Genomic DNA, 144,179 nt, shown 5'->3' on the forward strand with positions numbered 1-144,179 from the left:
TACAAGCTAAGGAATGCCGAAGAATGCCAGAAAACCACCAGAAGCTAGGAAAGGGGCATGGAACAGATCTTTCCTTCACAGCCCTCAGAAGGGGCCAACCTTCTGACACTTTGACTTTGGACTTCTAGCCTCCAGAACTGTGAGACAATAAATCTTGTTGTTTAAGCCACCTAATTTGTAGTACTTTGTTATGGGAGCCCTTGGAATTTAATATTCTTGTCAACACTTGGTATGGTCAGTCTTTTAAATTTTAGCCATTCTAATAGGAGTATAGTGATATTTCATTGTGGCTTAAATTTGCATTTCTCATACAGCATGGTGCTGTATGTAGTTAATAAGTTTATATATTGCTATGTATTGAAATTTGCTAAGAGAGTAGATCTTAAGAGAGTAGATCTTAAGTGTCCTTACCAAAAAAAAAAAAAAAAAGAGGTAACTATGTGAGGTGATGGATATGATAATTAATTTTATCATGGCAATCATTTCACAATGTATACATATATTGTATAATTTAAATGGATACAGTTTTATTTATCAATTATACCTCAATTAAAAATAAATAAGTTTGCATTTCTCTAATGACTAGTGATGTTGAAAATCTTTTCATGTACTTATTTGATAACCATATATCTTCTTTGGTAGAGTATCTGCTCAAATATTTTGCTCATTTTTTATTTGATTGTTTTCTTATTACCGAGGTTTGAGAGTTTTTAATATGTTGTGGATATGAGTTCTTTATCAGATATATAATTTGCAAATATTTTTCCCAGACTGTAGCTTATTTTTTCATTCTCTTAATATTGTCTTTTGAAGCGCAGAAATTTTAGATTCTGATAAAGTTCATTTTATCAATTTATTCTATTATGGATCATGCTTTTGAAATCTAGTTATCTTTGCCTAATCCAAGGTCATGATGATGTTCTGTACTTTCTTCTAAATGCTTTATATTTTAAGACTCTACTTTTAGATCTCTGGTCCATTTTGAGTTAATATTTGTTACTTTGAGTTTCATTTGTTTACATGTGAATAAGCCCATTTGATTTTAAATATTGTGAGATTCAATTTGCTAACATTTTGTTTAGAATTTTTTCTGTCTATGTTCATGAAGGATATTGGTCTTTAGTTCTCTTTTCTTGTAATGTTTTATCTGGCTTTGGTATCAGATTAATGCTGGCCTCAAAGAATACTTTGGGAAGTATTCCCTTCTCTTCAATTTTCTGGAAGAGTTTGGGTAGAATTGGTAGGTATTTTTTCTTCCTTAAGCATTTGGTAGCATTCATCTGTGATGCTATCTGGGCCTGATGTTTCCTTTGTGAGAAGGTTTTTATTATAATTTCAAGTTCTGCAGATATAAGGCAATTCGGGTTACCTATTTTTTTTTCTTGAACAAACTTTGGTAGCTCTTGTCTTTCAAGGAATTTTTCCATTTTATATAAGCTTTCAAATTTATAGGCATAAAGTTGTTCATAATAGTCCTTTATTTATTCATTTAATATCTGTAGAATCTATAGTGATGTCACCAGTCTCATTCCTGATATTGGTAACTTGTGTTCTCTCTTTTTCTTTCCCTCATCAATCTGGCTGAAGGTTTACCAATTTTATTTACCTTAAAGAAGATTGTGGTGTATTGATTTCCTCTATTGTTTTCCTGTTTTCTGTTTCATTGGTTTTCAGTTTGATCTTTATTATTTCCTTTCTTCTGCTTATTGTGCTTTATTTTTTTCTTCTTTTTCAGTTTCTTAAAGTAGAAGCCTGAGGTCATTGATTTGAGACCTTTCTTGTTTTCTAATATAAGCATTTATTGCTATAAATTCCCTCTAATTACTGCTTTGGTGGCATGTTATGTATTCTGGTATATTGTACTTTCATTCAGTTCAAAACCTTTCTAACTTTCATTTTGAGTTCTTCTTTGACCATGGGTTACTTAGAAGTGTGTTATTTACTTTCCAAATATTTGAGGATTATCCAGATATCTTTTTGCTATTAATTACTAATGAAGTTCCTGGGTCGAAGAAGACACTTTATGACTTAAGTTCTTTTAAATTTATTGAGATTCGTTTTATGGCCTGGAGGAGTATGGTCTATTATGCTAAATATTTTTGTGTGTGAAAATTATAGTACCTTGTTTATTTATATCATACCTGTTGTAAGCATCTGTAATTATTTTTTTTAATTAATTTTTATTGGAGTATAGTTTCTGCTGTACAGCACAGTGAATCAGTTACACACATATATATAACCACTCTTTCTTAGATTCTTTTCCCATACAGGCCATTACAGAGTATTGAGTAGAGTTTCCTGTGCTATATAGTAAGTTCTTATTAGTTATCTATTTTATATATAGTAGTGTGTATATGTCAATCTCAATCTCCCAATTTATCTCTCCCCCTCCTCACCTTTCCCCCTTGGTAGCCATAAGTTTGTTTTCTACATCTGTGACTCTACTTCTGTTTTGTAAATAAGATCATTTGTACCATTTCTTTTAGATTCCACATATAAGTGATATCATATTATATTTGTCTTTCTCTGTCTTACTTCACTCAGTGTGACAGTCTCTAGGTCCATCCATGTCACTGCAGTTATGCTAAATATTTCATGTGTGCTTAAAAAGATCATGTCTTCTTCTGTTTTGGGGTAGAGTGTTCTAGAAATGTTAATTAAGTAAGCTGGGACAATTGTAGGACTGTATGGTCAGGCCACCCAAGATGACTGTTCTCTTGCTTTCCTTACATCCCTGGCTGGAGCAGTCCCTGCCTTACCTACAGCCTATTCATCTGACTGACCTTCCCTTTTAATCATAGAGCCTAATCAGTAAATGCCTACCTACTTGCCCCTGGCACCAGCTAGTGGTTGTTCTAATCTTTAGGTCAGAATTCTCTCCAATATGATAGTTTGTCAAAGGGTCATTGAGAGGCATGCTCCTCTGCTCGTTTCTCTGGTAACCGATGAGGCAACCTGACGTCAACTTCCATTATAACTGGTAACCTCCCTCTCCCCAGGTAGCAAAGACTCCTGCCTTGTCTTGCCCACCATCCGACTCACTGGGTAGGGTGTCGCTCCAGGGCCTTGCTTCAGACATGTGAGATTCCCTCCATCCATTAAACCATTGATGCCTCTGTCGCTGACTCCAGGCTCTTTCTTCAGTCTTGAGGCTGGGCAAATAGAGAGCTTGCAAGCCTGCGGGATACAGCCCAACAGGGACTCAGTTGTTTGTTTCCTATATCTCAGGGATAACTGCCCTTTAATGCCTGATGTCCATTTTTAATGCCTGATGAACCATTGTTTCATGTATTTTATTTGTTTGTTTTTGTTTATACAGGTGGCAAGGTAAATCTGGTTGGTCCCCATTACTCTGTCTTTTTTTGTTTGAAAGCAGAAATGTTTTTTTTTCAGGATATTTTTTCTCACATCTGCATTTGACCTTTAGATGAGGGGAAGCAGGAGACAGGAAGAAAACAGTAGCATAAGGAACTCTAGAAATCTGTAAAATAACATTTTTTTTCAATGGCTTATGACTCTGCTTGGTTTTTTTCCCAAGGAGTATGTGTGGTGTGTGTGTGTGATTAGTACATACGGTAATGCATTTCATACTTAGCTAGAATGAGTAGACTTCAGAACCAATGAGTAAACAAAAAACAAACCAACCAATCAAATCTGAGCGGCCAAGTTAGATGTAAAATCTTAGAAGCATGTTATTGAAGTGTCTGGGCTAAAAAGTCTGTGTTTTTAAGGGTACAAATGAACTTATTTACAAAACAGAAGTAGAGTCATAGATGTGGAAGATAGGCTTATGGTTACCAGGGGATAAGGTGGGGGAGGGATAAATTGGGAGACTGGGATTGACATATGCACACTACTATACATAAAATAGACAACTAATAAGAACCTACAGTATAGCACAGGGAACTCTACTCAATACTCTGTAATGGTCTATATGAATCTAAAAAAAAAAAGAGTTGATATAGGTATATGTATAACTGATTCACTTTGCCGTATACCTGAGGCTAACACAACACTGTAAATCAACTATACTCCAATAAAAGTTTTTTAGAAGTCTGTGTTTTATTTAAGGAGAATACTTCAGACCCATAGTCTTATGAATGATTCTAACATTGGGACATCAGGTTTCCATCCAATTTCACAGAAATGGTATTTGAAAGACAAGGGGCTGCGCTAGGCATTCACCCTGAGAAGCCTGATGAGGGGTCCCATCTGCACTCCAGCAGCCATCCCTTTCCAGGCCAGGGCATCCCTGTTTCTGAAGCTTCTGGTCCATCTTAGGCAGTGCAGGAAAAACACTGACCAGGTCTTCCCTTCACCTTTCTTTTCCTAGGCTCCATGAAGACCATTTGCCTTCCATTAGCATTGTCTTTCCTAAGACCATAGAGTAGAAAGTACCATCAACTGTCTTGTATCTTTCTTATAGAAATCACATTCCAGCCCTTTTCTAGTTGTCTTATTTCTATTTATGGATATCCTCATTTTCCTGAGTCACTTGTTCCAAGATGGTCTCTTGGGTTATTTCTACAGGGGTTAATCATCTCCATTTGTGCTGATTTTCACTAGTGTCATTTCCAGAGTAATTTAACTTCCCATTCTGGGGACAGCACACTTGCCCTCTGGGGGCTGGATAAAGCGATGCTGTGCTTAAACCAAATCACCCAGGCAGCTCGACAGTACTTTCTAAACCATTCCACTTCCTCCATTGTGATGAAATACGCTGCCTTGGGTTTTTTCTCTGGTCCTCTGCCTTTAACTGTACTCCCTGAGGGGGTTGTGTGACTCACCTACATAAGCTACAGAAAATCTGCATCTCTTTTCACTACATCTTTTATGTTTTGACTGCTCTCTATTCAGGCAAATTCCAGTTTATTAGTAAGAGCAATTATTTTCGGCTTGTTAGCTTGAGTTTCTTAAAAAATGAAATCTGAAATCTGTTACTTGTGTTCGTTATTTATCATAAATAGTTGCGGCCTTGTTATTTCCATCAGAATTCTTAATTTTGCCTATAGGTCCTCATGACCTACATTATTCCTCTACTCTCTGTCTCCCACCCCCCAATTTTCCCTACTGCCTTCCTGTTTCTCAGAAAAGCCTGCGATTTGTTTTCTGGGCTGCCCCTCATGGGGGACTGGCTAGGGAAAGGACTAAGTGAGATACATTATTGTGAAATTATTTTTAGAGCTGAGCAATGACCTCTACGGTGTACAAATGTTAATTTGAGAAATGTTCCTCGAAATTGTTTTTCCTTTGTCTACCTCCATAGCAGATACGTCTGTCCTTTGAGTCCCAAACCCTTCCAAGTGTCAGCACCCAGTGGGTTATGAATAAAGTCTTTTTAACATTGAGACCTGAATTTCGCTGGTGGTATTTTTCATCATGGTACCTAGAAGACTTAAGGGACCTCTTCTGAGGTTCATGTTCACCTCTAGTATCTGGGGATCCCCAGGGGGCACGTCCCATGCCCTATGGCAACTTGGTGGTGCTCCTTCTGGCAGCTGCCTACATGGCACCACACCCAGGCCCGGAACATCACTCCAACTCCACCGCCTGAGCTGAGTCTGTGCCTCCAGGCCGCCCTGAGGCTCCCGTCATCCAGTGTGACCCAGAGCTTGTGGGCTTTGCTCCACAAACAGCCCTGGCAGGACCTGTTCCATGATGGCCACTCACCTCTGCACCACAGCTGGATGCTCTGCCTTCCCAACCAACAGAGACCATCTGTCTTTCTTCTGCCATTTGGAGGCAGCTCCTCTCTATTGTGTTCCTCTGTTTTCAAAGGGACCTCACAATAGGCCTCAGGGTTTAGCAGGTCAGACTTCAGTTTACACAGAGTTTTTTTTTTTTTTTTTTTTTTTGCAGTATGCGGACCTCTCACTGTTGTGGCCTCTACCGTTGCGGAGCACAGGCTCTGGACACGCAGGGTCAGCGGCCATGGCTCACGGGCCTAGCCGCTCTACGACATGTGGGATCTTCCCGGACCGGGGCACGAACCTGTGTCCCCTGCATCGGCAGGCGGACTCTCAACCACTGCGCCACCAGGGAGGCCCCAGAATTCTTTTAAGGGCTGGTTTAAGAAGCTGTCACCCCATATACTCAGAACCAGCATTCTCCTCTTACAATTTAACCCTTGTTCTGAGTTATCTAGCTCATGGTATCAGAGACTTTTCTATGTTATTCTTTTTCATGTACTTCATGGTTTTTCCGAAATTTGTCTTCTGTTTTACCTCTTCCCTTTATATCCCCACTTCTCCAATTATACCTAGACTCCAACCTTGGATACTCTGCTCTTGTTTGACAGAAGGGATTATTGGAGGCACTCAGTTAATAAACACAGCTATCATTTCCTGCATATTTATTGAGTGTATATGTCAAGTACTTTAATATATTGTTTCATTTAATTCTCACAACAACCCTAGGAAATAGGTGAGAATACATGCAGTAGTGATAAACAGAAGCCGGATAAGGACAGGAGTATCTGTCAGATTGTTACCTCTTCCCTGTGAACTTCTCAGTATGTGAAGTTAGACACATTAAATATTCACACCCTGTTACTGCCTACATCTAAGTCTAGGATATTAAAAGGTAACTTTGTGTGCCAGGAAAGTTGCTTTGCAGCTGCAGCATAAAAATTACTATGTATCGGGCTTCCCTGGTGGCGCAGTGGTTGAGAGTCCGCCTGCTGATGCAGGAGACACGGGTTCGTGCCCCGGTCCGGGAAGATCCCACATGCTGCAGAGCGGCTGGGCCCGTGAGCCATGGCTGCTGGGCCTGCATGTCCGGAGCCTGTGCTCCGCAACGGGAGAGGCCACAACAGTGAGAGGCCCGCGTACCGCAAAAAAAAAAGAGAGAGAGAGAGAGAGAATTACTATATATCCTTTCCTGTGTCCATCTGGAACTGAAGTCATTTTCAGGTTTTTTAAATTAATCATAGAATTTTATTAAAGCATGGGCTGGTTATCTCTTAAAATGAATATTAGATCTAAATAAACCAAATAATGACTGAACATGACCAAGAAAGCCTCAGAAGAAAAACATTGTATATATTTTCTTGCCTTTATGACAAATTCATCTCTTTTATTATTCCCAGTGTCTTTAATCTTCTTTTATTTATATTTTTCTTCTCGAATTCCATCTTCTTAGTAAGAGAGTTTCCAAAATCTGACACATTTCTTGAAATCAATGAAATAGACATTTAATATACCAAAACTATGCAGGATACATTTAATAGCTAGTCTGCTTAATTTAAATGTTCATTTTCCCACTGCAGTGTTTATAAAACGAATAGTATTTTGTAGAGAATATAGTAGAATATAGTCATTTATTACAGGAGATGAATAAACAAATAAAAGAAGCATAGATTTTATTTTTAAAAAGTATGAAACAAAATAGTTGTTAATCAAAGGAGAGAATTATGAAATAACTGTTAAGTTTATTAGTAGTATTAAGAAGTGTTTTTTTGTAAGACATTTCATAAAGGCGATTACAACTTTAATTTGAGCACTTTAAACACTGTAGCCTAAGAAGAACTCTTAAAAGAAGTTTTAAGCAAATGGTAATCATCACCTTTAGTATTTCAAAGACTAATCACAACTTGTATCTCCAGTAGCTTGTTTGGGGAAACAAACAAACAAACAAACACAACAAGGGCTTCCTAATTACCCATACTGGAGAACCATTCCTGCCACAGTCATTACTATTTTCTGATTTCTTTTGCCATCACCATCAACCCAGCCCCACTCCTGCCTCTCCTTTCTAGGTAATTAGCTAGCAAAGTGGGGCACTCGTCCACTTTTCCCTCCAAGTTCTCTGTCTTGCCGCCCAGGCTGGGCCTCTCTGAGGTGCCGGATGAGGGCTTGCAGGTATTGGCTTCTTCTGGAGCAGCCCCGAGGGTGGCCGGGGGGCAGTGAGGAGAGCAATGTGTGCACTCAACAAGGACTTGTAGGAAGACAGAGGCTCTCCAGTCAGATAACAAAGTCCACCCACTTAGCATAAAACACCAGCATCCCACAAAATGTCCCTGTGGATGTAGAAGTCTTTGCTGCTGAGAGAAGTTTCCTTGACAGGTCAAGACCCCTACCTCCAAAACATCCTAAACTTTCCTGCCAGAACTCACAATGTGAACATCACATGCATGCATAGTGGCAGTCCTCTGAGGTATCTGACTTAAAGGGTGACAGGCAGGGCTCTAGAAGGAGAACTGAGCTGGACACGCCCCACACTGATGCTCAGGCTGGCTAACTTGGTTGGTTAGAGTCTGATGCCCTGAAAGGGTCTTTACTTTATAGCTAGATTGATCATAACCCTGCAGGGAAGCCTACGTGGTTCAGGGCAAATCCATGATTACATCTGGGAAAGCAACTCTAAGACATATCCTACCAGATGCAGATTAGTAGTAGCGCCTTTCTTGGCATACAGAGGAAGGGGCGGAGCCAAAGGTGAGCCCTGCCATTGACCTTCAGGATAGTGTGGCGTTTAAGACTGAGGCTGCAGAGTGAGATGCGCTCAGGTCAAAATCCTGCCCTTGTATATGTGTCCATGCCACTCTCTCACTTCGCCCCAGCTTACCCTTCCCCCTCCCTGTGTCCTCAAGTCCATTCTCTACGTCTGCGTCTTTATTCCTGTCCTGCCCTTAGGTTCTTCAAAACCATTTTTTTTTTAGATTCCATATATATGTGTTAGCATGTGGTATTTGTTTTTCTCTTTCTGACTTACTTCACTCTGTATGACAGACTCTAGGTCCATCCACCTCACTACAAATAACTCAATTTCATTTCTTTTCCCTCAGCTTTCTGAATGCCAGTTTCCCTCTTAGTAAAGTTGGGAAAACAATACAAGCCTAAATACAATAAGATACATAACATACTTTACATAATGCTGGTTATGGTAGATAATCAAGGAATGGTGGCTTTTATCATTATTATGTCCTTAACTGGGATTTATAAGACAGTAGAGCATGGTGGTTAAGAACATGAATTCCAAATCCAGAGTTCAAATCCTGGCTTCAAAGCTTGCTAAGTTCGTGACCTGGGCAAGTTACTTAATATCTGTAAAACAGGAGATACTAATAATACCATTCCAAAGGATGGTTGTGAGCTCTGTATAAATGAGCATATAAAAAGCTCTTGGAACAGTAGATGTTACCTATTTTTATTAACAATGCAAGTTATTTAATGCTAGTAAGTTACACCTATTAAAATAAGAAACAATAAATACCTCCATTAAAATAATAGATGTATCTAATAATATACATCTATTAAAGTAAGGAAGAAATATATATGTATGTATATAATGCACACAAACACACACTGATATTAGGTCTAGTAAAGCCAGCTGGATGAAAAAAAAAACACAGTGACATTTTCCCCAGTCAGTTATTGACAAGCAGTGGAATTTCATGATGCACTGTCTTTCAACATTGCCCTGGGACTGGGTTGGCTACTATACAAGGACCATGAATGTAAACACATTTCAGGCTAAAAAGGCATATACTGTTTGAGCAGTAAGTCTCCTCATTAAACGTGTACCTAGAAATCACAAAGATCAGATTGAAATTTCAAACTGACCTAGAACTTCTGTGGGATTTGTAAAGCCTTGAAGTTATTCACAACACAGAAGAGCACGTGTGAGTCTAATATGTGCCTTCCAGAGCCCGGTCTCTCCCAGGGTCTAGCTCCGGGACAAGCTTAAGAGAGAAAGAACTCCTAAGTTACCCGTGCTGCTCCCTCTTTGCTGGTTGTGCAGCCAAGTGGGAGAGAACAGAAGATCACATATTTGACCCTTTGCTCAGCCTAGGGCGATTCACATTTGGATGCCTCTAGAACACAAGGGAGGCAGCATTTAGCAGCCTACAGACCACATTTAGCAGCCTATAGCCCACATTTAACAGCCTACTGTCCACATTTATCAGCCTACAGTCCACATTTAACAGCCTACAGCCCACATTTAACAGTCTACAGTCCACATTTAACAGCCTACAGTCCACAGCTCAGAAGAATTCATACGTTGGCCCAAGTAGTGACTATTTGACCACTGTCCACCATCCTGGCCTCATGTAAAACTCTACTCATTTAGTACTAGAGCATCCTAGCCCAGCTATTAAAAGAGGCCCCGACCACTTAAGTTCCCTTGCTTTTTAGCTGTGTTGGCTTGAGTCTGCTGCTGTATAATGAAATTTAATAAAAGGGAGAATTTCTATTTATCACATTTCATTTAATCCCTGTTTCTCATTCCCTCTGAATAAGGGGAATGAATAATGAGTTTTTTTCCCATTTAGATTTCCATAAAATGAGGCTGATATAAAATCATTATGAACAACATTTAAATAAATTTACTCTCTTGAGAGATCAACTTTCTCCTGCAGTTAAAGAATATTATTGGGGGCTTCCCTGGTGGCCCAGTGGTTGAGAATCTGCCTGCTAATGCAGGGGACACAGGTTCGAGCCCTGGTCTGGGAGGATCCCACATGCCGTGGAGCAACTAGCCCCGTGAGCCACAGCTGCTGAGCCTGCACGTCTGGAGCCTGTGCTCCACAGCAAGAGAGGCCACGATAGTGAGAGGCCCGCCCACCGCGATGAAGAGTGGACCCCACTTGCCACAACTAGAGAAAGCCCTCGCACAGAAACGAAGACCCAACACAGCAAAAATAAATAAATTAATTAAAAACAAAAGTACCAATGCCACCGTGGATGTGAGGATTAAATTAGTCAATGTTTTTTTTTTTTTTTAAAAAAAGAATATTATTGGTGGGATCGCTTCTCTCCTATCATGTCCCTTCAAGAAGTGCTGGAAGAAATGGGTGTGGAGAGGTGAAGAGAGTGATTCAGAGGACTCTTGCTTGCTTTGGGAGGATTCAGGGTCTTCCATTTGGGGGGTTTCACAAGAGTATTTCAGGGCACGACTGTTTCTGATGTTGAGGAGGGTTAAACCTGAACCAGATTAAATGCACCACGTGGGCTCAGCTGAAATCCCCATGGTGCTGGGCCATCTCACTCTTGCCTTGGAGCCCTGCAGGATGCCTTCGTCAGGGGAACAGCAGGCCCCAAAGGATGAATACATTTAAAATGAACAGCCAACCACTCCCACCTCAATGTATCTCATTCTCAATATCGCCCAGAGTTGCTGTCCCAAAAACTTTCTCTTCCCTTTCCCCCAAAACTTCCTGCCTCTTCCCCAAACCTAGCTGGGTAAACATTTTGTTTCTTTCCCCTCCTCTTAATGGCTCAACTCAGATCGACTTATTCTTGCATTTTTCTTTTAACATTTCTGTTTTCTTAATTACCCAGGTTTAGCTGCCACTCTAGACCTGGGCACAGGACTTGTTGTGGCACCCGACCCCTGGGGAGTTAGGTGGAAGCTGGGGCTCTTCCCCGAAGGGAACTGTGTGAGTAGGTGTTGGAGCGACTCCCAGCTTAGACCCAGGGAACAGGTGGAGCCAAGGGGATCTGGGATGTGTGTAAACTGGATCCAGTACCCTGATAGTGTATATTTATTTGTTTATTTTCTTCTCCCCGACTTGGGAGCACAGGGATTGGTTATTTTGTTCATTGCTGAATCCATATTCGTAAGAAATGTGTGTGGCATATATTAGGTACTCAATAATACTGATTGAATGAATTTATTGAGCCCCTGCTATGTGTTGGGGATTGTTATAGGTGCTAGAAAAGACAGGAACTGCCACCATCTAACACATGGAAAAACTAAGGAGAAAAGTGACTTTCTCAGAGCTATTCAAAATGGAAGCAGTTTCTGGATTTCCAGACATCTGGCCTTTCATCTACAAGAAACAGCTTGTTTCTGAATATTAGCACTCTTGACTTGACTTCCCCTGTCTTTTTGTAAAGAGAGGGCCTTTCTGAGTGAAAGGATTTTTTCTAAGCTGACTCCTTTTGTGAGCATTTGGTCTTTCTCTGCTTAATTTTTCTGATTTGGAAAATGAACATGGCATCATGGAATCTATTGGGTTGGCCAAAACTTTCTTTCGGGTTTTTCGCATAGCATCTTACAGAAAAACCCAAATGAACTTTTTGGCCAACCCAATACAAATGGATGCCCAGGAAGATAGCACTACCTGACTGTATTAGTTTGCTGGGGCTGCCATAACAAAATACCACAGACTGGGTAGCCTAAAAATAAGAAATTAATTTTCTTTTTTTTTCCGGTATGTGGGCCTCTCACTGTTGTGGCCTCTCCCGTTGCAGAGCACAGGCTCTGGACGTGCAGGCTCAGCGGCTATGGCTCATGGGCCCAGCCGCTCCGCGGCATGTGGGATCCTCCCGGACCGGGGCACGAAACCGGGTCCCCTGCATCGGCAGGTGGACTCTCAACCACTGCGCCACCAGGGAAGCCCAAGAAATTAATTTTCTCACAATTCTGGAGGGCAGAAGTCCAAGATCAAGTTGTTGGCAGGTTCTTCTGAGGTCTCTCTCCTTGGGCTGTAGATAGCCGTCTTCTCCCTGTGTCTTTATGTGACCTTCCCTTCCTGCATGTCTGTGACCTAATCTCTTCTTATAAGGACACCAATCATACTGGATTAGGGTTACCTCATTGTAACTTAATTACCTCTTTAAATTTCTTATCTCCAAATGCAGTCATATTCTGAGGTACTAAATGTTAAGACTTCAGAATGTGAATTTTGAGGTGAGAATCACAGTTCAGCCCAAAACACTTACCCGAAAGAACTTGATTTTACAAACTGTGAGGTAATGTCCAGGCCTGTTTAAAAACCTCGTGATTTCAGTATTGTAAACATGCAGCAAATTACAGCCCATGCCCTGCTGTCTTCTGCCTTTGGTGGCTGCCTCTTTCTGCTCTTCTCCTTGGCCCCAGACTGAGACCAGTAAGGCGGTCAGAACAGGTCACCCAGGGATCCAGAAATCCAAGAAGAGGGTTTTGTGCCACGTAAATAAAAGGAATTACCATTCATCTAAGGTTCATTGTTTAAATTACCATGTTTATTTATGTCAACACAAAATACAATAAAACAACTTACAAAAAACCCATTTTATCATCACGTAACATAACTCTTCAGTGAACAGAAGTACTACTGTTAACGTTTTGGCCTTTTCAAGGTCCAGCCCTGGGTCAAAACAGTATTCAGAGAAATAGCAGATTCTTTTCTACCTTCCCCAATATATACACAAAGGAAATTTATATATTCTAAAATCCCATTCCAGTAATAATACAAAAATATCACATGTAGAGATGAATACCACTATTGTGTCATTGGTATTGCAACTTCCTTCTTGCTCTAGATTTCCCACTGACCCTGAGCTTCAGTCAGGAACGTATGGGTACATCAGCCCTTCAGGTTTCCCAAGTGATTAGTAATTATTTTAGTATAACTGTATACTACCCAAGTGTTTAATTTACCTGAGTTATTTAGAAGCCTGAAAAAAAAATGTCTCCAAGTGATCAAATGTGTACCAAGCTAACTGATAGAATTGAAGAGACTTACTATAGATTAATCTGTGCCAGTTCAGTGGATAAATATGAAGCCTCCATTACCTAAAGAAGTACTCACCTAGTAAAAGGCTTCACATTACCATTTACTCAAAGGTAATAAACATTGCGCAAAAGTACAAGACCTCACCTACATTCCAGTAGTTTAAGTGCTATTTGCTTAGTCACTACATTATCAAACAAATGGTAGTTATCACTTACCTAACAAAATCTTTCTATCATTTCTCTGACAAGAGTCAGTCTCACCCTGTGGGAAGAAACAATGGCTTGGAGCTAGAAGACCTCAGTTTTGGACCAGTTCTACACACTATCTGAGGCTTAGTTTCCTTGTGAGGATCAAATGAGATGAAAATGTTCTGTAAAACTGTATTAACTATAAAAACTAATATTCTACAGAGTTCATCTCTTCAATTAACCTATGGATCCCTAATTACCCACATGTATTTTGCAAGTAAAATCTTACTTTTTAAAGTAACATATTCACCATATGCAACTGAAATGTGCAAGCTGTGTTATGCAAATGAGAAAAGAATATAGATTTAAATAAGCCTATTACTCATGAGAGACTTGTGTACTCTTGATGTGTTTGATTTAAAACCACTAAAAATTTTATTCTGTTTAACCCATGGTCCTTTTGTATATTATTGGAGCTCTTTTTGGATAAGCTATCTAACCATTTAAAGTAAATTTTTTAACAAGAAATTAAAACTTTCACATGACAGTTACAGGGTTTACATGACTGTGAAACTGAGTAAAATGGGTTGAGAAATACAGAAGGAGTAATAGTTTGAAAACTCAGGGTCAATAGGGAAACTGAGTATAGAAGTTTATTTTCAGGTAATTAAACATAATCTAGTAATAGGCTTGTTATTTTTGTTTTTTACTGGTGACTTCCTAATTTATAAATTACTTCTTCTTCATCTGTAAAACAAAATACTTGACTTTTGGGTACATTCAAATCCGTAGAAATTATTAACACTTCATTTTCATTCTTACACGTGGGACATTTTTGGAAGAATTCCATCCTACGGCTGAAATAAAAGTCAGCATCTCATTTTTTCATAAATTAAAAAAAATCCTCCTTTAGGAAAGGGCAGATTTACTAAAAGTTTAGAATTGATTGGCAAGTGTGCGTATATAATGTGAGCATATGGACTTTGTGACTTTGCTGAGACAAAGACGTCAGGTATTCCTGCAAGAAATGAGATTCTAATTTCAAACATTTTTCAAATGCAAATCAGGGCCCCATGAATCATTTTGATGATTTTTTGAGGCATTAATGCAACAGAGTTAGTATTCCTGAAATGATCCCCAAAGTCACCCCTTTTTTAAGGATATTTCTCTTCTTGATTATTTTGAACCTGCCAACATAGTCTCTAACCTTCACACAGAGAATGACTGATCTCCAAATGACCTATTATTATCTTAAACCAACCTCATTTTGAAACAACAAAGAAAGAAAAATTAAATAGTGCATTAACATTTCATATCAGTGAAACAGACTTTTTCCGTGCATAAAGTAGTTCTATCCATCCGTGGAAAGGTCTACCTTTTGTTTTTCCCTGTGTTTATAGGTTACATTTTTAAAGGTACTGGTGGAGCCTCTGTACAGTGGATTGGTTCCCTAAAAAAAAAAGGTCCAAATGAAAGTATGTATATTATGTTATTACATGGTTTTAATACAGCTAAATAATTTCATTGTATATTACAGATTGGAAGATGAGAGTCAGGCTCAATCTTGAAAGCCATTTGAATAGTTTTGATTAATTTGATATGTCATAATTTTAACATTTAAAACTGTGTACATCTTTATTTTTTTTATTATGAAGAACCAGTCCCATGCGTGCAACCTAGAAATCTTACCCTTTTTGGAAATGCACTAAATCATGGATAGAAAACAAGACTTTGGCTGTTTTGGTCACTGCCGTTTTACCAGAGCTGAAAACAGTTCAGCTAGCTCACAGTAGGCACTCGGAATTTATTGAATGAATAGAATGAACCAATAGGGGACCCAAAAGTGAAATGTAAAAAATAAAGATGGGAAAAGTGAACTGGTCGAAGCACACAAAGATGAACGACATAGTATCCGCCTTTAAGAAATGTGTTGCTGGTGAGAGGCATCAAACAAGGGCACAAATAATCTTGCTAAAATGAGATCAAAATTCAGAAAGAGTGACAACTAGATGCTTGAGAGAAGCAGAGAAAGATCCCCAGGACTGCAAACACCTGATGTGGATAGTAAAAGAATTCAGTGGCTTTTCCTTACTAGAGAATAACAGTGTGGGAAGGAGGGAGTCAGTCACAAGAGACTGACATGTGGGACGCTGGGCTCATGAAGGAGTACAGGTCCCAAGGCAGGTTGGGCAAGACACCTTTGCCCTTGGGGCAATAGAAAGGTTGTGTGCCAAAGCCTGGATAATTCAGTTGTGCTATTTGGCTGTAGATGTGTTTCCAGGTGCCATCACCAGGACCAGAAGGACCAAAGCTCTCTAGGTGTTTGGAGAAATGCCCAGCCTGATCCTCCCACTGCTCTCCTTTGGTTTCATTGTTCCAGGCAGGAACAATGTCTGGGTAAGGAGCAGTTTCTTCCCTCCCATTTCCCAAGGTTGACCACACAGGCTATGGCATCAGACAGTCTGGGTTTCAAGCCAGCTCCACCACTTACTTAAGCAATTCCGAGCTTTGGCGTCCTCATCCATAAGAGAGATTACCAAAGTGCCCACCTGGTCCATGAGGTAACGTACTTCAGCAGGTGCCTGGCACATAGTAAGTGTTTAATAAATGCTGCCTCTCCTTATTAGTACTTACTTATAACTCTTCTTCACATTTGGAATTTCCTTTTCTTTTAGGTCCTAGAGAGGGTACTAAAGATATTTCCTCCCAAGGCTTTGGGACTCAACATTTCCAAGCCCATTTCTGAGTATTATGGAGTCTGGGTACCACCTCTAACCCTCCAAATTACTAAATGTTATACATTGGTCTCCTTATCCCATGAACTGCAGAGACGGTAGCAATTTCTAGGCATAGATTTGAAAAAAACACAGTTGTACTTGTCTCCTCAGTACATTTCTCTCGCCTCTCAGAGGAACTGAATAAAACTGAAAACCATTCCCTGGCCTCTCCCACTTGTTGCCCTTGGATTCACTGCAGTGTCTTCATTGTGAGGAGGAACCACACCTGCACCTGTTTCTACATTGCCCAGAGCCAGTGGCCTGACCTCTAACTGAGTAACACGTTACCTTTGTCCATGTGCCTTTGGAGAGAGATGCTATCTCAGTAATGGAGGCAAAAAGAGAAGAGGTTACCTGGTGGTGGATGATGAGTGAAGGCCAAGTCACCATATTGCTTCTACTCCTGAGGTCAGCCTGGATAATCATGAGGACCCTACAGTCCTTATTTAGTCTCACTACGATAAGAACTTGAGATTTGAAGGGTGTAGGGCAGACTGATGTGGTCTTAGATGCAAGTGGAGTCTTGTTTGCAAACAAAAATCATGGGTAGAATTCTATTAACTTTAAGAGACTGCAAGCTATTAAGTTTAAGTTGGCTACAGAAGAATAAAGGACTCAACTGAAGAGGAAAGATGGAAAAAGTAAGATGTGTAGGCTGGGAATGATGGGTGGGGTACTGTCCTGGAGGAATAGAGGGGCTTAGGAAGCAGAAAGGACACTCGGTTAAGAGTCAATAGTCTGTGAGCAGGGTCAGGGAAGATCTTTGTAGGACTAGGAGTTCTGTTGTGCGCCCCATCCCAGATCATGTCAAACATCCCACGCTAAAAATAATTTATATGCACGACAAAGGAGGTGCCTTGAGTTGCAATTGACCGAATACACAATGCTATTTTGCAGACATTTAGTTGAATGTTTAATTTTGATTATGCAGTTTTCATTCTGTGTTTTGAAGCAACTTTGCTTATCAAGGTCTACAATATTTGTGGTGGGGGGAGCACATCTTGAAAAGCTAGTTATAGGGCCTGGGCATGCTAATAGGGTTGAGGGATGAAGCAGATCCCACCACAGTAGGAGGGTAAGGTGGAAGCTTAAAAGTGGGGAAAGAGCAAGTATACATTGTCAGGGGGCAGTAGTGTTTCCTGTCCTCAGCTGATGATCAGAACTCAGGAGAATGAGCTCAAACAGGATTTTGTTGGCAGGTGAAAGTGTGGCAATGTCCCACACAGCCTCCTCTAGTGCCACGTAGGTGGCAACCTCCCTACCTAGGATTTCCAGCTGAGACACAGGTTTGGGTCTGGCTCCCTTTCGGGTGGGTCTGCACTCCGGCACTGTTTAGACAAGGTCAGGTTTCCCCCAACTATCTGGGGTGACCAGGCTGATTCCCCCAGGAGTCTGGGGGTTGCTAATTTAGGCTGTGGATTTTACAAAGGCAATGGCACATTTTTGGAGCTTGAAAAAGTGGTATTAAGAAAGCTCTCTGTCACGACCCACAGCTCTCTTAATGAATTGCCTAACTGCCAAACGCAGACCTGATTTGCTTAGCACAGTACAAAATCAATCCATGACTGCATCGAATGTCAGACTGAACATTTTTTGCCTCTAGTTAATGACTTGTCATCCTAGAAAAAATGTCTAATCAAAAATGGATTTAAATATCTTCCCTTTGTGTTTTCATAAAGAATATGGATGGGGGGTGTTATTTCTAAAAGCATAATAAAAGGTAACTTTTCTTCATAGCTATGATGAATGAAATGTTTCAGGAGGCAATAACAAAGCTCTTTCTCATCCTGAGCTCTGTCACCTTTAGAGTCTAATGAGGGCCTAGGGGTCAGAGGTCCCACTACTGTCCCCGGAGATCCCCAGGGGTTTGAAGACCAAATTCAGTTCTTCAAGAAGAAATAGGTTTTAGATAAAAACAAAATCAAATCGAGGACCACAAAATGGATGCACTGAGCAATATTCTTTTTTTTCCAATAGGACATATTAGTGAAATTTGAATTGAGTTATTTGAATTAAACCTCTTTTGCATCCAAGTGAATAATTATGACCCAGTCATTATCTAGTCCAGAACATCAAACACTTGTTATTCAAAGAAACTCAATTTAACAGGGAATAATATTTTTCTTTTATGCTTTTATCTGTTTAATGCATATTTTTGTTCCATTTTAGGTGAAGAGACAGCAAAAATTCAGCATTTGAATTTCAGTCATGTTCTACATCCTGAGGGAAAACAATTCATGTTTTAGGGGAAATTAACTGTTAATTAAAATGTTATTTTAAAGATATTAATCATTTGTCAGTATTCATGCCTTTGTAGGAGAACATGAAAATATGCTGGTTAGTAGATACACATCACATAATTGCCCAAGCGCTTGTTTGCGAACACCTGCCTATTCCTTCTAGGAGGGTCAAGGCTATGCTTGGAAGAAGAGGCTGCAATTAAGATTTTAGCTCCACTGTGGACCAACAGTTTGGGAAGTCTCTTAACCTCTCTGAGCCTCAGTTTTCTTACATTCAAAATGGGAGTGTCAAGACTACTTCACAGGGCTGGTGGTTGTTGAACTAACTGCTGCTATTGTGTTTTGTGCCAACTTAATCACATTCTTTTTTGTTTGTTTGCTTGCTTCTTTTTCAAATTCTTTTCCCATTTAGGTTATTACAGAATACTGAGCCGAGTTCCCTGTGCTATACAGTAGGTCCTTGTTGGTTATCTGTTTTATATATAGTAGTGTGTATATTACCGTTACCAGGGGAAAGGGTGGGGTAGGGGAGGAATAGATTGGGAGTTTGGGATTGATGAGTACATACTAATCAGCTTGTTTTGCCTGGTTGCCTTCTGACCCCTGCCAGGCAGTGGATGAGAGTTAAAAACAACATCTGTGGCCAGGGGGTCAGGTGAAGTGAATTGCTCCAACACTTTGGCCTCATAGTACTAGGTTCTAAGTCACCAAACTAACCTGTCAGATTACATTTTTACCTCGTTAGAGATGGATACATTATAGCCTCATTGCAAATCCTCACTTGACATTCCTAAGGGTTTTGTTTAATAAGGAAAAATCCACACACACACAAAAGAAGAGGAAAGCTGTATCAAGAACCTCTGTAGACCCAGATTCAATAGTTATGAAGATTTTGCCACACTTGCTTAACTATCCCTCTCTCTCTCTCTCTTTTGGCTGAATTATTTAAAAGCAAGCCCAGCCTTCACTCCTTTTTCACTATAAACCTTAATTATTTTCTAGCAAAGCCTCATGCCATTATCATACCTAAGTGAATTAACCATAAATCCTAGCTATCAGTCTAATAACCAGTCTATATTAACTTTTTTCCAGTTGTCCAAAAATATATATTAGAGTGTTCAAATCAGGATCAAAACAAGATCCATACATTGCATTTGGTTGTTCTGTCTAAAGGCATTTTTAATAGGAAGATAAAGTAGATAAAAATTTTCATTGTCCATTGTCCTGCACCATATATTATAGTTGTTTCCAAATAACTGCACAAGATATAAACATCCCTTATCAAGATAAATTTATCCAAAACAGAAAATTCCATTTGCTTTAGGTATTGAAGATATTATAGACCTAGAGAAAAAAGTGTTAACATCAATTTACTTGGGGGAGATGAACCCAAAGGAGCATTGTATTTGCCTGTATTGCCTCCAGTGATATCGCTGTTTTTAGAATCAGCAATGTAAGATAATTGCTATCAGATAGCTGGACACACCATTAGAGAGAGAGAGATGAAATTAAAACCATGAAATTGTTTCTGTGGGCCTCTAGAAATGGAATTATCTCTCCTGTGGAAAAGAAACAGAAAATTGGAGTCCTGTTTTGTGTTTGCCTACTGTGAAGAGGAGACACATAAATTACATTTATTGAGTACATATATTTAAAAGTTGATACTTTGGGGTTTTTTTTTCAGGTAGCTGTTTAAAATTTATGTTTTTCAGAAAAACTAACTGGATGGTATTTTAAAAGTCTTCTTGACTTTGTAACTTATTATGAGTAATGAGTATTTCCATGGAAATTGGCATGAACTGTCATACTACTCATGAACATTATTCCATTAGCTCTAACAACCGATTTATGGAAATATTTAGATACAGCACCTATACTTTATCAAATGGGGCCTGCGGGATCCTCCTGGTGGTAAAGAATGAAATGCATTTCCTTGATGTTCCTAAGTAGCTATACAGTATAAGAGGAGTTTCACGAGACACTTCAGAGTAGGAGAAATCCTCATTGCCCTGAGAGACAAATGTATGCTGTGAGGGCTATCTGGGTCCCAGATAATGGACAGAGGTCCCTTTGTCCCCAAAGCAGAACAGAAATCAGCTGTTGGGGATGTGGTGAGAAGAGTACAGAAAGAACATGACATTCTAACTCTCCCAGTGCAGAAGAAAGCCGACATCCCATCTTTTGCACGGGAAAAGAAGTAGCCCCTAAGTGTGCACATACCGTTTGCCACTTGGCCTTTGACCTTTCTGTTTCAAATTTGGCAACTTCTTTCCGATCATGAAATGACACCAGCAGCTTCCAAATGCACAGTAGGACGACTCCAATGAGAAGAATAGCCAGCGAAACCCCCAACATGATCATGGGAATATTCGGAGGTTTTGGACAGTCTGTGGAAACAAAGAAAATTATATTAAGAAAATGGTACAATTAATGTTCTGATGTAGCGAAAACACTTCTCATGAAATTTTCCAACCATACTTTTTCTCCTTTTGTAACACCTTTTGTTTTGCTGAATTAAAAAAAAAAAAAAAAAAAAAGAGTTACTTGTTGAAGGGTAGCCCTATTCATTCAAAGTAGAACAAAAGATAAAGTAAGAGTTTGGTTATTCAAAGCAAATGGATAGACACTTGAATGGCTGACTCAAAAAGAATTCGAATTCAAAACAGTGACAATTAACACACATGGAATATTTAAAGGATCAATAAAAAGACTATAGTTTACTAAAGATGGTCTCTTCTGGGTATATGATAAAGCAGAAATGGAACGTGTTCACACAAACACACACACACACACTTACTTTTTCATGGATTTTCTTGAACCGTATAGGAGATTATACTCAATATTAAATACAACCTACCCCTGGGAAATACACTACTCGCGCTTCCTTTTTTAATATATAGACAGAAGACAATCATGGCTTTCAGTTTTATTTCAACTCTAATGCAGTGCCCTGGTGTCCTGGAAAATTCCTGGACTGGGTTCAGGAGAGATGGGTTCCATTCCCATCTGATGGACAGTAGCTGCCTGAAACCGTCAAGTCCCTCCATCTCTCTGAGCCCCAGTGCCCTCATCTGTAAAACAAAGATGTGGGACTTTAGTGTTTCCTTAACTTCCTGATAAGTTTAAGCCCAGGTGCTCATGCTTATTAAACCCACCCCTGAAATTGCTAGACCGAACCCCTGAGATTCTGATTCGGTGGGTCTGGATGGGGCCACAAATTTTTTATTATTAAAAGTATCCCAAGTGACTCATCTTCAGGGAAGTTTGAGGAATTAGGTGTTCTGTATAGTCCTTTCTACTTGAACATTCTATGAAATGTTATTTTGACTCTATTGATGATAGTAATATAATTTTACAATTACTCAGTACCTTCTCTCATTGACAGCAGAATGACTAATAATACTTGCAATATGCCTGGGAGATGATACATTTCTTAATGAAACATTATAATTAAGCTCTGCATTTGCTTTCATGGGAGAAAAAAATCCCACACAGAAATTATCATTAAATATCTGTTTCCCTCTGCAAGAAGTGAGGCAAATCCATGGTATCTTGGGAGGAAATGAATCATGCTTAGTTTATCCTAACTCTTATTGCTTTTATATATTTAAAAAGGAGGGTTATACACACAGGACTAGTCATGCTGCTTTCAAGGTAAGATCTATAGCTGATCTGAATTTGAGCGGAATTAATGGCCCCCTAACAGCATGATGCCTGGTCTCACACACTTTTGTTCTTTGGCCAAAAAACCATTTAAGGAGATTATGCAGAAATAAGTAAAGGAGCTAATAAAATAGGTACTACAGTATGAAGATCTAAAGACTGTTTCTAGCATAGCAAATTAACCATGGCTGCTTCTAATAAGTTAGCAACACTCCTGCAAAGAAAGTGGCAGGCCTGTGTCAATGAGAATATATACTGGCTACATCTTTGACTGTGAAATGTCTGGGGCGGGGCATAGGATGTTCTTGCTCGAAGCAAGATGAAGCTTGCTGAGACCCTGCAGTCAGAACATGAATTAGGAGAGCTCTCCAGTAGGGAATAAATAATGGAGAAACAGGCATGGCCTGGTGGAGATAATTATTTTAAGAACTTAGAGTCATTGGGAATTAAACATTTCTCAAGAAAGGATTTTGGCCCAAGCTCCAGAGCAGGTATTACGCAACAGAAATTTCCACTTTCCATACTCTCTTTAGTATTTCTTGAGATGCTCAGACTAAAGACATATTTGTAGGTGGGGCAAAATGTTTTCTCCATCACTGTGTTCCGTCCGGGGTTGCCTACTGAGTCTGGGTCAGCGCTGCGCCTAATTCTAAGGCGCTGAGTTTCTAACGCTGCCAATCTGGTTGCGCTGCTACATGTGGCTATTGCTCAATAGTCACTAGAAATGTGACTTTTCAGAATTAGGTTTTGTGTTAAGTGCGAAATACACACTGATTTTGAAGACTTGGTATGAAAAAGGTAAAATATCTTATTAATAATTTTATATTGATTGTACACTGAAATAATAGTTTGGATGCAACGGATTAAATAAGACATTATTAAAATTATTTTATGTTTTTTAATGTGGTTACTAGAAAATTTAAAATTACAACGTGGTTTGCATAACATTTCAATGGGAGAGTGATGAGCTGACCTATTTTGGGGATTCAGATATTTATGATGCTCGTACAGCCAGTGAGAGGCAGTAGAGCACAGTAGTTAAGAGCACGGGCTCTGGGCCAAACTGCCGGAGATCCCCAATCGGGGCTGGTACTTAATTGCTGCAGGACCTAGCAAATTATTAACTTCTCAATTTCCTTACCTGCAAAATGGAAATAATAGCAACATCTGCTGTATATGGTTGTTGAGGGTGTTAAATGAATCAATACATGTAAAACATATAGCATAACACCTGATATATGGTATTAGTAAGGGCTCAACAAATGACAGCTGCTGTTATTATTATTATTATGATTATTGTTACAACAAATGCACCCTTCTCGCTTTTCTATGCTCAAGACCTCAAGGGCTTGGAATCTCCAAGTTGGAAACTGTGGGTGTAACATCCACACCCATATCCCTGCTAGGAAGGCTCCCCAACTATCATTCACTGACTGCGGCTCTCAGGAATGTGGCTGAAAGTTCCTCCGGAAAAAAGATTAGTGAAGCTCTCCCTATGTTCACACAGACACTGATGGTGACCCTTCACTGGGGTTTTTTTTTTTCTATTTGTTTGAAGAATACTGGTCATCCTTAACCTTCACATCCTCCTTTCTCATTTTGCCTCTTTTCTCTTCTTGCCTCCAACCGGCTACCCTGGGATTCTCTGGTCTTAAAGCTGTGAGAGGGGACTACAGATTCCTGGGGACAGGCTCTGTCCTCAGGGCCCCTGGAAGCTCCGGGCCTATCGAGGAGCTCGAATATTTACCAGGAAAGAAGCGTCCCTGAAGCCGTCAGGTGACTCCTGTTAAACTTCTGGGAGGTCATTTTCCCCTCACTCTTCCCTGCTACAAAAGCATAGGGAGAATAAAAAGCTTTAATAAAAAGATATCAGGGCATCTGAGGGCTCTCGGAAAGATGGCATGTTGATGTACCACTCATATTGTGTGGATGAATAAAAGAAGAAAAACCCAACAGTTCAGTAATGAGGAAGCATTTATCAACCAAAGGCATGTTTCACAAGAAAAAAAGAATCAAAATCAAACCATCTAGATACAAAATCCCCTGAATTAAAAACAGAACCTACTCTGGAAGTTCATTTTTGTTTGGAGCTTGCTTCTCCAATGGAATCAATATTGTAAGGAATGGCTTTGATTTCGGGAGAACTTGCTAAAGCCACTGCCACAGTCACAAACAGAAGATGGGGGTGTAGTTGAAGAATTTGACTTTATAAAATACATAATGATGAGGCCGGTTTTCATAAAGTATTTCTTCCTTGTACAGCAGGATTCACCTTAGATTTTCTTAACTAATGACCTCTACAATGCCTTTTACATATGCATTTCAAAGAAGTCAATTTACAGAAGCTTTTCAAGAGCAAGTCTCCTGGTGCACTCTGCCCACCTGAGTGGCAAGGTCACCATCATACACTTGTCTCTTGCATTGTGCCGACCCCTCCCTCTCTGACCCTCAGCACTGCAATGTGATACTTTTCTAATCGTGTTTGCTTGGTTAGTTCATAATGTCTTCAACTTACTTTTTGGTAATTTTGTCATTGCTTTTCACACTCTTAAGTGATGGCAGCTTGGTACTCTTGGTTTCAAATTCAGGACTTAATACTTTGTCAGTCCACCGATAAACCAGCACACACAACAAAACACATCTGTCTTCTAGCCTGCCCTTGCTGCTATTGTCTGGGCCGGAACTTAGGCCTCAAGCTTTAGAGGGAAGGAGGAGGAGGCTGCTGGCAAGATCTGGAGAGGTCTGATTTAATGCAGCTGTCATTTCTGGCAGAAAGGTTTAGGGACACATCATTAACTGAAGACAGAAAAGGTGAGGCACCTGTGCGCATGTAAGAAGGCAGCCAGGGCTTTCAGGGCAGAGTCACTCAGAGGAGGTCTGGAAGCCACCTGTATCCGAGTTGCCTGGAGAAGTGTTAAAATGCAGAGTCCTGGGCCACACATCCAGCCTGCTGACTCAGGAGGCTGGCAGTTTAACAAGCTCCCCAGGTGAAACTTACTAAAATTTAAGAACTTCTCAACAAAAGTATCAATACCTTCCCCACTATTTTCTTTTCTACCTGCTACAAGTTTCTCTCTCCCCTTCACTGAAGATGAGATTCTTATTTGAGGGTTCCCTGAGTCCCAAGCCGACTCCATGAATTGGTATGGAGAAAAACTCACAGAAGCAACTCACAGACTCTTCCTTTACAGATCACTTCCTTCCTTCCTTGTCTCTTCACATCTTTCCTGACTCAGCATTATCATTTAAAGACCCATTAGGTAGGTTATGAACTGGTACATATTTTACATGCATTATTTCATTTAATCCTTGAATCAACCCTTAGAAGAAAGTACTGTTATTTTTCCCATTTTACGGATGAGGAAATAGAGACTCGGAGAGACAATTATCTTCCAGAATGTCAAGGAAGTGGTGGAGCAGGATTTGAGCCAAGGTTTGCCTGAGTCAAAGGTCGTTTTTGGGCTTCCCTGGTTGCGCAGTGGTTGAGAGTCCGCCTGCCGATGCAGGGGACACGGGTTCGTGCCCTGGTCCGGGAAGATCCCACATGCCATGGAGCGGCTGGGCCCGTGAGCCATGGCCGCTGAGCCTGTGCATCCGGAGCCTGTGCTCCGCAACGGGAGAGGCCACAACAGTGAGAGGCCCGCGTACCGCAAAAAAAAAAAAGCTCGTTCTCTTAGACTGCTATGCTCCTCTTCCCTGTCAGTCTTTCCTAAAAACATACCTTTTGCTTTCATTGCATTTAATTGGTCCACCTTTCTACAATTCATCAGCCAGCTTTCGGGGATTGGTACAAAAACACTTCTCTTGTTCTTTGGTCTTAATAAGAAACATTGGAACATATCAAACCCTTCAACAGGTATATTTCAGCCATTGGGAAAGTAGAGGCACTCCATCAAAATTTGGAAATGTCTTTCCTGGCAAGCTACCCAGAGCATCTTTCTGGTTGTTTTCTCCTCTCCCATGTAATATCTCTTACCACTGGCAAGGGAAGGCATGCCACCCACCTTTCTCATTAATGCTGTGAATGATGGTTTTCCCTTCGTTATCTGTAGTTATTAGGAATGTAATAAGACATTCATTTTCTCCTCGCAGAGAACAGGCAACAGAACTATCCTTTGAGAAATCTGTAGATAAAAGAGTCATTCATTAGGTTAAATGAGATTCCAAAAGAGATTATTTTTAAAGCAAAGTAGCACTGAGTTTTATTATACAAATAGGAATTTTCAACATTGCAGAATAGGAATAGAAAAGACACAGAATTTTCCCTATCCACCGAGGTTTTAGTTTCTACTCCTGTTCCAGAAGAACTGTTCCAGGTGTGGTCAATCAGGACTGACCATCGAATGCACCCATCAAAATGATGGTGGTAGGATTTCAGTAGAGTGAAGTACTTCAAGGCAGGTACGCTTAGTTGTCTTGGGAATAGAATGGCTCTGATTATGGTAATGAGGAAGCTATACGTTCTCCTTGGCTGAGAGCATCTGGGAGGAAGCTGAGATTATGTTTCAGAAAGGGACTACACAGTCCAAACTGATAGTGGTTACTTCTAAAGGGGCCTTTCCCACAATGGCATAGTCAAGATTGGGGGCCACGTATTGTCAAAACAGTATATATAAATTAATATGAGGAAATGGAAATTGAAGTGTTATGTAGCTCAGGGACCACCAGGATAAAGGTAAATCCCAGAATAAAAGGAGACCAGGATGACAGTTGGCCTACTCAGTATAGCCCTTTTCTCAATTAAAAGAAATTCAGTTTTCCTCAAATCTTTTCCAAGCAGAAGAAAAATTTTGAGCTCATTCAAGAAGCAGAAAATGAATGTCATGACAGAAATTGATAATAGAGTAAAATGGTCAGTCTAAGATGCTAATACTATTTATGAACCATTTTAGTGATCTGGCACCTATGCCAAAATTATGTAGGATTTTTCTAATTAAAAAAAAAACTTGCTTAAAGTTCTCCTATCTTCTAAGTTAGAGACTTTTTTTTTTTTTTTTTTTTTTTGCGGTACGTGGGCCTCTCACTGTTGTGGCCTCTCCCGTTGCAGAGCACAGGCTCCGGATGCGCAGGCCCAGCGGCCATGGCTCACGGGCCCAGCCGCTCTGCGGCATGTGGGATCTTCCCAGACCGGGGCATGAACCCGTGTCCCCTGCATTGGCAGGCGGACTCTCAACCACTGCGCCACCAGGGAAGCCCAAAGTTAGAGACTTTTTAATGATACTGTTACAAACACTTTTTTTCAGAAACCTGTAAGTAGAATGACCTTTTGCCCTTATCCTAAAATTTTAAGACATATGATCCCAAATTAGTGTCTTATGACACAGTGGGTCAGAATACAAAACTGGGACTGTCCCAGATAATCTTGGACATAGTCTTGTTAGACCTACAACTTTTCTCATTAGCTTCAACATAAAAAGATTTTAATAAAACAGAATCCACATGTGTTCCTCTGATTCTAACAAAGAAAAATTAAATAATAGTCTATTTTTTGGTTCAACAATGCTATAGCCATAGCAAGATAGAAAATTAAGTTGTTTTTGCCTTTAATTTATAAGTTAAACATCTCATGCCAGAGTCTGTAAGAAGCATGCCTGTATTATCTATCACAACCGGGACTAGTAAAACATTTGGCATTATTAATAAGATTTCAGAGGATAAATTTAAGTGAACAAACTGTCTTTGAATCCATTAGAAGCATCTATTTACGTAGGAATATTAAGAAATCTAATTACAAATTATTCTCATCTGGTCCTAAATGTTTACCATCATCTAAATCACCTCAGAGTTCTGCAGTGATGGATTCCAGGGACCCACCCTGGCTATTCTGATTTGAGAAGTCCGTGGTTTGGACAGGAGCTTGCATTTTAGTGAATTGTTAATAATATTTTTAATGAGGTGATTCTGATGAAGAGGTTTGGGCACCTCTGGGCAGCACTTGATTAGTGAAATTTGTGTTATTTCATGTGTTTGACAGCAACAGAACTGTATATATAATTCATACTTTGGTCATTTTTAGACGACCTCCACCACACATTCTCCTACCAAACCATCCAGTTAGCAAGGATTCATGATGAAGTCTCCGGGAATATGCTTTTTTTTTTGTTTTGGAGTGTTTTTTTCCTTCCCTCCCCGTCTCTGCCGTGACAGTGGACACCCGCCCTGTTCCTCTCAAACTTACTTAATGGAACATTTTATTCTCAGGTAGAAAATATGTGGACAGCTCATAATACTCCTTTCAGTAATATTAATCCTGCTTTTTTATTTTCCCTTAAAGAGCTACACTGAAGCACAGGGAGGCTTAATTTACTTGGCCAGGATTTTTAAAGTTTTAATGGAACCGCTAATATGACCTTTGAGTCACGACTCCCTTCTTGCTTTAATTACTTCACCACTCCTTTTCATGACTGTTATGACTCTAGATTTAGCCTGTTTTGTAGTGTTTGGGTATTAAAATGCATTATTGAATGTGCAGTGAAAAGGTCCAGCTTGGGCTGGAGATTTGCATAATTAGCTGCTAAGGTTTTCTTTTGTTGGTTCATTAGAAATGGACCTTTCTTTTTTACCCACTTTTATGAGTGCTAGCAGTGCTGTTCTAGAATAATACGATGAAAATAAGATCTCAGGCAGTCCATGAAATCATCCTTAGAAAAGGAAGAAATGTGAGAAGGGAGGTGAAAAGGCTGGGGTCTGGGAAGGTCCAGAAAAGATGTGGAAAATATAAACTGTCTGCACCACTGAACCAAGATAGCCATGTGTTTAAGACCTCGCCTCTGGGGCTGAGGTAGTAGTTCTCAGAGAAAAGTTTCCCAAGGGGAAAAAAAAACACAAGAGTTCTGTGGTCAAATAAGTTTGGGAATCCCTCCTTACTCTAATTCCTCCCTTTGCTTCTCCTGCAAATTCACAATGCACATTTAATTTAATAGACATGACAACTCTCAGTCTTGCAAAGAAAACAAAAAGCTTAGCTTCCCATTTACAAAACTTATATGACCAGGGGTGCTTTGGTCCATTTATCGCTTTCAGAACTAGTGTTCCATGGAACACACTTTGAGTAACAATGCTCTGAGTACATGAATATGGGGGTAAATTAAAAACTTCTACTTCAGTAAAATGGCTGAATAAAGTTAAACCACATGTCCTTAGAAATACTCACACAAGTCACCACAGCACAGGTGAGGAATAATTTATTCAGATTATGAAGTTTATGGTTATTTTACTTTACTCTCCATGTCCTTATTAGGGGAAGAATGGGCTGATCAAAGACCCCATGGAAGAGCAAATATGTTGTGATAATTTCAAGATGATATGATCAATAACAGAACTGGATGAGTAACTTGAAATAGGACTTATAAAAAGGCCCATTAGAAGAGTGACTTTTTTAATTCACAGGCTGACAAAGATAGTTTTTCTCTCAAATTCATCATGATTAGTGCTTTAAATGGTACTGGTAATCCAATTACTATTTTGATTTCTGAGTTAGAAATAGTTGTAGTCCCCTATTTTGAAGGTAATTTAGTCAATTATACAAGAATAATGCAAAAATTTTAAATGCCACTTGAGAATCTTGTCTTCCTCTCAAATCCAAGCATTTATGATAACTTATACTCAGAAAACTGTGTATTTAAATATAGTAATTCCCTGTTCAGGATTTACCATGTTTCCAAGGTTTACTTCTTTTTTCCCCTTAGCACATTAGATTTCTCACGCTGCTAGTCAATTCAGTTCTAGTCATTTGCAGGGCATTTTCTGCAATTTTTAGTCATTTCTTTAAAACACTTGGTAAATATCCCAACTGGTTGCTGTGAAATGAAGCCAGAAGGATATGCTGAGATTTTGTACTAGTTACTAATGTGGACAGGCTACAAATCCCACTTTACTCGGTGCTTTTACTGCATCTTACCTTCGGTATTAGTGTAATGTACCTACTGTCTTGTCCAGTTTATGGTTATTTGGCATATTTATCTGAGACACTAGAAAAGCACAGGCGAGGGGTTTCATGAGTGCTAATCACGCCCCTCCATACAGGGTTATTTAACTGTGGCCAGTCAGAAACCTCAATTTTAAAACAATGTTGGTAAGTTTCAAAACAACATAAATATCACTAACTTATTTCACTTTGGAAATGGATTAATTTCTGTATTCTAGCTTCGTCTACTCAAGATACATATCCTAGAGTGTCATAAATTATCATCTTGGTTATTCCGCTCCTCCTGAGATGCACCGTGGCGGTGCCTCTGAGGCGTGCAGAACAATGTCCCTACCTGAGCAGCAGGATAAGGCAGGGAGTTTGTGATGATGGAAAAACAAATACCCCCAGATGGTCCCTTTGGGAGAAGTCAGTCATCGGCTTTGTTTTAAAGTTCACAGGTTATTTTTTAAATGCCTTTGCAGCTAAGATACAACCAATTTACAGATTTGAAATAACATTTTGCCATTAGAAAGAATCTGATTTTAAGCAAGTAACTTCAAAAATGGCAGGTGGAAGCAAGAGTAGAGTTTGCTTAGCAGTTAAAGGTAACAGGCCCTTCTTGTAGTTTGGGACCAAGGCAACAGGGAATTAAGGATGACCATGTAATGCCCATGTTTGGAAAGCTGGGAGTAAAAGCATATGGAGGGGAGAGCAGGAAAAATGGCCACTAACCAGAAACTGCCTGGTGTCTGAGAGTTGCTGTCAGAAAACCCATATTATACCTTACTTTGTCCTACCATGAAATAAGGTAATCAGATGATAGAGGATGATTTCAGGTTAGGAGGTTAACGTTTAGCTATTTCTTCAATTTTCCACTCTGCTAATTCAAAAAAATATAGCATTCTGGAATTCTCTCCAATTGCATGTGTTAAGCAGAGATGAATTTGCAACAGAGCAAATAGCATAGCCGGGACTTTAAATTGCTTGTCTCCCAAGCCATCAAGTCTTTAGCCTTCTGGAATGCATTTACTCTTAAAAATGAATGCGAGTGAACTAACACCCTAGTACAAATGAGGTCGAGCTACTGAAAAGCCCTCCACCGAATTTCTGCCTCTCCAAAACTGTGCAAAGGAAAGGAAAGCAATTTCAAACAAGTAGAACCTTCTTCTTCATTGATGGTCGCACCAGCTAATTTGCATTTGTCAACACAGTCTTCTCGGGCCTGGCCATCTGCAGACAGGTAGCATTCAATGCAGCTCCTGTGAACATTATTCAACAGAGTTGATCAGTTTGTATTAGTGGAAAATAGATACGCAGCTGGGATATTGCTTTAATGCTATTACTATGGTTCTGGCTATAGGAGTGTCTCAGAGAGGATATTGTGTTTCTCGTTACTTTCAGAAAGATGGTTGGGTGACGTCCAAGAGGAAACTCCTTTATTCTGAATTCCATTCAGTAATCAGTGTTCCATGAGCCAGCTTGATAATAGCTACTATCCTCATTCATCTGTACTGATTACTTCTGATTGGTTAGATTAAAAATTTTTTCCCCCAACAACAACAAAAAACCCAATTATTTTGGTATTTGATTTAGCTGTATTTTCATTAAACATTTTCCTGGGAAGGGTTTATGGTACTAGACAAAATGTGACTTTCTTAATAGAAATGGTCTGTGTTTTAGCAAGAATTCCAAGAATTGTCATATGTCCTGAATGACTATTTTAAAGATTCACTTTTCTGTAACCCTTTTGAATGCATCCAAGCCTTGATAAGGTATTTTCAAAAGCTGAGGATTACAGCCTGGATCCTCATTAATGCAGGTTTTTAAATAAAGGATTGCTACTTATAGAAAAGTGTATTTCCAAGAACATAGCCCAGGAATTAAGCTACTCTAATGATGTCTATACAGGTAAGTAAAGCTTAGACCCTGAATTAATCTTGTGCTGACAATCACTTTACAGCTGGATAGTGTTTGGAGTAATCCAAAGCTGCAAAAGTTTTCTTACTGTGGGCACACATTATGCTGGCCCAGGAAAGGTATGCTCCTCTAAGTGCTGGAAACATTCCCCACGCCCACCATGCCACATCAAATCTCAGCTGAAACAGCACTTCCTTAGGCAAGCCTTCCCCAATCCTTATCAGCTAGTTCCCTTGTAGTGGAAGCCTCTGAATTCCTCTGCTGGAAGGGTTTAGGAGCAGCAATCTATGTGGAGTAGGGATAGCAGTCTTACCTGGAAGTGGCCTTTGCACTGCAAGCACACTGCACATATCTGGGTTATATATTTACTTGGAGTGGTTTTGCAGTAGGGTTGCTTGAGATTGCGGAAGCCCTTAAAAGCTCTACACCTTTGTGCATCCCACTGATGGCTGCCCGAGCTAGTCTGGTAGCTTTATCTCCTGCCATATAGCTCCACTGTACCCTCTCTATCCCTTATTGTAACTGTTAGCCCAGATATCATTATAATTACTATTTTAAATGTTCTGTCTTTCCCAGTAGATGCTCAGCAGCTGTGACAGCAGGAACGGTAACTGTTTCAGTTTCACTGTATGTTTATGGCCTAACATGATTCCTGGCCTATAGTAAGTACTTAATACCTATTTGATAAATAAGTGCATGAAAGAATAAATAGAATGGTTTCACCTCAAAACTAACAAACACCAAGGGGATCACTCTACCTGATTTCTCAAATTCAAACTACTTGGACTATTAATTTCATGTCTTATAAACCAGATTTAAGATTGAATAATGTTTGACAAAGAAAACAAACTTCTGGTTACCAAAGGGGAAAGGGGAAGGGGAGAGACACATTAGGAAGTTGGAATTAACATACACACACTACTATATACAAAATAGATAAACAACAAGGATTTACCGTATAGCACATGGAACTATATTCAATATTTTGTAATAACCTATAATGGAAAAGAATCTGAAGCTGAACACCTAAAACTAACACAACATTGTAAATCAACTATAGTTAAATAAAATATTTTTTCAAAGAAGATTGAATCATGTTTACAGAGAAGACAAAATAGAAAAATAATAGAAGAAATACCTTGAAATGACATTTTATATTAAATTCTATTCAAGTAAGTCTAACCTTGTGCCCGTGCTTCTCTTGGCATATGTCCAGGCACAGTGACAGAGAAGTTTTGACACCTGGATAGTGAGCAACCACTGAGTGAATATTGATATTGATTTTCTTACTTTGTTTACATTGGAAATGCACATGTCCCCATTTTAGGTACCAGAGTTAATGAAAGTATGAACTGCTTAAGCACGTTTGCTGTATAATACATTACACCTGCAATGTCCTAACACAGCCAATTTGGAGATTTGCTTCACTTAACCTGCAAATGTTGCCCCGCTTTCATTAAGAAGTTAGCTGCCAAGCAAAGAAACTTTTTTTTTTTTTACTGGAAAATAAAAACAATGTGGTTGTTTTGTTGCTGTTGTTCACATTGTGTAAAAGAAAGTGTCAGTCACCATAGCTGTGTAGAATGACAACCAAAGAAAGGTGCCAAAGGGCATGAGTGGTAAAGAAGAGGGAAGGAATGGAAAGCCAAGATCATCTTTCTGCCTCTTTGCCTTTATGAGTTTATAGATAGGAATGAATCAGTAAGGTCAGGCTATAAACGTCTGGATAAGAAAGAAGCTTGTCTGTTTCCCTTAAAAAAGTACTGAACGTGAGTGTCCTCGGTCTACCCCCAGGGCATTCCTGATGTGTGGTTGGTACTGTAAGGGAGAGACTATCGATGTTATCAGCGTGGGACATCAGCTCAGCTTCCCCACTAGGCTCTCTTGCAGAAACATGACTTTGTGGTCCTGGATCATCAGCGCTGAGAGGCAAGGGAGAGGCTGACGTTCCAGGCTGACGATCGCAGGGGCCCTGCGGGTTTGTGTGTTTTCTCTGGACGCGCAGGCTCAGCGGCCATGGCTCACGGGCCCAGCCGCTCCGCGGCATGTGGGATCTTCCCGGACCGGGGCACGAACCCGTGTCCCCTGCATCGGCAGGCGGACTCTCAACCACTGCGCCACCAGGGAAGCCCGGTTTGTGTGTTTTGATGGAGGCTTGGAGACCAAAGCCAGCAAGAACAATCCGAGGTCTGAGTGTATATAATGTCATTATAACTTTGATCACCACGAACCCTATGGAAGGAAGGACTGGTGAGCGTAGAGACATTACCATTTAGAGTTACAGGGATCGCCACAGGTGGGACAACGTTCGCAGGTGGGTCCCGAGGCTCCGGGGTTCGTGCAAACGCACTGGCCGCACACACAGCCCCCTCGCCCGCTGCAGAGCGCCCCGTCTTCGGAGATGCAGGGCTCCGTGCTGGTGGTGCAGTTACAGTACTCGCCCGTCCAGCCGCTCCTGCACACGCACTCGCCGCAGTCACAGTCGCCGTTATCTGCAAAACAAAGCCCTGGGTTTCTTAGGGCTAAAGCCACTTCCGGATCTTGGGGGCCATCTTTTCTCTTTGCCTTTGAACACCATGAAAAAGACTGAAGAAAAAAACGAGAAAAAAAGTGAGTGCGTGTGTGTGGGTGCAGGGGGGAGTGAGCGTAGATAGATTTTATGGAACGTATTTTGCGAACTGTGTATATTCATTGATCTGGTCTCTTAACTGAACCAACTTGATTGCCTGATGTTACATCCAACAGAATTTATAACCAGATGAAATAAGATAATCCAGAAGCCTATAATAGCTACTTGGTGTGTGTGTGTGTGCAAGTATGTGTGTGTATATACAATTGGCGCTTGAACAATGCATGGGTTGGGGCACTGACCCCTCCCCCCGCCCCACTCTCACCCCTCCCCCCAGGCCAAAATCCGAGGATAACTTTGGACTCCCTCAACTCTTAACTACTAACAGCCTCCTGTTGACTGGAAGCCTTACTGATAATATAAACAGTTGATTAACACATATTTTGTATGTTATATGTATCATATACTGTATACTTACAATAAAGTGAGCTAGAGAAAAGAAAATGTTATTAAGAAAATCATAAGGAAGAGAAAATACATTTACAGTACTGTACTGTATTTATCAATGCTGTAAATTTACAAGACGAATCGTCTGGCAGTACCTACATCAATATTGTCTTATAACACTGTAGATATTATACAACTTACCAACATTAGACATCAAAAATGAAAAGATAGTGTGAAAAAGAAATTCATATTTATTTACAGATATAGCTATTCATGCCTTGATAACGAAGAAGCAGCAATATGATTGCTTTTTGGTAGCCTAGTATAATTGATATAATTGCTTCCCAGTAGCCTAGCCTATACACCAACGAATGAATTGTTTAAAATGTTTATGGCATACAGTATTATAGATATATTCGTATAGAAGCATGATTACATTTTCTAAAAAACCACTTACCTGTAATGGTAGGCTGATATGCAGTTTCTCCAATTATGAGAAAGGCATACTGTACAGTAATATAATGCTTTGAAAGCAAAGTTATAAAACAGTAAGAAAACTAAAACATTATTAATTTTATATTAAATATCACTCACCTTATGCCTATGTAAGAAGAGACTAGTATCTATATATACTGTATGCACTCATGACGTACCTAAATATTTTTTATTTCTGGCTATGCAGTTCATCTGTGAGTATTTTCAAATTGTTGCAAATCTCCAAAAATTTTTCTAATATATTTATTGAAAAAAAATCTGCATGTAAGTGGACCCATGCACTTCAAACCCGTGTTGTTCAAGGGCCAACTGTGTGTGTGTGTGTGTGTGTGTGTGTGTATGTAGTTTTAAAAATTTTTTGCTTTCAATTAAGGTGCCGTAGGATAGAGATACAAGATAGACTTTAGTAACCCCACCTCTACATCACTCAAGCTGAGTAATCATGAAAGCCTCATCTATAAAGTAGAGGGAATAAAAGCTGCTTCCAATGGTTGTGGTCAGATGAGATAATGTGTAAATCTCCTAGCTTTGTAGTCACCAACTAGATGTCCTACAGGCATACAATGAGTGCCCAACAGATTCATTTATTTAACAAATTTTAACTGAGCATATATCATGTGCAAAGATTGTTTTAGGCTTGAGGATACAAAATTAAATGAGACAAGGTGGCTGAGCTTATAGCTTAGTCTAGGAGACTGGCAAATAGATACTACTGCTAATAAGTACAATGTGATAAGTGCCATACACACAGAGGAAGTTTCCAAATTAGACAAGAGATTTGGGGAAGTTTCCAGAGGAAGTGATGCTTGAGCTGAATTTGGAAGATAAGGATAGAAGATAGAAGAAGAGGGTTACGTGCATTATAAGCAGAGAAAAAAGCATAGGTAAATGACAGAAGTGTGTAATCATGTGACCTGCTCGATACCCATAGTAAAGTCACATGAATAAAGCCAAAGGTGCGTATGGGGTGTCTGTGAGGATAGGAGGAAAAGGTAAACAAAAATCAGAAATCAGGGGATTCCCTGGTGGCGCAGTGGTTGAGAGTCCGCCTGCCGATGCAGGGGACGCGGGTTCGTGCCCCGGTCTGGGAAGATCCCACATGCCGCAGAGCGGCTGGGCCCGTGAGCCATGGCTGCTGAGCCTGCGCGTCCGGAGCCTGTGCTCCACAACGGGAGAGGCCACAACAGTGAGAGGCCCGCATACCGCAAAAAAAAAAAAAAAAAAAAAAAAGAGGGACTCCTGAAGAACTGGCCACAGAGTAGTGTCTGAACTACTATAAAATGTTAAATACAGTGTTTCAGGTAGTGGGCTTGTGTGTTCTTTCATAATATTTTTGGGGTGCCTGCCATGCCCAAGATCCTAAATTGTCTTTTGCTGTTCCAAACAAACAGCATTTACTTACAAATTTCGTAACTGACACTTTTCTTCAGAAAAGGAAAAGCGCAGCAGCCGTCGCCTCCCAAGTTTTGCTCTTTGGCTACATTCCAAAGGCATGTGGGCATGGTGGCGGTGGCTGAGTACGTAGTGGGTGAGTGCACAGGTGTAAAGCCAGACAGCACATGTTTGGGTCCTGGCTCTGGTACGGGCTGGGCCAAGTTGGGAAAATTACTCAACCTTTCTATGCCTCAGTTTCCTCATTGGTAAGGAGGGGTTATTAATAGCACTACTTCATCGGATTGTTATGATGATTATCATAATATATAACAATGTTTAGAACAGTGCTTGGCCCATAAATAAGCAATATATAAGTTATTATCGTTACTCCTAAACACTATCCAGTAAGAAGAATCTGATAACAAAATTATCCATCAGTATTAAAACTCCTGTAATTATACTGAAAACCAAACAGATGTAAAAGAAATCACAAGTGAGGCAGGTTTCCATTTGTAGGAGATGCTGCCATGTTCATTGCAGAAAGAAAGATTCTGGGTTTTCTCCTGTAAACTTTGGTCTAGAAGGTCATTACCTTTCTATCTTCATGACCTGGCCTTAAGAGACATGGAGTAGGAAATCACAGAACAAAGGATAAACCACAAAGATTTTGAAGCTGGATTCTGACTTCTCCTGGTGTATGTGTACCTGTATGTATATCTATATCTATATTTATATATCTACATCTGTATCTGTATCTACATCTGTATCATCTATATCTATATAGAGAGGGTAATATAGTAATTTGTACATATATATACTAAAAAGACTTACACTTCTCTAATGAAAGATGAGTTGAAATTTTTCTGGATCCATGACATTAAGACTGCATTTCATAACCTATTTAGTTCATAATTGAACTAATTAATTCAAAGCTAAGAATAGTTAGGTTATTTAGGCCAAAACCATTCATTTAATTTTTATATGTAAGCTATCCTCTAAAGTACAATTGCTTTTTGTTTCTTCCTCAGCAAAAGGGGAAACTTACTTTCATGATAGGGGGTGATTTCCATATTGAAGTTTATTCTGAAAAATGTGTATGGTATATAAATATTGTCAAATGAAATGTGCATTTCCAAAGGCTTTGAGAATGCCCAAGTGTATCACTGCATATAAGAATTACTTGGCAGAAATTTTAGAAAACACTTCCAAGAGCTCCTTTCAGAACTTAGAAACCCTCCCTTTCTGTAGGACTTCCAGAACCATTAACCCAGTCACAAAAGTTGTTAATTGATATCCACAAACAACCAATTATCTAAGGTACCTGTTCATACAACAATAACAACAACAACAAAACTTCATAATGGCTTCATGTAGAGGCAAGATTATAACCAAAGTTCAAGAAAAAATTATCAGGCTCTTTTGAGAGGGAGAGATCTTTCTGGAATGCCATTGACTGATAACTAAGTGCACCATGGCAGGAAGTTTTTTCTGTAATGCTGTCTGCCTGTTAGTTTCCAGTCTCTTAGAATCAAAATTTAAAAGACTAATGGAATTTGGGCAAGGGAAAAATCAATGGAGCCCTCTATCTTTGAGTGCTTACAGATGGATGGAAGAAGGTGCATGAAAAGAACATTGTGATAATGGCCCTTCAGAGAAGCAGCACATTGCAGAGTATGTTAGTTGTAAAATAAGTGAGATTTACATGAGAAATGAGGCTGTAGCATAGTCAGGCCTCTATGACAAACAACAACAACAATAGCGTGTGTGTTCACAAGGCCAGGATCAGTTTTATCCCTACACTAAGCACAATGCCAGGCATATAGTAGGTGCTCCATTGCTCTTCGTTGAATTTGAATGATTGTACTTTTATTATACCTTTTAAAAGAGAAAGTTACTAATAATAGAGGAACATCCTTTGAGATGTTACTGAACACAAAAAAGCTTTTGAGAAACAGTCATGGTTGAGGATGGGAAAGTACCCCAGTGTATGAAGGAAATGGGCATTGGTGAAGTTTTCTGAGTCCAAATGAAAAAAAATTGTATTTTCTAAATAGAATTTCTTTAGTGATCACTGTATCTGATTCAGAGAGAGGCACTATTGTCAGACCACCTGAACTACAAATGCACAGGTCAAGTTGACTCTGAATTTATGTCCGTCTGCATGCGTGACACAAAATAAACTGAAAGACCATTAAAAAATGGGAAGAACTGGGCTTCCCTGGTGGCGCAGTGGTTGGGAGTCCGCCTGCCGATGCAGGGGACACGGGCTCGTGCCCCGGTCCGGGAAGATCCCACATGCCGCGGAGCGGCTGGGCCCGTGAGCCATGGCCGCTGAGCCTGCGCGTCCGGAGCCTGTGCTCTGCAACGGGAGAGGCCACAGCAGTGAGAGGCCCGCGTACCGCAAAAAACAAAAACAAAAACAAACAAAAAAAAACGGGAAGAACTGTGTTGCTGAACATAACCCATCGATTTACACAGCCTTAGACCTCTGACTTCAGATCTAAAGGGTGAAATACAGGTGGGGTCATAATTGCTGTTATACTGTACTTGATTAGACTTTGGAGTTTTTTTTTTTTTTTTGAAAGGCAATTTCCAGTGTCTTAAGCACATATTTTATTAAAGATTTCTATTAGAAATGCAATCTGGGGTTCCACTGAATAGACTCTTTTCGAGACTTGGTGACGGCCTCTGGCTTCAGGCTGTGTTCTGTCTGCATTGTGTGAAAAGAAGACCAATGTGGGTTTGGAAACACACCCATTAGATAAGGAAAAACACCTTTGAATGAAAGGGGAGAGAAATGTGTCTCATTCTGGACAGACGCTAAACTTTTCACTCTTTGGTGGGGAAGAAAGAAGGCAGCCTCAGAGGAGTCTATTGGCAGCAACAGCAAGAGCCAAGAAATGAAACGGAGGTGCACTTCTAAGGGTATCAGATGGTTTTCAAAGGCCTTTTCCCCTGAAAATCAGTCTCTTTTATAGTTCCTGACACTGTGGTTTGAAAACGTAACTTGCTTAGTTTTCTGTAAAGATAATGGCTTTCTGTTTTGAAAAGCTATCTGCTCACACACTGTGAAAAGAAAAAGACATGAGCTTAAATTCAGCAGTTGGTTACGATTTCAATTGTAACACAAATCTGTATCATTTAAAAGTATATTAACACATTTGTAATTCTTGTCAGACTAGATTGTACTTAAATATGTATGTGCATCTCTCAGAATGATTTTATAATAGTCATGTTATATGTAATATAGTTTTAAACTAAAGTGATTTTTACATCTACAAAGGCTATTAGAACATAAATATTTCTGTTACTTAAAATTTTTCTCAGTCTCAAAAAATTCCAAGGATTTTTCATTTTTACCCTTTCCATAGCCTTCTTCGCATATGTCCTTATTCATCTTTATTATACCCTGTGCCTAACCTAGTATCTGTTACATAACAGGTGTTTAATAAATATGCATGGAGTGAATGAAGGCCCTGAAAGTCCATTTAGAATTTTTGTGTCCCTCGTCCTTTGCAGTATGCTCCTTAAGTAACCTGGCTTTTTATCTTTCCAAAGTAATCAACATTTAAGAGTTGAGTCAGATACCAAAAGCCTGATCCAGAATAGTCTGGAAGATAATGGAGTCCAATTACATGCAGTTTTGTGGCGTCTGGGTAATAACCAAAGAGAAGGCATCCGTCTTATACCTACTTACTCCCAGGGAAATAATAATAGAGATGTAAGTTCAGCTGGCAGAGATCTCACCCCTAGGGAATGTCAGAGCCAGAAAAAAACATAAGGGAAGCTCAGTTACCTTAGTCTAAAGGTCAACCCACTCAACTGATCAGCAAATATTTATTGAGCACCTACTGTGCCCAGGTGGTTGTGGAAGGTGCAAAGGATGCAAAGCCCTTCCTTGATACGTGCACAGTCGCCCTGTAAGGTGGATTTGGGCATGGCCTACCTCCACAGAGCAGCCCTCTGTGTCTCACGCAGGAGAAGTTGTCACACTGGCAGTAAGGGCCGTAAATGTCTCCATAGGGGGACAAGTGGCAGATGCACTGCCCGCAGTAACAATCGCCTCTTCCGCTGCACGCGGGGAGTTCTGGGGCCTCCTTGCAGGAGTCAGTGCTCAGCGTGTCCTCCCCACACTCGCAGTGAGGACCCATGTGGCCAGGGTGGCAGGCACACACTCCACACTGGAAGGAGCCGTTCCCGTTGCTGCATCTGGAGCTGTTCACCTCCACTTCCTTCTGACAGTCACAGCTGCATTCTGGACTGACAAGGATCTCCAGGGCATCCCCCAGCCCCACAGGCTTTATGATAATGTGCCTGCTTCTTCTCTCACAGTTTGGTATACTCACAGTCACGTTGAACGAAGCCTGGAAAAAAAGAAAATACTAATTATCTTCTTCTAGCCACCAGTATTCATGGGAAGAAACAAAGCTGCATGGGGATCAGCTTGGCGAAAGCATTTATTAGGAAATCTTTGAAAATCGCTTTTGAAATTCTTGAAAAGTCTAGCTTCAGTGCACTAAGGTAACTTCTGACAGATCATCTAGATGTTTTTTCAGATGACCTATGGGTCATCTACTTACTGTGTCTCCCACCTTCATGTGAGAGCATTTCTTTTGGTGTGGAAAGGGGGTCCCGGTATTACAGACAGCTGTGAATGACAGGTTGAGTCCTTCTGTGTCTCCTAACACCTCCAGCTCCACCTCAGACCGGAGTTCCTTTAGATAAGACATAAAGAGTTGAACGAAGTCACAACCAAAAAATAGAGCCAGAAGAGAAGAATCTGTGAATCATGTTCATTAAACAACAAATAAATAAAATTAAAGTGGGTCTAAAAGAAATTCAGCATATCACCAATCAAGCAAGAAAGCAAGCAATACACACACACACACACATTATATTTTATCGAATCTAAGATGCCATCAATTATAAGATACACCATTATTTTATGACAATTAAACTATGACAAAATACCTCGAGGGCATTTGGCACCACATATGAATCAAACCTGCCCATCTATCTTTGCTTTAAAAATTATTTTATCCATTTTGAGGGTTTGACAAATTTCTCCAGTCCTGAATTGCATTGCTTGGCATATAAAAGGCAAATCTTTTGCTTGTATCTCAGTAACAAAATATAACAATAGCTTTCTTTACTTGTATCCTAAGTATCATCATTTTTACGTCCCATAAAGCAGCTGGTTGTTACTTTATAAGGAATACAGATCATTCCTCCAACAATGAATATTTGTTTTGCTGATATCAGTATTTGCTTCCCTCTTATTCTGTTTTGGTACATTTCTGCACAAACAATAACTTTTCAGTATCGAGTCATAGTGCAAACCTGGAAGATATTTAAAAATAGCAATTGTACTCGACACTTACAGTACCAACAGTATACTTAACGAATTGAAGTGACAATAACACATACAGTTACTGCCAAGTTTATACATGTGCAGACCATGAAAACTACATTGTGACTTCCATTCTATTGAAAGCATTGGTAAGACATAACTAATTATAAAATGTATCCCAATTTTAGAGATGTTAAAATGTGAGAGAAACTGTGCCTTGAAATCAGTGCTGGAATTTATAGAGTCCCTATTGTACATTTAATATAGAGTCAGGTCTGGGGGAATGGGTATAAGATAGGATTTCTGCCCTCAAGATGATCATCTTGCTGAGAAAAGTAAGGTGGAGCCAAGTGAAGCAGTTAACATACAACGACAGTCAATGTACCATTAAATTAGAAAAAAAAATTGTGTAATACATAAGGGTTTGGGAGAGCTCAGGAAAGAGGGCGGTCAGTGAAGGCTGAAGTGTTAGAAGACTGGTCCTTAATGGCTGTGATGGATTTAGATGTGTGGAGGGGATGACAATGGTATTTCAGGCGAGGGCACCAAAAGAGAGAAAGCTCAGTGCCAGGAGTGGTACAGAATGGAGAAAAGAGGGGCTCAACCCAAGCCTGCACCCTTACTGTCCAGGGAGACACCAGACCACAAAGAACCCTGAGGTTTGGAGAGATGAGTTAACACCTGCGGGAAATATTCCATGAAGCTTTTAGGCAGGGGTCTGATTTACTGAAAAGGCAGCTGCAGGGAGGTTGTCTGGAAGGCACGTGCAGGACAGGCTAGAGGAGGGGACAGGAAGATTTAAGTCAAGGAGGCTGGCATGTTGCTGCATTCGCCACGCCTGAGGCGTGAGGAGCAGGGATGCAGTGGCTGGGATACGCGATGACAGGGGTGGAAGAGGGGAAGACTAGATACAGGGCGTGTGGGTGATGGCAGAGGGGTATGTAAAGGCAACGTTTCCCAGGGGGAAGAATGTCAAGGAAGGGGAAGGGAGAGCTGTTTTTGGGGGGAAGGCTAGTGTTATTATTCAGACCTTCTTTATTCCTCTTTCTTTTATAGAAGAGAAGTCTGTATTTGGGGGACTTCAAAACCAAATTAATTTCAAATTAATTTCAAAACCAAATTATTTTTAAAAAACAGAATAAAAACAAATTGTAAAATACTATGAATTAAGTTATACTTCATCTAAAAGGATTTGAGTCCCTATACCCATTTCACTGATAGAATTTTAAAAGCATATTCTGCTTCAAACTTTCCTGAAATATAATTTTTGCCAGCTGCATGGTACGATGACCCTGCCTTCCTCCTAATTCTAAGTTGCTGACTGTAAATTCTAAGTCTCTCCTCTTCCCTGCTTTGTTACTTGCCCCACGTGGTCACTCCTTCCGTAGATGGGCACAGGCTGACTTTTCAGAACGTAGCCTTTGTCAGAGATTAAAGTGTCATTTCGCAGTCCTAAAGATTATTCCCATCATGTCTTAAGATTTCAGTTTCTGCCAATTTAGCATTAAAATATACCCTTTAAATCTGTTTTATCTCAACTAGTTACATTACCAGTTTATTCATTCAGAAAATATTTATTGAGTGTCCACTATGTACCAGACAGTGTTCTAGGTGCTTGGGAAACAAAAACGTCTAAAATAGCTTACCCCTTGATTGAGTTTATACTCCTGTGTGGGAAGACAGAAAGGAAACCACACAATAAATAAGAAAATTATGTAGTACGAGGAAGGTGATAAATGCTATGGAAAAAAGTTAGGGTGGGATAATGAAGATTAAGAGAGTGTGGGCAGGGGGTATAGGCTACAATTTTTAAAAAGTGATCAGGGTGGGATTCATTAAGAGGGTCACATTTCAAGAAAGTGAGAGGAAATTAGCCACGCAGATATATGTGAACAGAGTGTTTCAGGAAGAGGGTGCAGCCAATGCAAAGGCCCTAAGGCAGGAGCATGTCTGGCTTGCTCTGGGAGCAGAAGGGCGAGGAGGGCAGGTTTGCTGCACTGGAGCAAAATTAGAGGAGAGTAGCGGGAGGTGAAGTCAGAGGTGACGGGGTGCAGGGGAGGAGACCTGATAGGGTCCTTGTAGGCTGTTATAAAGAATTCGGCTTTTACTCTACGTAAAATGACAAAGCAATTAGGGTCACCAACAAAAGAGTAATAGGAGTTGACTTAACATGTTTAATGAAACTTCTGGCTGTTTTGTTGAAAACAGAATGTAGGAAACCAAAGGTGGAAACGGGAAATATCATTTAGGAGGCTTTTGCAATAATTCAGGTGAATGAGGATGGTGGCTCCAGGATAGTGGACGCAGCAATTGGATCAAACTCTAAATAAATTTGAGGGTAGAGCCAACAAGATTTCCTGATGGATTAAATGTACAGTGTGAAAGAAAGAGGGGGAGTCAAGGATCGTTTGAAGCTTTTTGGTCCTAGCAACATGAAGGATGGAATTACCATGAGTTGAGAAGGAGAAAACTATGGCAAAATATGTTTGGGAGAGTCCAGGTTACCCTGCTGATTTGCCAACTAACATATCAACTGACTCCTAGATCTCTCCATTTGGATGTTTACTAGAGAAATATAGCATGGTTGCTGGGCAGCATTGAGGGCCAGCTTGAAGTCCGTGATCATGAATTTAAAGTGAGATCCGGTAGCATGATGGTATGTTTTTCCCATTCCCATTCAGCTGTGCAGAGTGGAAAGTTGGATTTTACCAGGACCACTATTGGCCAACCACCTCAAAGGAGTGCAGGGGAGTTAAGAGTGTGTCTAAGGAGTGACCACAATGTTTGAATTTAAGCTGAGGGGCCAGGTGAGAGAGGACATCAAGGGGATGAGGAACTGTACACAGAGGACAGGGTCAATTAATTGGAGATCCTGATGGGTTGGAAGAAATTTTAGGGGAACTAGCAAGAGTGAGGTGAAAAGACTGGAAATGGTGAGCAGCGAATGGATTGCATGTAACTGAGACTATCAGCAATGATAAGGTTTAAGGTATGACAAGAGTGTGAAGGTATGAGGAGGTAATTAAGAGGGAAGGGAACAAGATCATTTCAGAAGCAGAGTTCAAGAAACTGAGAGTCCAGGGTATGGGAAGGATCATCTATATGTATACGTATGGGCTGAAATCATTAAGAAATAAGACAGGAGTGGTGTTGGAGACCGTGGCACTGTGAACTCAATGAGAAATGAGGGGTATGACCTGAAAGTTTGTAGATGACAGCAATTAGGAGTAGTGAGTGACATAATCTAATGTAGGAAGTCTCAGCAATGATCTAATTGGGATATCATATTGCAAATTTCACCAGGAATATTTTAATGTGAATTTCCCAAAGAAAGGACATAAATGTTTGTTTGTATATTTCATCTTTTCACTCATTCATTTATTGAGCATATACTACGAACCAGGCAAAACAAAACAAGTCACTTCTCTTCTGGAACTTAAGTGCCAACAGAGGACCTTACCCTTGGGAGTATGGATATTTCAGCAGCTTTTATTATGTGGTTAGGGAAGGAAGGAATGTAGTGAATCATGGCCAGGTGAATACACATCTGGTAGTTAAGGCTTTTGAAATGTCAGTACAGCACTGTAAAATACTGAGCTGAGGTTTGTCATCACTAATCATAAACACAAATTGTTTGCCTCTGCCCCACTACAAGTCAGAAGCATTTTATGTTTTCTCTCAATATAGTCTCTTTCCTTCTCTCTCTTTTTTATAGGTTGGAAAGAAATCTAGTCTGTGGATCCCCATATTTTAAGGTCCTTTTAGGATACATTTAAAGAATAACACAACAGAAAAATAACTTGAACCAGTGCCAAGATCTGTTGCATACCTCACAGTGACTCATAGAGTTTCAATCATAACTCCAGAGCAAGATGGTCTGATATAAGAATTACAGACACTTCATATTTTTGAGACAGTAAAATAAAGACACAAGATTCACTTCAAATGTTTGATGTCTTGATTTCAACTACTCTGTAAATTATGTGAGTGATTGGGGATGTAAAGTGAGACATAAACTCTGACAGAGCAAGCAGGGGCACAGACAGGGCTGGTCAGACAGGAGGGGAAATATTTTTGACAATTCACTGTTTTCTACTTTGCTTAACTCCTTTGAAAATATGAGTGGCCAGCACTTTTGAGAGTCCTGAGTTAAAGAAAATTGAGTGTGTTCTAATTCAGTGAAGAATTGCCATGTGATTTTACTTGATTCTGCACATTAAAACTTTACTGCATAAGTGGGAGGAAGGTTTTTATAGTATTTTGTTGACAAGCTTTCCTGTCTGGAAGAATTTCAAGCGTGAACTAGCATGGTGATTAAATTTTTATGTGAGCTAAGAAAACTGAAGTTTCTGAGCGTATGAATTTAAAAAAAAACCTCTCATCCTATAACTTTAATGGACCATCTGTATTTTCTTCTTTGAGAAAATGTATTCGAGAAAAAATAACTTGCTTTTCCCTATTAAGGTGAGTTTCAAAATTGGTGGGGTGATGTCAAAAACACCGTTTTTTTTTTTCTCAAAATACGTGACTCTTCCTTCCCTTAAAATTCTCCCAAGACATCTGTGAGAGGAATCTGGACACACCTATTTTTAAAAAACTTTCCAGATGATTCTGAAATGTCAAGAAATACTGGTTCAGTCTATGCTAAGTATTGGCATAGAGTGCATATGGGTCATTTATTTGTCATTTTAAAGGATCAAAATTAGAATTTTATTCATTTGCTATTATGTAACTCTGTTTAGAGCAAATATTAGAGATTTACTGCTTTATAAAAGTTTATTTTTTTCATACCTGTCCTAATTTAGAGCTTCATCTTTGTGTGTGTGTGTGTGTGTGTGTGTGTGTGTTTGTGTTTCTGTGTAAGTAAAGGCAAAAAGGGGGGATGATAATGATATTTAGGAACCAAAATAAAAAAGAGTTGGCAACTGGTCATCCACTGTTGATTGAGTTATGAAACGGTGACATAGAGAGAAAACATAGCAACCCTGTAGGTATGGATCTTATTTTAAGGGAAGAATTCTGTCCTCAGGCACTAATTTACAAAGACAAGGCAAAAGAAAAAAAATGTATTTATGTACATATCTGACATAAAACCAGTGGAAAATTTCTTTGGTTCTCAAAAGCAGAAAATCTACAAAGTGGTTCCTGGTGTGCTTTGGTGTTTTTTCCCTTGAGTTATGATTGAGTCTCATTAAGCCTGTGGAGTTAGTTCTCATAGCTCTGTTACTCGTTGGCAATTTAAACTTAAATTTTTTCAGGCAGGGAAGAGGGAAGCTTAATTGTACGACTCATGAAGCCTTTTCAGTAGAATTAAAATTTTGCAAGTGACAGTGCTGTTGTTGGTTATTACTATAAAAACAACCCTTATGATCAGGTTTATGATTTTTCTACATTCTGCCCCACCTTCCGGAAAGAATATCTGCAAGTAAGGTGAACAAAATTTATATTTTGGATATAATTTTTTTTTTTTTTTTTTTTTTTTTTGCGTTACGCGGGCCTCTCACTGTTGTGGCCGCTCCCGTTGCGGAGCACAGGCTCCGGACGCGCAGGCTCAGCGGCCATGGCTCACGGGCCCAGCTGCTCCGCGGCATGTGGGATCTTCCCAGACCGGGGCACGAACCCGTGTCCCCTGCATCGGCAGGCGGACTCTCAACCACTGCGCCACCAGGGAAGCCCTGGATATAATTTTTTATATCCATTAGTGCAGAGAGATTTTCTTTGCATAAGCACTGTCTCTACCAACAAAGGAGAGCGCATTTAACAGCCTAAAGCATATCTTAGTTTTTAAACACCAAAGAAATGCATAAAGAAAACCCAAGAGTAAAATATCATACTTCATAAGCCGAGATGATCAGCTGGAGAATGTTTCCAGAGTCCTTCTGAAGTACCCCTACTGTAGCTCCAGGAATGAGTTTTGCATAATTCTGTAAACAAAAAAGAATAAGTCAATCTTTGCTCACTGTAATTGAGAAGCATTAAGTGTGGGTTCAACCTGCTGGTTGAGATCACCTCTCTTTAACTGGCCGGGAGAAACAGGCTCCAGATAATAAACGGGTGTTTCTCCTGAAAGTGTAGCCCTGTCTGGTGCTGCTTCCTGTGCTCAAGTGGAAAAATGAAAAGGCCAGAGCTGCTGCTGGGGAAATCCAGCACCTGCGGTGGCCTTAGTCTAGGGCTGTGATTTACATCACAATGGGAGTCAAGTCTCAAATAGAAATAACACTTATATAACATCTTCCATTCGTGGAGTATCTTTTGTCTAAAAAGTTCTGAGCATACTACCAGGAACTGTCTTTTCTTTTTTTTTGTAGCATTGCAGAAACTAAGGCTTGGGTCACGTGGGTCCCTCACTGCTCTCAGGTCACCCTGCAGGTCATTCAGTCCAGAGGTCTTAATTGTCAATCATTGTCAATCGCTTGGTGGAGCAAAGGAGTGAATAGTTTGGATGCTTGCTGTTAACTCCCCCTTTCCTAGCAGTAATGAGTACACTTTTAGGGATGTCAGCATGATATTGGGGTTGGTTGGGATCGCTCTCCACACAACATGACCCTGTGAATCAGCACCTACCTTTAAACTATCTGCATTCTCCACCTACGTTGCTTCCCCTGAGATGTCGTTCCTACCAGAAAACTCACAATATTAGCTCATCCCTTCAGGTACCAAACATGGCCAAGGACGGAAGCATTTCAAAGAAGGCAACTTTCTAGACAGCTGAAAATTACCCCTTCCTTAAGTTTTATGTTTTAAAACTTTCTTTTCAAACAGAAAGTTTTCGAAAATGTACAGGACACATTCTTGTCTTCATAAATAAAGACATTCAAGCATACCTTGACTTTTTTCTTGAAGAAATAGCCTACATATCAATATTAACTATAACTCTATAATCGTCAAAGGCTTCTATCCATAGAATTTGCAGATAGATCACATCCTTACCAAGTGGACCCCAACTGCTATGCTTTTGTTTCGTTTATTTGTTTTTAGTTTCTGTCTTCTCCTTGTTAAGCTGTAAGGTATCACTCGCCTACCAATTCACTCATTTATTCATTTACTGTTGCATTCACCAACATCAATTAAGGAGGCTTAATATGCTGTGCTACATCAAGAAGAAACAATCACTCATTTTGTCAGCTGTTCTCTTCTAAAGTTTCCATGTATTGTGAAATCCGATGACTGAATTTATTATAATTGTAGGTAAAAAAAAAGAAAAATAAGCTTTGAGTGAAGAATTTAGGGCTTCTCCTAAAGTTCAAGCATAATGATATCCTATCTTATTCCAAAGAAGATTTAAGTAGTTTAGAAAACGCACAAAACTAAATTAGAATGAATAATCATGACAGTAAGTAAATAAATCAGGATGAGGGGAACCCAATGGAGGAACAAATGAAGCCAGGGTGATGTGGGAACACCAACATGTTATGGGAGGTCCCGGGCACTTGCAAGAGGTGGGCACCCGGCTCAAGTCCAAACCTTGTACTCCTCATTTATGGAAAAATGGGCTTTGGTTTTAATTTGTGGGTTTTGCAATGTTCTACTTATTTCACCATTCATAATTGTGTTTAAGTTTGAAGTTGATGGAAAGCTGAACTGTTAAAAAAGTGTCAGTCCTCCGACTGCCTTGACACTGTGTTTTATTATTGAAGGGGCTGTGGATAATAATCCAGGTAACATCCCTCCCGTTACTTTGGGTCCCTCCATCACTGCCTATTGAGGTGGGTCCCCAAGTCAGATAGAACTTGTCAAATACGAGGAAGGCACCGATTCATCGACTCACCTTTTCAAATAAACACATGTCAAAAGGGCCATGAAGCATGAGACCTGTGGTTAACAGCAAATACCTAAATGGGAACTTGAATTTCACTCAAGTGGAGCTGGAATGTGTGTAAATTTGACTGGTTCCAGAAGAGAAGGCGGAGGGAAACTTTAGAGTTTGGCAAAGAAAGGTTTAGAGCCTTTTGAAAGAGAATTTCAAGGCCCTTAGCTTTGCATGAAACTGCTATCCTTGAAAAATGTCCTGGTATCCCCAAGGCCAAGACATAATGGGTATTTTCCAGACGCAATAGTTCAAGGGGCCTCCAGATTCTGGGTTAATTCTTGGTTAACAAAGCCAAATCCATCTACTTCCTAAAGCATAATTATAATCCTGCATGTGGTGTGACATTTGGCTTTTGGCTACTAGGACAAGTGGTCTAACACTAATCACATTTGCTGATTGTCACCAGAGTGAGGGTATAAAGGAGTTGGCATCTAGGAGCAGTACCCAGGGATGACACTGATCATTGTGGAGAGGAAGACTATTAATTCATTTCTGGATGCTGATTCCCCCCCCCCCCAAAAGCAATGCAAATACCTAACTAAGAACATGGACAACTTGGCTTCTTGATCTAACACTGTAAAAAAATTACACTTTAAATCTTGTAGTATTATGATTACTGTAAATATCATGTGTCAGATTCATTTCTGTCACTAAAGCCCTAAAGTGTTATTATAAATTGTCCTGATTAAACATGTTTAATGTTAGAAAAAGGATGATTTTGCATGCCTGGATGTGATAAATTATAGCAGTGTGACCGGAAAAGAGAACTCTTGGCTATTAGAAATGATGAACTCTGAAAACGCGACGTGGCATGAGCTGATTAGAAATGCAAACTCCTACGCTTGGACTTGAATTTCTTGGGCTTACGTTCCCTGTTATCTGTCCATGGATTATCTTAATTATGGATTTTCTCCCTTTCCTCCCCACCATGCCACCCAGGAGTTCCTGAGGTTGCTTTTCTCACTCGTGTCTGCAAGGTTGGCTTTTTCTGCTCACCTTCGTTTCCTTAACTTCCTTCATCGAGCCCTATTTTTTCGTTCACGTTGCCCCAACCTCAAAGAAGATTTTGTATTTGTCCAACAGTCTGCATTTGCTCCCTAGAAATCTCCTGTTTGTCAAGGCTAGAGGATCAGAAGTGGACAGGCCATGATTTAGCGGGCAGGCATCGAAGGCTTCAGAGGATAGTGCCTGGATTCACACCTGCACACTTCAGGTTCCTCTCAGAGAGCATCTCTAAGTTCAGGGCCTCTGGGCATCTGGCTGCCAGAAATCAGGGGTGCACTCCTGCTGGGCTGAGGGCAGAGGAGCTGCAACCCCACATACCTGCAGCCCCAGGTAGCCGTGGACCGGCTGTTGGTTTGTTGTCTCTTTAAAGAGCCTCAGGTTGAGGACCTTGGCAGCCTCTCAGTTGCTCTTGGTGCTATATTGCTGTTCTCCCCATGGAAGAGACAGATCCTGACGGGGCCTTCATTTCTGCTTTGACTGCACTTCCTGTTGGGAAGTGTGACACTCTCACCTTCAGGTTCAGAGTCTGGCTCTGTTCTGGGATACAGCTTATTATTGGCTGTATCCTTGCTGGGCATTGTGATTGGGTTTTTGCCTTGGATGGTGACTCGAACGTGCCCTCATGTCCTCCTCTGGTGACATTTCTGCTGTAGCATCATGGGTTCCTCACCACCTCAGACTTGTCAGCCACCATTTTACACAGACCACACTACTCATGTGCCTCGTTGGGGGGGGGTGTCAGAAGTCAACTGGCCGTATATCTGCTAGTAGCATTTTTTTTTTTTTTTTTTTTTTTTTTTTTTTGCGGTACGCGGGCCTCTCACTGTTGTGGCCTCTCCCGTTGCGGAGCACAGGCTCCGGATGCGCAGGCTCAGCAGCCATGGCTCACGCGCCCAGCCGCTCTGCGGCACGTGGGATCTTCCCGGACCGGGGCACGAACCCGTGTCCCCTGCATCGGCAGGCGGACTCTCAACCACTGTGCCACCAGGGAAGCCCTGCTAGTAGCATTTTAATAAAGAATTTGTAAAACCAAATATTTAGAGCAACCTGCTGCTTCTCTTTAGGCTTTGTGCTTGCTTAACTCTTTCTGTGGAGCCTCACTGATGTGGAGGGATTTTATGCTCAGCGCCGTTTATTTTCAACATTATATGATTAACCAACGCCACTGTTCTTGTTCTTTAACTATACTTACTAAATGTGTTTTTGCTAAAATATATTTATTAAAAGGTTGGCTTGTATAGATTAAGAACCTATGATCTTATGTACGCTTCTCAAAAAATATTTTCTCTAGTCTTTCACAGTATTTTTTTGGTCATCATCTTGTGATGACCCACTTTAGTTGGTGGCTCCTGTTTCTGCATTCTCTCTCGCTCTCAACTTTAGTAGCAGTATAACACACATACACAATGTACAAGGAATAAGTATACAGTTCAATGAATATTTAAAAAGTAAACAAGCAAGTACAACCACCACCAAGATCAAGAAATAAAACACAATCAGCCCCTAGAATCCTCCCTTGTTCTGCTTCCTAGTCGTTACTTTTCCTGTAAAAGCCTACCCGCTATTTTAACTTTTATCACTGTAGAAGTCGGGGGAGATATCTTCGTTGCCTTAGGGAAAACAAAAATGTCTTAAGTAGGACACCAAAGCATGACCTATAAAGGAAAAGACTGATAAATAAAATTAAGAATTTCTGCTCTTAAAAGATGCCTTTAAGAGACTGAGAAGAAGCCATTGAATGGGAGAAAATATCTGTAACACATGTATCTGGATCAGCACCAGAATGTTCTAACAACTCCTACACACCAGCAAGGAAAAGACATCTCTTGATAAAAAATGGATATGTCAGAGGCGAAAGAGTATGTGAAAAGTGTTCAACATCATTAATCATTAGAGAAATATACACTGAAACCACAATGAGATGCCAGGGTGCACCCACTACAATGGCTACAATTGAAAAAAACTGATGATGCCCTTACACACTTCCTGCTGGAGTCTAAATTGGTACAACCACTTTGGAAAACTAGTAGTAGCTACTGTAGCTGAACTTGACCTAGCAGTTCCACTCTTAGGTGTATCCGCACAACAGAAATGAACCCACAGTGTGTGGCTGTTCTGAGATGAGCAAATGTGCAGAGAGGCATTCATTCTTGTTGCCGTCAAGAAGATGCTTCTCAGTAATGAAGATGTCACCTAAATCGGAGAAAGTGCCAGTAATTCTGAAACAGTCTCAGATCTTTCAGGTGTTTGGCCATAAGAAGTAATCAGTTCCTACCAGGATGCCTTCTACCTGGGGGTGGACCCAAGGGAGGTGTATACTGAGCAAACTTCTTGGTATTCACAGCACAACCTGCCTCTTTCTTAATCTCACTCCTTCCACAGGAGCTGGTCTCAGGACCCAGTCCTCCTGAGCTGCAGTTACGAATTCAGGGAACCTCGTAACAGGGTGGAGAGGTCCTCATAAGCTTCCTGACATCTACAAGCACCTCCTGCTTTTCGACACCCGCATCCTCAGAAACCCAAGGCTCCTGGAGCATCTGTTGTGTGGGGACTCTGGGGCAGCACCAGGGAAGTAGCAGAAAGGCTGAGGAGGGGATCACATTGCTCTTTGTCTCCTCCATCCTACGTCCACTCACTGGTCTGGTATGATGAGCCCATCCTGCAGATGGGGCTAAAGGCACCAGAGCTCGCCTGATCGGCTGAACTACCATGATCTGGGAGAGAATAACTGGCACTGACATTCCTACCTGACAGTGTCATCTCTTTCATTCTCCACTGAAGCTCTATTTACTGTACTTAGGTACCATTATTATCCATAATAATATCCATTATTATACCAAGATACTGAGGCCAAGAGAGTTTAGGTAACTTGCCTGAAGTCATCCAGCCTGGAAGTAGTAGAGCTAGACCCACCTGCCATGCTCTGTCCTGGACTTAGATCTCTTAACCAGGCCACTGACAGTAGGTGTCTGGAAATCGCTCTCCTTGTCTGGTGATATCATTGGTGAGTCAGAGAGAGGTTAATGAGTAAACCTAAGTTAACTGAATGTATTCGCTTTCTGGGGTTGCTGTAACTAAGTACCACAAACTGGGTGGCATCCAACAACAGAAATTAATTGTTTCACAGTTCTAGAGGCCAGAAGTCTGAGCGCAAGTTGCCTCAAGCTCCCTCTGAAAGCAGTAAGGGAGAGTCTCTCTCTGCCACTTGCTCACTTCTGGTGGTTGCTGGTAATCCATGGCTGTCCTTGGCTTGTAGATCGTCCTCCAGTCTCTGCCTCCATAGTCACATGGTGCCCCCTTCTGTGTCTCTGTCTCTGTGTCTCTTCTAAGAACACCAGTCATAATGGATTAAGGGTCTACCCCGCTCAGGTATAACCTCATCTTAACTAATTACATCTGCAAGGCCCTATTGCCAAACAAGGTCACGTCCTGAGGTTCTAGGTGTTAGGACTTTAACATATCTTTGGGGTGGGGCGGGGTGGGGCACAGGCACAATTCAACCCATAAGATTCTGCTAGGGCTCTTTTGATTTCTTTAACCTTTAAAGATATATATTTTTGATTTATTTATTCTACTTATTTTTGGCTGCGTTGGGTCTTTGTTGCTGCATGCAGGCTTTTCTCTAGTTGCGGTGAGCGGGGGCTACTCTTCGTTGCTGTGCGTAGACTTCTCATTGTGGTGGCCTCTCTTGTTACGGAGCACAGGCTCTAGGTGCACGGGCTTCAGTAGCTGTGGAGCGCAGGCTCAGTAGTTGTGGTGCATGGGCTTAGTTGCTCTGCGGCATGTGGGATCTTCCCGGACCAGGGCTTGAACCGGTGTCCCCTGCATTGGTAGGCAGATTCTTAACCACTGTGCCACCAGGGAAGTCCCTAACCTTTAAAGATTTTAAGCCTTCGTTTTACCTGGAAAAGTGAGTACCTTTCCTGGTCACAGGGCTAATAAAGTCTTGACTTTAAAGCAAGCGCTCACTTGGCTCTCCCTGCTCACTGTGCAAATGCCAACAGCCATGGGCGGGGAGTCTCATTGGGAAGTTAAGGTAATAATGCCTGGTATTTATATATATAGGGGTTTAGAGATTATAGAACACTTTCCTACTCAAAGCAAAAAGAAAGGAAGAAAAAGCGTTGTGTCCATAATCACTTTCACATTGAAAGGCTACATCTTGAAAGAAATGTAAGAAGTCGTGAAACCATAGAGGCAAAAACATTTTTCTTCCTGGGGCACTGTACTGTACTTTTTATCTGGTCAAAGTAAAACAGCTCTTTGCAGGTGAAAGCCCGCTTTTGTCAGGAAGTGTGCTTCTTCCAGAGCTGGGGGCCGGCTGGATTGGCTGAAATAAGTCCTTCTGAAGGTAATCAGTAGGCTTTCTTCCCGTGAGGTCTTTCATTCTTGTGAGGTTTTATTCTCCTGTTCATTATCGGTAAACTCAGGGCTCCCGGTATTATGCAAAAGTTTACCCCCAGGCTCGACTGTGTTACTAGGACTCCCAAGATTCCAAAAAGAATATGTAATTGTTTCTGGCACTAGGTAGCATGAATGTCTGTCTCTGGGTTGCCTGATATCGGCTTTGCCTTCAGGCTTTTAATTGTCCGCATTCCACAGTCAGACCGGCAGCGATGGGGGTGTGCTAATTAGATCAGGTGCTTGATCTTGAAGTCTGTACCAGCCATGACTAGGTAGTCGGCTTCGGAACTTTTGAGCACTCCCTGTCTTTCTCCCAGTCTGCCCTGGAATGTAATTATCTTGTCAGCCGAGAAGCTGCAGCGCACAGCTGAACGAGTGCTCGGCAGCAGTCACAGTGCGATAAGGGAAGACAAATGGCCCACCGTGCGTGACTGTTCTGAGACAAACAAATGCACAGAGAGGCATTGGAGAATGGAGGCTGAGAGAACAAAGGGCCTACACTGAGTATTTGTTCCTGAAGACACTTCAGATCTTCTCTTAATAAGATTACCTTGCCTTTTTTTTTTTTTTTTTTTTTTTTTTTTTTTTTTTTTTGCAGTACGCGGGCCTTTCACTGTTGTGGCCTCTCCCGCTGCGGAGCACAGCCTCCGGATGCTCAGGCTCAGCGGCCATGGCTCACGGGCCCAGCCGCTCCGCGGCATGTGGGATCTTCCTGGACCGGGGCACGAACCCGTGTCCCCTGCATGGGCAGGCGGACTCTCAACCACTGCGCCACCAGGGAAGCCCGCCGCCCCCTCGCCTGTCCATTTTAAAATCAGATGTTTTTAAAACTATTGAATTGTATGAGTTTTTTATATATTTCGGTTATTAACCATTTATTGGGTTGCAAATATTTTCTCCTATTCTTTGGTTGCCTTTTCATTTTGTTGATGGTTTCCCTTGCTGTGCAGAGGTTTTTTAGTTTGATGTAGTCCCACTTACTCATTTTAACTTTTGTTGCCTTTGCCTTTGGAGTCAGATTCAAACAATTACTGCCAAGACTGATGTCAAGAGGAGCTCACCATCTATGTTTTCTTCTAGGAGTTTTATAGTCTTAGGTTTTACATTTAAGTCTTTAATCCATTTTGAGTTAATTTTTGTGTATTGTGGAAGATAGTGGTCTAGTTTCATTCTTTCACATGTGGATGTCCAGTTTTCCCAGCACCGTTTATTGAAGAGATGGTCCTTTTCCCATTGTATATTCTTGCCTCCTTCATTATAGATTGATTGACCACACATGAGTGGGTTTATTTCTGTCATATGATCCAGCAATTCCACTTCTGGGTATTTATCCAGAGGAAATGAAAACACTAATTTGAAAAGATACATGCACTCCATGTTCATTGCAGCATTATTACAATAGCCAAGATATGGAAGCATCCTAAGGACCCATCAATGGCTGAATGGATAAAGAAGATATTGTATACATATACAATGGAATATTACTCAGTGATGAAAACGAAAGGAATCTTGCCATTTGCTACAAGAATGGACCTTGAGGGCATTATGCTAAGTTAAATAAGTCAGACAGAGAAAGACAAATACCATATGATTTCACTTACACATGGAATCTAAAAACAAACAAACTAATCAAATCAGAACAAAATAAACAAAAAAGCCAAGTTCATAGATTCAGGGAACAGATTGGTGGTTGCCAGGGGTGGGGAGGTGAGGGTGGGGGCAGGAAGTGGGAGGGATATGAGTGAAGGAATCCAAAGGTATAAGCTTTCAGTTATAAAATAAGTCATGGGATGTAATGTACATCATGGTAACTATAGTTAAAATACTGTATTGCATATTTGAAAGTTGCTAAGATAGTAAATCTTAAAAGTTCCCATCACAAGAAAAAGATTTTGTAACAGTGTGATGACAGGCAGTAACTAGACTTATTGTGGTGATCACTTTGGGCTGTGTATACAAATATTGAATTGTTATGTTGTACAGCCAAAATGAACATAATGTTATATGTCAATTATACCTCAATAAAAAAAAAGAAAAGAAAAAAATGCAAAATCTCAGGCCTCAGCCCAGACCTCCTAAATCAGAGTCTATATTTTAACAGACTCCCTGGGTGATTGGAGACACCAAGGGAGATTTTTAAAAATACTGATGCCTGGGTCTCAGCCGCCGAGATACTGATTTAATTGGATCAGGGTATGACCTGGGCCTTGGGTTTTTTAGAAAGCTTCTTAGATGATTCTAATGAGAGCCAAAGTTTAAGAATGTCTGGTACAGAATGACCTGTCCACACCATTCTTGTTGTCAAGAGGATGCTTCCAGGAATAGCTCTGGCAATTTGGAAAATAAAGTTGTTATGTTTTTAAAACTATATACCTGTAATCCATATGGGGTCCTCAGTTTGTCATACACCTGTGACATCTATTTTCTACTCAACAACAAAAGTGGTGTTTTCGAATGCCTTCTACCCATGGAATAGCACTATGCTTGCCTCCCTTGGCCTTCAAGACTGGGGGGTCTTGTTTTAGCCTACCTTGCCCACTCCATCCCCTTCTACCCCAGCTCACATCAGGCTGACAAACCTCTTTTCAGTTTGTCAAACACACTGAGCACTGAGTACTTTGCTACCTCAGGGCCTTTGCACACTACTTCTCCTCTTGACCGCTCTTAACCTTCAGGTTGCTGCTTTATTCATCACTTTTTAAAAAGGGTCTTCCCTGAAGATCCTATGGAAGTAAGGTCTCACACTCTCCTCTTCCATTTTTCCCCATTGCTGTACACTACTTTCCATTTTCTTAGTAATTCTTTCACAGCTTTTAATATGTGGCCCAAATATTTCATGAACATACTAAAACATAAAAAATTATTTGTTGTTTAGAAATTCAAATTTAATTGGACATCCTGTATTTTTATGTGCTAAATCTGGCAACCTTATAGAAGAAGTATGCCAACCCCTGAATTAGTGAATAAAATGTGCCCAAATTGTTCAAGCTCAATAAAATTTTCTGTTTCAAAAATTTTCTGATTACTTTTTGAAGATTCAAGACTGTAAGGGCAACAAGATACTGAACTATGTTGTAACTAACAGTGGCCCCATTGTAGCATAGTTTGAGTTCTTTCAGATAATGAGCCGTAAAGTTAAAACATATAATACTCTCAAATTTCTCTTATGTTTGGGAGCTGTCAGTTTAACTTGCCCCTTGTGCCTTGATGTCCTCTGTAATTGTGTGAAAGGCTGTGCCATGTGGAGAATGCATGGGTACAGTTAAACTCTGCATGCTGGTCCAAGAAGGGGTGAGCTTCCTTTAATCATAGCTATAATTTGGTCCAGCCTCACAGATACAGAGTGGCCACCTGCAGCCATAGGAAAGGCTTCAGGGGATAGATGGGTAACTGAGTCCCCTCACACTGTGGACCCTCCTAGGAAGGGAAGTGTAGGTACACAGCTCTGAGCACTTTGCAGCATGGAGAAGAGCCTTTGAAGGAACTGAGTTTGTTCACAGATGTCAGAGTCCTCACCAGTAGGGCACTTTCAGGGATAAGAAAATGGGTACTAGAAATAATTTGTTGGTCCTATTAAAGATGTTGCATGAATGTATAAAAAAGTAACCAAGTATCATTGGAATATGTAAAAAAGTGACCTGGTAGGTAAAAGTGTAGTAATTGTGGATGTTCTGGGGCTGCTAGGGGTGGGCAGCAAGTTTGCTTTTATTTTAAAACACACACCCTCTAAGTCTGGCAACCACAGATTCAGAATTCTGTAGAATGACCCTGATTTCATCTAATGCTATTCTTATTAATAAAAGTGGTTGTTCGACATATAACTAAGTGCAACTTAATTTTTATGCCTTTTTAAGACTGTAAATATATAAACACATTCTAAAAATTTGAACATACTTAATACGTACAATCTGATACCAATTATGTTAAAACATGTAAATGCATGTAAAAACAAAAGAGAAGACATTCTAAAATGTCAAGAATGGTTAGCTGTGTCTGAGTAGTGAGTTTATGAGTGATCTTTATTTTCTTCATTGTGCTTTTCTGTATCCCCCTCTTTTTTTTTTAATAATGTATTAATTTTATCATCAGAAAAAGAGTTTTAATGTGTGGTTTTTCTTTTTTCTGTTTTGATTTTTGGGTTTTTTTCCCACACTCCCATGTTTTTGGTAGGAGAGTAACTAAGTGACACAACCACTTTGGAAAGCAACTTGGATACACCCAGGGGGGTTGAGGATGCCACTCCCCTGTGACCCAGGGGCTTCACTTCCAGACATGGATCCTCAACAGAGAACATGCCTGCAAGGATGTGCATGGCTACAACAATTGTAATGCTGCAGGATTCGAAATGATCTGAAGCCCTCAGGTACAAAGGAACATGCTACAGTAAATACAAGTAATGAAATATGTATAGCAGTGGAACAGAGTAAATAAGAGCTCTGAGTGTTTCCACGGATAAGCCTCAAAAACGTAACTTTGGGGGCTTCCCTGGTGGCGCAGTGGTTGAGAGTCCGCCTGCCGATGCAGGGGACACGGGTTCGTGCCCCGGTCTGGGAAGATCCCACATGCCGCGGAGAGGCTGGGCCCGTGAGCCATGGCCGCTGGGCCTGTGCGTCCGGAGACTGTGCTCCGCAACGGGAGAGGCCACAACAGTGAGAGGCCCGCGTACAGAAAAAAAAAAAAAAAAACGTAACTTTGGGGGCTTCCCTGGTGGCGCAGTGGTTGAGAGTCCGCCTGCCCATGCAGGGGACACGGGTTCGTGCCCCAGTCCGGGAAGATCCCACATGCCGCGGAGCGGCTGGGCCCGTGAGCTGTGGCCGCTGAGCCTGCGCGTCCGGAGCCTGTGCTCCGCAACGGGAGAGGCCACAACTGTGAGAGGCCTGCGAACCGCAAAACAAACAAACAAACAAAAAAAACCCCGTAACTTTGAGCACCACAATGTGAATATACTTAATGCCACAGAACTATATACTTAACCTATAAAATGGTAAATTTTACGTTGTGTATATTTTGCCATAATTAAAAAAAATCCTAAAACATAACATTGAGTCAAAAAGCAAACTATAGAAATAATACATACAGCCTGAAATTAAACTTGTGAGCCTAAACTATGTAATTAGTTATGGGTAGACATATGTTTTAATGCTTCACATAATAAACAAGGGAATGATAAACACTAAGTTCAGGATACTGGTTACTTCTATGGAAGGAAAGAGGGAGGCGGCAGTTACACAGCAGTCAACTGGATCTGAAATGTTTTATTTCTGTAAAATATTGGAAGCAAATATAGTGGCAAAATGTTAAGATTGGAGAAAGCTGGGCAGGAGGTATGTGGGTGCTCATTGTGTTACTCTATTTTTCCATGTGCTTGAATGGTATCATCATAAGAGGCCTACAGCCTGTGTCAGACCATGTGTCCCCTATTCCCCCTTTGGCCGAAACCTCGATAGGGGTCACCTTAGAGACTAGCTATTTTGGGTGGGTTGGCCAATGGCATAAGCTCCCTAACTGTGGGACCCATTCTTACTGCTCAGGGCTTAAATATCACACAAGGCAGAATCCAGATGTGTCTCTTTTCAAGTCCACACATATTCAGATTGCTCTACTTGTCTAAGTTAAGAGCAACAGTAAGTAAAATCCAGTGTTTACTGGCCTTGAAGCACTCTGCCGTTTGCAGGAAATGCTCTGCTGGTCCCATGGACTCTGTGCTCTTCCTGTTCAGTGACTTTCAAAAGTCGGTTACTTTGTGAAAAGGCTGCTTCTCTGCTGGCCTAGTGGTTAGGAATGGGCCTTCTCTTTCACTGCAGAAACTCAAGTTCAGTTGTGACTCAACTCAGTGTTTGGGGCTGTTGACTCAAACTGTCTGGGCTCAAATCCTGGCTCTCACATGCAACTTGCTTTTGGATTTTTGGGGGCGCTAAAAAGGAGATTAAAAGATAAAGTGAGTTAAAATAATTAACCCCAGCTGCCACCTAATAAGCCCTCAGCAAACCTTCCCTATTATTCTCATGGTCAGAGTTGCAGATTCTCTCTGGCCCTCAGTTTCCACCTCTATAAAGTGAAGCGCCAGCACTGTGATACCCTCAGCATCGAAGGTAGTTTTAAGATTGCCGATCAATTTGCTGCCCCTTCTAGTAAAAATGGTGAATAGAAAAGAGTAAAAACTTTGACAGATGTGAAAACTCTGGCCCCTTAGTAAAACTCTGCCTTGGGGTCTCTAGAACACAACCTCTAAAATGTGTTCTTTAGGTAAATCATTAGCCTACAAGTCTGCTAATGCTCTTGAGGCAGACACTGTGTCTTCTTTTTTTTTTTTTTTTTTTTTTTGCGGGACGCGGGCCTCTCCCTGTTGCGGCCTCTCCCGTTGTGGAGCACAGGCTCCGGACGCACAGGCTCAGCGGCCATGGCTCACGGGCCCAGCCGCTCTGCGGCATGTGGGATCTTCCCGGACCAGGGCACGAACCCGTGTCCCCTGTATCGGCAGGCGGACTCTCAACCACTGCACCACCAGGGAAGCCCTACACTGTGTCTTCTTCTCTCTAGTCACCAACCCTGGCCTGGCTCATGGATGCTTGATAAATGAATGAATGAATGAAGACTATGGTCAATAGCACCCTGGTTCTAATGATGTTAGACATTCTGGGTATTATGTAAATCTTGAAATATTTAGGCCTAGTACTGATGAAATCTCATTTTATATTTCTACACGGGTTTCCCTAAGAAGGCATCTCATTAAGACCCTGACTATAAATCTGTATCTTTTTTTCTGTGTGTTTATTTTCTGGATTATGAGTCCTTGTGTTCTTTAGAAGCAAAGTACTCTGTGTAACCTAGGGGGTATCTACTGATGATTTTTCATGTTTATTGTTTATTAATTAGTCTGGAAAATACTTCCAACCACTTTGCCCTGATAATCTGAAGACACGAGATTTTTTTCCAAAATCTCCCTCTCTGAGAGGTGTTTTTATTAATGAGGAAAGTGCAGGCAGCTGGCTCTCCTTGGTCTTTATTCCCAGATACCAGCAAATAAAGAGAAATCAAAATCCTTTTCCATTACACTTGAATTGAGAGCAATTTATTAACTCCATGGACGTTTCTCATAATCCAGAAGTTTTCTTTTTAATTCCTACACGATTTTATTTTCATTAAAAGCATAAATTTGGAATCCCCATAATTACAGGATGGGGTTCATAGATAAAGAACAATTTTTTAGACCGTGCCCTAAAATTAGCTATATTACAGCTAGCTATACTTTATCCGTGTATAAATCATTGGAATTTATGGTGATTTGTGCCCCCTCCAGGTCCAGAATCATTGACTACCAAAGCTGGAGGTCATCCACTCCAGTCCTTTTATTCAGTAAAAACCGATCTCAGAGATAAAGGGATTTTCACTGGAAAAAATTGTTTTGGTCTTTTCCAACAGTAAACGTTATAAAGCAAAACAATAATAGAACAGGCTACAAATAGCAAAAGGGTCCAATTTTTGTTTTATCTCCCTCCCTGATTTCTCTGCCTCCTTTCAGTTCCCTTGCTATGGTGAAAAGCAAAGCTCAAAAGATGAGGAAAAAGAGGAAAGAAAGGGTGAAATAAAAACTGGGTATTTTTTTTTGTTTTTTTGTTTTCAGTATGCGGGCCTCTCACTGTTGTGGCCTCTCCCGTTGCGGAGCACAGGCTCCGGACGCGCAGGCTCAGTGGCCATGGCTCACGGGCCCAGCCGCTTCGCAGCATGTGGGATCTTCCCGGACTGGGACACGAACCCGTGTCCCCTGCATGGGCAGGCGGACTCTCAACCACTGCGCCACCAGGGAAGCCCAAAACTGGGTTTTTGATTCCTGAAAAATTGAAACTTGTATACGGTAGACAATTTCAGAAGCCACACTTCTGAAACATCAGGCTCATAGCATATTGCAGCAGCCTTTGTGTTTGTTTTTAGATTAATGACCGTCAAGTGGTTAATCACTCGGGTTTTCCTTTTACAGACTAGGAAGAAGGCTCTGGAGCTTATCCAACAGGGTGATCCCAAGGCTGATGGCAGAGTGTTCCTTTCCTCTCTCGTGCCAACTGGATCCAAGTGGAGAAGAAACAGCCAAGGCTGCAGGTGACCATAATGGTAGGTCAGGCTCCCCCACCGGCTCTTGGACATGGGCTCCCTTGACCTTGACAGGCATTTGTCACACAAAACTCCGAATCCCTATTTAGAAACTTTGAACCCATTTGAGAAAAAAATGAAGAGCTTGCATTACAGTTTTTTTTTAATTCATTCAACAAATATTTACTGAGAATCTACTTTGTATTGAGAATTGGCCTAAACAGAAAGATGAGCAAGATCCACCATGCTCTTTCCAGAGTTAATAATAGGTTTTTTACCTCCAGAGGGGAGGGCCTTTTGGTTGGTAGACCAACCTGCTTGGGCCCCTGTCCCCATGCTTTAGACACATAATTCTGTCCTAATAACCACAGGGACATCAATTAGTGGCCACAGATATTACTGAAGTGTCTTTTACCAATACGTGTTGTTTACTTTCTAAGTGGTGTTTTAACATTACATCATAAACACCAGGTCATACAATTATTATATATATATATATATACAATAACAATTAACGTCATAAAACTCATCTTTTCCAGCCAGAGATAGATAGATAGAAAGATAAGAAAGATAGATAGATAGAAAGATAGATTGAAAGATAATGGGATATTTTAAAGTCTTGCAAATAATCCCAGGTGATTAATAACAGGATTTGACAATGTAGTAAAAAATGCTAACTTAACTGCTTTTCTCTCAGTCTCTCATTAGGAAGGAAAGACTAGTCAAATTAGACAGTTGGGGCTTAGTAGCCTGATACTAAATTGATGTAAATTAACAGTAGATATTTGAAAACAGCAGAGGAGATTAAAAAATTTTTTTAAAGCTTGGGTAATTGAATCCTGATTCAAAATGGTATTTAGCAGTTGTATGTAATATACTACCTACTGCTCAGTCTATTATCTATCATTATCTTTTGAACCCTGTAATTGGACAAACAGGAAACTATCCATAATAATAAGTTTGTTCAAAATCATCTGTTTGCTGGAGTCTGGGGCACACACTGCAGTCATATTGAACAGGAGGCAAAACTGCTCACTGTAGCCTTTCCATTGTTTGTTCATCTCTGTTACCACAAAGTACGGCAACATACACACCTGGGCAGTCCAAGGCATCTTACCAAAATTATTTTTAAAAATAGGCATTTTTTTCTTTCATTCCATGAACGGGAAACATAACTCTTTATTTGCTGCAAGATGGGCACCATTGAACCTGACCTAGCTCCTGTCCCAGGTGTGTGCACATAACTGTGCTTAACACAGAACTGGGGCAAGCAGTTTGCCTCCTGGAATTTCCATTAGATCCAACCACTTAGTTGCTTTATTTATCCTATCACTGGTTTTATTTTTCAGTGATTCTTTCGTTGTTATGCTGCCTCTATCACAGCTATCCAAACATCAGGTCACATGGGGCTCCTGCACACATAGGGCTCCTTCTAAGAGATTTAAATGGAAAGGCAACCCAAGCCATTACTGGTCTATTTTCAGTTTCCATTATCAATAAAACAAGAAACCAGCATTTTCATGCTGTGCAAAACCTTCAGGGAAGTGCAATGCCGCTGTCATTATCTTTAGACCAGGCTGCCGTCTACTCCCACTAATGCAGAGGAAATGATGAGTCCATCAGAATGAAAATAAAATAATGAAAGGATCAGAGTCACAGAGTGGGCTGCTGGCCTGGTCCACTGCATGGCTCCCTGCAAATGCCCCTTTGAATTTAGTGGAGCCTAGATGGTAAAAACCACAGGTCACAACGGAACATAAATTCACCTCCTAATGAGATTAGTAGGCAGGCAAAATAAATGTCCTGCTGTTACGTTAGAGGCAGGCTCTAATCTGGTGTTTTCCTTGGAAATGATCATTTCCTTTGCAACGGGGAACCTGTGGATGCAACCTGTTTAAATCCGACAGATTCTGTTTTGCCACAGAGCTATTTTTCAGCTTGCTCTGTCTTTTTAATAGCAATTTTGAGGAGGCATTTAAATGAGTTGTGTCTTAAAGACTATTACCAAAGTGAGTTATGGGTGTCTCTGTTCATGATCATCAATCGTGTTTCCCAGATCCCCCTTTTAAGAAAACTTTGTGCAACTCCTCCTCCCCTTTCTAAGCAGGAGCCTTGCTTTGGAGGAGGTGTGGTGACCCCCAGGGTCCTCTCACTCTAGCCTTACGAATCAAAGGCAGAATAGACTCACTATTGTATGTGGGGTACTTTTTAAAAATCTTTACCGCAACTCTACTACTTAAAACCACTGGAAACAAGTATCACATACTAAAAAGCCTTAAGAAAATGCCTAGATCAGGTGAACCCACATGGTCTCTGAGTAAACAAAGCCCTCTAGTATGTAGCTTGATTGCAAGGGACTTCCTTGCTTTTCAGCAGAAGGCAGTCTCACCTGGAGTACAATACCCTCCTCTCATTAAAAATGCAAGATAGGATCTCCTCCTGGATCCTTTCGACAGAACTTGATGCAAGTTCATGGATTGTACCGTCCTGAGCAGTGAGTGGCATTTAATCAAAGCCTTCTGTGAAATAATCTCAGTGTTTCCTGAGCCCTGTAAATTCACCAAGCGAGTTAAGAGGTCCTTTCAAAAGGAATGGGAGATCAGACTTTGAATTTAGGAGTATTTGAAGCTTCTGCATTGAAGGCACAGAAATTTAACGGACACATATTTTCTCAGGACTCAGGCTAGAGATTCCTCCTCTGTGAAACTGCCCATTAGGAATAATAGATCATTTATTTGCTAGTACCCCAATGCATGGCATTTTGACATATTGTTTTTCTGAGACTGGAAAGAAGCCACAGAAAACTTTTGCACTTGTAATATGTGTTTTACAGTGTATGCAGTGATTTATGAACATTTTTTCATCTAACGAAACAATTTCCTTTCTGCCATCGCTGCTTCCATTCAAAAACTTGAACTGCAAATCCAACTACTTTAAGGGAGAAATTATTTTTTGGCCCAGGGTTTAGCAAGTTTTTTGCTTTCAACTTTTCACTTCTCAATAGTTTGAGTTGCATCTCTACTTGTGTATTTTCTATGTATTGAATTTGCAAATGTCAGAGATTTAAGTCAAGTCTCCTCCCATTCTCATAATTTTCTCTGCTCGCTATTAACTCTCCTCATCAGATGAAAGAGCTCAAGGGAAGATAGATTGATTTTCCATTAGATTGGTGGTCCTGTGTTTATTGGTACTCGCTTCCAACTTTTCATTTCCATAACTGTTTCTTCCTTATCGCACCATATCTGTCCTCCACTCTCTGCTGCACCTCTGTGTTTATAATTTTTTTTTTTTTTTTTTTTGCGGTATGTGGGCCTCTCACTGTTGTGGCCTCTCCCATTGTGGAGCACAGGCTCCGGACGCACAGGCTCAGCGGCCATGGCTCACGGGCCCAGCCGCTCTGCGGCATGTGGGATCTTCCCGGACCAGGGCACGAACCCGTGTCCCCTGCATCAGCAGGCGGACTCTCAACCACTGCACCACCAGGGAAGCCCTGTGTTTATAATTTAAATTGCAAACAGTAACTGAATCCACTTTGCCAGTGTCCAGTATATCTGGTACGTGTTAATGATTACCTATTGGCCTCCTATGTATTAAATTCAGCATTAAAGTTTCATGTCCCATAATCGCCCTGAAGGAATTTCCCAAATCATGTTTGCTTACCTCATACAAATGAACTTGTTCTTGGGTTACAGCAAAGATCAATAATACGTTATTTTGCACCAGTTTATCAATGAGTTGTCCAATTGTTGGATATTCCTAAAATTTAACACAAAGATTTTAAGTATCTTCTTAACAAAAATATGTAAAATAAAGGAATATTTCTTTCAAAGATATCTTACTGAGTTTGGCATTTTCAACTCTCACAGGCATTATTGTGTCTATCACTCCAAGTAAACAAATACATAATTAGCATTATTTTCTTAATTGGCTTAGTAATTGTTTCCTGGATATTGTAAGTCAATTTAATTCCTTAGAGTCGGTGCCTGTCAACGTGGTGTATTATGCTCTGTCACTTCCAAGGAGATCACTAAATGTATCTAAAGACTTACAGTGTGTCATCTTTTCAAGGGTAGAGATACATGTCTTTTTCTAAGTGCCACTTGCCTGCAGGCAAATATTGGAGGGAATGTTAGAATTGAGAGAGGGACTATGACTATGATGAATGTGACCGAGGTGACTCTTGCAGTTCTGAAACTCTGACTGGAGTTGGATGGGGTGGGATGAGGGCTGCAGAAGGACCAACCTGCTGAGGAAGCACACACTGCCACTCCTAAATCCCTCTGACTTGAGATATCCCTGTACCAGTTCTCCAGTTTGGTCTTACTGCCTTTTTGATGTCACGAATTGGTTTTATGGGATGCTGCAATATTTTTACAGGGCAATTGAAAAGCCATTGTATTCAATTTACTTCTGTTGCATTGATACATTCATTCCTGAGTGATACAAGTACTTTAAGATATAAAGTCATTAATTATCATATTTGCAGATGACCTTTACTTTCCAAGCCTGGAAAACCTGGAGCACATTTGCGTGGCGTATGACTCCAAATGTGAATAATGTGCAAAAACACCCTCAGATGAGGGAGTGGCCTGCAAACAAGGGAACTAAGAATACCATGTAGCTTATGACTGCCGTCAGCCAAAGTGCAGGAACACTGACAAATAAGCCTTCTTGCACACGAATGTGGTGTGTTCATATATTCTCAGCACTTCCAGAATATTTTTGTCTTCAGCCACAAAGTTAAAGTTGAGGGAAAAGTATAGTTTTGCCTAAGATACTCAGGTCAATTACCCAACTGAAAATCTGGCTGTGTAATGCGTGCTTTCTATCCCATTTGGATTTTTATTAGTCGATATTAGCAGAATCCAGATACTATCTATAAAGCTTTCTGAGTCTGACATTCTCAGTCTCTGTGTTTCAATTGCCCAAACATTAAGTATCCTTCAACCTTAAGCCTGAGGTCCTCCAATGCTGGTCCCTACTTATCTCCAGATGTTCTCCAAACTTTCAACTGCTGTGCCTGTGTAGCCAGGATGGCACCACGTAGCCAGGATGGCACGACGTAGCCCTCCATAGGCGGGTGAATATGGTTTTCTATTTGATCCAGATCTATTGGTTTAATTCCCACAATTATATTCTAAGTTCCTCAAGGCCAGGGATCATGTCCTGTTATTTTGCGGCCCCAGGAGCCTGGCCCAGTGTTGAGAGCATAGAAAGTGCTCAGAGGACCTGGGGGCTATGTTGCAGGCAGGGAAATAGCCCACGGCTCTGTGCATTGTAGCAACTTACTCAATAAGAATCACTTGAACATGTATTAGAGGAGAAGGTCATATTAGGCAACAGGCAGTATTTGCTTCTGTGATCCTGCTTTTTTCTGAGATGTCTATTATGGGGCATTTGAATAGTTGCAAGAAAAAGTAACAAAAAAGGGATCCACTTCTCATAGTTTGTTACCCCTCATTGGCTAAAAGACAAAATGTGGCTACCCTCACTAATCCTGTAATATGGAAGGACAACCGATACAATTAAAAATATATAAATTTGGTGAACACTATTGATCAAAAGTTAGGTAGAAACAGCCATGTTGAAGTTTAGAAATTTAGGTCAAGAAATGATAGCAGATAATTCATGAACCATTAGAGTTTTTAAAACTAATTGCCAGCACTGTAGTAAGCATTTCTGTACATTATCTCACTAAATTCTTTTTTTAGAGGATAGTTTTTCCAATCTGATATTAGAATCCTGGGTTCTCTTCCCTCTTTCTTTCTCTCCTCTACACACACTTTTACAGCATTGGCATTTAAAAACGTCACTTAAATTCTCTGTACCATTTTTTCCCCAAGTGTTAAATGGGGATAATATGACCTTTCCAGATTACTGCTTCATAATTCAATTCTATTTTTAGTGTGTTCCAGACACTGTGCTGTCAGCAAATAGAGATAATAAACCAGTTCTTGTACTGAGGATGTATGTTAAAGACAGACAGAAACCAACAAGCACATTTCCGTATGGCGATGGCCAAGAAGCCATCTATGTATAAGAGCCAGGGGAGAGGTGATCACTTTGGGGCCCAGTGGAGGTCAAACAGGGTCCTCCCCATCCCCTGAGCAGTCATGATCGAGCTGGGTTTTAAAAGATCAGTAAGAGTTTCTCAGCAGCCTTGGAGGAAAGGGCATTCCAGACAGAGGGAATGACACGTGCACCAGCGTGGCAGCCTCATGGTCTGTTCAAGGGAAACAATTAGACACATAGGGTTCTGGTGAGGATCAAATGAGATCATGTACATCAAAAGAGCTCTGAAATTTTTACCTTGTTTTACAAAAGTCAAGTTTTTTTTTCTTTGAATGTCACGAGCATTTTTTAAATGACAAAAATAAGCCAAATTTAATAAGCTCCAGCCAAGCAGCACCTGACTAGTGGTTTCCCAGGGAGTCCCAGGGTCCATGAAAACATGGAATTATTGAGGCAGCATGACTCTGGGACCATCATTTTAAACAACTCCTAGGTGACTACTGTTCTGGTCTGAGCCTTCCTTTCCAGGACTATGGTTCAAACAGAATGAGCTGACTGTATTACATTTTGCTGGCCTCGGGCTCTTTGAAAAATTGGGGAGGTTCTGGGATCATTCGTACTATAGCAAATCTGAACTTATCACACATCGCCACCGCCCGTCTGTGCTCTCGAGGGAACCTCTAAGGGCGATGAGGATTGAGAGAGGCCAATGTGTTCATCTCAAATCAGAAAATGTGCACTGCTTCTACCAAGGGTGGGTTACTCTGCTATGTATTACAGCAATTGTTGCTCCATTCGCCTACTTGTAGCCCTGAAAACAGTGTAGAGTATAGGTTACACACCAAGACTGTTGACATGGAGTATTCATTCTTGCTGTCCAAGTGACAGAGCCCATCGTTAGGAATGACGATGCCTGCCAGTTTGCTGTCCATTCCAAAATGAGAATCGGCATCACTCACAAAGACCAGGAGATGGAGAGAGTCATTACGCCAGCCAATTTTTTCCTACAGTGAGAAAGAAGCATTTGGCTTGTATGGGGGAGGGGCAGATGTTTATTGAGAGTGGATCACATTCAGATTATTAAAATATTAATAATATAATATAATATATATATTAATATATATATAATATAATATATATAATATAATATAATATATATATTAAATATATAATATAATATAATATAATATAATAATATAATAATATTATTATTAAAATATATATTGCTGCTCAATCTATTTTATACTTTTTCATCTATTGTGAGTTGGTAATATTAACATATTAAAAACATGAAATTCTGCGACCTTTGTTTTATCCTGGATTACATTTTCAGATGATTTATGCTTCAGAAAAAATGGTTCCACTACTATCAGTATCCAGTTGATCTTGACATTTACACAGTTAATTATTTTTACTGTCCATTTTTCAATTTACCAGAAAAATGACAGAAGGGAGTGAGAGAGGTCATAGATTATCCCAAATCCAAGCTGAAGCAGAGCTAGTAAGAATGCAATACAGAATGGACCCGAAGTAAGCCTGTTTTATTAAAATTTCACCCAACCTGTAGGCACCTATTTCTCTTTCTACTGATATCATCCAAAAATTATAAACGTAATACAAGGATAAAAACTGCTTATCAAAGTATGACTGCAGAGTACTGATAATTAAGATGGTCTGCTTTCTGTCTCTTTGCAGAGCTCTCCCCTTTAACTAAGATTAGTCAAGGAACTAGTTGGACAGAAGCTCATCGTAGCTGCCCCATGGTGCCTTATCTTTTTCCTTCCTTCCTTAATTCTTTGGCCCTCCCACGTTCTAGGACCTTTGGCCCTATCTGTTTCCTGATATTTTCCATGAAGACTGTCATCTGAAGACAGGGGAATCGTTCCCATGGATATGGGTCTGATTGTCAAGGAGGAGAGGTATTCTTGCATTGTTGGAGAGACACTGTGGCTTCTGATGCTTATTTTGTTGTTTGAAACAATAGATATCTGATCATATGTAGACGTTTATTCTGAATCAGAGCATTTTTACTTTTTTTCATTAATTGCTGTCTTTGTTTTTTTCTTTTTTTTCACCATGGTTAATTAAAAAACTAATGAATATGATTTGGATCTTTGAAAATTAATCATACATGACTATTCTTTTAACCAATTTTTCCCAACAGTACTACAATGTTATTAGACTATTTGAATATTAGGCATAAAAAATTATCCCCATCTCAACATGATGGAATTAAAAAATGTACAAAAATTTTAAGTATCTGTTGTAGGAATACGGTGATTAAAGGAAAGATAAAGTTAGCTAAGCTTTTCAAAGGAGATTTGTTCACAAGAGATGAAATTTGTGTTAACAGAATGAAACACTGCTCCCCTCAGCATACCTTACATACAGCAGCTTGCATAATTGCATCAAATCCACCTTCTGGGGTGTCAATATTAGCAGAAATTTTCTGATTTTTCACAATTTCATTGAATCTTTCTGCATCATTTGTCAACGGCAAAATGTGCTTGAATCCAAATGTAGGTAAACAAATGTATGGAATACTACTGCAAAAGGAAGATGTAAAATGTTCTTGAAATATGATACAACACACAATGAATAGGTTTAATAGCCTAACAGCACTTCCTTCAATGAAGATGCATTTTTCTAAAGTGCCCGACTCAGTAACTTGGCTGTGAGTCTCACTGTTAAGGTTGTTTTCATCATCTCCCACCCAGCCCTTCCAAATTGGCCACATTAGCCAACACTTAGAACTTGCTGTGTGTCTTGCATTGGTTTAAGCACAGAAAACAGATAATCAGCTGATCAGACTCCCCATGTGTGTGTGTGTGTGTGTGTGTGTGTGTAATCACTACCTTCTATTGCCCCTCAACCAAAATCCACCATTAAGTTTACATGATGACAACAATTCCTTTGTATTTTGATAGCTTAAACTGTCATCGAGGATGAGTCTCCCTGTAGCAAGACTGAGAGAGGAACCTGTCTACTTCGTCCTCTGCTCAGTCCTGCCTGCCCAGGGCCTGAAAATCAGAGCAAGGCTCTTGATTCTAGAGCCCAACTTTATTGTGATAGAACAGACTATTGTGGAGAAGCCTGGGGTAAAACCACCACTAAAAACAGTTTATCTGTGAGGAAAATGCCATGTTAGGATGAGATCTGGCCTAAAGACATCACAGTAGAACAGAGATTGCTAATCCTGAATCAGCCACATTTTATTCTGAAAGCCAGCTAGTAGCTGTGCATGAGACTTTGGGCAAATTATTCAACCCTTCGGAGCTTTAGGTTTTCCTTTGTAAAGTAGAGATAAATAACATAGAGCAGAGATCCTCAAAGTGTGGTCCCTGGACCAGCCACATGAGCATCACATGGGAACTTGTTATAAATGCAAAATCTGGGGTATGACTCCGGACCTGCTGAATCAGAAATGTTAGGTGTGGACTCAGAGACCTGTGTTGAGCCAAGTCTTCCTGATGCATTCCAAAGTTTGAGAAACATGGGTGTAGAAGCACAGAGACAAAAAGGAGTAGCCCCCAGTGAGGCTGTGGTATGCTTCTGAGGAGAGCTGGTTGACTTAGGTGAGAATCTTTGCAAGTTCAACAGCCTGTCTTGGCAGCATACAAGGAGCTGATGCATCTTTGAGGAGTAGGCTCTTTTTCACCATAGTCATCTGCCTGAGGTATACAGTCAATTCTCATTATTTACAGATTCCATATCTTTGAAAATCCATATTGCTAAAATGTATTTGTAACCCCCAAATCAGTCCTTTCGGTACTTTCTCTGTCATTCGTGTACGTGCACAGAGTGACAAAAAAGCTGAGTCGGGCTTCCCTGGTGGCACAGTGGTTAAGAATCTGACTGCCAACGCAGGGGACATGGGTTCGAGCCCTGGTCCGGGAAGATCCCACATGTTGCGGAGAAACCGAGCCCGTGCGCCACAACTACTGAGCCTGCGCCCTAGAGCCCACAGGGCACAGCTACTGAGGCCCATGCACCTGGAGCCCGTGCTCCGCAACAGGAGAAGCTACCACAATGAGAAGACTGCGCACCTCAAGGAAGAGTAGCCCCCGCTCGCCACAACTAGAGAAAGCCTGCGCACAGCAACGAAGACCCAACACGGCCAAAAAAAACAAAAGTTGAGTCACCTGATATGATACGTATGTTTCCAGCTGAGGTCAAATAAGACAGCCTTCTTGTTCCAGCTCTCATACTGTAAACAAATGTCCTTTTTGTGGTCTATCTGGTGCCATGCGTTTTTTTTTTTACATTTTTGTGCTTTTTGGGTGATTTTGCTGTTTAGAGAGGCCCCCAAGTGTAGTGCTGAAGTGCTGTCTGGTATTCCTAAGTGCAGGAAGACTGTGATGTGTCTTATGGGGAAAATACACGTGTTAGCTAAACTTTATTCTGGCATGAGTTATAGTGCTGTTGGCTGTGATTTCAACATTAATAAATCAACAATATATATTAAATAAGATGTCTTTAAATAGAAACACGCAGAAAACAAAGTTATGTATTGCTCAGTTGGTGAAATGTGACCAGAGACTCGTAGGAACCTAACCCTGTGTCTCCCCTAGGAGAAATGTTCACCATTCTCTAATGCAGTTGTTGAGGAGAATTTACAGAACAAGACTTCCATAAATGATGAGAATCAACTATATATATATGTCAGAATGACTATGGATTTGTTTACACTGAGAAATGAAGCTCTGCCAGAACCAGAATGCTGGTGTCTGCAAGGATAATCATTTACTTCCTGTCAGTAGACTTTCACAAAAAGTAGGTCATAATCTGATGCGTCCTCAGATTTCAGAACAAGGGGGGGTTAAAGGTGCCCAGCCCTGAATAGTCCAGTCTGAGATGTCCCATTTTCTTAGTGAGGTATTTTTTATTTTCTAATGACTTTAAGAACTCTATCTCTAAATAGTATTAAACTTTTGTCTTTGTAGTTTGTTTTTAAATTTTGTTTACAGTGTTTTTGGATATATACCTTAAAACTTTTTATGTAGTCGATTTTTTCCCACCTTCAAATATAAATGTATTTTGAAATGTGAAATGAGGAATTAAAAAAAAAAGTTAACCTATTAAATGATAATAATGTAGCATTTGTCCTAATTGCTCCTATAGTATTTAAAGCAACTACAGGGTAGAAGAAAATGCCATTAGATTTAGAATAAAAAGACTAAATAGTTATCTATCTTTGGGCAAGTTACTTACCCCGGACCACAGTGTCCTCATCTATAAGATGAGGGTGATAATAATAGTTACTTCACAAGGTTGTTGTAAAAATTACATAAAAAGTATTTTATAAAAAGTATATAACTGTGTGAAGTATACCATTTTCCCTGGAGCCCAACTAGTCTTGGAAATTTTTTGTTTAATCTTTTATTTGAGGGTGTTGGTTCACACAGTACCAAAATGGCATTTGAGCATCTTCTGGAGCCAGAGAACTAGTATTCCTATCTTTCGGTAAGAAATTTGCATTTTTGTTGGTTAGAATTATTTGCTATGTAGTTCTTACTAGAACTCTAATCTTTTGGAAAGGGGAATACATTTATTTAATTCAATAAACATATTCATGTGCTGGGAGATGAATGAAGCTAAAGCAAAGCAGAATGTCAGAGCTGGGTCACACCAGAAAATTTTGACTGGAGGCTGCCTGTTTTGGTCAGAGTTCTTCCTCCAACAAATGCTTATATTTGGTTGTTATTTTCTAAGATAGAAATTGAAGGAACTACTCATTGCTGAATAACTTGATTTTGAGTCCCTAGACAACAATAGATTTGCATTTAAAATGCAAATTCAAATTTAAAATTGTAAAACACAATATAAAAAGTGCTACCTACATTTTTATTAAAACTTTAAATAAAATTCATAAAATAAGACTATAATGATATATACTAAAAGGTTAACACCATCTTTTTTGAGTGGGATTAAAAATGATTTCCATTTTCTTCTTTTTGTCTGTATTCTCACTTGGGCTTGTTATTAAAAATTATATTATATACTCATATATTTTTTGTGTGTACATATAGGAAATCTAAGCATTTCATGGTTCAGTTATCTCTTTTGCAAAACTACAATGAATTCCTCACTTCAAGTCTTCAAAAACAAAACAAAACACCAAATCAAATGTGAAATGATGTTAAAAAAAATCCCTCAAAATGTTCGATGGAGAAAATTTTACCTTTGTGTTGTTAAATATTTTTAAATGCATATTACAATTCATTACAAATAGGAAAATGGAGAAAATATGGTTTTTCTTGATGTTTCTTAGACAACAGCATAAGAGAAACTTCTTTCAAAAATGTAAACCATTCAGGCTTCTTACATGGTGAAACGAATTTTTAGTGACTTTCCATCTAACGAAGATAAAGAAAACAAGCTACTTCAAAAAGCATTAGAGACTAGATTAAAACTGAAGTTTTAAAAATGTGGTGTGCAGACCCACAGAGGTCCCTGAGACCTTTTCAGAGAGTTTTTCAGGTCAAATGTTTTTCATAATAATAAAAGATGTTATTTGTCTTTTTCACTGTTGACATTTTCACTGATGATGCAAAGCAATGGTGAATAAAACTGCTGGTGCCTTAGCACAGATCAAGGCAGTGGCACCAAACTGCCTAGTATTCCTTATAATTTTTTTTAAATGCTAGTTTCACTTGATTGTCCTTGATGAAGTGGTAAAAGATATTAATTTTATTAAGTCTACACCCTTGGATACGTGTTTAAAAAAAAATATTTCTGTGTGACCAGATGGGGAATATGCATACAGCATTACTGCTGCACATTGAAATACATGTTTATAGTGGAAAAACACTTGCGATTGTTTGAACTGAACTGGCCTATTTTATGGAACAATCACTTGATCTGAAAGCCAAACTATCATTCCAACTTAAGTTTTTGGCAGACTTGTTCTTAAAAATGACGAAAGTAAGCCTGCTACTTTCAGGAAAACGACTATCAGTATTTGTTGCCAATGATGAAATCTGAAGTAACTAGAAAATTAGAACTTCAGAAAATTATCATCTGCCACCCATGGCTTAATGGCTTCCCAATACTTCAAGATTTATCTGAGGGGATTAATGGTGATATTGACAAATATGATTTTTTTAGATATTATATCATGAAATTTGGAAGATCTACGTAACTCACTGAAACTTCATTTTCCAAATGACCAAAGCGTTATATTACAAAACCACATGCACACACACACACACACAGACACACACACACACACACCAGTAAAAGAGTGATTCAAAGTGCAAAACAGACCAATGGTTTTAATGTAACAAAATATGAAGTTCATTGATATTTTTTCAGATTCCACATTGAAAATAAATTTACCTCTTGTACAGTTTGAATGTAATATCAAAGAAGAATGTCTACAGTTATTGGAAAAATCTATTAACTGCTTCTCCCTTTTCCAACTATATATCTGTGTGAAGTTTGACTTTCTTCATGGAATTCAACCAAAACAAAATATTACAACAGATTAGATGGAGAAGCAAGTATGAGAATCCAGTTGTCTTCTTTTAAATCAGATATTTTAAGAGATTTGTAAAAATGTAAAATAGTGCCACTCATCTTGTTAACTTTTGTTCTGTTTTGGAAAATGTAGTTATTTTTCCTAAAGGTGTGTTATTATACTAATATGCAGTGTATTTTTCATTGTAATTATTAAATAAATTGATAAATAATTATTTTTATATTTTCTTAGTTTTACATTCTAAGACATTGAATATTGATAGATATAAAGCTCTTTTGGAGGTCTTAATTTTTAAGAGTGTAAGAGAGTCCTGAGATCTAAAAGTTTGAGGACCATTAGACAAAAATAACTAGAGAAAATAAGTGTTAATGAGAGGAAAAAAATTAAAACTGGTTTTGAATGTCTATTATGTTCTGAGCCTATTCAGCTCTCATGATTAGTCCAGGAAGTGAATATTATCATCCTCATTTATAAGTGAAGAGATGGGAGCTCCAAGGTTATGATTTAAGCCCAGGTCTGGAAAACACCATGCTCTTTTCTCTTACCTCTCATTGCCTTTGTATTAAAGAACATTTTATTCCATAATTATAAGGTTTGGATTGATCAAAGTATTGACTTCTGTGTTTGCTGTTTGTGTTCTTGGTGTGTAAATGTGTGGCGAGTGGAATCTGGACAAACTGGGAGAATTAAGGGTGTGATTAGAAAGGAAAAAATATAATGTTGCAGCAAAAAAGAACTCTATTTATAACTTTAGCTAATGGTAAATTTTGCCAACAAGAATAAAAGGAAAATCTCTATGAAATAGGAAGACGCTGACCTTTCAAGAGCTCAAATATGTGATCCTCCTTTGGGTTCCCGTTCACCGAACCTTGGGCAGTGCTCTGGCCTCCCTTTACCCCACTCTGTTGGTGTTGATAGTAGCTACCACCTACTGAGAGCTTCATGGTCAAGCCCAATATCAAACGCTTCCTTTCATTATCTCACCCACTCCTTACAACCCCTCTGTGTGATCGGTATTGTTATTCCAAACTAAAGCTCTGAGAAGTGAAGCGTTTTCCCGAAGGTGACATTATGAGTGAGTAGATGAATTGTTACCTGGTAACATGGGTGTATTCAATGGATCAATGGACCAGAATAGGATGTCCAGAACTAGACACACATACAGTCAATTGCTTTTTAACAAAGGCATCAAGATAATTCAATGGGGAAAGGAAAATCCTGCTTAACAAATAGTGCTGAAACAATTGGATAGTTGCGTGTAAACAAAAGATAGACCGAGACTTTTTCTTCATTCCAAATAGAAACACTAATTTGAGATCATAGACCTAAGTGTAAAAGCTTCAACCGCAAAGCTTCTAGAAGAAAACAGAGGAGGAATCTTTGAGATGTTAGGATAGGCAAAGATGTCTCAGGACAAAAAAAATACACTAATCATAAAACTAAAAATTGATTAATTGGACTTCATTGAAATTAAAAATTTGCTTGACCAAAGACATTGTTAGAAAAATAAAAATACAATCCACTGCCTGGGAGGAGATATCTGCAAAATATATTTGACAAAGAACTTTTGTCCAAATATACAAAGAACTTATACAATACAATATTAAGAAGAAAATCTAGTTTTTAAAAATAGGAAAAAGATTTGAAAAGATACTTCACAAAATAAGATATGAGAATGGGAAAAAATACACAAAAAGATGTTCAACATCATTTGTCATTAAGGAAATGCAAAGTAAAGCTACAATGAGATACACACGTATTAGAATGGTTAAAACTAAAAAGACTGAAATTACCAAGTATTAACAAGGATTTGAAATAAATGGAACCCTCACACATTGCTGATGGAAATGCAGAATGTTACATCCACTTTGGAAAACAATTTGATAGTTTCTTAAAAAAATTAAAACTATACTTATCATACAATTCAGCAATTCTAATTCTAGGTATCTATCCAAGAGAAACAAAAACGTACATCCACACAAAGACTTATATGCAAATGATCATAGCAGTATTTTTTCATGATCACCAGAAACTGGGAAACAACCCAAATGTCCATCAATAGATGAATAAATAAAGTGTAGTATAATAAATTCATACAAGGGACTATTACTTAAAACAAAAAGGAACAAACTACTGGTAAACACAAAATCAGGGAAGAATCTCAAAAACATTATGTTGAGCAAAAGAGCCAGGCACAAAATGTATATACCATTTTTTCCATCCATATGAAATCCAAGAATAGGCAAAACCAATCTAACGGATAGAATCAGAAAGTGGTTGCCTCTGGGGAAGCAGAACTGACTGTAATGGGGCATAAGGAAACTTTGTGTGGTGATGGAAATGTTCTATGTCTTGTTTTAAGTGGTGCTTACATTGGTATATTCAACTGTCAAAACTCATGAACATTTCTGCTGTATTTTAGTACCTGTCAATTATACCTCAAGAAGGGGGGTTGGGACAGATATTATCTCTGATATTTGCAACCAAACACAATTCCTAAGAGTTGCAATCAGTGATGAATTCTTTTCAAGGTCAAAATATTTTTGGCGGTCAGATTCTAGTTGGGAACCGCATTGAAATGTCTTAAAACGATACTATAAAAACTGTCTTCTATAGAGATTGATTCCTTGGGTGTATACTAGTGTTCAAAGTCAGTATATGTTTGGAAAGCCGTTTCACATATACTATATTTATAGGAGTAAAGGGCTTGGCGTTGGACGAGCCCAGATCTTGGTACAGCTCACTGATTAGTCAGGCAAATTACTAACCTCTCAGAGCCTCTGTTACTTCCTCTGAGTATAGAGATGATGAAGCCTTCTTTGACCTGAAGTTATTATGAAGATTGAATGAGGTCATCTATGTAAAATCTTTAGCATAGGGTCTGGCACAGAGCAAATGGAAGCTCTTTTTCAATAGAAGGATATCAAATAATTTTATTTTGACCATGTCATTGATATGTACAGGTAAGTCATCTCAAAGCAACTTGCCCTTGACCATCACCTGGATAATACATGGTTTTAGTAGCCGATCAGAGCATATTATAATGGAGTCATTGCCTAATTTCCTAATGAATTTGACAACAGTGAAGGCTACAAAGGGCTTTTCCAAGCAATACGAGAAATTCACATTTCCCAAAGTATATCAGAGGTAGCTACAAAAGCTGTTATTTTGGCAGCAATCATTGGAGTGGGGACATATACTCTGAGAAAGTGTGGGTTACTGTCAAATAGCCTCAGAGAGTGGTGGTCATTGAGGATAGAAAGCCTCTGAGGGGCTGGGGAAGGGCTCAGGCCAGTGGAACTTGCAGTGAAAGACTTAGTCTGCTTGTCTGCAGAGCACAAAGCCAAATTTGTCACAGACTGACCTCCGCAGCGAGACAGAGGCTGTGAGGACCCAAGCTAGAACCAGGTATTAAGTTGACTTCCCCTTGGCTCTGAAAACCTAGGCAATTGAGAGCTGCAGAGATCCAACCGGATGGGCGGGAACTGCCAGCCACTTAGCAAGCTCCTACAGCTCAGAGCAGGGCTACAGAAAATCAGTGTTCAAAGATGCCAGAAAATCATTTACTTACCTGCAAGGGTTGGCGATTTCTTCTGGTGTTGTTTTCATAAAAGGGGAGATGGGTTTTTCTACAAAAGAGCCGAAGCCCAGTCTAAAGTTGCTAGTTAATTTAGACATCTCCTTGGAAAGCAGGGAGCCTAGCTCTTTGATTGTGTTGAGGTCATCATCCATGGAGGCTGAGAGGTCCATGAGGTAATATAAGTCCACCGGGTAATCCTCAGTCTGGCGAACTTGAACTTGCAGAGTCTGTTCACTGCCTGCAACACCCCCGCAAGAAAAGCAAATCATAAAAACACATGGAGACTTCTTTGTGACTAGGCAATCACTGGCTATTTCATTTCAATAAGAACTTACTGAAGATACTTACAATTTCATACACTGTGTGGTAAAGTTTATAAATGAACAAACCCATGAAAATCTTTCAGCAGTGAATTTAGAGTAACTGAAAGAGGTGAAAGTTAGGATATTTTATATCTCCTTGGGAGAACTAACGTCCATTTAGATGGAAGATAAGCTGAATTTTTTTTTGTGTGTGGGGGGGTTTAGAAAAGAAGAAAATAAAGAGTTTAAAGCTACATTACAACCCTTGAAGAAATGTGAGGTAAGCCTTAGCAACATTTGAGTAATTCAGATGGTTACTATTAGATAAGGCTCTTTTTGGTAACACATTTGGAGTGCAAAGTGACCAATGTGAATAAAGAAAAGTGTTAGCCTAGCAACTCTCTATTTCCTTAAGAATGGGAAATCTGAGTCATCACAAACAATGATATGTAATATGGTACAAGGTGTATTAATGGAATAGCAGTATTACTACATGTGATGTTAGATTTATTTACATGAGCCAGTGATTGTGTAAATCATAACATACCTGGTCTCAGTTTAAGAGCCAAGTTTTGAGGGGCAATCTGAACGATGCTGGAACTATTTTTCTGTCTGCCTACACTGAGAGGCTTATTTATAAGTATTTCTACTTGGGAGACAGGGTTTTCGATGAAGGTTAGTTGACATCCTTTAGCTAAAAGATTTGCTGGAGTATCACACCTTTCTCCAACTCCAGATAGATGGGTAAAATTCTAAAAAAAAAAACAAAACAAAACAATAAAGAGAAAAAGATGACAATAAAGACAAAAAAGAAGACATTTCTTATGATTACTTTTTGCTTGCTTTCTAGTTAGGCATCTTGTCATAGTATACCATATCCCCACATGCCTGACATTGATTGTAGGTCTAAAGTTATAGCAGAATAACCAGAGAATTCTGCCAGTAAAATTCTGAGTAAAATTGGAGTTTCCTTTAATTATATTCAAGTGAATTCACTTAACAGGTGTTTTTTTTTCTTTTTTCCTTTTCTTTTCTTTTCTTTTTTTCTTTCTTTCTTCTTTTTTTTTTTAATGCTCACTCCTTTACAACGTCTCCTGTGCTGTGACCAGGTCCTTGAAATAGCTGGGTCATAGAGCTGACATCATCGTGTGAATTATCTGTTCAGGATAACCTGTAGGTTTGTGGAATCCTGGGACTGTCCAGACTCTCAGTGTGTCTATTACCAAATCCAGTGACAAAGAGCTTTTTCTGTGGCTTCCTAAAGGGCAAAGATTGTGACATCTCCCTATCTACTCTCTGTCCCAGTTTAATTTATGGATATATTTACCCTTCTATTACAGTATTACTTCACTAAAGTTGACCTCTTGGGGACTTTAAACTCTTAAAGTGTCTTAAAGTGTTCCAGTTTAAGGTCTTTTAGAAATTTCTCCAACATTTGGATGTGGGGAAGGGAAGTGAAAGAGAAATTGTGTAAAAGACTGCTTTTCTGTGTAGGACTCGGGAGTTTCCCAGTTCCCCTCTGATCCACCTGGATATCTGGAGGCAGTGAGATGAAGTGTTTTCAGGCAGAAATGTGGCCATCCAACCCTGGAACACCCAGAACAGAGAGATGCAGTTGAGAAATAAACACCTATCTCACCTAATAGCCACGGCTGCTTTAGAGTGGGTGAGGCTCTGGGCAAGGTTGATCTTGAGGCCCGTTGATTGTCATACTTGGAGAGAAGCAAACCAAGCTCATCTTGTTTTTCCTCATTCAGAATTCTAAGCCACTCTTGCTGTTTCACCAACTAAGAAAGTTACATTTCTTCTGAAATTGATTTTTTGAGAATATAATATGTTATCTATCAGCAAGGCCTGTGTATATTTGAGGCCTTAGAAGCGGGTAGCAAATTCTGTAAGTTCCCACGATGCATCCAAAGCAAACACCATGGCTTGACAAGACCTCAGAATCTTTCTTAACACAGTGTCACTGCTACCACCTGTAATCACTCTGTCTGCCACAACGTCAGAGGCAGTGTTAACCCTGGAACCTATTTTCTATCTGCTCTAAGCAGAAGCCTAATTTACTGTTTGCTCCAACTGTCTCTACTGATATCACTGCTTCTACCATTAGTTATATCAGTGAGTGACCTCTCAGAATAATCTGGCCTTCACATTTGATGAAAATTTGACTACGGAGTATTATCCACAAGCAAAGCTATCCATAGTAACTTAAAAGCCTCTCTTCAATACGTGCTAAAGAAGCACGTAAGTGAAAATTCTAGAGATGGGCATTTTGTTAGACCGATTTGTTGTTTTATGTCTCTATCATGAAACTAACATTGACTTCTTCAGAGAGTCAATGTCAAAAAATGTGGGGTTTTCCCTCTTTGTATATTCCCAAACCTTCTTTTGATACGTGAGCTCCAAATGGCATAACTGTCTGCCCTTCTGCTTGAGCCCCCTCAGCAGAGGTGATAGCGGGAGAGTGAACTGTGTCTGTGCTCAGGTCTGCGAGCCCCTCCACAGACACATGTAATCAAAATGTGGGTTTTAACAGTGACAGCCTGGACCTGAGTTAGGCGACCAGGTTTGTTCCACTTGAACATGCTACTCAATGCTTGCTGAACTTGGCATTCGTATGGTTGGATTTGTGTTTAGATTCTCTTTATGAGATTCAGCAGAGAACTGCTTTCATTCCAGAAAGAGCTAAGGCAGCTCCTTCTTACCAGGAATCATTTACAGATTGCCCAGTCATGTCACAGGAGACACTGATTCTGGATGGCTTGTTATGCATTCCCCAATCCCTTTCTGCTACCTTCACGTCATTTTCAGTTTGATCAGATAAGGAATGTCTGTTTCGGGTTTCGTCATCAGTGTGGTACAGAGTCACCAAGCTCACGTAGTTTTTAAAAGAACTGGATAATGTCTGAACAGTAAAGTTTACCCCAAGCCTAGAACACTTCCCTCAGATCCTAGTAATGATTCAGAAAGGATGCTGGTCCACAGATGGAATACAACTATGATGTTGAAATCAAATGTATGTTTGAAAATTATCAACTTCATGATCTCTGGTTACCCAGAGCCTCAGCATTTTACATGTAAGCAATTAGAAATGGCTTTAAAATCAGAGGAGGCATCAGGTTAAATAAAGAATCTTGAGTTACATATATTTCAGAATAATTTGACATTCACTCCGTCCTCAAATTGCTTTTGAATGTAATCACACAAAGGACACTTGGAATCACAAATGCTTACATTTTCCTTTCCTGATCTGTTTTACTTCTATAACCCTAGAGAAAGCAGGAAGCTATCAGAACACTCAAGGGTGGAATTACCGTAAATGTAAGTGCACTTTTTACAAACAGGCTGAGGTCATTTGTTTTACCTCCTGAGAACACCAGGCACACTGAGGTCCAATGAGTAAGCAGTCCTCACAGGTCTCTGCATCCCCCATGGCACAGCCACCTGTTTTTAAACCCAGCAAGACACAAGGGATTCAGCACACTCTCTGCCAGTGCATTCATGAGATCTACGGCTCTTAAAGTACTTGAACAAAACAATACCAAAGTTCATTTTTTAGTCTTCAAAGATCAGTCTTCAAAATGTGAGCAATCCATAATAAAGTTCATATTTTACATCTGTCATGTTGAAAATAGGCATGTCTTAGTAGCCAAAAATAATCATTCTCTTTTTTCTTAAAATATGAAAATATCTTAACGTTCACAAATACAGGATCATCATATTTATCGTCCTCATTCAGTATCATCCCCCTTTAACTTTTTAAAAATTATTCGCACCCATTAAAGAATGCTTCTCTCTTAAATGTACTGTATTTTAATTTAAAAACTAAGTCCCTTTTCTCTCTCAAGGTTATCACTCTCAAGTGAAAGGCCCTGTTGTACAATAAGGTAGCTAGAAAAGTTACCAAAATGGTTGTCACAAGAGTATTAAGATGTCCTCTTGTGCAGTAGTGCTGTTTAATTCTCTCATTAAGGTGCCCATGCAACCTTTGTATTTATTTATCTTAAGCCCGGAGCATTCGCTGTGGGAACAGCCTTGTGTCTGCCTGTAATTTGTTAAAGTGTTAGTTCAATGACAAAAGAGCAATTGAACAGATCAAGTAAAAAATGACTTCTGATCTAGTTTCTGAATCACACGACAGGTTTGTCAAGCACACTACGAAAGCAATATATTGGAGAACTAACGTCTTACCTTGTACGTGATCATTCCTTCCTAGAAATAGAAAGAACAGGCAAAGCAGTCCAATCCCCATCCGTTTCAGTTCTTGCTGTGCAGACAGATTAAAAAATGAATTACCTTCAACATTACAAGACTAAAGCTGAACATCGTTAAAAGTCTTTCTTTCTTGAAGTGTAAAATTGTAAATACTACTTACACTGCTTTGAAAAGAAACTTGAGATGTAAATAAAAAAGTTTTCATTGAGACTGAAATGAAAACAGAAGCTACCTGGACAGGTAAAGAAGAAAAGCTGTGCTTAAGAGCAACTTCAGCATGATTTACTTCCTTGTTCTCCTTATAAGGAAGGCAGGTGTACAATCACCAAGAAGGTGGGGAAAATTCATTCAGTAGAAATTTTTGTGTAAATTCTATTAGTCTCTCTGCATCCTAGAGAAAGTTGACACCTTTAGTAAAATATTGATCGATGAAATGTCAAAAGAGCAACTGAAATATGATCTAAAGTTGTTTCTAAAATAATTATAATTTAATGTAAATAATAGAGATGATAAATAAAACACAAATATGTAAGTTATGTATAAGGAGGGTTTAAAAAATGAGCTAAAGGAAAATACCTGAGGTTTTTATGTTCCATTGTTAAATCCTTTCAGAGAATTGAGATGAACTCTGAAAAATAAAAATCATTATTTTATAATTTAGAAGGCAGTCTAGGGAAAGCAAAATACTGTGTTCCCTTGTTTTTTAAGTTGGATGAAAGATATTTTTCCATAAGTATAAAATTCCTATTTAAATGCATTATTAGAAAAAATATAATATTTCAAAATTAGTCTCAAACAATAACAATGGAAACAGAAACAATGGTGCCCAAGATTCTGAATCCCTCTCCTCTGCATAGCGACCAAGTTCTCTTTCTCGTGTATGGTCCCTGCTCCCAGTTCACTACTTGGTACATAGAAGGTATTTATTTGTTGAACAGGAAAGTGACACATTTAAAATATAACAATCTATGGCTAATTTCAGGAGTTTGATTATGAATTTTTCCTAATATATTCCAGACAGTGTTTGGGGTTTGCAGATACTGCAAACAAATATGTATTTCGATGCTCTCCAAACTGCTTGACCTTAGACAGGCTTCTCTGTGGCTTGCTTATGTCCTGGGAGATTATCTTTTAAAAGTATATTTCTAGGCAAGCATGTGAAACTTGTGAAGAGAGAAAACTAATTATAGCCTGCTCAGGTTCTTCTCAGAAAGCTATGTTCAATTTTCAACTCCATCATACACAGGAATCTGCAAGAACATGGCAAGAATCCTTCAGAGAGAAACCAGAATTATTAAAGACTTGGGAGGATACCTTTTGGGAGAAAAATACAGTTATATGAAATCAGTTGATTTAGGCTGAAGAAGAAAGATTAAGGTACAGATATCTGTGTCCCTTATATTACCTCTGGGTAATACTGGTATCCTGTATTAGCTGTCATTCATTTATTCATTCATTCATCCATTATTCAATAAATATTTATTGAGCATCTACTTTGTGCTAAGTATTGTTCTAGAAGCAGAGGATATGTCAGTGAACAAAGCCAAGCTCTTGGCCTGTGAAGTATATATTCTAGGCTGGGGAACAGACAGATTCTTAAAGTCAGGCTGTCCTAAGGGCTATGAAAAATGATAAATCTGGGTTCAAGAGGAAAGAGGGGTAGGAAGGGTGTGTTATTTTACTAGCCTACGTACAGACTTCCACCCCAGCCCTAAAATCCTAGCTGTGCTGCTTTGTTTACTATCTGTCCTCAATCACAGCCCCTGTGATGCTCACTCCCTCCCCTACCTCCAAGGCTGAGCACACACCATTTGTGCTGTCTGGAGGCGTGTGCTTCCTCCTCATTCTTCTCACTTGGCTGACTCAGCTCACTATCCAGGTCTCAGCACAGACATCAATGCCCTTAGGGAGAACTTTCTGGTCTCGCCAGGCCTCCCTTCCTGTGGACTTTCCCCAGGATGGCCCTTTCCAATCTGCTTGTAGTTGCCAAAATCCTTGCCTCCCTCCCCCAGTAGACTGTGAAGTTCTTTAAGGCGTTGATTTATTCAACAAGTATTTATTGAATTCTTTACTATGTCTCAGGCAGGGACTATGTCTCAGGCAGGGACTGTGTCTCAGTTATCTTTCTATTCCCAGCAAGTAGCATAATGCCAGACTTTGTAAGTAGTCAATTAATATTCATCAGGTAAATGGATAAATTTTATGTCTTGGCTGTCTAGTATTTTACCTGTGCCAAAGCAGCTACTCCACGAATATTGAGTAAACAGATGTGTAAATGAATAAATGGTTTTAGAAGACACGCAGTGAGTGCAGTTAGGAGAGAGGAAAGACGTCCCCTGCTTGGGTTGTGAGGAAGCTGAGTAAAGACTTAAAATGCAGGGTGGAGCACAGGGGCAGAATTTAAGAGCACATACAAAGTAGAACAACGCTACAAGAAAACCTCCATCCACTCTGTTTTTATCTTGGCACCGCTGTGGAGAATCTGTACCAGGCTATTCGTCGCAGGGGAAGTAGTCTTGCTTCCTGAAGATGTGGTGCCTGGTGCCCTCTCCTGGAAAGTACCCATCCACGCCCCTGGGGGTGCAGGGAGCCCCACTTGTTCCATAAACTGGCAAGCGCTGCATAAACCCTCCCGAATGAAAACTCTGTCCCCTTAGCCAAGCCAACCAGATTAATTACCTCTGTTTCCGTATATATATGGAATTTAAACTGGGAAATACAGACTAAAACTGGGCTTCAATAATGGGAGCTGAAGCTGGCTGAGAGAGGACCTCAGATGGAAGGAAAAGTGATGCCCCTGGAGTGAGTCCATATTAGGAAGAATCGGCAGCTACGAGGAGACAGAAGCCCAAGGCAGAGGAAAACTATAATGAGTAGACAAGGGGGTGGGTTGAGAGTATCACTAGTCAAAGCAGCCGAGAAGGGCCCCTGAGCCACATGAATGGAAAACACTAGAGTTAGACCCACAGACTTACTTTGCCGAGGGGAAGGAACACGGCCCAGGCCGACAGCTGCCATGATCCCAAATGCCCTTCCAGATTGGATCTTTCTGAGGCCCGGCCCTTCCTGGGTTTCCCCAGGATCTTGTCTCTTGGAACAATGTGTATTCTTAGAACAAATTCCCATTGCTTATGGGTTGTTGAGGGTGTCTCTGTATTTCTTAAAATCGAGAGATCCTAAGTCACACCATTTAGATTTTCAGACAGGCTGCTTGGGCCCGTAGGATAGAATCCTACCATCCCAAATGCTCAGGGCCCTGAGCCGGGGACTCTGACTCCATCTGGGGGCCTGACCCTCTTCAAGACGTCTGAGCTGAGGCGTGGGTGGAATAGCAGAGTACCACACAGCCCAGGGAAGCAACATCGCCAGCGCTCCACTCTTCAGCTGCCTTTTGCTTCTGAGATTGTCTACAGTGGAACCCTGACCTCAGGAACCCATCTGACTCACTGTATTTGGCTTGGGTCTCTCTCGGACCCAGCCCATCATTCACATTAGAGAATAACCATCTAGGGTCGGCTGGGCCAGCCCCAGGGCACCTGAAAACACTCCTGGGAGAGTAAACACTGAGTAAACCTGGCTGGGAGCCAATTTGAACCATCGGGACCTTAGTAATGACTGCCAGCTCTTGGGATGGCCTTGCTATGTTACCAGTTTTCTTTCAAGTACCAGTGACAAGTCTCCCACCAGTTGTCTTTCTTTTTTTTTTTTTTTTTGCTGTACGCGGGCCTCTCTCTGCTGTGGCCTCTTCCGTTGCGGAGCACAGGCTCCGGACGCGCAGGCTCCGCGGCCATGGCTCATGGGCCCAGCCGCTCCGCGGCATGTGGGATCTTCCTGGACCGGGGCACGAACCCATGTCCCCTGCATCGGCAGGTGGACTCTCAACCACTGCGCCACCAGGGAAGCCCCCACCAGTTGTCTTTCTATGAAGCATTTCATAGTGAGTAGCTGAAAGGAAACGTAGAAATGAATGCTATCCCTTTGTGTCTGGTGCTGCTGTAACTGTGTTTGTGATACACTGCATGGCGGGCTGTTCACAGGATGCTATGGCTGACCTCAGATGTGTGTAACTTGGGGGCACAGAATCTGGAAGTGGACACCTTCATTTCACATTTCAAGATCTTTAGAAAAATTCTTTTAAAGAAGGATGTGTAACAGTTTCCTGTCACCTAAGTGTGTAATGCCCACAACATGCTAAGTGCTAGAGAAGTTTTTTGCAGCCTGGGACTTACATTCTAGTCCGGAGTTTACTTTTTTTAATTTGATAAAATATACATAACATAAAATTTATCATTATACATGTTTTCAAGTGTATTGTTCATTGGCAACAAGTACATTTACATTGTTGTGCAACCTTCACTTTCCATCTCCAGAAATTTTTCATCATTCCAAACCAAAGCTCTGTATCCATTAAGCAATAACTTCCCATTTCCCCCACCCCCTATCCCCTGGAAACTACCATTCATTCTATTTTCTGTCTCTATGAATTTGAGTGTTCTAGGTACTTCATATAAGTGGAATCATACAATGAAGCCTTTTTTTGTCTGTCTTATTTCCCTTAGCATAATGTTTTCAAGGTTTATCTACATTGTAGCATGTAGCAGAATTCCATTCCTTTTTAAGGCTGAACAATATTCCATTGTGTGGATATACCACATTTTATTTATCATTCATCTGTCGCTGGACATTTGGGGTGTTTTCACCTTTTGACTATTGTGAATAATGCTGCTATGAATATTGGTGTACCAGTATCTGAGTCTAGTACTACTGTATGTCATTGGGGATAGCATGTATCTCTCGGCACTTTAATTTCTAGTCTGTGAAATAGTGATAATATCCACTTTTCAGGATTATGGTGAAGATTTAATTATACCATTCTGTGATGAATCCAGATTGGGCAGGGTCTGAAGATTGTATAATTTGGGGGAACCTGTTTAAGAAAAGGAATGCAAATGGGAAATAAATTGGATATAAAAGTGTATATTTATTTAAAGTGAGAAAGAGAGAGGGGGAAAAAAAAAAACCATGACAACAAATTACTGAAGCCTTAGAGATTCCAGGTCCTTTCTTCTTGATATCACATTAGGTAATTAACCAGAAATGCTTACCCAGAAATGCTTCCTGGTGGTAATCTGGCTTCCCATCCCCACCTGGAGCCATCTGCAGCTCCCAGGCACCTGGGCAAGCTAGGGGCTGGGACTGAGGCTCCATCTGTTTATGGTAAATCCCCATCTGACTTCACTCAGGATTTGTGTTTATGGTAGATAGCTTTATTGGGCACTTCCTTTGTGTCAGGCATTGTTCAATATTTTACTAGTATTGACCTATTTCATTCTCACAATACCCCTCAGAAGTAAGAACTATTTGACCTCCATTTACCAGATGAGGAAACTGAGGCAGGAGAAACTATGGAACTTGCCCACCGTTGCAACGGTGCTCAAGCAGCAGAGCCCTGGACACGGATTTCTCCCCGCAGTCCGAGCTCCGCATCACCGTGCAAACTGCCTCCTGGTAGATAAGAGATGTTCGGAGAATCCTAAAGCAGCTGTCAGCAAGAAATGAAATTCCCCAAGGAACCTTTAGGTAAGTCTGTCTCTCCATCTCTAGACCCCACTTTCCAGCTCTAGCTCTGTATCCAGCTGTCTCCTTTTTGGTTTGTTTGTTGTTCATTCTGTGGATCATTCACCACCAAAAATGAGACAGAAATGTGGTCCTGGATTGTACAACATTTTTCTTATTCCTCCTTTGATTTACATCCCGTAAAATCACTTAAAAGCAAAGGAAACAAAACCTGTTGCCCTTCAGGGGAAGGTGACAGCGCTGGGCCTGGCATTGTGTCCAGGAGAAGACAGTGGCCGGCATTTCCTGTGGGCTGGCGATGACTCAGGATTGATTAACTCCTGGGCCTCCAGTGGCAGCCACCCTGCACCTCACGCTGGAGCGCAGGAGTCAGTCACCTACTAGGAAAAGGAGGACGGTTCTCCCTCGACAAGTCTGATGCCAATCTTGTATGTCAGATCTGCTTGGGAAAAGCACTCAAGGAAATTGTTAGGGAACTTATTTTGAAATCCTAAAAGAACTGAGCTCCTTCTGTCTTTGAGCTGTGGAATAAATCCACAGATGAGATTTTCCATAAAATATCAGAGAATATGAGTTTAATCTGCTTTGACTCTCAGAACGACTCTTTGTTGCCCGTTTCCCCATCTATGAAGCAAATGGTATGTCATGGCAGGAAGTCCATGTGAACAGACAGAAACGTTGATTGCAGAGTAATTCACTCATTCACAGCTTGCAAAACTGCTGAGCACTCTTTTCTCTTTTCTTTTCAAAAGATAACTCTAGCAGTCTAACCCGACGTTAGGATTCCTTCGTTTTAAGCAAAGTTTTTCTTTTTTTCTGATGAGCACCATCTCTTACGTCTGGGGTTGCCATGGGGCGGACATTATTAGCAAAAATTAGCTCTGATTCATTCATTCGTTCATTCATTCACTCACTCACTCATTCAGGAAGTATCTACTGAGATCCTACTACGTGCCAGGCACTGTTCTGGGAACACAGTTTTGATTAAAACTATCAAGGTCTCTGTCTCGTGGAGCTTGTGTTCCTGTAGGAGAGACAGACAATAAACACCCAAACAAATAAAGATGTCAGATGGTGATCCATGCTGAACAAAACAAAGAATGGTAAGAGGTCAGAGAGTGAGCAGGGAGTGGTGGCCAGGGAAGCCTCTGATAAGGTGACATGAGTACAAGGCCCCCCTGGCAGGAGTGTCTGGGGACAAGCAAGGCAAGGTGGCCGGTGAGACTGGAGAGGAGTGACGGGTGAGCACAAGGAGGTAACAGGGGACCAGCCAGAGAGGCACAGGGACAGTGAAGAGCTGTCACCAGAGCCCCATGGGCCACGGTCCGGACTCTGGATTTGTATTCTGAGTGTGAAGGGAAGTTTCTATGGGGTTTCAGTGGGTCATGATATAGCTTATGTTTTGAAAGGATCCCTCTGAGCAGACTCTAGAAGCAGCAAGGATGAAGCAGGGAGACCTATCGGAGGCCATTTCAGCCTTTGAGGCCAAAGATGAAGGCTTGGACAAGGATGGCTGTGAGAAGTGATTGGTTTCTGGATATACTTCCAGGGCAGACAGGATTTACAAATGGATTGCTTGTAGGGAAGGAGAGAAATCGGGGGCTCAAGGATGACTCCAAGAGTAATGGAGGCTCCCACGTGGTAACCCCACCATCACCAACAGGTTTCTCCAGATGTGTCAGAGACACGTGGTCTAGTGCATGCCCATCAAAAGAATCACAGTGAGCTCTAGTCGACTCTCATAACCCATGAAGTGATAAGCGTGCAAAAGGTGTTCTGTGGCAGAACAGCAAAGGCCAGAACTATGCAGGAAGTGCTCTAGGGTGAGACCGTCTACACGTTTGTGTTGTCAGCATTCCTTCAGTCCAGTAAAAGTGTGATTAGCTGGTATCTTCTATCCTGGAATTCACCATGACTTGGTTTGTGGGAGCAAAAGAAAACCTGCAATATCCCTGTGGTCCTGCAGCCCTCTCTGGCTGCACAGGTAGACTATTGGGGTCAGCTACAGTAGCAAAAGAGTCTGTCCTAACAGATTTTTTAAAAAACATATTCCTGGGGTTTCCCTGGTGGTGCAGTGGTTGAGAGTCCACCTGCCGATGCAGGGGACACGGGTCCGTGACCCCGTCCGGGAGGGTCCCACATGCCACGGAGCGGCTGGGCCCGTGAGCCATGGCTGCTGAGCCTGCGCGTCCTTGAGCCTGTGCTCCGCAATGGGAGAGGCCACAGCAGTGAGAGGCCCACATATTCCTCATTAGGCCACTGTAGGAAGGCAAGTGAGATGGACATATTTTACATTAAAAAAAAAATCTTGCAAAGTAGGATTTCAGACTTCTTTTCACCTTAAAGAGGCAGTTTATGAAGCCGCAACACTAAGGAAGCTTGTTATTCTTTAAAAAGCTGGGGAAAATGGTGACCAGTGATTACGTTTGAGGAATATCCTTGAGGAGGTCCATGGATGATTTATTTCAACTGCCATTTTAGGGGCCTCTCTGATTGTGGCTGATGCCCACTCACTGAATCCTATCAGTATGTTTACACAAAATCGGATAGGGAAAAGGACTGAGTGTGATGCAAACACCCTAATCGTTGAAAAGACTAAACAGTAAATTATTCTAAAAAGTTGTTCAAAATTAACCAGATTAGGGCTTCCCTGGTGGCGCAGTGGTTGAGAGCCCGCCTGCCGATGCAGGGGACACGGGTTCGTGCCCTGGTCTGGGAGGATCCCACATGCCGCAGAGCGGCTGGGCCCGTGAGCCATGGCCGCTGGGCCTGCGCGTCCGGAGCCTGTGCTCCGCAACGGGAGAGGCCACAACAGTGAGGGGCCCGCGTACCGCAAAAAAAAAAAAAAAAAAAAAAATTAACCAGATTAGAAGAGGTGAAAGAAGAAAAACCTTTAAAAGCAAACTCTGCTGGCATCTAATTAAAAGGTAAGTTGGATTTTTATACAAGAGAAGCAATGAATCTATATATTGCTGGGTGTAATTACTTTCAGACAAAAAGTGGCTCCAATGAGCTGTCAGATGTGAGAGGCTAGTTTGAGGGAGTATGACAACCACCCGCCTGTCCTGCGACCTGTCGTCTCAGCACCACTCTGGGTGAAGCTGTGTTTGCAGATGGCCCTTCCAGATGTCACGTAGCTGACGGGATAGTGACAGGGTTTCAACCCATGCCTTGTGCAGCGAACGGCTCAACCGTAGTTTCAACATTTGTTAAGAATTTTCTTGGGACTTCCTTGGTGGTCCAGTGGTAAATAATCTGCCTTGCAATGCAGGGGATGTGGGTTCAATCCCTGGTCGGGGAACTAAGATCCCACATGCTGCGGGGCAACAAAGTTCATGCGCCACAGCTACTGAGCTTGTGCACCTCAGCTAGAGAACCCGTGCACCCTGGAGCCTTTACGTCACAACTAGAGAGAGAAAACCTACACACCACAACTAGAGAGAAGCCCGCATGCCGCAACGAAGAGCTTGCACCACAAGGAAAAGATCCCCCATGCCACAACTGACCCAATGCAGCCAAAAAAAAAAAAAAAAAAGAATTTTCTTCATATCGAGTTCAAAGTTTTAAAGTTCCGACCCAAACACATATAGTGAAAAATTTTTGACAGGAGAAAACTGCTGTTAGTCACGTATATTTTGGGAGGTTTGGGGTGCAAATATTCCTTACACATGGATGAAGTTATGATATCTTGGACACCAATAGAGTCGTGTCCAATAGCATGGAAAAATACAGCTGTGAGCCCTGGTCTCAGTCCAGACCTTGGTGGATTACTGGCCATTTGTTGCATGGTATCATCTATAGAAATGGTTTGGAACCTAAACTTCAGGCAATCAAGGGTGAGGAAGACAGGATTTAAATGTTAACCAACAGAATGACTTATTTTTATGTATGTCCCTAGAGGAAGAACACTGAATAAAGTATGGACTTTAGATAATAATCATGTATCAATATTATTTCCCAAGCTGTACTCCTTGCCCTAAAAATGAAATGTTCTGATAGTTTAGTTAATATAGACTATTAAATCTCCCCTATTAGAAATTGGTGATACACACTCATCTATTAAACACCCTAAGAAACCCCACAGTGAAGAAAATTGCTTACCTTTGTTTAACAATTAAACAAAAAGTATTTGCTTAGAGAAAGCCTTTTTTTCCTCCATGTACTTATTAGCATTTCTACCTGATATAGTTTCAGGGGTGCTTGAAGAGAGTACAGATGTACTGAAAGTTTTATGAAATTTTACCTATCCTGCTGTCAAGGAGACCCAAGTTCGTGCCCCGGTCCGGGAAGATCCCACATGCTGCGGAGCGGCTAGGCCCGTGAGCTATGGCCACTGAGCCTGTGTGTCCGGAGCCTGTGCTTGGCAACGGGAGAAGCCACAACAGTGAGAGGCCCGTGTACCACACACAAAAAAATAAATAAATAAAAAATTGTAGCCAGATTTCTTAGGAAAATCCTGATGTGAATTCATTTGTTTCCTGCTGCATTGTGAATGCATTATCCAATTCAAGGACCTTTCAAGGTGGATTTTCTTGGAGAAAATTCTTTTTCTGAGGGAAGTCCAGAGGGCAGTTCCATTTTGATGATAGTTCAGATGAAGTACTTGGAGTAGTGATGACTCATCTCTAAACTCATACCCAGGTCTTGACCTTGATTACTTAAAAGCCCAAACATTACAGTCTTAAGCTAGGCTAGTTTCCCTTGTGAAATGGATTCCAAGCACCGCTGTATGTTGCTGTCCTATGATACTCTCTCACCTGGGCGGAGGGCACCCCGTTGCTACATGAGTCGGCCCTTTGCCTATTCCTTTTTGAGCTGTTGAGCTCATCTTCAGGCTCTCATCTGTCTGTCTATCAACCAACCCATCTTGCTTGCAGAAGGTCTAGAAGAGTAGTTCCCTTAAGACAACAGCATTCTCTCCTTTGGGTAGGAAGCTTCTCTTCAGGTGAGAAAGCGAGCGACAATTTGTTACAAATCTGTTTCCTTTCCTGCTTTCTCAGGGTCTTAGGACACACGGCTTCAGGCAAGGTGGGAACAGTCTGCTTGAGTCTGGATCTCTGCTCTTGGTGTCATCATTCTCCTGAAAAACCTCTCTTCTTACAATGGTCAGTTTCATGTCCTTCTTTAACAATAAAAGTGCTATTCTTTCATTGAGATGGGAATCTAAGTGAATATATAAGAAACATAATTTGTCTACCTTGTGGGGTGTCAAAATAGCAGAGTCATTGTAACTCATTCTGCTTGATTTGCCAAAAAAGAAGGTAAAATACAATATAGGTGTTTAAAAAAAATTGAATCTCGTAGCAGATTTTGCACAAACTTACCCTAAAAATATAACATCAAAATATAGCATCTAGGACTTCCCTGGTGGTGCAGTGGTTAAGAATCAGCCTGCGAATGTAGGGGACATGGATTCAATCCCTGGGCTGGGAATATCCCACATGCTGCGGAGCAACTGAGCCCGTGCACCACAACTACTGAGCCTGTGCTCTAGAGCCCGTGCACCACAACTACTGAGCCTGCACTCTAGAGCCCGTGAGCCACAACTACTGAGCACGCATGCCACAACTACTGAAGCCCGCGCGCCTAGAACCCACGCTCTGCAACAAGAGAAACCACTGCAAAGAGAAGTCCGCGCACCACATGGAAGAGTAGCCTCCACTCTCTGTGACTAGAGAAAGCCCGTGAGCAGCAATGAAGACCCAAAGCAGGAAAAATAAATAAATAAAATAAATTTTAAAAAAGTTTGTTTAATAAAGGTTCTTGATTTATAAAAAAAATATATATAGCATCTAAAAAATACAGCATCATCTTAACTTTAAAAAAAATTATTTAGCCTATTTCATGGAACACTGCAAATACTAATTCCTTGGTCTTGATACTGGCTGTAAAACAATAATTGCTAACGATGGCTCTTACAATGTGCCAAGCACTGTTCTAAATCTTTATCACACTATGAGGTACTGAAATTTTCCCCATTTAGAAAATAATATTTACTTTTAATTTAATTTAATTTAATATTTTAGAAGAGTTTTAGATTAGTATGGAGCGTTCCCATATATCTCACACCAGTCTTCTCTATTTTTCCCTATTAGTAACATTTTACATTAGTATAGTACATTTGTTACAGTTAATAAACCAATACATTATTATTATCTGAAGTCCAAACTTTATTTAAATTTCCTTAGTTTTTACTTAATGTCCTTTTTTGATTGAAGAATCCAAACCATGAATAAAAAACAGGGACCTACTGTATAGCACAGAGAACTATATTCAATATCTTGTAATAACCTGTAATGAAAAAGAATCTGAAAACAAAAAAATCCCATCCAGGAAACCACATTACATCTGTTGCCACGTCTCCTCAGGCTCCTCTTGAATTCTTTCCATCATACAAAAGGAAAAAAATGTGGCCCAGAGAGAGGCTGAATAACTTGCCCACGGTCTCATAGTTACTAAGTGGAAAAGTTGGCCTCAAATCTAGGCAGTCTGACTCCAGGCATGTGGTTATCCTTTGTCTATTGTTATCCTAGTAGTATTATTTCAGCATGAATTTCTTTATTGTCAGTTCAGGCAGCAGAGAGGTGAGCATACCTGATCCAGGTGTCCCTAGTCTGGTACTGGCCATAGTCACGTGGGCAGTTTTCAGTAATAAGACAATAGCTCTCTGACTCTCAGAGCCTTGAGTAGATAGATTCTGGAGGAAGCCAGGTGGCTTAAAACAACTGAAATTTATTCTCTCACAGTTCAAAAGGTCAGAAGTCCAAAATCAAGATGTTGGCAGGGTTGCTTCCTTCTGGAGGCTCTGAGGGAGAATCCGTTCCATGCCTCTCTCGTCGCTCCTGGTGGCTGCCAGCAACCCTTGGCATTCCTTGACTTGTAGACTCATCACTCCAATGCCTTCTCTTCACATGACCTTCTCCTCTATGTGTTCTCCTTCTCTGTGTCTTTTCCTCTTCTTAGGAAGACGCTTGTCATTGGATTTAGGGCCCACCCAATAATCCAAGATAATCTCATCTCAAAATCCTTCACTTAATTACATCTGCAAAGACCCTTTTCCAAATAAGATCACAGATTCTGGGTGGACATATCTTTTGATGGGACCACCATTCAAACCACTGTAGGAGCTGGTAATGCACACAGCGTTGTTGTGAGGATGAAATGAGATAAAATTACATTAGATACCTGATGCTGGCTCAGACATGTTTCAAAAACAGCCATCTTTTTTATTATTACTCTTTTGTACAATATGAGGCCCCCAATACAAAAGTGTTAACTTAGGTAAATGTCTCAACTGAAATAAATTCATTCATCTATGTCTAGTTTATATGACGATTACTATCCTTAATAATTGCTTCATATTATGGTCTTCTTAGTTTCTAACATATAGCCCTGCCAGGAACTTCACAAGGTTGAATTCAGCCTTTCGTATACGTTTTCTACACGCTAAGGAGTGAGGGGCATCCGCAGTCAACACTTTTTAGCTAATGACACTTGTCAGAAACACTGAAGGACTTTAAGCTTATAAATGATCTCCTCTTCAAGAGAATTACGAGCCAGGGTGCTGATGAATGAATTTCCTGTCCGTTGCCCAGGCTGATAGACATGCGGCAGAAAAAACAGCTGAGAAGTCTCAGCTGTTTCTTTGCCCTTTGGTTACCCTCTGCAGTCACTGCATGCAGCAACCCCACTTTCTGATCTGGATCTTTATCTTGGGGACAGAGTTACAGCTCACTCCAACCCCACTGCATTGCATTGCTTCTCCACACACCGCCCCTCCCCCCGACCTGCACTGTCTCCTGCGGTCACTTCTGGCAGCCACAGGGCTCTGAGCTGGCTTCGCTGAATTCCTTCTGCATTTGTCAGAGAGCCACAGAGTCTCAGAATGTTAGGGCAGCAGGAAGGGCCTTTAGAAAGCCAAGTCCAACCCCACTCCATTGTCTCTCTGACCCTTTCTTCAGTCAGTCAATAGATTTGTACTGAGCATTTACCCTGGGTAAGGCATGATGCTAGGTGCTAGTTACAGAGCAGCTTCCCAGAGCGACAGTGGGTCACCTCCACATTGCTGAGTAGGCATCCAGATGATCTCCCATGAGCACTGATAGCTTATGTTTTACTTAGAAATAATTCTTTAATATATGTGTTCTTCACCTGAGGTCTATCTATTAACAGCACCTTTGCCGGGGGTTGGGGGGAGGTCCATGACCTTGGAAGGGGAAATAAGTTGTATCTTCATTTGCACTATCCCAAACTGAAATTAAACATTTCCTTCATTATAAATGTAGACAAGAAACCACTGTCATTAACAGTACCTGTAATTCTCACCAAGAGGAATCACATATTTTTCATATCACTTTATAGTTGTTGCAGGTATCTCAAAATGTTGTCAACACTTATCATTGTGTCCAAATCACAGTAGTCACTAGATCTGCCACTGGGCTTTGATAAAGTGTTAATAAAGAGGTATGTGTGTTACTATAACAAAAATTTTTTTTCAGAATTTTGATAGCTATTTTTCAATCTAATTGACTTTCTTTCTAATTGTATGTATTTTATTTCAGAAATTTTCAGACATCTTTTTTCTGAAAAGGGGTCCATAGGTTTTATTAGATAGTCAAAGAGGTTCGTGTCACACCAAAAAAGTTCAGAACCCCTAAGTAAGGAAAGGAAACTAGTCATGCTGGCTGAAGACCCTTTTTCTAGACCTTCAAAAATCCACTGAAATGTTCTTCATCCCTTTACCCGTGAAATGAGATTGAGACATCAGATATACAGATGCAGGTCACACAGTTGTTCTTGGATCACCCAACTAAATGTATAAGTTGGCCCTGTGAAAGGTAAAACAAGCATGACCTGAATAAGGTATAGTATTTGGGAGTTATGTGGTCAATTTTGACTACCACTGATGTTGGTTAGGCCAATACTTCCAGATACTCCTGAGCCCTAAAGTTAAGAGAGACCCTGAGTTTTGAGAGGGGTCAGAGAGGAGTCTCAACAATGATTCCAAGGTTGAAAACAAAAAGTTCTTAAAGAAAGTTTTAAAGAAATGTGTGCAAATAATTAATGCATTGATTTATACATCTTAAATTCAACATTTATTCAACCTTCATTGTGGGTATAACATCCCTACCCTACCTACTGATTCCCATTTGGGCAACAAATCGAATATTTTGTTAAATTAAGTAAATTTGGCTCTTTTATTTTTCAAAGAATTGGCTAGAAAAAAATAAAGGTGCTGATAATATCTATAAGAAGAAGAGATATCGTGAATTTAGAAGCCATTAGGTAGAAAGCAGCCCATATTTAGCTTCATATGGATGCTCGCTGAACTGTAGGTTTACTTACGAAAGAAAAGAGCCAGATTAAAGAATATGTATTAGAAGCACACCACTGAAGACCATGCAGAGGATAGGTAGAATGGGATTGTGGGTATAGATCTTTTTAACTCTCTGGGAACAGAATCTCCCTCCCCGCCTTTCAAGGAATTATTTTGATTAGCTTTTTTTTTTTTTTTTTTTTTTTTGCGGTACGCGGGCCTCTCACTGTTGTGGCCTCTCCCGTTGCGGAGCACAGGCTCCGGACGCGCAGGCTCAGCGGCCATGGCTCACGGGCCCAACCGCTCCGCAGCACGTGGGATCTTCCCGGACCGGGGCACGAACCCGTGTCCCCTGCATCGGCAGGCAGACTCTCAACCACTGCGCCACCAGGGAAGCCCTTGATTAGCTTTTATACCCTTAACTTCCAAACATGTTTTCAGGAAAACAGGACTGTCTGCTTTTAAACAAACAACTTAAAATATTTATATTTCACGTTGCCAACTCCCACCTCCACAAACAACAGTAATAACTCCAGTACCAATAATATTATTTCCATCACCCTCCAAAGCTGCCCATCCCTATGCCAGGCTTCTCGGTTAGAGTAAGCGATTAAAATAATCTTTAATCCACTTTATGATGTCTTTAAGTAATCTCTTATTTCCCAGTCCTTTTTCCTCCCTTTACCCATTACACAACTGGCTAAAACACTACTTTTGTATGTCAACTATCTTTGGTGATTCCCCATAACCTACAGAATAAATTACAAAAACCTTAACCTGACATTCAAAGCCTTCCATAACTTTGCCCTGATCTATTGTTATAACTTATTGTGCACGACTCTCCTATGAAAACTATGGCTTCTGCAAAACAGGTTTTTCCCTATTTCCAAGCAACCCAGTTTTACCAATTTCTGCTCACTCCCTTACCCTTGTTGCAAATGCCTGCGCTCATCCACCACATCTGTTTAGATTAAACGTATCCTGTGCATTCTTAATTCCCAAGCTCAAGTCCAATCTCTTTCTAAGTATCTTGGCCACAATGCCTGCCTTACATGAATTTCCATAGTCCTAAATACATTACTCATTTGGGATTTGTTATGAGCTATGTTGAAGTTGTGGCATTTATTTTTTTATTTTTATTTTTTTTTAAATTTTTTTAAATTTTTTTATTTTTTTCCTTTTTGCGTTATGTGGGCCTCTCACTGTTGTGGCCTCTCCCGTTGCGGAGCACAGGCTCCGGATGCGCAGGCCCAGCGGCCATAGCTCACGGGCCCAGCCGCTCCGCGGCATATGGGATCCTCCCAGACCGGGGCACGAACCCGTATCCCCTGCATCGGCAGGCGGACTCTCAACCACTGCGCCACCAGGGAGGCCCTGTGGCATTTATTTTTTAAGTAAATTGTATTTCTTTTTTTGAAGTGAGAACTAGCACAGTTTCAAGCACACAGCAAGTGTTCAATAAACCCTGGCTTTTTCATTTACTGATTATTTAATCTTGGGTTCATAACTTGACTTATCTAGCCCTTAGTCTTCTCACTGGTAGAAGAAGAATAATTGCTACCTGGCAACGTTGTTGTTAGAATTAGAGATAATATATGTCAAGGGTCTTTTTATAACATAATTAATGAGACATTCCCACTCTAAAGCAGGTTATCATCTTGTTGGAGAAATAGACATAAATTTAAAAAGGCAAATTGATACAGGGAAGAATAGTAACAAGGAGCTAGATGACTTAATTTTCCTCCAAACTTAGCATCCCCTTTCCCCTTTGGTAACTATAAGTTTGTTTTCTACGTCTGTGAGTCTGTTTCTGTTTTGTAAATAATCTGTTTTGTGTTTTAGATGCCACATATAAGGCATATCATATAAGTAAGTTTGACTTACTTCACTTAGTATGATAATCTCAAAATTGGAATTATTTGTTAGCTTATGTTAGCCTTAGCTGACGACGCAGATAACAATAAAAGAAGACTTCATTAAAGAGAACACAGGGAGAAGGGATTTGCTAATTTAATGAGGGAAAGAAGAGCAGCATCTCATGGGCTTCGGGCATTAGGATGTCATCTCAGCAATGACAAGGAACTTACTAAAGTTGTCCTGCTCTGACATTCTGAATTAGAGCTGACATCAGGGCAACCAGAGGGAGATCCCTCAGGTGTCAGACCAAACCTGACTTCCTTCCCACTCCTCAATTTTCTAATTTGACCCTGACATGGGGAGGTCAGCACTAGATCCAATGGAAAGTAGTATTTCTGGGGCTCCCACCAGCTCACTGAGTGTGTTAAATGTCAATCACAGGAATTTGGCTTGTCATCTGCAGGCGATGGGAGTCTCATGAGATGACAACAGTGCAGTAAGAATGACCATTGGACCCAGAGCCATGATTTAAATGGACTTGAGGTGGGAGAAGGGCATTAATGAAACTGGGCAGGAGGTGAGGGTATCTGATCTAGTGCAGGGCATTGCGAGTGAAGAGGGATGGACATTTTAGAGATCCAATTCATGTGACTGATTTACAGACTTCCTACTATTGGATGTCACTCTCGTCCTTTATATTACACCTGAAATCAGTGAACCTTCCAAAGAGGAATCCAAAATTATCTCCACTCTCACTATCAACTCATCGCAGAGTCTGCTTATCCTCCATCTAATTGCCAAGGCCAGTTATCTATCATAATAATAAATGATAATAGTAGTTACTTAGCAACTACTATGCCTGGCATTGTGCTAAGCATCCTGTATACAGTAGACCCCCTTATCCATGGCGGATATACTTCAAGATCCCCAGCGGATGCCTGAAACTACAGATAGTACTAACCCCTATATATATATTGTGTTTTTTCCTAAACACAAATACATATGATAAAGCTTAATTTATAAATTAGGCACAGTAAGAGATTAACAACAAAAACTAATAACAAAATAGAACAATTATAACAATATACTGCAGTAAAAGTTATGTGCATTTGGTCTCTCTCTCTCTCAAAATACCTTGTACAAATTTAATGCATTTTCTGACTTAACTAAGCACTTATTACACACTGTGGCCATAACTTTTGCAGTTTAAAGTGTGACAATAAAACTAGCACAATGTTTTTTCTTCTTCACAATTTCATGGATAGAAGATCCCTTCTTACCATAGATCCTAACTACCGCAGCATGTGATTTTTTTTTTCTTTCCTTGTTACGTTGAGAACTTTCACCTTTTCACTTAGAGGAAGGACTTTGCGGCTTCTCCTTGGCGTATCAAAATTGCCAGTGTCACTACTCTCGAGTTTTGGGACCATTATTAAGTAAAATAAGAGTTACTTGAACACAAGCACTGTGATACCTCCACAGTTGATCTGATCTGATAACCAAGATGGCTAATAAATGACTAACGGTTGGGATGTGCCGGACAAAGGGATGATTCGCATCCTGGGTGGAACAGAGCTGAACAGAATGAGATTTCATCACACTACTCAGAAGAGCACACAATTGAAAACTGAGGAATGGCTTATTTCTGAAATATTCCATCTAATATTTTCAGACTGGGATTGACCACGGGTAACTGAAACTGTGGAGAGCAAAACTGAGAATAAGGGGGGATGACTGTACCTTTTTTCATTTAATCCTCACTGGGAATGGACCATTTGTTAAACTAATGTCTCTGAACTCCAGATCCAGCCCTCTAGACCCTGCTTTGCAATGCTGAAACTAGGACTCTGCAAACCACATTTCTGCTTTGCCAGGTGCTTCGTGTTAGGCTCTGCCAACAGGAGCCGTGGAGGCAGGCTGCAAGGCCAGGAGGAGAAGAAGGGACCTGCCTCTTCTTGTCTGATTCCTGTTCCAGAGTCTCCCAAGCAGCACCTCCCAGCCCTGGCAGTGGAGTTCATTGCAATAATGAGGGTTGAATCCAGTTTGCTGTTTTTTCAGCCCTCAGAACCAGCAGGCAGAACCAGCCTTCTCACGCTCACTCAGAGACCCCAGTGCCAGCCCAGCAATGCCCCTCCTCAGAGCTCTGAGTCTTGGCCCTTTGAGAACCCTCCTTAAATTTCTAAATTAATAATTCCAGATGCCTCCCTTTTTTCTCCCAATCGTAAGGGTGGGAACTACTTCCTGCAGTTGCTACCTCAGTGATACTGTAGTATCTTTTTACCCTCTCAGATGTCTAGGTAGAAATTTGTACCCAGTCAACAATTTTTTTTTTGCGGTACGCGGGCCTCTCACTGTTGTGGCCTCTCCCGTTGCGGAGCACAGGCTCCAGACGCGCAGGCTCAGCAGCCATGGCTCACGGGCCCAGCTGCTCTGTGGCATGAGGGATCTTCCTGGACTGGGGCACGAACCCGTGTCCCCTGCATCAGCAGGCGGACTCTCAACCACTGCGCCACCAGGGAAGCCCTAACAATTTCTTATAGTGAATTCTTTCTGTTGAAATAACTGGTGTAGTTTCTGTCTCCTGCTGGGACTCCACCTGGTACAGTGAGGTAACTATTCTCCTTCTTTCCTTTCATAAATAAGATAGCTGATGCTTGGTATTTAGAGCCATTAAGTAACTTGCCCAATGTCATGCTGATAATAATTGAATTCAAGTCAGGATTCAGACCCCCTTTTTAACTCCAGAGCCCTGGTCATAACTCCCATTTGGGGTCTCATTATCTTGCTCACTTTTGTGAGCACTTCTCTCCTTTGTATCCCCGTGTGCCATCACTCAGAAGGCTGCTCTTCCCCCCATCTCCCGCCACTCTGGGTGCAGGGTAGCAGGCCCAGGGAGTGGGTGGTGTAGATGGCATGAGTGCAGCCCGGTCTGGGACCAGAGAGATGGCCCGTCCAGCTGCTGCTGGTGCCCACAGCTGCCATGTCGAGAGTTCAGGACCTGGCATCGCAGGAAGCACTTTGCAGCCCTGCCTGAGAGTTCTCTCTGCTTCACATGAAGAGAAATGGAGCACCAGGGTGTGCAGTCAGGACAGCCAGGAACCCGGGGCGGGGGCAGGGGGCACGCCTAGCAGGAGTGAGCAGGCGCTGGGATCTGCTGGGGGCTCCCAAGTGTTTGGCCTGTGTGTCTGAGAAGGAAGCTGAGGCTTTAAATCTTGGTCCTCCATGAATTAAGCCAGCCCAGGGTGATGTGGTTTTGCTTAGCCTCATAGAACGGAAGGCCCTTCTACAAACCAAACAAGCAGAACAATGCAAACAGTCCATCCTCCCAGCCACCAGTTGCCAGACCTGGGAGTTTCCTGCAGGTCTGACCTGGAGGCCTGTGCTGTGGGTGAGGCTGAGACTGGGGGGATGGGGAAGGAGGTGAGCCCCAGCCCCGCTGCTCCCTCCCTGAACGGTCCTTGCTGACTCCTCAGCAGAGCCTGGAGGGGAGCAGAAAGATGCTCCAGGCCTAACCCGGCCTGCCCTCCGCCTCGAGCCCCTGCCTTCTACTCCACCTGGCTCTAGGTGGGATGACCAGGTTGACACCCAGAAGGTGGTTGGGAGTGGTCTGGGGGCAGGCAGGACCCTCATGTCCCTCACAATGTCCTTGTTCCCATTTCATAGATTGAGAGAGAGAGCCTGGGAGGATCAGTCATCTGCAGACAGCTGAGAATTGTGGGAAGGGCCGGGTTGTTGACTGTGCTCCTGATGTCGATGGACATGATTAATTGAAGAATCCAAAGTTGCTTACAGTGTTTCAGGCACTGGATGAAGGTGCCTACTTAATTCAGGGGACTCGCATAGTGGGGCACTTGGGCCAACAATTCCGTTGTTGACATTGTAGATTGGTCTAGTTATTGTGACAATTTCCTAAGAGATAAAAGTAAAGTGTCTTGAGGAAGGGGTACCTTGTTTTCTAATTTCGCATAAAGGTACCACACGGGTACTATCAATCTCCTTGGATCACGCCTCTCCTCGCACACATGCCCCGCTATTGATTCTGTTCGCGTCTATTGGTGTCTATACACAGTAGTTGCACAGAGCTCTTTTCTTTCCTCTTGGGGAGGGAAATTGGGGAAGAAGCTGCTGGAGGAGGGAACTGCTGTGTTCTTTATCCTCCTCCTGCTTAGAGGACTCCGAACTCTGGTCATAGGGGTGGTGGGAGGTGGCCAAAGGAGATAAAGGCTGCTCAGGAAGCCTCAGGAGGTGAAGTGTGGTCAGTGAACTGCCTCCGGCCCAGTGAACGGCCACTGGGGAAGGAATCCCTCTCCTCTCTGCCTGGCACCCAGGACTCTTCTGCCCCCGAGGACTGAGGGCCTTGGGATCGGGTGGCCGTTGCACCCTCGACAGGAACCCTGCCCACCCCAGGATGGCTGGTGGCAGATAGGTTGCCTGTAGCTTTGTGAGTGAGGAACAGGGACCAGGGGGCCCCCGGAATGAGAGATGCTAATTGTCTTTGTGGCCATAACTACACACCTCACAGATTTAGAAGCCAACCCCTGGGCAATATCTGGGAGACCTTTGGGCGATGGTGAGATCCTGCTGTTTTTCAGTCACCAAATTTTCAGGGTGTGTTGGGGAAGTTTATCCAGTGTGGTCAGGGTGGTCTTCTCTAAGGAGGTGACATTTTATCTCAAATGACCCTAGAGCAGGAGTGCACGTGGGTAAGGGGCATTTCAGGAGGAAAGAACAAGTCCGAAGGCCTTGAGGCTGGAGCATGCAGGCTGCTCTGTGTGCCAGGACCGTCCGGTGGGCTGGGGCCATGGGTTTGGGGATCATGATGGAGGTGGGGCAGAGAGCTAGCAGGGGACCAGACCTTGAAGGTCCGAGGGAGCACCTGGGTTTCCCTCTCGATGAGATAGAAAGCATTAGAGGGTTTTCAGCAGAGGAGTAACGTGAGATTCGATGTATGCAGATAAGGCTTTGAAATCAGCAGCCATTTGAGGTTTGCCGATAGCAACCTTTGGTGGAGATATTTGGAATCTGAACCCAAGCTGAACGCGCCATGCTTTTGATCACCAATGGCTCCTGCCTCTCCACTGCTGAGAAAACTCATTATGCCTCAAGAACCTTTCCCTTCTAGCCTAGTCATAGATGCTACAGCACCTTCCATACCTGCCAAGTCCTTTCTGACCTCCCAGGAATGTATTGCACTGCAATCATCCTTCCCACTTTCTGGAACGCCCACCTGTCTGCATTCTCTAGGGGATGCAAATGCCTCTGGGTTAAGGATCTTATCTCAATTTATTGGGAGATCCTCCAGGTTTCCAGAGATCCAGTCCGATTAAAGCCTGCATATTTATTTAATTAAAAACAAGTCCAAATGCTGAGGCTTGGGAGACTGCCTGCCTGGTAATACAAATCTATAAATCTCTCTTCCTCCTGCTTCCAGGCTGACTGTAAATACCCTGAAAATTCAGCTTCATTGGAAATGTTTTGACCATTCTGCTTCTGGCTCAATGGGTAGTAATAAATAAATATGAACAGTGGTGGGAGAAAAACTGGATTCCATTTATTTAAAGCTTAACGTGGCTCAGCTCCAAGAGGGTGGCTAAGGACTGCTGGCTTGTTCCTGTCGTGTCTGACTCACTCTTCTCATTCCTAACCCAGGCCCTCAGGGTCTGGACAGCCATCTCCGGCCTCCGCAATGATTCACCTTCAGCTCCGAAGGTGGTGGGGACAGATGAATCACCATCATTTCAGAAGGAACAGCTGATAGAAAGAAGCTAGTTTTGTGATCTGACCGGGGCAACTATACATTCCCAACCCATAGGGAGTGCCGGCATTCACAAAGTCTACCCAGCCTGCAAGGGAGCGGGATATCAGAGGTTGGGGGTATTCTGGGAAACCTGGATGTATGGCTGCCAAAAGTCATATGAATTTGAAGTCAGGGTCTTGGAATAGCCTGAACTCTCTAAAAGGAGGGCTACCCTCCAAGGACTGATATGTTTCCTAAAGCATACATTGCCTTCCTGGTAACAGCAGCTGTAGTGATGCAACAATAATGATTGCAGTGCACCAAATAGCCCCGAGATGCTGAAGTCCAAGGCCTTCGCCTGACAATCCCTGGAAGATCCATTTGTGAAGTCAACTCTGAGACAGGCAGGCTTCCCAGAGCTGGTGGCCATGCTGCCTGGATTCCACGTGGGACCAAAGTGACCAGCTGGTCCGCTGAGCAGCCCCAGGGAGGCCCATCTAAGGAGGTCCATCTACGGAGGTGTAGCTGTGAGCTCCTTACTCAGCGGCAGCAGACATCTGTCACTCTATGACCATTTTCATCCTCTTTAGTCACAAAAACCAGCCCTCCCCTCTACCCCACACTGACCCAGGGCTTTCTTTTCTGACCATTCAGAGGTCCCTGGGTTACTCGATGATGGCAGTAGCCCATTGCTTTTAGGCTAGCTTTTAAGTGTCCATCCTGCCCACTGATGAACTTAGCAGTGGCGTTCGCAGGGCTCACCACTGTGGCCCTAGGCTGTCTTGATTTCTATCCTGTGGTAAGTTAACACACAAACACTCATGGGCGCACACACCCCACTGACTGTATCCACACATACACACTCAGAGGTTCTCCATCAATGGGACAAAACCAAATGTGGGAATCTTTTCTTGAGTGGGGACAGCTAGACCACCACAAAAGGTAATGTTGCACTAACTTCTTATTGTACTTAGAATTCAGCTCTGTTTAAGTAACATTGTTTTCTTTTTCCTGGGGGTGTTGATGGGAAAGGACCTGGTTCTCTCCATGTCATTAGGAACGTGCCTCCTGCATACCACACTACAGGGCTTTATCTCTGGAGGTGCGCTTCAGAGTTAGAAAGAACACTCCATTCTTTTTTTTTTTTTTTTGCGGTACGCGGGCCTCTCACTGCTGTGGCCTCTCCCGTTGCGGGGCACAGGCTCCGGACGTGCAGGCTCAGCAGCCATGGCTCACGGGTCTAGCCGCTGCGCGGCATGTGGAATCTACCCGGACCGAGCACGAACCCGTGTCCCCTCCATCGGCAGGCGAACTCTCAACCACTGCGCCACCAGGGAAGCCCAGAACACTCCATTCTTGTTAGCTTTTGCTTCTTTCATGCAGCAGATGTTCAGCACCTACTATGTGCAAGATCCCCGTGAGACTTTGGAAGATGTAAAAATGCATAATCATATTAAGTGAAGTAAGTCAGACAGAGGAAGACAAATATCATATGATATTGCTTATACGCAGAATCTTAAAAGAAAGTGATACAAATGAACTTATTTACAAAACAGAAACAGACTCACAGACTTAGAGAACGAACTTATGGTTACCAGGGGGGAAGGGTGGGGAGAGGGATAGATTGGGAGTTTGGGTTGACATGTATACACTGCTATATTTAAGATAGATAACCACTTCATCCCAGCTTCCTCCTTCCCCCTCGTGTCCTCAAGTCCATTCTCTATGTCTAGATTGGCATGGACATATATACACTACCAAATGTAAAATAGATAGCTAGTGGGAAGCAGCCGCATAGCACAGGGAGATCAGCTCTGTGCTTTGTGACCACCTAGAGGGGTGGGTTAGGGAGTGTGGGAGGGAGGCTCAAGAGGGAGGGGATATGGGGATATATGTATGCATATGGCTGATTTGCTTTGTTATACAACAGAAACTAACACCGTATTGTGAAGCAATTATACTCCAGTAAAGATCTATTAAAAAAAAAAGATAATGAACAAGGACAGGGAAACTCTCCTCAATATTCTGTAATAACCTAAATGGAAAAAGAATTTGGAAAACACCAAGATACATGTATATATAAACTAAATCAATTTGCTGTACACCTGAAACCAACACAACATTGTTAATGGACTATGCTCCATTATAAAATAAAAATATAAATAAATAAAAATGCATAAGTTCCAGTCTCTGCCCCCTAAGGAAGAAAGCTGAGTTTCTTTGTTAGTGATGTCGAAGGCAATTACATACAGTTATAGTTAACCCCTTAGTAAGTGACTTCACAGACCCAATCTGAATGGAACCCTTTTGGACAATCTGGGGCACTTTCTGTGGGAGTTAACGGTGCCATGGCAGGGCAGGAAACTCTTTTCCATAGTTTGTAAACTTAGGCAGAATGTGGCCCTTGGGCAGAAAAGATTACAATTAGCTCTTGTTATTAATTATGTCTATTTAAGTGCAGAAATAGAGCAGCTGGCGGGCTTGGAGCACCATCCCAGCAGCCCACGGAGGGCTGGGTGCCACACCAGGGCTGTTGTCCTGCCCATCATTGCCTCTGGCTCCCCCTTGGCCTTGGCACTTAATAGCCTCCCAGTTGGGTAGGTCTGAACCTGTTTACTGAGCTCCTTGGCAGGGATGTAACCAAAGGTCCCCAGGACTCACCAGCCTGTGAGGCCAATTAAATCACATTTTCACTCAAATTTTGCTAGCTGAATGCCAGCCCATAATGCCAGCCCTCCATGCCTCCCCTTTCTCAAAACCTCTTTACTTATTTGGGGAGGGTCCACAGGATGCATTGAGTATGCTGAAAAAACAGTTTACAGCTCGTGCATGGTCATGGCTTGTTGGTCACTGGAAACTGCCACTCTGCTGGTACCCTGTGTGCCAACCCCTCTACTGGGGATCCAAGTCTTGGCTTTGGCCCTACCTGTCCCAGGGGACAGCTGCTGGCTGGGTCCTCTGTGAGCTTTTAGTGCCAAGGCCATGCAGACATCTTCAGTGTCCTCAGGGTGCTTTGAGTGGACCTGGGACCCTGGTGCTGCTCAGAGCAGAGTGCGGTGATATTCCCCATGGAAACGCCCTCACTTGGCCTGATTTCCAGTGCCACAAAGCTGCGCCTTGGCCCCTGCCCCTCCTGCAAGCACCCCGGTTCTGTGTCTCCTGTGATTCCTCCCATGCTGCGACCACGCCACATTCCTTGCAGAGGTAAGGAAAACGCCCTCACCTGCCCCGTGTCGTTTTCTATATTCTGCATCCCAAAGCCCCTCTGTTTCTGCCTGAGCATCCAAAACTCCCTCTCGTGCCAACAGCTCCTCAGCTTCTGGCTCTGGCCTTGTCCTCCCTCAGGGCCCAAGCCCGGCTAGGCCTCCCTCCCTGACTTGCATACCCTTCCTCTTTCCCCCACTTCTCCCTTAGCATCCATTCCTCATTCGTTAAACTCTTCCTTGTTCCCTCAGCTGAAAAACAAGATGATGCAGCTCAGCTGTGCAAATAAATACTTGGAAACTATGCGTGGGTCCTGGTCTCACGTGCCTGATCTCCACTTACGCTCAGTGGGTCCTGCTGAGCCTCTAACAAGCAAAGCACTACACGTCTAACATGCATATTCCTTTTTCTGGCATTAGAAAGCAGCTTATAGCTTCTTGGCAGCAAGGTCCCGTGATTCCTTTTCATTAATTTCCCCACAGTTTCCCACGAGGATCAAATGAGACAACGTGGAGAAAGTTATACCTAAATTGCAACTGGCCACGTCATTGTAATATGAGGTTATGACCCTGCCTACTGTAGATGCTCAATAGATATTATTACAGAATGTCCACTGGCCATGACACTATTTATCTAGTCATTCATTCAAAAAAATACATATTAAGCACCTACTATGTGACAGGCTCTGTTCTAGACACTGGAGATATAAGGGTGAGTAAGAAAAAATATCTTAATGGAGAAAGATGAATGCTAACTACATTTAAGGTGATAAGTAAGAAACTATCAGATTATGATAAGTGCTCTGAAGAGAATTGATGTAGGGTGATGTGGTAGAGGGTGATGAGGCGCTTCTGATATAGTGGGACACCAGGGGAGGCTTCCATGAGGAGATGACAGTAAATCGAGATTAGAAAGAAGGATGAACCATCAATGCAGAGATCAGAGGAAAGAGGATTCCAGGCAGAGCAGCAGCAAAGGAAAGTGGGCAGAGGCGAGCTCTGTGGGATCTGGTGACAGAAAGAATCTAGGGTGTCTAGGGAGGGGACAGTGGTGCCAGAAGAGGTCGGTCCTGTCTGCACGAGAGGACCAGGTGGCAGATGGCTCTGTAAGGCAGGAGAGACATTCATGTTTTGCTTTAGACATAATGGAAACAGTTGGAGTTTGAAACAGGGGAGCCACATAATCTGATTATGCTCTAAAAGGATAACTTAGGCTACTGTGGGAGGAATGGATTTTAGTGGAGCAGGGAAAAGGGGCAGGGTTTGATGTGGGAGGACAGATGGGATCGGACGGTGACTGGGTGACTGAATCAGATCTGGAAAGCTGACAGATTTGGGGTCTTTGGAAGTAGAGCTGACATGAGTTGCTGATTATTTAGATCAGCAACTCATGGAAAGTGAGGAACTGAGGAACATCAGAAGGATTCCTAGACTGGCAAGGGAAGCCCCTCACAGCATGGAATATAGGTGGACTGGACCTGGGTGATTGTCAATGTGTCTCGAGGGTGGCTGATTCTGTAAGAGGAAAAAGGGGCACCAGCACTCTCTCTCTCTCTCTCATTCTCTCTCTTTCTCTCTGTCTTCTCAGAAGAGAACCTGCTAGAAGAGATCATTTGGTTTCTGATTTTTTTTTTTTTCTGAAAGCAAACCAAAGCCCCAGTTCCAGAGGCTAGAAAGTCAAATAACTTTAACATAGCCCAAGGCAGGTACGTTTGTTAAAGTAGCCAGTGGTTCTGTTTACCTATTGAAATATCCATGATAGTGGGAGGGAGAGTTCAGGGTTTGGGCTGGGCTTAGGCACTGCTGATAACAGTCTTTGCCTAGGAATTTAATTGTATTACTCAAAGGTAAACCCGTGTGTCTGTTCTCATGAAGGCTGCCAGCCCGGTCTATTCTCCAAGGACCTGAAAACCCAGACCCCAAAGGAACATTTGGCTTTACCTGTGTCCTGGTGTTTGCTGATTTCACAAACACAACTCAATGAAAATATGAAAAGTCCCACAAAAGGGTAAATGAAATAAGGACCGCCTGGACCTCAAGGAATTTACAGATCCCTGAATTTTATCACTGTACTTATTTTATTTTTATTTTTATTTTTTGCGGTACACAGTCCTCTCACTGTTGTGGCCTCTCCCGTTGCGGAGCACAGGCTCCGGATGCGCAGGCTCAGCGGCCATGGCTCACGGGCCCAGCTGCTCCGCGGCATGTGGGATCTTCCCAGACCGGGGCACGAACCCGTGTCCCCTGCATCGGCAGGCGGACTCTCAACCACTGCTACCAGGGAAGCCCCACTGTACTTATTTTTTAATTAGAGACAATAACTTTTCCTTACAGGTTCTTATTGACAAACAAGAACACTGATGTCCCTAAAGCCTCTGATATGAACATCTTTCCCAGAACGGGAAGTACCCAGTTATCCAGCTAGTCAGGGGAACTTTTTTCTTTCCCAAGGTCCGAGACTTTCTCCTAATCCTGTCTTAGTCACACACAGTTACTCATTACCTGGAAGGGCACTAAGAGTTTATTCACGGCCACTGTACATTCTGTGCTGTTTTGTTAAACCAGGAAAAAGGCAGATGGCTGAGTCATAGTTTTCAATTAGTTTTTCCATTTCACCTGGAGCAAAGTTTTTCTATATCCATACCAATTTTATTGCTTTCCATGTTACTCTGATCATATACTTCACAAGATAATTCAGTCTTTTGCTGGAGGATATTAATAACACATATTGTAAGTGGGAAGTAGCATTATCAAAGTACTCTTAAACAGATGTAAAAAATGGAAATACTGCAAGATTTAGTATCTCACCTTCAAGAGATGGGCAGAGAAGGAGGGAGAATGAGACAACTAAGAACCTTGACAGGGCTTCCCTGGTGGTACAGTGGTTGAGAGTCCGCCTGCCGATGCAGGGGACACGGGTTCGTGCCCCGGTCTGGGAAGATCCCACATGCCGCGGAGCGGCTGGGCCCGTGAGTCATGGCCGCTGAGCCTGCGCGTCCGGAGCCTGTGCTCCGCAACGGGAGAGGCCACAACAGTGAGAGGCCCGCGTACCGCAAAAAAAAAAAAAAGAATCTTGACATCATGGCAGAGCTTTGTAACCACTGGAAGAACTCACTATTCTACATGGTTTTCTAATGTAAAGTTTATTTAATTCAGCAGATCTTACACACCTCTTATAACCCAGCACCATTATACAGAATAAGTATATTCAGAGGGTCAGTAAATAAAATATTTTAGGTGCTGCTGAAGTGTAAAACACTGTAGATATGAGGGGGCCTGTCTTCAAGGAATCTTCATCTCGTTGGGTAAAAACATACACACGAACTACTTCAGTGACAAAACACAGTGGAGCATGCGATGGGCTAAAATGAGAGGTATAGGCAATGTGTGCTTGGAAGTAAAGACATAGAAACAATATAGCTGGAAATCATCAGATTCCTGACCTCAGCTGACTGCTCCTTGAAGGACAGACTTATTTGGATGAGACAGACTGAGGGACATGGCACTCCAGGCAGTGGAAGCAGCACATACAAGGGGACCTCACTGGGAAAGATTAGTGTGTGTGCAGGAGAGGGGCCCACCTGGTGAGAAGGTTTGGTGGGGATGCATTGAGAAAATGTAGACTAACACCAGTCACATCATTTGCTGTGATAAAAACAATATCATTTTGGAGTCAATAATGCCTCAGCTCACACTGAGTCTGCGTGCAATTGTGGAGGAAGTTAATCACAAGTGATCTTTCTTATCTATATTTGCATAAGTCAGGCTGGAGCTGGAAATGTTGATGATAAATCATCTCATTATAGAAGTGGTAACTCACCTCCTGGGAAGTAGGAAGAATTGGGATGGACTGATATTATTGAAGTCACTTGAGCAAAGAAGAGGCAAAATCAACAAATGATAATGAATTTACCTGCCAGGCCTATGCATTCATTTCCTACACTGAAGAGGTCCGACCTCAGAGGGGTTAGCTCTTTATTTTTGGAATTAAAAATAATCTCAAAAATCAGGAGATTCCTTTGGCTCAGGAGGTTCAGTGGACTTAAAACCAGAATGACAACTCTAGATATTGTTCAATTCTAAATTACCAGGGCCATTCATTTGCTGCGTGTGTGATCTGAATATAATTATAAAGCCCAGTTTCTTCACCTTGAAAACACTTAAGAAAGTGAAAGGTAAGATTCATTCTTTCTCTCTCTCACTGCTCTCTCTCTAACTAGAGTAATACCGTGAGTATAATCCAGCCTATTTTCAAAGCCATGGTTGGTTCTGCCACTCACTACCTGTGTGACTTTGCACAGATACTTAATTTCTACAAACTTCAGTTTCTTCTTTTTAAAGTCTGCATAATAATATCATTTGATAAGGGTATTATAAAGATTACAATGACGTGCAAAGTGTTAGCACAGAGGCTAACATTCAATAAAATATAGCTATTTTTCTTTTTATTAAGTCTGTATAGCTATTTACTGTTTGTAAAGCACTCTCGTGAATTTTTCAATAATCTTTTAAGGTAAATACAATCATTACCAACTTTAGAGATGAGAAAACTGAAGCTAAAAAATACTAAGTCCAGGGACATGCAGTGGTAGGAGACAGAGTTGGGTACCAGTTGCAACACCGTTTCACTGGTGTTTCCCTGAGCTCTAGCTATCTTTTTTAGTGAGACACACAAACTAAAAGAAAGCAAGTCATATTTGTATTTTGTATAGTGCATAGTGAACCCTCATACATGAGGTTCCCTTTTGAATCCCATTCGGTAGCTAGCAAGAACTCTGGGCAACAATGAGAAGGGGGTTCCTTGCCTCAGTGCTGTCCCCTATGGTGGCCACTCCCACATGTGGCTATAAACACTTGGAATGTGGCTAGTCTGAACCAAGAAGAGATGCAAGTATAAAATATACACTGGATTTCAGAGACTTAGTGTGAAAAATATGTAAAATATCTGAATAATTTTTTAAAATTGAAGTATAGTTAATTTACAATGTTGTGTTAGTTTCAAGTGTACAGCTAAGTGATTCAGTTATACATATATATATGTGTGTGTGTATGTGTATATATAACCTTTTTCAGATCTTTTCCATTGTAGGTTATTATGAGATATTGAGTATAGTTCCCTGCACTATACAGTAGGTCCTTCTCATTAATAATTTTAAAATTGATTACATGATGCAATGAAAATACTTTGGGTATGTTCAGTTAAATGTTTCACCTATTTTTTTTTACTTCCTTCTAATGTGGCTACTAGAAATTTTCAGTTGCATATCTGGCTTGCATTTGTGGCTTGCATGATATTTCTATTGTAAAGAGCTGCTCTACCTAACTCTTTGCCCTTCCACAGGTATCCCTGGGCCTCTCAGCCCTTCTCCCTCCTCCCCAAGACTCTGAGATCCTCCTGTCTGGAGAGCAGTGATCTGCTCACCTACTTTATGCCAGAGTGTTAATGAGCTCTCTCTCTCTTCCCCCCTCTCTAATCTGCAGAAAATCTCCTTTTAGAAAAGATACTGAAAGTGGAAGTTAATACATCTGGGATAGGGAGAGATATTAAGGCAACTATTACTATTTCAAATGTCTACAGGCGTCAGAAAGGTACCATAAGGTAGACCATGTGTGGGTGGCAATAGAGAATGGTAGGGACTGTGGCAAAATGAAGAGCATGTGCCTGATCCAAAGGGAACAGCCACCTCTCAGCTACAGCTAGTGGTTGCTATTTTGGAATCTGGGCCCAATGTGGCCAGATCTTTTGATCTTTCAAGAGCAACCAGAAATCTAGATTCTTATAGGAGGTCTCCTGATTTTCAAAGATTTGTAACAAAATAAAACTTTTAATAAGCATTATAAATGGCCTATAAAATCTACCTTAGGCCTCTATTTGGCCCATTCAGCCTCAGTTTTCTACCTCTTGATTTACCTGTATATCTAAGGGCCAGCTGGTGAGATGTGTGGTAAACTGGACAGGTAGTGCTTATAACATTGACTTTGCCTCTTGACATTTGTAGAGCCAGAAGAGTCCTCTCCCTTTATAGATGACATACTGAAACACAGAGAGGACAAGGGGCTCATCCACAGTCACACTGTCACTTGCTCAGGACAAGGATGTTGGGCTCCTGATTCTCTGCCCACTGTTCCTTTAAAACATCACACAGTATCTTCTGTCTGCACCAAGGTTTGCCTCCGACAAAGGATCTTGATGAGCTGAAACACTCTGCCAGGTGTGTAAGTGAGTCTTAGAGCAAAAGATGCCATAGCCATACTGGTCTCTGGATGGCTAGGAAATGGTACGAATGGCTTGTGTCCTAATGAAGCGCTCTCATACATCATAGCATTTATTCGACAAGGACACACACTCATCATTTACCCAGAGTGAACTGAAATCCCCAAACAACCCAGTGGAGAAAAATAATCACAAAGCTGAATACTCCTGTTATGTATGAGCAAGTATACATTCTAGACACCTGAGTCAGGCCCTGGGGGAAGAAAGTCTCCTGAGATTCAACTGCAGATTCAGTTGACCCAGAAAGATTTTCACCTAGGGCATATTTTAAATGCTTGTGCCTGCTTCCCAATTCTGAAGTGAGAATGGCCCAACCCAGTTAGTAGAAAAAAATGCAGGTATGAAATTTAGCATTCACTCAAGATAGCATTTATTCCTCCTGGCCTCTCCTTTTGCAAATACATTTCATGGCACTTAAGACTTAAACTGCCTGCTTGTGTTATTGATAATGGTTCCAAAACAAATACCAGATCCTGAGTAATTTCTTGCGTAAAACCTGGGACTTCCCTGGGTGAGGTAAGAAGGCTGAGACTTTCTAAATTATCCAGGTTATCATAACGTTGCAGAGATAGCCAGAGTTAACTTTTTGATCATTTATAATACCATGGCTTCTAAGGTTTTCAAGTCTTAAAGAGCAATTTCATTTCTACTGGGCTACCTGTTCCTGTCAACAGTCTAATGAGATCGGAAGTACAGATTTACTATCCACATTTTAAAGATAAGGAAATGGAGTCCTAGGACTCACCTAAATAATGACAGGACCAGGTGTCTCCTGGTCCCTGTAAAATTGTCTATGAGAGCGGAAGCAGTGAGGACCTAAGACATCTTTAGCTTTTCTTCCTGAGAAGAGCTGAACCCCATTACAACATAGTACATTATTACATTGCCTTGAACATTATGCAGGCAAAAAGTAGATATAAATCATCATACTCTTTTGATTCTATCCCCTGACCTAAGTCATGAAGATTATTTATAACATGAATTTAAGAAATCAGAAAAGCAAAAAACCACCAAAAGTATTGAATTTGCCACAGTTTTTGAAAGACCTGGGGAACGTCTCTCTCTCTCTCTCTCTCTCTCTCTCTCTCTCTCTCTCTCTCTCTCTCTAGGAATCCATATGAAAGACCACATCCTTCCAAACAGGTGATCTTGATAGACTTTCTTCCTGTGGCCATTTTTCTATTGTAAGGGGAAAAAAAGGAAGGAGATTTTACTAAGGCTGTATGCTCAGTAAAGAGGTGGGAGAGGCATCAACCTTCAGAGAGAGAAGACAGAGATAAATAAAGATGTACACAGCCAGCCAAAGGGAAAGGGAAAGAAAAGACCAAGGAAAAGTCAAGAGAGGGGAGGAATGGGGGAAAAGGGCACTGGCTCAGGATGAGACATCCAGTGTGAGGTCACCAAATTAAAATCCAGAGTCCAGCTTCCCTTGAGGAAGCCAAAGATTTTCTTCAACATCTTCGAATGCTTTTCTCAAGTGTGGCCACCCAACATACATAACAACAGAGTTTCTAACTCAAGTTATATTTTGTTTAGTAATCCAACAATATTCTTTTCTACAGTTTTTCATCTTGAATTTATGGTATGCCAATTGCATTATTCTTAAATGCGATTTTGTAGCCCAGCCTGTGAAACTCTCCTCCATTGATCATGCAGGTTCTATAAGACAATGTATTCCAAGTTCCATCAGTTGAATTAAAAGTGAGTCTTAAGAATGCAAACTGTTTGTCAGTTGGAGGCTGTCTGTAAGTACAGTGACTCTGCAGTAGTGAGTTGCAGACATAGGTTATGCATCTTAGAATTGCTTCAAGAAATTGCATGTTTTACCAAATTCACTCATCACTGCACCCCAGTGCCTAGCACAATACTGGCCACTGGGTATTTCTGGGGAAATGTTTGTCAAAAGAAGTCTCACATCCTCAAGTGGACTAACATACCCCTTGTTTAGCATATGTTTTGTATTTTTAACAAATCAGGGAATAAAATAATGATTTTCTGATCACCACATGGCTCACAATAAATGTGTTTTGCCGCCTTAAAAATATATAAGTAACAAGTCCTTTGTATTAAATTATTTAACTGGTTCCAGACCCTGTGACAGTTACTCATGCAAGGAAAAATCCTTCCTTCACTCCATAAGTCTCTATGAAACTTCCATTATGTGAAACACTACTGCTGGCCTTGGGGACATTAAATAGGCAGAGGTCCCTGCTCTCAGAGAGCTTATATCCTAAATAAGAGGAGAGAGACAGTAAATGATATTGAAAAATTAACTATAGAGTTTATTAGACACTAAAAAGTGCTAAGGAATAAAGAAAACAAAGCAGGGAAAGGAGCTAGGAAGGAGGTAGAGTGGACATGAAAGCCCTCATTGAGATGTGACATTTGCTTGAAACCTGAAGGCAGTGAAGGATCAGCCAATCAGATTTCTGAAGTGGAGCCTCTAAGGCAGAAAGGACAATAGATGTAAAGGGCCTGAGGCAGGAGCATGTCTGATATAGTCAAGGACGATGGAGGAGGCCAACAAAGCTGGCAAAAATCATGGGGAAATGGAAGATAATAAAACCCAAGGGGCAATTTTTTAAAAATAGTTTATTTTATTTTATTTTATTTTTTTATACAGCAGGTTCTTATTAGTTATCAATTTTATACATATTGGTGTCTATTTGTCAATCCCAATCTCCCAGTTCATCTCACCACCACCCCCAGGGTTCATACGTTTATTCTCTATATTTGTGTCTCTATTTCTGCCTTGCAAACCAGTTCAACTGTACCATTTTTCTAGATCCTACATATATGTGTTAATATATGATATTTGTTTTTCTCTTTCTGACTTACTTCACTCCATATGACAGTCTCTAGGTCCATCCATGTCTCTACAAATGACCCAATTTTGTTCCTTTTTATGGCTGAGTAATATTCCATTGTATATATGTACCACAACTTCTTTATCCATTCATCTGTCAGTGGGCATTTAGGTTGCTTCCATGACCTGGCTATTGTAAATAGTGCTGCAATGAACACTGGGGTGCACATGTCTTTTGAATTATGGTTTTCTCTGGGTATATGCCCAGTAGTGGGATTGCTGGGTCATATGGTAATTCTATTTTTAGTTTTTTAAGGAACTTCCATACTGTCCTCCATAGTGGCTGTATCAGTTTACATTCCCACCAACAGTGCAAGAGGGTTCCCCTTTCTCCACACCCTCTCCAGCATTTGTTGTTTGTAGATTTTCTGATGACGCCCATTCTAACTGGTGTGAGGTGATACCTCATTGTAGTTTTGATTTTCATTCCTCTAATAATTAGTGATGTTGAGCAGATTTTTATGTGCCCCTTGGTCATCTGTATTTCTTCTTTGGAGAAATGTCTATTTAGGTCTTCTGCCCATTTTTTTAAAAATTAATTAAATAATTTTATTTTTGGCTGTGTTGGGTCTTCATTGCTATGCGCAGGCTTTCTCTAGTTGCCGTGAGCAGGAGTTACTCTTCGTTGCAGTGCGCAGGCTTCTCATTGTTGTGGCTTCTCTTGTTGCCGAACACGGGCTCTAGGCACACAGGCTTCAGTAGTTGTGGCACATGGGCTCAGTAGTTGTGGCTTGTGGGCTCTAGAGCTCAGGCTCAGTAGTTTTGGTACACGGGCTTAGTTGCTCTGCAGCATGTGGGATCTTCGCAGACCAGGAATTGAACCCATGTCCCCTGCATTAGCAGGCAAATTCTTAACCACTGTGCCAACAGGGAAGCCCTTCTGCCCATTTTTTGATTGGGTTGTTTTTTCTAAAATATTGAGCTACATGAGCTGTTTATATATTTTGGAGATTAATCCTTTGTCTGTTGATTTGTTTGCAAATATTTTCTCCCATTCTGAGGGTTGTCTTTTCATCTTGTTTATAGTTTCCTCTGCTGTGCAAAAGCTTTTAAGTTTCATTAGGTCCCATTTGTTAATTTTTATTTACATTACTCTAGGAGACGGGTCAAAAAAGATCTTGCTTTGATTTATGTCAAAGAGTGTTCTTCCTATGTTTTCCTCTAAGAGTTTTATAGTGTCCGGTCTTACATTTAGGTCTTTAATTCATTTTGAGTTTATTTTTGTGTATGGTGTTAGGGAGTGTTCTAATTTCATTCTTTTACATGTAGCTGTCCAGTTTTCCCAGCACCACTTATTGAAGAGACTGTCTTTTCTCCATTGTATATCCTTGCCTCCTTTGTCATAGATTAATCGACCATAGGTGTGTGGGCTTATCTCTGGGCTTTCTATCTTGTTCTGTTGATCTATATTTCTGTTTTTGTGCCAGTACCAAATTGTTTTGATTACTGTGGCTTTGTAATATAGTCTGAAGTCAGGGTGTCTGATTCCTCCAGCTCTGTTTTTTTCCCTCAAGACTGCTTTGGCTATTCGGGGTCTTTTGTGTCTCCATACAAATTTTAAGGTTCTTTGGTCTAGTTCTGTAAAAAATGCCAGTGGTAGTTTGATAGGGATTGCATTGAATCTGTAGATTGCTTTGGGTAGTATAGTCATTTTCACAATATTGATTCTTCCAATCCAAGAACATGGTATATCTCTCCATCTGTTTGTGTCATCTTTGATTTCTCCAAGAGGCAATATTTAATATTTGCCTTATATGGGGAGAGGGAAGAGGAGACCATTCCAACCATCTGATAGTATCCTCTCAACGAGTAGAAATTACTCTGCAGCTTCCCTCATCTTTGTGCAGACCACTAATCCAGAAAAAAAACACCCCTGCCAAATTCTAAAGGTGGTCATCTCTTTGGCAAGGATATGCTTATTTCTGACCTGTGCACAGCATGCACAGCACATTAGCTGAGAGGGGTGAGCAGAATAGACCAGATTCACTTCATCAACTCTGCTCCATTTCTACTCCCTTTACCCCAGCCTAAGATCCCAGCCTCTCTCCTCTGGGTTATTGCAGAAGCCTCAAGCTCTTGTCCTGCCTCCAGTGTCTGTAGCTCATAGGTATTCCACACACCTGGCCCAGCCACCCCACTGGTACCAGGTTCTGAGGGTCCCACGGGGTCCCTGGGGAAGGCAAGAGAAGTAGGCAGTGGTTGGGGCTCTGGACTCCCATCCCCACTTCAGCCGGAGTGTCCCTTGATTTCAGACTGAAGTATGACGTCTCTGTGTGAGATTTCTTCTTGCCCTTCAAATTGGAAAAACCCTGACCTAAAACAGCTCACATCATATCACTCTGTCACCCTTTTTCTCCAAGACTTTCAACACCCTGATTACCAATAAAATAAAGCCCAAGATCCCATTACACCTTGAATAAAATGCAGGGTTCTTGCAGTGACCCATCTGGCCTCAGTGATGTCTTTCCCTCCTGTCCCCTCACACAGCCCACTCCAACCACCCATGGGACTTTCTCCAGGACCCTCCATGTACCCACTGCCTCAGGCCTCTGTGTTGACTGTTCCCTCTGCTGGGAACATAATTCCTCTGCTTATTTGCTTGGCTGACCCCCTCTTTTCATTCAGGAATTCAGTCAGGTTTCTGTTCGAGTATCATCTCCTTTTAGCCACCCCTGGCCACCCTGTCTAAACTAGCACCTCATTCACTCTCTATTTTCCAGTCTTGCTTTATTTTGCTTTATAGCACCTATTGCTACCTGATGTTGTGTTATATGTTTATTTGTTTATGGTTTTTCTCCACACCAGGATTATAAGTTCTAGGAGAACAGGAGCTTTGTTGTGTCACTGTTCTATCCCTAAGCACTTAGGATGGTGCCTGGCCCATAGTAGGTGCTCAATAAATATTTGCTGAACGAATGAATGAATGAGGCATGTAAGCGTGGCCTTCATGGCACTCCACAATCTTGTCTGGACAATATTCTTCAGCCTGAACTTGTGGCTGTGCCTGCCCTGTCCCCACACACCCTAACCAAGTTCACGGTGCATCTGTCGCCAAATCCCGCCAGTATTGTTTCATTTTTGCTCAAGGGACCTCATATCTGAAACACCCCTCTTATCATTTCTGCCTGACATAATAAGCATTTTTCTAGACTCAGCTCAAAGAACATCCTTTTGGAGGCCTTTCTCCAACCCCCCACCTGGAGCATGTTCCCCTCCCAAGCTCCCAGAGCTCTTTACCCTTTGCTCTTTCCATACAGCCTGTCTCCCTCCCTGCTGGCTCCATTCATGAGTGTGCCGTCCTCCTGGGCACGCAGGGCATTCCGCTTCAAGGACAGTGTGTGGGGTACAGTATGTGCTCAATAAAAAGTTGATTTCAGAGTTAGGAGAAAGAATGAAGTGATAGCTCACACAACCTTCTTGTCCCCCTTACTTTTAGTTTTTACTTGTTCTGAGCTACAGCCTGCTTTATCTTTGGGTGTTGCTAACTCCCAGCAATGTAACTTTCATCCTTCCCAGGCTAGTTCTGCCAAGTTCTTCCCAGCCTGGCTTTTCCTGATGCTTTGACTCTCTGCTGTTTCCGACAGCACCTTTCATATGTCCCTACCTGCTATACTTCAGCCAGAGAAGCTTATTGACTTATTTTTTACCTGATCCTAGGCCAGCACTTCTCAAAGTGTGTTCTGGTGACACCAGATCTAGGAGGGACTGTGGGAGAAAAGGCATCTGCTTGGAGCGTATTCAGCATGTTAAGTGTTCTGTGAATCCTGCAGTAAAAATACCTGTTTAGCATCATTAAGCCAAAGGATCACATATTTATTTGCCGAACTACTTTTTTTCCCACAAAGCACCTATTAATACCCTGAAAAATTATAATCCTGCAGCACATAATTTTGCACCTATTAATACCCTGAAAAATTTAATCCTGCAGCACATAATTTTACAGTGTTATCTTGGATGCGTGCAAGAATATTTGTGAAATAAGGAATGAACTGCGATGACATGGCAACTCATGCACACACAGAAATGGAATAATCATCAGTAGCGTAATAACACAGTAAAATAGCCATCAACGTATATATATGCTTCCTTCCGTACCTGGCACTGCTCTAGGATTCACTTAATCCTCACAAAAATTCTTGTGAGGAAAGCACTATCACCATCGGTCCCATTTCACAGATGGGGAAACAAAATGCAGAGAGGTTGGGCTTCCCTAGTGGCGCAGTGGTTGAGAGTCCGCCTGCCGATGCAGGGGACATGAGTTCGTGCCCTGGTCCGGGAAGATCCCACATGCCGCGGAGCGGCTGGGCCCGTGAGTCATGGCCGCTGAGCCTGTGCGTCTGGAGCCTGTACTCCGCAACGGGAGAGGCCACAGCAGAGAGAGGCCCGCGTACAGCAAAAAAAAAAAAAAAAATGCAGAGGTTAAGAGATCTGCGCAATCCACACCACTATTAAGTGGCAGATGCGGGCTTTAAGCTCAGGTTCTGCTTTTAGCGTCCCCACTCTAGTGACGCATGCCACACGGGCCTCTCTGTCGCTTGGCTTTATACTAAACTTCGCTAAGAGTGAAATCAGTGCTCATTTTGTACCCACTGTGCCCCAAGCACTTCAAGTACCTCACCTCATTTAAAATTCTCAAGAAACTTTATGAAGCAGGAATTATGATTGACATCTCAAATCACCCAGTTAGTGAGCAGTTCACCTCACTGTTGCCTTTCCATTCGTGATGATGCTCAAAAATCGTACTGGGACCCATTAGCGCTCTCCCAGCCACTTGTTAAGGCTTTCATGTGGCTACTCCTTTGCAGCAATTCCTTCCAGAAACCTGGGGGAAAGGCCCCTCCTGGGAATGAGTTGAAAGCACAGAAAACAGTTTTGCGTATTTGGAGAGAGAAGGCGGCAGCATTTTGCCGAGGGCACACATGCATCCAGGTAGCTTTTCTTTTCCTTTTACTGAGAAGCCTGTCAGGCAGGAATAGAAGACAATACAGGAGAGAACTGTGGATAATCAAAGACTCAGCCGGAAAGAGGGGTAAGTTTGGTGGTGACCTGTCTGCAGAACTCCCAGAAAGGGGCCCCCTTAACACCGAGTGGAGTATTTCTGAAGCTATGATAGGCATCCTCCTCCACCTCACATCACATAAATGGGCATCGATAACAGAGTGTGGGGTGAGGGCCAGGTGAGCGCCCTTTTTCTCTCTCAGAAGGAGAATGGTGACAGGGTCCAGGCTGATCAAGTCGAGGCTGAGAAGAAGGTATCTCTGGGCCTGTGTCCTCAGCACTGAGGCCGCTGGAGGCCAGTGGAGTCTAAGAGGCTCGTCCACAGCCAGAGCCTTTGTCCGGAGCATGACTCACCCACCATTTGCATCGCCAGGATGAGCCCCTGAAGAGGGAGCAGAACGGGGACACCCGGTCTGCCCGTCACCGTTCTGGGCTTCACCCTGGGCTGACATGGTTCCATCAAAATTAGCAGCATCTTTTTCAGCTGAGGAAGTGTTACATTTTTTGAGATTCTTAGATAAATAACTATGCTGGGAAGATAGAAGAAGCACTTGCAAGCAAGAGTAAGATGATTGTGGGAACCTGGAAAATTCTACCACAGTTTCCCAGGTGGGTAGCACCGACGTCCTCAGCCTCAGGGAAAGCCGTGGAGGATTGAATCCCCTTTAGGGAGAGATCTGGGCTTGTGGATGCCTCTTAGTTAAATCGGGCAAGCCCCCAAATACAGCAGCTCCCTGAGGTAAAGGAAACCACAATGGCTTGAGGCTAGAGCTCCCAAGAAGAAGCCTAGATGGTCCCAGGGCCAGGTGAATGGTTGTGCCTTGCAGAACTCCAAAGATGATCTTTCAGTTGTCTGCATCGTAGATTTGTATATTGATGGAGACCATTTTATGGCACACAACAGTCAAGTGTCTTGAGGAAGGTGTCATTTTTTCTCATTCATAAACAATGCTATGCGGGCTCACTCGGTACTGCCTGAACCCTGAACTGCTCACAGGAGCAGCGATGCCTAATCTGAGCCTTGCCTTCGCTTCTTGCTACTAGCCCCTAGGATGAGGAGGAAATATGTGCCATGTTCTCCCTGTGTAGAGAGACCTGGGGCTGGCAGGGCATAAACCTGGTCAGAGCAGGACCTGGCTCATCGAAAGGCTAACACACCTCTGAATACCTTTTCTCTGAACTTTCTGGCTGGTCTTGTGCTCACTCTGCTTTCTCCTACATCTTCCAACTGAGACTCATAAACATCAGGCTTGCATATTCTTTCCAAGGTTCATTTAAAAGGTGCCACTTTTGGAGAAGCTGCAAAGAGCTGAGGCTCTTTCTGCTCCCCCCGCCAGCCGTTCCTCTGTGCCAAAAGTGTAATGACAGAGCCCAAAGCCAGCCCCTTCCCGGAAGCTTCTGGGCTGATGAGAAATCCCCGGGGCTCCTGGAAAGGAAGTGAGGTCATCTCATCACGGCAGGAAGAGAAATTCTTGGGAATTGGTGCTGATAGGGAGGAAAGTTTTTTCAGCCTCACGGTTGCCTGTAGCAAGAAAAACCACCCAGAACATCTCTCCCTGCCCCTGGCTTGGTGTCTTTTCTTTTTCCCTTTTTGGCACCACAAAACCAGGTGCCCTGGATGCCTGGGCAAATGTGTTTTGTTCCCTCTTGGCTCTGTGCCAGTCCAGGCTGGCCCTGCCCCAGGCCAAGGCAGCTGCAGGTAACTCACTGAGTCCAGTTCCTGCAGATTCTAGGCTGGGTTTGTTTCCTTGGGAAACCTACAGCACAGCCCTGGACTTGCCTTAAATCAAACCATTTTTTGAGTTCAGGGACGGTCTCTTCCTACCATTTTTCTTTTCTTTTTTTTTTTTTTTTTTTTTTTTGCGGTATGCGGGCCCCTCACTGTTGTGGCCTCTCCCGTTGCGGAGCACAGGCTCCGGATGCGCAGGCCCAGCGGCCATGGCTCACGGGCCCAGCCGCTCCGCGGCATATGGGATCCTCCCAGACCGGGGCACGAACCCGTATCTCCTGCATCGGCAGGCGGACTCTCAACCACTGCGCCACCAGGGAGGCCCTCCCTACCATTTTTCTTAAGGCTGAGCACAATACCTGGAGCATGGCAAGCACTCAAAAAATATTTGTTGAGTGACCCAAATAAATAGATAGATAGATAGATAAATGGTGTGTTTTACATGAACTTACGTATATTATATGTATCAGTCAGGGTTCTCTGGAGAAACAGATCCAATAGGAGATTTTATTTATTTATATAAAGATACTTATATTAAGGAATTGGCTCACACAATTGTGGAGACTGGCTAGTCCAAATCCACAGGGCAGGCTGGTGGCTTGGAAACACAAGCAGGACTGGATGCTGCCGTCTTAAGTCAGAATTTCTTTTCCAGGAAACTTCAGTTTTTACTCTTGAGGCTGGTTGGCTAGGTCTACCCACATTATTGAGAGCAATTTCTTTATTTAAAGTCAATTGGTTGTAGCAGAGAATTCCATCTACAAAATATCTTCATAGAAACACCTACATTAGTGTCTGATTAAATCACCGGGTACTATAGTCTAGCAAGTTGACACACAAAACTAACCATTACATCCTGTGTCAAATTATGTTCATTGAAACAAACAACCACCACCACTACCACCAAAAAACCTGCCACCAAACAAACAAATACTGTATAATAAAAGCCCAGTAAAACAGAGTTAGCCTGAAACCTGTACCCCATGTCCAGCTAAGAGCTGGCAGCACCAAGATGCTTAAAGCACATTCATTGCCCCCAGGAGGTAACTCTCTAGTTGGGGAGAGAGTCGCGTAGACAGATAGTTTACAAAGGAGTGTAATAAACGCTGTAATCAAGATGTGGACAAAACTTGCTACTGCTATTTAAAGTTGGGTAACCTCTAAGTGTTCAGAATACCCTTGGTAACCCGAGAGAGGGTCTGATGTCAGCCAGGCTAATATTATAACCTTAGCTGCTCCGCAGAGAGAGTTTCAAATACCTTAAATAAATGGACTGTGAAATGGCCAAAGGGTCTTAATGCCAGTAAATATCAAACCATTCAAAGCAAACTGGGTATTTGGGGAAAGGCCTGCCAGGAAGCCACTCTCATCCCGCCACCCGTGGCTCTTCCTGAATGCCAATCAGATACCCAAGGCCCTCCACAGCTTGAGATCTGAAATCATCTGGATAAACCCCCCAAGAAATTGATGTCTGAAAGGGCAGGTTAGAGACGAGGCTCTGCCTGCCGCCTTACCGAGGGTACCGGAGGCCCCGGGCTAACTTCACTACATTTCTATTTCTGGAAGACCAGCACTGCGTCCTGTTTCCCCTCCCCCAGTGGATGTGAGCAGACCGCTGGCATCTGTTCCCATCAACAGGGCTGACAGCTTTTATAATGCACACACTCTTCTACTTTCCAACAGTATCTGTGGTCAAATTAAAGACTGGGCTCAACAGATTGAGTTGGGATGCCTTGCTAACACCGCAGTGGGGTTGTCAGATTTACCATTTGTCTCCTGTATGGAAACATTAAGATCATACAAATAAGAACCAAAGTCTCTGCATTCTTAGACAGTCCATGCAGTCAAATCCAATGGCAAGACTCCCAAACCGGGATTCCCTTATGTTAAATCTGCCACTGAGTCTTGTGGAAGCAGAGAAACTGAGGACAAAAAAGGAGTCTTGGGGGTAACAGGAGAAGCAGCAGAGGTGCTAAGATGTATCCAGTTGTCGGGATCTGGCTCATCAGAAGAGGATTCAAAGGCTGCAACCTGAAGCCTAGGAAAAGTCTGAAAGAAAATGTCTCAAACCTCATCGGGGTTCTCTCAGGAGGGTGGGGTAGGAAGGGGGCAGAGAGGAGCCCTCCGTTTTTTGTTTTTGTTTTGTTTTTTTGCTGTACGCGGGCCTCTCACTGCTGTGGCCTCTCCCGTTGCGGAACACAGGCTCCGGACGCGCAGGCTCAGCGGCTATGGCTCACGGGCCCAGCCTCTCCGCGGCATGTGGGATCTTCCCGGACCGGGGCATGAACCCGTGTCCCCTGCATCGGCAGGAGGACTCTCAACCACTGTGCCACCAGGGAAGCCCTCAAGTTGTTTTTTAAGACAAGTGATTACTCAACCCTGTAACAACAATGGTAACAGCAGCAACAACCCAAGTGCACCAGCTGACCTTGACCTGAACTTCCCTCGATGCCCCCGCCCCCAAACATATACTTTGTAAGAGCAGATTGTAGATAACTTTGATCTTACGTTTCCTCTTTTTTTTTTTTTTTTTTTTTGGAAAAAAGAATTTTTTAAACACCTTTATTGGAGTATAATTGCTTTTATAGTGGTGTGTTAGTTTATGCTTTATGACAAAGTGGATCCACTATACAGGTACCTATATCCCCACATCTCCTCCCTCTTGCATCTCCCTCCCTCCCACCCTCCCTATCCCACCCCTCCAGGTGGTCACAAAGCATCGAGCTGATCTCCCTGTGCTATGTGGCTGATTCCCACTAGCTATCTATTTTCCATTTGGTAGTGTATATATGTCCATGCCACCCTATCACTTCGTCCCAGCTTGCCCTTCCCCCTTCCTGTGTCTTTAAGTCCATTCTCTACGTCTGCGTCTTTACTCCTGTCCTGCCCCTAGGTTCTTCATGACCTTTTTTTTTTTTTTTAGATTCCATATATATGTGTTAGTATACTGTATTTGCTTTTCTCTTTCTGACTTACTTCACTCTGTATGACAGTCCATCCACCTCATTACAAATAACTCAATTCCATTTCTTTTTATGGCTGACTAATATACCACTGTATACATGGGCCACATCTTCTTTATCCATTTATCTGTCGATGGGTATTTGGGTTGCTTCCATGACCTGGCTATTGTAAACAGTGCCGCAATGAACATTGGGGCGCATATGTCTTTTTGAATTATGGTTTTCTCTGGTATATGCCCAGTAGTGGGTTTGCTGGGTCATATGTTAGTTCTATTTTTAGTTTTTTAAGGAAGCTCCATACTGTTCTCCATAGTGGCTGTGTCAGTTTACATTCCCACCAACAGTGCAGGAGGGTTCCCTTTTCTCCACACCCTCTCCAGTATTTATTGTTTGTAGATTTTTTGCTGATGGTCATTCTGACTGGTGTGAGATGATATCTCATTGTAGTTTTGATTTGCATTTCTCTAATGATTAATGATGTTGAGCATTCTTTCATGTGTTTGTTGGCTACCTGTATATCTTCTTTGGAGAAATGTCTATTTAGGTCTTCTGCCCATTTTTCGATTGGGTTATTTGTTTTTTTGATATTGAGTTGAATGAGCTGCTTGTAAATTTTGGAGATTAATCCTTTCTCAGTTGCTTCATTTGCAAATATTTTCTCCCATTCTGAGGGGTGTCTTTTCGCCTTGTTTATGGTTTCCTTTGCTGATCTTATGTTTCTTGATGTGGATTTAAAAGCACTACCTATCCAGGGCAATCCATTCAGAACAGTGTCAGCCTCCTGGGGCCCCTGTGCCAGGAAGCCCCATGACCCCTACTAAACCTGAGGGGTGGGAGATGGCATTGGCTATCCCAGGGTTTATTTGCCAGCCCAGATAGAGCTTAGGACTGACACGCAGCTTAATTATCATGCAGAGCTGCAGCTGGAAGTGGCTGGAGTGAGTTGGCATCTGCTTTTGCAGAGCACAATTTCTGCAAATAATTAACCACCAGAACTCTTGATTCTCTCTAATTAATGAAGAGGAAGCCTGGAATTTTCAAAGTCCACGAATGTCATGCTGCCATTGTGTCAGGATTGATCTCTTTTGTTCCAAACCGAAGAGCATGCCTGTCCTGCCTCTCCTAATTCTTTATAAATTGAATTTTTCTATTACTAGTTGTGACAGCTAAGTAACATGACTTCAGAAATTCACCCGCAGTTCATGCCAGTATTAGAAGCCTGAATAATAATAATTTTTTTAAAAAGAACTATAATGGAACAAGCTTTCTGACCCAGAATTAATCATCATGAAGAGACACCTCCTGAAAGGAGCGTCGTTAATTAGCTCTAATGGATCTTGCTAAGTGGGGCTGGAATTATTGAGAAGTCGGCAAACAGAGGGGAAGAGAAGATTCTTCCCTTTCTTTGTCCATCTCCATGTGATGCTGGGATGTAATATGCTGGCACTGTGCTTCCAGGGGGCGGGGAGTCATGGTGGAGGCGACAGAAAAGCTCAGTTCATGGGGGATGCTGATGTGTCAGCATGGAAATCCACCAACTTGGAGCACCTTTGAGAAAAAGAGGTAAAAGTAGGCAAAGGCCCTATCCCTGGCCTTAACTGAGCATTTAATGAAGACACCACACAGGAACCAGAGTGGGATCCTATTAAAATCCAAAGCAGGCAGTGTTACATCTCTTCTCCAAAGGCCCCAGTGGCTCCATCTCTCTAAAGGAAAGCAAAGTTTATATATAAGCCTACAGGGTTTCACTTATCTGGCCACTATTTCCTCTGTGACTTCATTTCCTCTGTTCTATTCCTCACCCACTTCATTCCAGGCAAACCAGCTTCTTTGATGTTCTACCAACACTTCAGCTCCTACCTCAGGACCTTTGCCCTGGCTACTCTTATCTGTCTGTAGCACTGCTTTCCAGATATCCACTTGGCTGCCTTCTTCTTTTCCTTTAGGTGTTTGTTAAAATTTCACCCTCTTATTAAGGCCAACATTGACCACCCCATGTAAAATAAGACTCCTTGGGCTTTCCTGGTGGCGCAGTGGTTGAGAGTCCGCCTGCCTATGCAGGGGACATGGGTTCGTGCACTGGTCCGGGAAGATCCCACATGCCGTGGAGCAGCTGGGCCCGTGAGCCATGGCCGCTGAGCCTGCACGTCCGGAGCCTGTGCTCCGCAACGGGAGAGGCCACAACAATGAGAGGCCCATGTACTGCAAAATAAATAAATAAATAAAATAAAATAAAATAAAATAGGACTCCTCACCCCCAACACTCCTTATTCCTCTTATCCTACTATATTTTTCTCTTGCCTCCTAAGGTACTATATAATTTCCTTATTTGTTGTGTCATTATATGTTTGCCCCCTCTCCAGCATGTATTATCTGTAGACTTTTTGATGATGGCCATTCTGACTGGTGTGAGGTGATACCTCATTGTAGTTTTGATTTGCATTTCTCTAATAATTAACGATGTCGAGCATCTTTTCATGTGCTTATTGGCCATATGTATGTCTGCAAATAACACATTCTGGACCGGGTGTAGAGTAAAGGGAATCCTCCTACACAGTTGGTGCAAATGTAAATTGGTGCAGCCACTAAGGGAAACAATATGGAGGTTCCTTTAAAAACTAAAAATAGAGCTACCATTTGATCCAGAAATCCCACTCCTGGGCATATATCCGGAAATGACAAAAACTCTAATTTGAAAAGATACATGCGCCCCAATGTTCATAGCAGCACTATTTACAATAGTTAAGACATGGAAGCAACCTGATGTCCATCGACAGATGAATGGATAAAGAAGATGTGGTACATACACACAATGGAATACTACTCAACCATAAAAAAGAATGAAATAATGCCATTTGCAGCAACATGGATGGACCTAGAGATTATCATGCTAAGTGAAGTAAGTCAGACACAGAAAGACAAATATTATATGATATCACTTACATGTGGAATCTAAAAAGTAATACAAATGAATCTATATACAAAACAGAAATAGCCTCACAGACATAGAAAACAAACCTATGGTTACTGAAGGGGAAAGGGGGATAGGGATAAATTAGGGGTATGGGATTAACAGATACACACAATCATATATAAAATAGATAAGCAACAAGAATTTACTGTAGAGCATATGGAACTATATTAAATATCTTGTAATAACCTATAATGGAAAAGAATCTGAAAAAGAATAGATATATATTACTCATTTTGCTGTACATCTGAAACTAACACAATATTGTAAATCAACTATACTTCCAGAAAAAAATGAGCCTCCTCTACCTCTCACTAGAATATAAGCTCTACAAGAACAGGGATTCTTGCCTGTTTTGTTCTCTGATATATTCCCGGCACCTAGAACAGTGCCAGTTCAATAAGTATTTGCAGAGTGAATGAATCAGTCATCCCACTTTGGAGCGTTTGTTGGTATGTATGAAGACTGCATGTGCCCATTCAAAGTGATTGCTCAAAAGACCAGGGTATGAGCTGTTCCTTTTTCTTTCTTAAGTGTCTGGATGAAGTGCTGTTGTTTGTTTCCTTTGGCTGCCAAATGTTAATAATTAAAACAAACAGTGTGATCAGAGTTAAATATTACTTGAGGTCTTTCTTTCTTTCCCAGTGGCTTCTGTAAGAAGAAGCAAGGGTGGAACTAGCCAAGAATGATGCTTTTATGGAAGGGGGGGGGGGTTGTTTTTTGTCTCCAGGGATTTCAGTTTTTCCTCTTTAACTCCACAGAGAGTGAGAAATATTGTGCAATAGCAATGGTGGTGGGGGAGAGATGTCTCTTGTGTAATTCAGTAGTGACCCTACTGAGGGGAAGCATTCATAGCATACAGGGCCGGGGCCAGAGCAGGAGGTTTAGGCAGGGAGTTGCAATGGAGTCCACATCTATGGATTGTATCTATTTGTGTGGATTGTTTCCAAACCCCCCAGTCCCCTCCTCACTCATGCTTCCCAACCATGGGGCCATAATAAATTCCTGCATTAGATTCTTTCCATCAGGGAATGCCTACTAAGTCATGCATTGGTCTGTGACTTGCCACGGGTTAGGTAAATCTGGCAGTAGTTGCAGTCTACATACACATGAGGGCCCTCAGAAGTGGGTTGATCCATCCTTCTATGCTCTACTTAATTTGTGCCTCTTACCAATCCCTCCTTAGCTTAGAGGGACTGACCTCAGAGGGAGACATGTTTGCATTCAGTTAACAAACCAGCTGCTGCTAGGTGAGTGCTGGGTCATGAAATATAGATTCCAGCCTTTATTCTGCAGCTGCCGGTTGAGTGGCTTGAGCCATTTATCTCCCCGCACCATAGTTTCTAACTCCACTTTCTTAACACTTAAAAAAAAAACTTTCTCATTTATTCCTCTGAATAGCTCTGTCTCTTAATTTTAGAGATAAAGAAGGAAAGGCCCAGAGAGGTCAAGGTACTTGCCTAAGACCACACTGTTATTAAGAGATAGGATCAAAAAAATAAAAAATAAAATTGCCTTATAATCCAGCAATCCCACCTCTGCATATTTATCCAAAGGAAATGAAAACAGGACATCGAAAAGCTATCTGCACCCCCCCGTGTTCACGTCAACATAGCCAAGATGTGGAAACAACCCGAGTGTCTATCAATAGATAAATGGACAAAGAAGATGTGGTCTATATAAACAATGGAATATTATTCAGCTATGAGAAGGAAGGAGCCCTACCATAGGCCACACTATGGATGGACCTTGAGGCTATTACACTAAGTGAAATAAGCCAGACAGAAAAAGACAAATACTGCAAGGCATCTCTTATACATGGAATCTTAAAAAAAAAAAAAAAAGTCAAACGCATAAAGACAGCGGTGGAGATGTGGCTGCCAGGGGCTTTGAGGGTAGGGAAAAAGGGAAATAATAAGAGACTGGTTAAAAAAAAAAAGAAGAAAAGAGGTAGGGCCAAGACCTGAACTCTCCCAGCAAATTCAGTTTCTGTTCATAATGCCTTTCAGATCAGAAAGACACCCACTCTATTTTCTTCTTGGAGCTACAAATAAAACTGTTCTTACACCTAAAAAGGGATTTTACCAACCCAAAATGGATTCTTATTAAAGTGGCCTCCCAAATTCAGAGGGTGCTCAGAGGTCAGAACGGAGAACCTGAACTAAGCCACATGGGGGTAAAAGTATGAATTTTGTTTTTAGATATTCTAAATTCAAATTCCAAGGCTGACATTTAGAGCCTCCCTTCGAAGCCAAGTTTGGCATAGTGCTCCGATTCTAAACAGCAAAATTGACCTTCCCTCTTAGACTCAGATTCTAAATTATTCTGAAGATTCTTCCCCTTAGACCGCTCCTGACAGCCAACCTGAAGCAGCCTCCAGGACACTCTTGCTGATTTACAACTGCAATCTTGCTAAAAGGAATGGGAAAAAGCCAAGATGAGTTTCTGTTAGACAGAATTACTGGCATGAAATACTAACATCACTACAACGTGGCATATGACTGACTGGCTGACTGCATGCCTGCCCTCCCTTTTTTATTTCACTGAAATAGGTCATTTGTTACAAAACGGAGGGAGCCTTGTTCCTCAGCCCTTGGCCCCCAAAGGAGGAAAGGAGAAGGACGCTTATAGCGCTCCTTGGTGTGTGCCTGCATGTGGCTCCCCAAAGCCAACACTGGGCCAGCGAGGCTGTTCTTATCAAGTGCCCATGTCAGTGGTTTGTCTCTGATGAGGGTCTGTGACTGCTGTGTGCAGAGCCCTGCTGTTTCCTGCCTTTACTGAAGGAATAAAGACTGGGCAGGATGCAAGCAGTAAGCTCCAGCTGTCCCTGCTTAAAATACACTGATGAGATAGGAACTGGCCATTTGGGTTTGACAAAATATTCTCTAAATGAGGAAGGGGTACCTTGCCCTCAAATATTTATTCTCTCCCAGAAACTTGACCCACCCTATCAGTTAATCAATCAAATATTTGCTGGCAGCGCTCACCACCTCCCATCTTTTACAAAGGGCAGGGTGCAGCCAGAAGTAAAACCCAGAAGTTATTAAAGACTTCGCTTGGAAGAGTGGAAAATTCAAATTAGAACAGGGCCAGGTGGGCAACATGAATGAATGAGTGAATGAATGAAGCTGTTTCATAATAGCATCTTAAGATACTTTTTTAATACACATCGGTTTTCCTTGTATATTTAATACACAAGAATATTCTTCCCCCCACAAAGTCAGATCCCTGTTGGTCTACCTTCGGTTTTCACATTTTTAAAAGAGACAGGGATATTTTCCTCAACCCTTCTATAAGATGACAATAGGATAAATGCCGATTGAGATGGCAACCGACAGCAGATTCAGTGTTGAGATGATTGGAGATGCTAAAAGCCAGTGTGAGGACTGAGTCCAGTTAGAGATTATGGGTTATCACAAGGGAGCAACTGCTTACTAAGGGCCCTGTTGCCTTATTGCTAAGTGAAAATGGGAGACCAGAGTATATTTTCAAATTCTTCTGTACTTCCCTGGTGGTGCAGTGGTTAAGAATCCGCCTGCCAACTCAGGGGACACAGGTTCAAGCCCTGGTCCGGGAAGATCCTACATGCCGCGGAGCAACTGAGCCCGTGCATCACAACTACTGAGCCTGCGCTCTAGAACCCGCAAGTCACAACTACTGAGCCCGTGTGCTGCAACTACTGAAACCCGTGCACCTGGAGCCCGTGCTCCACAACAAGAGAAGCCACTGCAATGAAAAGCCTGCGCACCGCAACGAAGAGTAGCCCCTGCTCGCCGCAACTAGAGAAAGCCCGCGCGTAGCAACAAAGACCCAGTGCAGCCAAAAATCTAATTAATTAATTAATTAATTAAAAAAAAACTTCTAAAACGCTGTTCTTCCCCCTACATGACATGGAGTATGTTGCCATTTCTCTCCTTGGGTTTCTTCAGGCTCGTCTTGTCCTTCCATTTCCCCCAAGAGGATGGGAGGCTCCCCAGTGAAGGCTGAGGGGTTTCCCTCTTTGTCTGCTCACAGGGATAGTCTGAGTTCTTTGTACTAGAGAAACTGTGAGATAATAAATGTTTGTTGTTTTAAGCCCCTCGGTTATGGTATGATTTGCTGTGTGGCAAGAGATAACTAATATATCTTGATTCTGTGGTTGGATATCATTCTTACCATCCAACTTCATGTTGTTCACACAAGGAGTAAGCGTGTACTTTCTATGTATATCAAAACCTCCAACTGATACAAATTATAGGTACGACGGAGCCCTTGGAGGTGCTTCTAGAAGCCTCCTTAGGATCAGCATTGGTTCTGCACACAGCATCCTTAGATATGGTCCTTTAATCTGTTCATAATATCCACTTCACTGTGAGAGGCTACACAGGCCATTGGTAGGAAGACTTGAATGGAGACTTGATGAATTACAAGGTTTCACACAGGCCCAGAGGGATGGCAGGTAGGAGCATATTCAGTGCAAACAGAAGAGTCCTGTATAAAGGTAGGATTCAAGGGACAATGGAGAGATGGCTGGATTGCAAGATTTGCGGGTGAAGGATTGTGTTTGTGTTGTTCACTGTCTCCATCCCTGGTCTGGCAAATAAAGGCTCAGTATTTTTTTTTTTTTAATGATATAATGAAAAAATAGGGAGTTTGTATAGATGAAGAGTTAGAGAGGTTTGGATGTGAAGGCTAGCCAGATTTGTGAAGAACTATATGGTTGACATATTTTTCTGGGAGTCAACCTTTCTCAGCCGGTGAGGGATCAACATCTGCCTGAGTTCTGAGCAGAAGTTAAGCAGAGTCAATACTTGGTGTGATAAGGAGATGCCAAGAAGACCGTGGGTCCTGAACTGTGGTTGCCAAATGTCACCACGATAGGCATGATTAATTAAACCTCGGAAACCTCTTAAAGAAGTATTTATCTTGGGGAAAACTGCATGAGGGGAAATGACTAACCTAGAATGGCAAAGGTAGAAACTGTGCTGGTAATTGATCTTGAAGTCAAGGTTACCAGGTTAAACCTGAGATCCAAGCTGGGAACTTGCATAGATGAGCAGAGAGTGTAGAGATGTTAAGTAAAGAAGAGACAGCCTAGAGGCACTCCATGGATAAGACACATGCATGATGTCTGTCTCAATTTTAACAGCCTCTTAAGTTCCTAAGTCTTCCAGGATTGGACAGCCCACATCAGGTGACAAGCCCCAGCCCCACACATCCTTGCTCCTGCCTCTTTTTCTCTGACCTAATTTCCTGGCCCCTAAGACTTTTCTAGGTCATCTCTTGGTAGAAGCATCCATTTTTCTGTAATGCAGATATGGGTCCTTAGACTACGACCCAACTTCAAACCTGGTAAGTCAAGTTCTGTTTAGTGAAGGGCATAGGTTAAGATGGGCCTTGGATTCAGATATACTTTCTTGAAGGCAACTGGCTGATTTGTTCATGAGATTTATATGTTTATTAATTAATTCAACAAAACGTATTTACTGACTCAATTGAGGTATAGCTCTAAATGATGGGAACACAAAAATCAATAATATAAGGTGCCTACCTTAAAAGCCTCATAGTCGGGCCTCCCTGGTGGCGCAGTGGTTGAGAGTCCGCCTGCCGATGCAGGGGATACGGGTTCGTGCCCCGGTCTGGGAGGATCCCATATGCCGCGGAGCGGCTGGGCCCGTGAGCCATGGCCGCTGGGCCTGCGCATCCGGAGCCTGTGCTCCGCAACGGGAGAGGCCACAACAGTGAGAGGCCCGCATACCGCAAAAAGAAAAAAAAAAAAAAAAAAGCCTCATAGTCTAACTGGAGAGTCCAAAATGTTTGTGTGAGCTGTGTGTGTGAGTGTATGTGTGTGTGTGTGTGTGTGTGTGTGTGTGTGTGTGTGTGTGTGTGTGTAGTTTTATATCATAGGTGATGAGGAACCATGGAAGGATTTTAAACAGAAGAGTGATGCATTCTGATTTGTGATTTTGAAAGATAACGAAGGGTAGAATATTGGTGAATTGGAGGCAGGGAGATTGGCTAGGAGGCTATTACAGAAGTCTAGGCAAACGTGGGTGAAATGTAATGACAGTAAACATGGAAGGGGAGAGGATCAACAACAGATCCTTAGGAATCTGAATGGACCAGGCCTGGCAGTGATGGGAGGTGGCGGATGGCTGTAGAGATGAAGGAGGCTAAATAAGGCTGAGGTCTCCTGCTCAGGCACTTGGTTGAAGTAATTTGATATAGTAGAGCTCTCTGTGTGGGTGAGCTTTGTGCTGTTTAAGCAAAAGATCAGTGTTAATATTAAAATTTGACGTATCTATCAACCTGCTATGGGGGTCTCAAAAAGGTAGGATGTTGTGGAGGAGAGAAGAGATCAGATTACGGTTCAGAATAGTTAAGTATAAAACTAGATGCCGGTGGCATGAAAGACAGTCCAGGGCCTTCTTGTGGGAAGGCCAGCTGAAAATAGCTCTCTGGGCTGGACTGGCTGAACTGGCTGGCAAGGTGTGGGTGACATTCCTGTGAGCAGTGTGGATCCCCAGATGACCCTGGCCTATAGTTAGGTCTCACAATCAGCTGCGGCTGGTTTCCAAAGTAGCAGCAACAGCAGCTGACAGGTTTTCTTCTCTGTCAAGTATATTTTCTTCACTGTCAAGAAAAAGTGCTCATAAGCAATACATTTCCCAAGTAGCTATTCTTTCTGGTTTGACTAAGGGCTTCTATGGTGGAAAATATGCCCATGGTTTCCGTAAAACCATTCTAAAAAATTCATCACTTTTTTCTTGAGTCAAAATATCTTGAACCTCTCGGGTAACTTAGGAGAATTCAGTGTAAGTTCTACCCCTGGAAAATAGGTCGAAGAAATGCCTGCTTGTATGTTTTAGTTCAGTACCGAATCTCCCTCCAACTCTCCCTACCGCTTCCCCACATGTTTCAATAAAAGTAAATTAGAATATAAGGATTCAAAGGCAGGGAAGGAATCCAACCTTAACAGAGTAGAAATCCATGTCCCCTTCTGGGATCTGAAGTTGGAATACAAGAATCTAACTTTGAGACGCTCAGATGAAAAATTCTGGCAATCCCTTAAAGTTCACGTCAAAACATCTGGTGGTAAGTTTGTTTTAGCGTATGGTAACTGGGGATAATATTGTGAGACTGCAATAATGTTTTTTGTTTGTAAATTGAGCTTTAGTTTCTGTACTTCATCTAGGAAACGCTAGAGGGAGTACGTCAGATAGAGGAAAAAACGCTACCATGAGAATGCAAGGAATGAAGAGGAGAGATGGCTGGGGAGGAAGGCATTTCTCCATTTCGCCGAGGCTCAGAATTTTACTTAGGTAGACACTAATCTTTATACTATCACCAAGTGACTTGAAGCCCTGTACCCCAAAACTTTAACTGTGATCTGCTGAGCCTGTTCAGAATCCAAAACAGTAAATAACAGCCATTACTCTCTGACCAGAATCTATATTCTGTCCATTTTAGGAATCTTGAAAGCCAATACGACATAGCTCTATCTGTGAGGCTTTAACTTTAGAGGACATGTTATTTGGATGAATAACGTTTCACAGATATTGGATTTTTTTTTTTTTTTTTTTTACAGCACTGATACTTCCAAGAGCTCAAAGTGAATAGTAATGATACAAAACTGAATAGTAATGACACCAGGCATTTTCAGACACTTGTAGGAATAAAATGTGCTCTTCATAGACATCCTAGATTGAAGGATTTCCCCTTCATTTTCTCCACAGTTCTCATGAATTAGCTCTACATTTAAACACCATTTTATAATCCAGAAACATTGAAGTTAACTGGCCCAACGTAAAGTGCGTGTCAATGAGAACTGTTATTTTTCTTGTTTAAATTTCCAGTTCCTTAGTTCCTTTGTGCCTCTTGCAAATGCTAAAAGAGCTAGTGAGGGCTAGAGTCAAATCACCTATTTAAAAAAAAATGTTAACAATTAATCACTCTAATCAGAAACAAATATCTTAAAAAGCTTAAGAGACTAATCAACTGAATGTTAAAGTATTTTAATAAGTGATGAACTAATAATTCTGTGAAATATTATCCTTAAACTATAGCAGATTTTTGAAGCACAACTGTTAAAAACATGTGTGAATTCCAATATAAGAAACATCACAATAAAGCATGCTAAGTTAATAAGGATCTGCCCTTTTACAAACCATGGGGTCAGCCTCACCTGGACGTTAAGATGAAGAGAATAGAAATAACATTATGAATTTCTATGGCAGCGTCTGCTCGAAACCATCAGTTACACTGACAAGGAAAACTTAGCTCCGAAATTTGGGTTTGCTTTTGTTAGTCATGCATTATCCTACTTACCTCTCAGGGCAGACCTTTAATCTCAGAAAGTGCTGAGATGCGTTACTGCACCCGTTATCAAAAGTCTTTGGCAGAAATACCACTTATCCTTGTTGTGGTAATGAACAGATTTATAACATTCTGGTGTCACTATTCCTGAAAAAGCACATTCATTTGAATGTTTCTTCCACAAACATAGTGAACTAGTTCATGAAGGCACATGGGTGTAGAACACTATGGAGAGATATTGCTGGTGAATGACAGAACGTCTGGTTGATTTACACGAAACCCCAAGTGCTTGTATGAGAATAGGTTAGGTTTAGATTGACGAGCAAATGTGTAACCAGACTTCTGGCTGACAAATGGCAGAGCTATGCCACTGTGTTAGCTTCTCTGGAGAGAGACCAAAAGTAAGGCGGGAGGATCAAGTTCATTCTATAAAGGACATTCAAACCTCATGGATGGCAGGGTGGTGGGGTATTAAGCACATATAGATTTTAATACCCCAAATAGTACTGGGCAAATTTAGAGTTGAGCTGGCATTCAAGCCGATGACCAAACTCCTATCAAATGTTCCTGTATTGACTCAGAGACATAGAGAACAGACTTGTGGTTGCCAAGGGGGAGGGGGATTGGGGAGGGTTGGATTGGGAGTTTGGAGTTAGCAGATGCAAACTATTACATATAGAATGGATAAACAACAAGGTCCTACTGTACAGCACAGGGAACTACATTCAACATTCTGTAATAAACCATAATAGAAAAGGATATGAAAAAGAATATATGTGTATACATATATATATGGCTGAATCACTTTGCTGCACACCAGAAGATACCACAACACTGTAAATCAACTATACTTCAATAAAAAATAAATTAAAAAAATTTTTTCCCTGTATTGTGTGTGTTTATATTTATATTCCCTCAGAAGGATCCTGGTGTTTTCAAGATGAGTCTAATTTATTGGCAACCTTGGTTTAAAGTCCCTAGCCTCTAAAAATGGCTGGTTTAGGTAAACTAGGAAATGAAAATAAAAACTGATGAGGTTAGTATCAAAAATGGTGACAAGCACTACATGGTCTAGATTGGATTTGATTTATTCCTGCTGGGCACAAAGGAGGACAAGAGGCATCCATAAAGCTTTTGTGAAGAAGGATGAACTGTTTAGACCACATTCTTCCTCTGTGGCTGAGCTGACTGTTCAGGGCTTTGGGTCTGCCTTCAAGGACAGGGGTAGGATAGTAATGACAGATACTGTTCATTGAGTCCCCGTGGTGGTCCAAACCCCCTGTTCAGTGCTTGAGGTGCATTATCTCACTTAATTCTTCCCACCACACTGTGGGGTTGGGTTTATGATCTTGCTTTATAGATGAGCCTGACGTTCAGAGAGATGACTTGCCCAAGGTCATGCACTAGTCAGGGACAGAGTTAAGATTTAAACTCCAGTCTGACTCCAAAGCACTTGCCGTGGTGCTACACTGCTTCTTGAACATCTGATGAACAGTACTGGTGGCCGTTTGGCAGATTGCAAGCCCTGTGGTATTTGAGTAGTGTAGAAGCCAGAGCAGCAGAGAGCCAGGAGACTTGGGTTTGAATCCTGACTCTACCATTTACTGGCTGTGTGATCTCCTAAAAATTTCTAACCTCTTCCAACTGTCTCCTCATCTATGTGTGTCTTGTGTGTGGTGGAGTATTAGTACTGTTCATTTCTAACCTTCTGTGATCCCATGAGCCTTCAAGGGGCTTTTCCTTTCCGTAATTGAGGTGCAAGTTTGTTCTTTTGCTCTTTAGGTGAACTCAGCAGTGAGGAAACACTTCTATTTGAAATTCAAGGACTGAGTTAATTTCTGACCTAGCGATATTATCCCTTCTCTGCAAAACTCATTTCCTCTGTAGACTGCCCCAACACAGGCTAGCTTCCATTTCCCGGGTGGACAACTCCATTGAATGCTGAGCATGGCGCTGTGTTCCCAAAGGAACCATAGAGGGGCCCATAGGATGTGCTAGAAATACAAAATGGTATTTTATAATGTTATTTCAAAAGAAAGCCACTAAAGGTGGCTCTCATCTGAAGGCAATAAATGTTACTTCCAGTGGCTCGGAGAACCGAATAATCATGTAGTTGCCTGTTTTGGATGCTTTGGTTCTATTTCTGTAAATTAATGAGGTTTTATTTAGTGCATTCCCTCCTTGTGCATAACTCACTATGATACTGCTGATGAACTTTCTCTGAAAACTGCTGTCTACACTTAAAGTGTCCCCCGTTCCACACCCCCCATGCCCCTCCACCCCCCGCTTGTTAGGCTTGCACCCATTTTCCTCTTGAAGGAAACATATACATTGGCTCCCCTGCCATGAGCGGTCACCACCCGCTGCACACTGCTTGGCATTCTTTAGGATCAAGTGACATGGGCCCAGCTGTATGTGGGGAGCAATGTTGGAAAATTCCTTTGATGTTGCGCCTTGTGACACTCAATGACTGAATCCAAGCTTTTGCTATTTGACCAAATGCCAATGTGCTAGTTCCTGAATAGCTATGATCTTACAGATAGCTGGATGGAAAAATAAGAACAAGCCACCAGAAAAAAATATTTCAAAACTATTTTGCAGGGCTAATTAAGGTAAAACTTTGATTAATTGGAAAGTTAGTTGAGCCGAGTGTTCTAGTTAATTAGGAGCTAAGGTATAATACTTAAAAAAATTCATTTACTATGTACAGAGTGTCATCTATGTATAAGGTATTACGAATGCAAAGAGGGGCAAAAGTTCATACAGTGCTTTTTTTTTTTTTTTTTTTTTTTTTTTTTTTTTTTTGCGGTACGCCGGTCTCTCACTGCTGTGGCCTCTCCTGTTGCGGAACACAGGCTCCGGACGCGCAGGCTCAGCGGCCATGGCTCATGGGCCCAGCCGCTCCGCGGCATGTGGGATCTTCCTGGACCGGGGCACGAACCCGTGTCCCCTGCATCGGCAGGCGGACACTCGACCACTGTGCCACCAGGGAAGCCTCCATATAGTGCTTTTATCCAAAGCATCTTCTGGTTTTCTTCTACCCATTATTGTTGGAAATTTTGTCCTATTTCCTTCCAGTCCTTTTTAATGCTTATGTTTTCTTGGTACAAATGATTCTTCA

The 144,179-nt window shown here is 41.5% G+C and overlaps 1 protein-coding gene across 2 annotated transcripts; it reads right to left on the minus strand.

Annotated features, from left to right (window-relative positions):
* Positions 1–14,983: 14,983 nt before the first annotated feature.
* On the minus strand, positions 14,984–85,324 carry ITGB6 (integrin subunit beta 6). 2 transcript variants are annotated; one of them, XM_060106251.1, is made up of 15 exons: positions 85,249–85,324; positions 84,422–84,501; positions 81,602–81,806; positions 80,744–80,990; positions 72,073–72,238; positions 70,535–70,696; positions 67,341–67,436; positions 48,208–48,297; positions 41,604–41,738; positions 40,970–41,387; positions 34,408–34,630; positions 31,383–31,480; positions 26,317–26,436; positions 20,870–21,036; positions 14,984–15,082 (listed from the first exon to the last, which is right to left on the minus strand). In XM_060106251.1, exons 1-15 carry the CDS (start codon positions 85,307–85,309, stop codon positions 14,984–14,986), a joined length of 2,367 nt encoding a protein of 788 aa, XP_059962234.1. In that variant the 5' UTR covers positions 85,310–85,324. The 2 variants fall into 2 exon arrangements, with proteins under 2 accessions (XP_059962234.1, XP_059962235.1); XM_060106252.1 differs by having other exon boundaries at positions 80,744–80,986; positions 81,598–81,806; positions 85,249–85,309.
* Positions 85,325–144,179: the final 58,855 nt, after the last annotated feature.

This window comes from Mesoplodon densirostris, chromosome 8 (genome assembly GCF_025265405.1).
Source record: "Mesoplodon densirostris isolate mMesDen1 chromosome 8, mMesDen1 primary haplotype, whole genome shotgun sequence".
NCBI lineage: Eukaryota > Metazoa > Chordata > Mammalia > Artiodactyla > Ziphiidae > Mesoplodon > Mesoplodon densirostris.

Coding starts and splice junctions, on each gene's coding strand:
- ITGB6 (XM_060106251.1), bottom strand. CDS start 85,309: ATGGGGATTGGACTGCTTTGCCTGTTCTTTCTATTTCTAGGAAGGAAT. Junction 70,697..72,072: donor TGCAAGCTGCTGTATGTAAG/GTATGCTGAGGG, acceptor TTCTCACTGTAG/GAAAAAATTGGCTGGCGTAA. Junction 48,298..67,340: donor AACAAGTTCATTTGTATGAG/GTAAGCAAACAT, acceptor TTTTGTTTACAG/AATTATGCAAAACTCATTCC.